General features: G+C 43.9%; 4 protein-coding genes and 1 pseudogene across 5 annotated transcripts; 3 read left to right on the top strand and 2 right to left on the bottom strand.

Moving 5' to 3' along the window:
- Nucleotides 1-48269: 48269 nt before the first annotated feature.
- On the top strand, nucleotides 48270-111815 carry Ifrd1 (interferon related developmental regulator 1). 2 transcript variants are annotated; one of them, XM_028872276.2, is made up of 13 exons: nucleotides 48270-48338; nucleotides 48461-48525; nucleotides 97886-97990; nucleotides 98127-98211; nucleotides 99059-99183; nucleotides 100946-101103; nucleotides 101794-101844; nucleotides 101932-102110; nucleotides 102634-102742; nucleotides 107947-108081; nucleotides 110486-110614; nucleotides 110946-111041; nucleotides 111484-111815. In XM_028872276.2, the coding sequence occupies exons 3-13, from the start codon at nucleotides 97942-97944 to the stop codon at nucleotides 111571-111573; spliced, it is 1206 nt and encodes a 401-aa protein (XP_028728109.1). In that variant the 5' UTR covers nucleotides 48270-48338; nucleotides 48461-48525; nucleotides 97886-97941; the 3' UTR covers nucleotides 111574-111815. The 2 variants fall into 2 exon arrangements, with proteins under 2 accessions (XP_028728109.1, XP_028728108.1); XM_028872275.2 differs by lacking the exons at nucleotides 48270-48338; nucleotides 48461-48525 and adding an exon at nucleotides 91514-91836 and having other exon boundaries at nucleotides 111484-111813.
- LOC119088971 lies at nucleotides 59857-61446 on the bottom strand (annotated as a pseudogene).
- LOC114695080 (disks large-associated protein 5-like) lies at nucleotides 71083-74016 on the bottom strand. The gene has a single exon (XM_028872273.2). The coding sequence runs from the start codon at nucleotides 73926-73928 to the stop codon at nucleotides 71295-71297; it is 2634 nt and encodes an 877-aa protein (XP_028728106.1). The 5' UTR covers nucleotides 73929-74016; the 3' UTR covers nucleotides 71083-71294.
- On the top strand, nucleotides 91850-94102 carry LOC114695083. The gene has a single exon (XM_028872277.2). It carries the CDS (start codon nucleotides 92162-92164, stop codon nucleotides 92540-92542), a length of 381 nt encoding a protein of 126 aa, XP_028728110.1. The 5' UTR covers nucleotides 91850-92161; the 3' UTR covers nucleotides 92543-94102.
- A 6160-nt stretch (nucleotides 111816-117975) lies between the features above and the next one.
- Nucleotides 117976-127934, top strand: Lsmem1 (leucine rich single-pass membrane protein 1). The gene is made up of 3 exons (XM_028872296.2): nucleotides 117976-119903; nucleotides 124123-124253; nucleotides 126954-127934. The coding sequence occupies exons 2-3, from the start codon at nucleotides 124127-124129 to the stop codon at nucleotides 127094-127096; spliced, it is 270 nt and encodes an 89-aa protein (XP_028728129.2). The 5' UTR covers nucleotides 117976-119903; nucleotides 124123-124126; the 3' UTR covers nucleotides 127097-127934.
- The last annotated feature ends 15838 nt before the right edge of the window (nucleotides 127935-143772 follow it).

The raw sequence follows: 143772 nt of genomic DNA, 5'->3' as shown, positions 1-143772 counted from the left end.
AAGTTGACATGACCAGCCAGACACTGGACATAGCCTAAGTCACATGCGAAGAGAGTCTTAGCTGAGGGACTTTCCAGATCAGACTGGCTGGGAGCATGTCTTTGGGGGACTGTCTTGATTATTAAATGATGTAGGTAGGGCCTGCCCATTGCAGGTGGTACCATTCCCTGCACAGGGGGTCCTGGATTTATATGAAATCTAGCTAAGCTGTAGCAAGAATGCAGGGCATGAGCCAGCTAGCAAACAGAGGTCATCATGGTTTCTATTGAAAGTTCCTGCTTGAATTTCTGTCCTGACTTCCCTTGATAATGGATTGTGACCTGTAAGTAAAAGCCAAACAAACCCTTTCCTCCCTGAGTTTTTGTTTGTTTGTTTGTTTGTTTTTTGTTTTTGTTTTTTTGGTCCTAGTGTCTATCATAGCAACAAAATGAGACTGGAGCAGACACTGCAGGTTGTCCAAATCTGTGGCTCCCCAGGCCCCTCTGTAGAGTGGAGCAGCATACAGTGGCCATGACCTGGACACTTTGTGTCATCTCTCCATTATCTGTGATCCCTAATACTCGGTAAGTAGGTATCAATACTGTGTTGTTCGGAGGATAATGATAGTAAGATGCATTTTTTCCATCCTTTGTTGGATGAAACCTGATCTTGCAGAACCCACACAGGCTCAAGTACCACTGTAATTTGGAGAGAAAATGAGAGAATGCATTTACAAACATTTCACAGATAAAGAGTTAGAAAAAAAATTCAGAGAATATCCAGGAGAGACCACATATCTGGAGCAAATAGCATGGAGAAAGGCTTCTCAAAGATCACAGGACTTTAAAACATTTTTGAATATCCCTAGACCTCACTCCTTGGTGTTCTGATACACCCAATCAAGAATGAGAGCAAAAAAATCTGCCCTTTTACCTACTATGCTAACTCCCTTTGAGCTAAAAAGACCATGAAGTAAACTGGACAACTACAGACTCTTCTGTTTGTTTTTTGTTTTGTTTTGTTTTGTTTTTTCGAGATAGGATCTCACTATGTAGCTGTAGACCAGGCTGGCCTTGAATTCACAGAGATCCACCCAGCCTCTGCCTCCCAAGTGCTGGGATTAAAGGTGTGTGACACTATGCTCAGCTTCAGACTCATTGTTGATAACAGACTTTCGAGTCAAATGATCTTGGGTTCAACACTGAGTTCTGCCACATACCTGTCACCAGCCATAGAACTTGGAGAACACTGAACTTTTTAAATCATCAGCTTTCTCATCTACAGAATGAAATGACAATAATGGCCATCTTGTAAGTTTATAAAACGCTGTTCAGCACATAGTAAGTAACCAATGAACAATAACTATTTTAATTGATGAATTTATTCTTAGATCTTGCAAGTGATCTCAGGGGTGTTTCCAGAGCAAAGTAAGCTGTCATTCTTGATACTCACCATCTAAAAAAAACCTTTATCTGAACCCCATCCTTCACGTTTCTCATACCCTTCTTTAATCTTTTTAGAATTCTTTCTCTTCAAAGGTGCTCTTGTTCTTTGTAACTTGGTTTCATCTCTTTAAATGTGTTCCTGTATGTGAGTGGAAGTGTTGCAGCTCTGAAGGGAAAGGTATCATGGTACTCAGAAGCCAAGGAACACCACAGAGTCACACTGCACAACAAACCTTACACAAGAGATTTATTGGGAAAGACACAAGATGGTGGCTGCCTCTGCTAGGATGAGAAGTAGCCAAGAGGTAGGCTTTGCATAGCTTCCATGGGGGCAGAGGATTACAGGGTGGGGATTGGTGGGATTTCAAGTCTTGATCTTGGGAAAAGCTCAGGGATTGGTGGGGTTTTGACCTCAGGGATTGATGGGTTTTCAAAACCCAGAAGTGAACTTGGACTTTCTACCCTACAATGGATACTCATCATACTAATCTCTCTACTTAAGAATATGTTTAAAAATTTGTATGATGAAAAAGTTCTAAAAGTCTGTATTCACAGGCTCTGCTCCACATGCACCCTTCCTGGGCCAGGCTCTGAAGCGTGATCCTAATTAGTCTTAGCAATGAAAACCAGGAGTCTGGTATCAAGGTAAAAACTGAAAGATCAGAGAAGCAGAGTAGCAGCCACCAGAGTTCTTAGCTCTCTCAATCCTTCGACCAAAAAGGGGCTGAGATCCTTTCTCCACCTGCCTTATATTCCTGTCTCCACCTCCAGATTGTGCTGGATTAAAGGCGTGAGCCTCCCAAGTGCTGGGACTGTAGGTGTGAGCCACAACCTGGCCTCTGTGGTTAACTAGTGGCTAGCTTCTCCCTCTGATCTCCAGGCAAGCTGTATTTGTCAGAACACAAACAAAATGTCACACAACAAGGCTGTTTGACATCCAGTGGCATTTTTATCTGACCAATGACTCAAACAGCAAAACAACAATCTTGAAAAAGAAAACATTAGGAATCTCACAATTAGCTGATTTCAAAGCACATCACATAGCAACAACCTCTACCGCCAGGTAGTGCTGGCACCAAGAGGGCGCACACCAATGGACTGGAACAGACAAAATGCCAAGATCCAACAACCAAAATTCATTATTTGGCTACACTGGCTACCTGTCCAATCAGGACTTACCAACTCGCCCTAGCACAGACTTCCTCCTTAAAAACCCATTCTTGCAGAAATATCTGTTGCTGCTGCTGCTACATGTCTGCCTTTCCCCCATCTGGAGGCACCACACACACACACACACACACACACACACACACACTGATTGCCCCTCTCTGGCAATAAAACTCCTTTGTGCTAAGAACTTGGTGTGTGGGTATGTCCTCCCAGGGCTGCATACTGCAAGGAGGAACTGTCATTTTGAGGAGAACTCTGTTTCCCCTGGAATTTGGTATGACTTGTGACACCGTGGGACACCTAGATACTTGTATGGCCCCCTCACTATGTACAGGGAGTCCTGGGATACTTTACACTTAGGCCAGGAAATAGGCATTAGGTGTTGATACAAGCAATTCAACTTCAGGGAACACCAGTCCAGAAGCCCTTAGAAAAGCTTGACCAACAAGGGCCAGGGTCTGTGCTCCAGTATCAATTAGGAGTTTTTACTTGGGTGTCTGAACTCCCTCTTCAGGGGCCTGCATTAACTATGATGAGAAAATATCCTGAAAGGCAATGTAAGAAAAGGTTTATTGTAGTTGTTGTTTAGAAATTCCGTTCATCGTAGCTACAGGAACTTGAGGTGACAGGTCATGTACCCACAATCAGGAAACAAAGAGATGAGTACTGGCGTTCAGCTAGTGTCCTCCTTTTTATGCAGTTCAGGACTGAACCTAGAGAATGGTGCCACCACATTTAGTTGAAGTCTTCCTACCTTAATTAAATTAATCAAGATAATCCTTCCCAGGCATGACCAGAGGCTAGTCTGATCTATATAATCCTTAGTAGGTGTGCCTGGAGCCTTGCCTTCTAGTGGATTCCAGATCCTGGCAAATTGACAACAGACACTAACACCACCAGGCCCAAGAGTCCGTGGATACAAACAGGGAGAAAATTGTGTCTTTATTTTCAGGGACTAAAATTTAGCATTTCCTTCCACTATGAATATAGTGATTTGATGATAGGATTAGCAGTGCCCTTGATAACAGGAGCCGAAGATATATTTGTATCACAGTCAGCTGTTTCAGGCCTCTCAAAATATCATTGCAGTCATCACTACTTCAAAATTCACTGCACACGGCCCGACTTTGATGAAGGCATGATAGATACTCACGTGTATTACTGAATTTGCAGTGTTTTGTAAACTTTTATACTCGCACTTAGTTTATCTCCTCTGTATTTATTTTTATTTCATTTTCTAAAATATTATTCTGTAAAGGTCTGATCAGATCTTTTCCTATTATTTAACTTTTTCAGTTCCAGTACGAAGTGAGGGTTTCATCATGCTATCTTCAGGTATGTGTCATTATACTTTGTTCTCGGTCATCCCCACACCACATGGTTTGAATCTTAACTGTCCTTTACAGGCTTTACAGGCCATGAGTGACAGGGTTGACCACCCGCTGGCACTGTTACTACTGTTAGAGGAAACGAGGTCAGGCCCAGTGAAGGGCCCTGGAGGGGATATTAGGATCCTAACCCATTTTTATTCTTTCTTTGAATCCTGGCCACCAAAGGGTTAGTAGTTTTACTTCTTTACTTCTTTTACTTCATTACTTCACTTATTCCTTGCCATTGATGTTCTACTGGTCTGTGGTCCCAAAAAAAATGACAGAGCCAGTCAGCCATGGACTGAATGCTCTGAAACAGACACCTCCTTTAGATAGATTTGTCCGAGTGATAGAAACACGATTAGCTCAGGTGTCCACAATCCTCACAGATGGCAGACAACAAACAAAACATCTTCCAAATGTAACATCCCTTGGTCCAGAGGGAAGAGTCCATCTTTGCTCTGATCCTGGGGATCCTTCCACACACTAGATAAAATGACAAAACTTTAAACCCTCTTGATACAGTACATCAGCCAGCCACCACTGTCAACTGGAATTGCTCTGAGATGAAACTTATTTACCATCTCTGGGCAGTTTCCAAGGAACTTAGATATGATGAGTCATTTCCTGACCCCAGAAGGTTCAGGTCTCTTGAGTTAAGACAGAGTCCTGGATGAGATCTGACCTGAGATGCTTCTGAACTTGGGCTGAGTGTTTGCAAGTCCTTAGGGATACAGAAGCTCTTGAGACTCCAATGACTCAGGTCCTCATGCTTGAGAAGCAAGCACTTTCCCAATTGTGGTAGTTAATATTGATTGTCAACTTAACAATATCCAGAATAGGCAAGGACACAAGCCTATGGGCATGTCTGTGAGGAATTTTCTGGACTGGGTTGATTGAGATATGTGGTAGTTAGCTTCAGTTGTCAACTTGACATTAGTCAGTGTCACTTGGGAAGAGAGCCCCAAATGATGAATTTCAAGACCAAATGGACACATGGCATGTCTGTGAGGCATTTTCTTAATCGCTAATTGATATAGGAGAGCTCAGCCTACTGTGAGCAGTGCCATCCCTAGGCAGGTGGGCCTGGATTATTAAAAAAGGTAGCTGAGCAACCCAGAGGAGTAAGCCAGTAAGCAGAATTCCTATGTTGCTTTCTGCTTCAAGTTCCTCCCTTGGGTTCCTGACTTGGCTTCCCTCTACAATGGACTGAAACCTATAAGCTAAAATAACCCCTTTCCACCCCAAGTTATTTTTGGTCATGGTGTTTATCATGGCAACAGAAAGCAAACTAGAGCAAAAAGGAAGACCCACCTTAATTTCGAGACTAAATGAAAAGGAGAAACTTCTCTGGGCAGCGGCATTCCTTGCTCTCTGCTTCCTGGCCGCGGTTGACATGTGATTATGTTTCCACTGCCATGACTTCCCCACCATGATGGAATTCCTCTCAAATGGCAACCCCAAAACAAACCCTCCCTTGCTGGAGCTGCTTTGGCTATGTAGTCTATCACAGCAACAAGAAAAGTACAGAAAACTGGTACCGGACAAAAGCAGGGCTGTGGCTGTGATAAGGCTTTGAAATTGGTTCACCAGATGAAAGAGTCTGGAACTTCAGGCCAGACAATTTGAAGGATGCTGTAACTAGATCTTAATGGGTCATTCTGATGGGCATTTGGAAGACTGCCAGAGACAGCGGAGGTCCATCTCACATGATTTCAGAGATCAACGACTCCATTAGAAATGAGGCTAAAGGACATTATTGCTACATGGTGGCAATGAAGCTGGCCAAATTCTACTCATGTCCTGAGGACCTGTGAGGCTGAATTGAAAAGTATTGGGTTAATTTGTCAGAGAAAATTTCAAGACTACATAGCATTCAGGTTATGGCGTGGCTACTGCCCAGTGCCTGAACTAACATCTAGAGAAGGTGGGTGGTAGGTGCATTTATGAAAGTGACAAGATCAAACACATTTAAACTTACAACCAAGATGTTAGAAAAGAGACTGTACTGTTAAAGCAGATCTTCCTGCCCTACAGGGCAATAGGACAGGTGCCCCACGATGAGACCAAGCCAACAAAGGCTCCACCTTGTGGAAATGCAAATTATTTTGAAGGAGAGAATCTAGACTTCTCCCTTCCGGAAAAGTGTTTCCCCAAGGCCAGCACGTAGAGGAGACTGCAGTGATGGTGGTCCAAGACTGACAGACTCCATCTTAAGCAGACACTAAGATTTGACACTCCGGATCTTGTTCCGTAGGTGTGAAAGATGAGAGATAAGGGTGTCATGGGATCTTGCTTTATGCCTTCCAGAGAGCCCCTGATCTCTGGCAGTATCGGAGTTCCTGCAAGGAAGGCCTATGAGGCTGTTTTATGAAGCTATGAAGTCGAAGCCTAAGTTGTGATGGAGACCCCAAGGTGTTGGTGATGTTACTCACCGAGAAAAGCTACAGGCATGAAGTACAATGAACCGAAAAGAGAGGTTATGGTGCTGCAGGTACCATAGCTGGAAAGCTGAGGCTAACTAAGCTTTAGAGTCCAGACAATTCCATCGTGAACCCCGGATGCCTAAAGAGGAGCTGCAGGGTGGGTGTTTTCTGCGCTAGCTTTCAGCTTTGCTTCAGTCTGATCCCTGATCTCGTATTCGGAAAGGCATATGTTCATGGGCTCCCAGTTAAACAATGGCTTTGAGTCTCAGAAGAGACTTCGAGTTTTGGACTTTACAACAGTGTTGGGACTGTCAAAGTCTACAGGGGATTTTAGAGACCACAAAGTGTGTTGTGAGTTAGAAGGTGGTTGTAAGCCTTTGGAGACAGGAAGTAGGACGTTACAGCTTCAAAGTGACATGTTTGCATGTCAGGCTAACGGGAGCAGATTTGTGATACATCATACTGATTGTTGGTTTGGCAGGATCTGTAATCACCGAGGAGACGCATCCTTGGGATGTCGGAGAGGTGTTTTCTGGATTGGCTTGGTTTGGGTGGGCAAATCCACTTTAACCTCTAGACTGAGTGAAAAGGAGAAATGGAGCTGACCATTGGTATTCATCACTCTTTGTCCTGAACAGCAGCCTCATACTCCTGAATGATAACATCGCCAACATATGGATGGTATCACTCATACTGCAACCCAAAACTAACCTTTCCTTCCCTGATCAAGTATTTCATCACAGCAACAAGAATAGCAGCTAACTATCTCCACAATCCCCAAATTGTAATGTGTGATCATGGTATGTAAATTTTATGGTTTATTCCCAATCTAAATGTTGCTTTGAGAAATCAATGGCAATTGTAGTTGGTTTTGCCTCAGCAGAGCAATTTCTTCTGACTGAAACTAATTAAGAAAAGAATCCTAAAATTTTAATTACTCAAGAAATATTATCTAATATAAAATTACTATTGGTAGGACTCAATTATGTGAAAAACTTTGATTATAACAACAGTAACGTAAAGTGAAGGCAAGAAATGGAAATATACAGAGCAAATGTAAAACTTTCCAAATGACATGTCTTTATGCTATTACTCGTCGTCACACATCAACAAACCACCCAGTCACACACAATTCTATCAGCTTTGAAGTTTTACCAATTATCACATTTTATAGTTTTCTATTTTGTCATTAAGAAAATTTCTCAAACTAAGAGAAGAAATGAGTTTACTATCCTGATTTACAACTTTTAAATGTTTAGACCTGTGGATGTGATTCTTGTTTTGTGTTATTTGTACCAGTTTGGCCTCAGATTCCACAAATGTGTGAGGGAGGTCTGCTTCAGTGCCTTAGGCATTTCTTTTCTTTGTCTTTTTTCAGAGTATCATGTTAACATGACTCTAAACATTTTTAAACATATAGAAAAAGTCAAAAGATGAAAAGTTGATTACTACAGTAACTCCATCCACTCCATTCTCACTCTTATCTGAAAACTACTTTCTAGGTAATCATATATTTATTAAATCATTTTAAATATTGTTTCCCTTTTTTAATAAAAATGTTAGCATTCTTAGTATTGCTTTTACCATTAACATATTTTGGTACTTTTTTCGCATTAGAATATGAGTGAGTATACTATAAATAATTATTTTAACTAGTCCCATGTTAAGAAGGCTATTTGGATTATTTTTATTCTGTTACTATCACAAACAAAACTGGATTGGGGTCTAGAAATATGACTTAGTGGTTAAGAGTATGTACAGCTCTTGCAGAGACCCCAAGTTGCCAGCACCCACATCTTGTGTCTCACAACTCCACCTTCAGGTAATCCAGTCCTCTAGCCTCTGAAGAGAGAGCAACAAACTGATACATGAATGCTCTCGCTCAACTTAACTCCTTTTCATTAAGCCCAGGTGCCAGCCCATGAAACACTACCACTCATAATCAGGGTGGCTCTTCCCACCTTAATCACCCTAATTAAAAAACCCCAGGCCAGAGCCCGCCAGCGAAGATTGGACTATGAGAGCCTTTGTAGCTAGAGTTTTCCTGCCTGGCCCACAGTCAGGACAAATCTCTCTCACCCGCCAGTCCCACAGCCGCTCAGACCCAACCAAGTAAACACAGAGACTTATATTGCTTACAAACTGTATGGCCGTGGCAGGCTTCTTGCTAACTGTTCTTATATCTTAAATTAACCCATTTCTATAAATCTATACCTTGCCATGTGGCTCATGGCTTACCGGCATCTTCACATGCTGCTTGTCATGGCGGCGGCTGGCAGTGACTCCTTCTGCCTTCCTGTTCTTTCTTTTCTCCTCTCTGTTAGTCCCTCCTATACTTCCTGCCTAGCCACTGGCCAATCAGTGTTTTATTTATTGACCAATCAGAGCAACACATTTGCCATACAGAACATCTCACTGCAAGGCTTTATCCAGTAACTGATAGAAGCAGTTGCAGAGACCCACAGCCAAGCACCAGGCTGAGTTCCAGGAGTCTAGTCGAAGACAGAGAAGAGGGATTCTGTGAGCAAAGGGCATCAAGATCATGATGAGGAAACCTACAGAGACAATCAAACCAAACTGGTGGGAACTCAGGAACTGTGGACCAATAGCTGTGGAGCCTCCATGGGACTGGACTAGGCCCTCTGCATAGGCCAGACAGTTATGTAGTTTGATCAGCTTAAGGGGCCCCCTGGCAATGGGATCAGGACCCATCCATAGGGCATGAGTGGGCTTTTTGTAGCCCAGTGCCTATGGTGGGACACCTTACACAGCCTTGGTGCAGGGGAGGGGCTTGGACCAGCCTCAGCTGAGTATATTAGGCTCTGCTGACTCCCTTTGGGAGGCCTTGCCTTGGAGGAGGTGGGAATGGGAAGTGGGATGGGAAAAATGTTGGAGGGTAGGAAGATGGAGGGGAGGGAATCTTTGTTTGGTATGTAAAATGAATAGAAAATTTCTTAATAAAAAAAAAAATCCCAGGCCAGTAAGATGTCTTAGAGGAAAAGATGCTTGTCACCAAGGCTGGTGGCCTGACCTAAATTCATGGCACCCACAAGAAGGAGAAAGGAGAGAAATGACTGTTGCAAGTTGTCCTCTAGTCCCCACAAGCACATGGTACACACACACACACACACACACACACACACACACACACACACACACGCACACATCACACACGAAATGTAAGAAAAATTCCTCACTGGCAATCCCACAGGGTGACCCAACAAGACAATTTCTCCTTGAGCCCCTCACCCCCACCCTACCACCCCCCCCACCCCCACCCCCACCCCCGCTTCCCAGGTGATTCTACATCGTGCCAAGCCAACAATCAAAACCAACCATGACCATGTGTCACCACCACAGGGTATGCCTGGCATTGCCATTTTCAGGTTCTATTTCTTGACTTCAGAAAAAGATCATGCTCTGACACTGAAGGAATCTTGTGTCTAGGTAACTAAGGACTCAGCCAGGTTTGCATCTTTCTCTATTCATTTTTTTTTTAATTGACCTCTGAAAACTACAGTTCTTGGTGTGTGGTAAGTATACATAGGGACACTTAGTGCAAGGTACTCCCTTGCCCAAGGACCCCTGGTACACAGCGCACGAGGTTCCCGCCATCCCCTGGTACACAGCGCATGAGGTTCCTACCACTGGGGGAAGAACACTTTGGGAACACATGTCAGGCCTTTTGTCAGGTGTGTGTCTGTCATGGAAAAGACAATTCTCTGAGGTGACATTCCAAGGGAAGACTTGCTAACATTTCTCCAACCCTTTTCAATGTATGTATATAATAAGAGGGCAAGGGCCTCTCATTCCAAGCACTAATGAAATGAACAGAAAGCTAGCAACAGTAGTTCCTGGCATTAATATCAATGTGAGCTGTGAGGCTTATCTGGGATATTTTAAAATCCTTGTGGTCCTGAGCTAGACACCTAGAATTTTGTCTCTGAGTATTTTTCTTTCATAGTGGTGTGTGTGTGTGTGTGTGTGTTAATTCTTGCCAATCAACAGTACATCGCTAACTTTATCAATGAGACTGCTTTACTTTCTAGTATTTGACTATTATCTATTATTACAAATTCATCCAAGCACATACTGCTATAATACTTTCTAAAGTTTTCTTAGACTATGATGTACATTCATTTTCTCAATGGAGCGTGGTGGCTTCTTAACATTACTGTACCCATTGACATAATTCACTAGCCCACTGTTGTAGAAAATATAACCCATATTATAATTAGAGCAGCACATTGGGGCTAGAGAGATGGATCAGCAATTAAGAGCACACTGGCTGCTCTTCCAGGGGACCCAGGTTCAATTCCCAGCACCCACCTGGTAGTTTACAGTTGTCTGTAACTCCAGTTCCAGAGCATCTGAGCAGCAGACTGAATATTTCATGAAATATATAGCATAGCAAACTCATGTATAGATAATACTGATTACAATTTAACAGAATTAACTCTTTAGATCACTCATTATGATTTAGTTGAAAAGAAAGCATATTCTGAGGATTTTGGCTTTCTGCCTGGGTGTTTTGGAGTGGATGATAAAGAGATGCCAAACTGGGCAGTACAATGTGAGTATATGTATATATGCACACACATTTAAGTCCTTTCGACAGACTTCCTCCCTGTGTGATGCAAATGTTCTACCTTATCAATTAAAACTTGTAAGTGAAACTGCTCATTTGGTAGAGAAATCATGAAGTACATGTAACGCCCTGAGGTTTAATAAGCAGGTTCTGGGATCTTGCTGGAGTGCTGTGATGCAACTGTTGCCCAAGGCTGTGATTATTTTATTAGCTTACTGTGGAAAAGTCGACAAAGAGTTCACCATCGCTGTCTGTACTTAACCATTTCCCCTCTTCCTGGAAGAGGTGAAGTGGCAGAGGTTCCGGAGAATCCACCTAGGGAGCGAGCCATCCTGGGCGCTCAGCAAGCACCCGGGTGTGGTCAACAGCCGTTTCCGCTAGTCCAGAATGAATTTCCCAGCTCAATCATGGAACAGAAAATGTGTGTGTGTGTGTGGGGGGGGGGGGGTTCCTACTTAATGATCTCAAAAACAATTGACTGCGTGGAAGTATACTGAATTTCTTGAATGGCCAGAATGCTAGTTTTAAAGCTGCTTTTGATATTATAGCTCTGTCATTACGTGCTACCCCTTTCGGGGTCTCTTTTGCCTCTCACCCAGGCACAGATGCACCTGAAGTGCAAAGCAGAGGGTCGGTGGGAAGAAGCCACTGGGTGATTAAGGGAAGGTAAAAATGAAAACTGCACCTTGGAGACGGAGCAGAGGTTCGGGTTTCTTGTTTGTTTTAAGACATAACATTTCCAAGCAGGGAGCTGGGTGAGAGGGAGAAGCTCCTGTTGGTCAGCTAACATGACGACCTGAGTTTGGATACCGATCACTAATATAAAACCAGGACACAGTAGCTGTGTAACTCCACACTGGGGAGCGTGAGGAGTATGTGGAGTCAGGAGTCAGAGGGATCCTGGAGGCTTGCAGGTCAGCTCCAAGTTCAGTGTGATCCTGTCTCAAAAAGTAAAATGGAGGAAGACAGCCAATGTCAACCTCTGGCCTCCTCTTCACAAAAAACATATGCAGCTGCACACATACATGCACACATATGCATACGCTACAGCACACCACACACACATACACACATGTACACACACATACCATGTATACATAAAAAAAATGGCTCTTCTTCTTTCTCTGCCATCATGCGCCATTCACCTGACTCAGCTTCTCACCATGTCTGCTCACAAGACTCTCAGAATCAAGTAATTCCTGGCCAAGAAACAATAGCGAAATTATCCTGTTCCCCAATGGATTCAGATGAAAAGTAGTAACAAAATCAGAAGATGCTGTAGGAGACTGAAGCTGGGTCTTTAAGGAGTCACACAAGAGTGTGACTGAGGGTTATGGTGAACCACGGTTGTTAGATTTTGGAGTGCAGAATAAGAGACAAAAATCAGGAAAGCAACGAGAGTCTGACCTTAACACACGAGACTGCACTTATTAACACACAGGCAAGGGGTATCCTTTCTCTTGTGGGAGTGATGGGGTCTGCAGAGGGAAAAGCTGGGAATGGGCTTCTACAATGGAGGATGGGAGGTTTGCTAGTGGGAAAGTGTGTACTCCAGTGGAGGGCTGTGCAGACTGCAATGGCTCCTCTTCCTAAAGCTGTTTTACTCGACTAACACGTCTATCCTGGGAAACAGGCTGTCTGTGCAAAAAGTCCTCCCTGCATTGTGCCTGGCCAATAAGAGTTGAGCAAGGTCAGTGATAGTCTGGCTGGAATCCTGTCTTGACAGCCAACACACTCTGTCAATGGTCATCCATCAGCCCTCCCGGATGGAGCTGAACATTTTTCACCTCTGAAGATTTGGTCATGCTCAAACTGAGGATCCGATTTGCCTTTATCTGTTACATATGAGATAATTGGTTTGTCCAGTGATTAAAATATGTAAAACCTTAAAAAAAAAAAGGTAAATAATATGGGTTTGGAGAGCTAGCTCAGTGGTTAGGAGCTCATAGTGTTCTTGCAGAGGACACAAGTTCAGCTCCCAGCACCCACATCAGACGGCTCACAACCAGCTGGGACTTCAGATCCGAGGAACCAGTCACCTCCTCTCTACCTCTCTATTCTCCACAGGCACTCTACTCACATCAGCATGGCCACAGAATTTAAAATTAAAAATATTTTTTTAAAAAAAGAAAGAATATTTATATTTTAATATTTTAATTGTATAAATGAAACATCAGAGATTATTTGGGAAGTGCATAAAGAGCAAAGAAGCCTTAAAGATTTAGTCATTAATAATTTTATAAGTACCTTTAAAGTTAATACTGTGGTGAACATCCTTATGAATTGATTCTGAGTACTACTTTGTTTTCTTTAGATAAATTCTGAGCTGAAATAATTGGGCTCAAGGCTTCTGAGACGGAATAGCTAAGCTGTGCTGCCTTTACATGTGCTATTTAGGAGACCCAAAGCTCCTGAGGCACCCAACAAACGCGGGGACACTAGCGGTACCCTTCCACACCATTGTATTGACAGCCACGCTCAGGTGAACAACACCACTGTTTCCTCAGAGTCTTACGGAGCAGCTATTGAGGGAGATTCTGTAGTTGAATAACACACTACATAGAATGTCTTTCTTTGGAAATCCTTAGGATTCCTGTTTGAGTTGTTTTTATTTGTTCTTAGTTTGATTTAATTTTCTTCAACCTGTCCTAGGATGCCTACTTAAAAAAAAAAAAAAGAAAGAAAGGAAGAAAGAAAGAGAACTACAGATAATCAGAAGTGTTGATGAGAATGGAAAGATGGGACCCTTCATGCATTAGTAATGGGGGTAAGTAAGATGGTACTGCCACTCTGAGAAGCAGCTGACTAGCACCTCACAAAGTTGAACTTTCAGTTTGCACATGGCCTGGCAGTCTGTTCTGAGAGACACCCAAGGGAACTGAGAATTTAAAACACAGTACGCTAGTTGACAGCCAACACACTCTATCAATGGTCAGATACTCAGGAGGCAGAGACCAGAGGACTGCTTTAAGTCTGAGGCCTGACTGTTCTACATAACAATTTTGGCCTTGTTTAGGGCAAGACATTGTCAAACAAAACAAAACCACTCTCCCCCGCCATCCCTGAACCCAAATCAAAACTAAAAGAATGTCTTTAGCACTAAGAAGAGTGTAGTCACACAGTGCGTAATAAATCTTGAAATAAATAATGCTGAACGAAAAGAGTCTGTCACAAAAGGCCACAGTGGTTGGTTTCTTTCATCCCCCATAAGGACAAGGACACAGAAGGATATCAAGAAAATTACCAGGACCGGAAATGTCCCTAATAGGCAACTGAATAGAAACAGAAAGTGGCTTAGTGGTTGTCAGGGGAAGGGGGAAGCAAGCAGGGAATGCTTGCTAATGGGATGGGATTTCTGTTTGGAATGACAAAAATGCTCTGGATTTAGACGGTGGCGATACTCAAAGGATTCCATGACCATTCAAAGAGCTACTGAAGTAATTATACACTTAAAAATCTCTATTTGACAAAAATGAAAACACGGCCATGCACAGACATGCATGTGGCTGTTTATAGCAGTGCTGTTCATAATAGCCTCTGGCCAGTTACAACCCACATAAATGTCCATCAAGAAGTGAGGGGATGAACAGCATGTATACACTGTGAAATTCTGTTCAGCAATAAAAAGAATTAAGTACTGATATCCATTACAACATGAATAAACTCAAAAGAATGAAGCTGAGGGAAAGAAGCCACATGCTTCATGAGTCCATTCTCACAAGATGTCCAGAAATGACAAATTTATAGGCCTGGAAATACATCTGCAGTTGCCTGGAGCAGAAGATGGCAGTGGGGATATAAATGCCATCAGGGAGCATTGTGGGTGAGGAAAGCGCCTCCCAGCTGGGTTTTGGTGATGGTGTACAACCCAAATATTCATCAGAAATTATTGAGCATACAGTCAAATCGGTGAGCTTTATGGTATACAAACTAGACCTCAACAAAACTATTCAAGATAAAAAGTTCATCAGTACACATGGTACTTTGACACCTCAGAGTACCTGCTGGAAGGATGAGCATTTTCCACATGCCATCAGGTTCAAGAGTTACAAAATGATCTGAGTGATGTGCACAACTGCTGTGGAATAATCCTTCTGCATACTGTGCAAATATATTTCACTATGATTGGTTTAATAAATAAGCTGATTGGCCAATAGCTGAACAGGATAAAGTTGGGTGGGAAAGCCAAACTGAGAATGATGGGATGAGGAAGGGCAGAGTCAGAGGAGTCACCAGACAGATGCAGAGGGAGCAGATGAACATGCCACACAAATAAAGGTACTGCCATGTGGCAGGGCATAAATAAGGAATATTGGTTAACTTAAAATGTAAGAGCTAGTTAGTAATAAGCCTGAGCTATTGGCCAATCACTTATAATTTATATTAAGCCTCTGAGTGATTATTTGGGAGCAGGCAGTTGGGACAGGAAAACTCCACCTATACACAACCTCAGTGTTCTTGTGAATAAACTGGTTTGAAGAAAACAGTCCTTGTTCAGATTTCTCAGTACTGGTGGGTTTTTGACCCAGTCAGATCCCTGCTTCCTAATGCCTGGTCATGGTTCTAAAAGCTCTTGAGAGCCTGGGAGTATCAAAGAACAACACAACCAGTGGAAATAAGACATTTCATGAGTCACAGAAATGACCACAGAAATGACCACAAAAATGACCACATCTTCCATTTCATAAAGAAGTTTCTCCTAATTAGACATGATTGTACAACAGAGACTTCATCAGACTACTCTAATATTAATAATATGTTCTGAACTACCAGGAAAGAATACCTCCCATTGCCCAACACACACACACACACACACACACACACACACACACACACACAAAACCTCTTTATATTTCTTAAATTCATCTAACCATGGGCAGTCATATGAAATGGAGAGTAAGGTGGTATACCACACTGCATGAGCAGGCATGCTTACCCCTCCACTTACAAGTTGTACAAACCAGCAAGGCTACTCCTCTTTGTGCCTCAGTTTCCTCTTCTGTAAAGTGTGGATGATATAGGACTCAGTCTGGATTAAATGCACAAATGTGTGTCATGGCACAGGTATGTGGGTTCACAAGGGACTGGACAGTTGAATGAAGACCCAGAGGCAACTTAAGAACGTGTCTAGCCTTTCTCGGCTGCAGGCGGGAGTCCAGCCTCTCAGAACTGAAGCACTTACCCTTCGCCCAGGGCATTGTTATTTTTTCTCAGTATTTATACTTTAGCCAGTTGATTCCCATATGTTCAAAACAACCTGAAAGAAGCTTCCTAAAATACAATGCTTAGTGCAACTTCCTCGATTCATCAGGTACCACAGTTTTCCAGGTTTCTTGAACCAAGTTTTGCATAGGCCTTTGTATCCTTGGGAGACTCTGAGACAAGATTCACATAGGGCTACAAACAAGAGAAGCAAAAGGTGTCTGCTAACCAAAAGGTGGATTAGGGCTAGGTGCTACTCTGGAGCCAGGCCAGGTGTAGCCCAGCGGGAGTGCTGCCACAAATGTGGGTGTGTCTGAAATATGACCAGGCTCATAATAACCTCTTCATATGTATACACCACACAAATGTCTTGATTCCAACGGATCCTTTTTAAAATTTTATTTGTATTATTTTTAATTATCATACAAGATATTAGATACTGTGGTGGTTTGAATGAAAATGGCTCCGATGGGCTCATATATCTGCTTGCTTAGTATAGTCCCCAGTTGAACTGTTTGGGAAGGATTAGAAGATGTGACCTTGTTGGAGGAGGTGTGTCACTGGGAGTGGGCTTTGAGGCTTCCAAAGCCCATGGCAGGCTCAGGCTCAGAGTCTCTCTCTCTCTCTCTCTCTCTCTCTCTCTCTCTCTCTCTCTCTCTCTCTCTCTGCCTGCTGCTGTTATGCCCAGATCTCGAAGACCCCCAAAAGACCACCATGGAGACCAAATCCCGTACGTAAAAGCAAAGAGCCTTTATTTTCAAGTTCAGAGCTTGGACTCTCCGATGCAAGAGTGAGAGCAGAGAGCCCCGGTAGGGTGGGGGTTTTATCACAGCGGAGGTTGGGGTGAGGGGATTTCCAGCTTCAGGACCCTGAGTGGCTGACGTTTGTCTAGGGGTATAGGGAATGTTTGGAATGTCAGATAGTCCAGGTATTGCCTGCCAGTGTCTGGGCTTCTGAGCCTGTCCTGGCAGCTCTGTGGTGAAGCTCTTGGCCCCCCCCCAACACACTGCCATGTTCCCTGCCATGATGATAATGGATTAATCCTCCAAACCTGTAAGCAGGCCCCCAATTAAATGCTTTCTTCTATAAGCTGACTTCATCACGGTGTCTCTTCATAGCAATAGAACAGTAACTAAGACAGATACTATGATGGCATTTTCTAACAAAGTTGTTGAGTAGATTCTCCTGCCTCCACTCCATTTCCCCACCCCTCCCTCCACTGTAAGCCCCCCCCCCCAGCAGGCAGTCTTCTGTTGACCTGGGAGTTCATTTCCTCCCTCTGACCTCAATGTGGTTCTATGTAACTGCTCTGCTTGGTTCTCAGGCCTAATAGGGTCTTACAAGGTGTGTCGTGAGTCCGGCACAGCAGTCCCCCAAGCGAGCCTCTGGCCTCTTAATCTCAAGTTCCTGTTGTCAGCTGGAGGCACAGTGGCTCTCACGTTTCCTGACAGTGGCTGGTCACCACTTTGTGCACCTCTCTCCAGCCACTTCAAGTTTCAGCTTAGACATCACTTCATTCTCTAGGAAAACTCCTTGACTTCCCCAGCCTCAGTATTCGCATCTGGCAGCCTGCACATCCTCCTCCTCAGGCTGGCCAACTTCCTGCTGCAGCCACATACATCTTGCCAATATTGTCTGCTTCTCTGATTTTTGAGCTCCGTGAAGACACAGGCTACTCTGTCTTGCACACATTTGAGTCCTTAGCACTTACCACAAGGCCTAGTATATGGTACAAGTGCTACAATATCTGTTCAGTGAACAATTGGCTGAGTCCCTAAAAGTCACATTGTTTAGGACAACACACATTTAGTTACACTTAATGCCATGATACCCCAAAGGTACACACTATTAGACCGTATGTCTTGTCCTCACCCCAAAATGCCACAAACAGGCTGGAGAGATGGCTTGTGGTTTGAGAGTGCTTACTGCTCTTTTGAAGGACCCATGCTCAGTTCCCAGCACCCATATTAGATAGCTTACAACTGCCTGCAACTCCAGTTCCAGGGATCTGAAACCCTTTGACCTCTGGGGGCACCTGTATGCACATGGTGCACATAGACTCACACAGGCATACGGTGATATTTTATTTGTGCTGAAATGTGATTTTATTTGTAAATAAAGTTGCCTGGTGATCAGAGCTAAAAGGGAGCCATTCAGCAGAAGTCCAGTGGTGGTGGCACACGCCCTTAATCCGATCACATGGCAGGCAGAGTCTCTGTGTGGTCAAGGACACAGCCAAGTGTGGTGACACAAACCTTTAATCCCAGTACCAACCACAATGGCCTGGAGGATTGTATAGACAGGCAGTGACGAGGAGGTCACGTGGTTGGGTTTAGAGCCAATGAGAAGGCAGAACAGAAAGGCAATAAGAAGACAGTCACACAGGAAGGTCTCTCTCAGAGGAAGGACGGCAGTGACTGGTAAGCTAAAGGGAGTCTTGGCTCTTGCTCTGATCTCTTGGGCTTTAACTCTGTATTTGGCTCTGTGTTTCTTATTTACTAAGACTGCTTAGAATTTCATCTACACAGGCACACATGAGTACTTATAAATATGATAAACAAAGAAATAAATCTTCATTACATCATAAACATACCCAACAAATACTTGTGCCCACAGTGGGAATTCTGAGTAGTTAATTGGGACTTCCTGTTAGCTTCAGTTTGTCAGTGACCAAACATTTTCATGAACTTCTGTATCATTTTATTCTTCTTTTCCTATGAAAGATGTTGCTTTGGGGGATTTTCTCCTTTTGTTCCTACAACACCCGAATCTCTCTCTCTTCTCTCTTTTATATATCATTACTATTGATATATAAGTAAGTTGCAATATCCTTATTCTTTATAAAATGTAAACTGTATATTTAAAAAAAAAGTCTTTGGACCCTACGGATCCTTCTAGCAACTCTCCCGTTTCTCTCTTCATGATGACAAAACCTGTGAGATATTTGTACACTGTTGTTCTGTCTGTTGGAAGCTCTGCCTCAGTCCCCCTCGCCCTCTCCATGCCCAGCCCCTCAGAAAGCCTGCCAAGACTGTGACTACAGGGTATTTAAGCTCCGGTCCACAAACCTGCCAAGTGATTTCTTCTCTTCCCCCAAGATCACCTGGGACTGCTTTGCTTTGAGGGCCTACAAAGGTTCCCTAGTAAGGCCTTACTCAAGGTCAGAAAGTCTAAGTTTGCTTTACCCAGCAGGGCTGCATAATAGGATGATTTGGCCAAAGGTGTGGTCACCAGGTGTTTTGAAGGGTCTACACTTGTTGATACTTTATACCTAGACCTTCAAAGGGAGAGGTCTTTTGCTCCTTCCCTTGCTGATGTATAAAAAGCCCATCATGATTAAACTCAGGGTGACTGGGTATTGACCTTGGCCCTCCCAAAGCTATCCTATGTCTTTCTCGTCGTCTCCATCTATATTTCTATCTAATACTTCCTTATCCCTCCTCCCCCCAAGAACCCTTCCACAGGTTGGAGCTGGACTCCTACACTTTGCTCATATTAAACCTGGTCCTTGCTGGGCGGTGGTGATGCACGCCTTTAATCCCAGCACTCGGGAGACAGAGGCAGGTGGATCTCTATGAGTTCAAGGCCAGCCTGGTCTACAAAGTAAGTTCCAGGAAAGGCACAAAACTACACAGAGAAAACCTGTCTTGAAAAACCAATAAATAAATAAATAAACCTGGTCCTTTACTTTTAATTTGGCTCAATTTGGCTTATTGTATTGGTGAATGAACCTGTGACCAGGGATTCAAAATACCTATCAACTGTGTGAAGGTGTATTGCTGTGATTGGTGAAATAAAGAGCAAAATGGCCAGTAGCTAAGCAGGAGGTATAGGCGGGACTTCCAGGCAGAGAAAGAGGAAGTAGGAGAAGAATCTAGCATTCAAGAGATGCCTGGAAACATGGAAGAAGCGGGATGGGGGGTGCATGACAGAACGTAGATTAATAGAAATGGGTTAATTTAAGTTATAAGAGCTAGTTAAAAACAAGCCTGAGCTAGGGCCAAACTTTCATAATTAATAAGTCTCCACGTCATTATTTGGGAGCTGGCTGGTGAGACAGAGAAAGACTTGTTCCACAAAACCTCCAGAAGCATCGCCCATGTTCCCAGCTCTAGCCTCTCCTCCTGCTTTCCTGAATGGCTGTGCAAGGCTTTGCTCCCCTCCCCCTCACATCCCCCCTCCTGTCTCCACAGGAAGGCTCTTGTGAGTGTCCACACCGGTGTCTGCTGCCTTCTCCAATGGCCAGTTCTCATTAGGCCCACCAGCAGCGTTGGACAATGACCACTCATCTCCTCCTGGCTCGGCCCTTCGCTGGGCCTCAGGGATGCTGACTCTCCTTGGTCCCTGTTTCCCATTCTGACTGGTCTCGTCTGCTTCTTGGTTCTTCCCCAGTTGTCATGGCCACCAAGCTACAGAGCTGTTCTCAGTTTGTCCAGGAGACCTCACACCCTCAGCAGCCACTCTCCTAAATTCTCACTCTCACTAGCACACTCCCTTGGGGGTCTGATCCATTCTCATGGCTGTGGGTGCCCCCCCCCTATACACTGCGCCCAACCCAGACCTCCTGCCTGATCTGCAGGCTGCCGCAGCTCACTGCCAGCTGGACACAGCCACCCCCATGGTGTTTTAAAGTCAGCTAATTGTAACTGTGCTCAAACTTAACTATGACATAATTAACTTATTTGATCTGTTATTGAATTCATGTATCTGTGTTTAAACTTCCCCCTTTATTTCCTATTGTTCATCTCACTCCATCACTCTGTGCTGGGCTGTTTTTAAATACACTTACTACCTCAGGACCTTTGCTAGTTCCGTTCCCTCTTCCAGAAACATTATTTTACCTCCACATGGCCTGCTTCCTTCTCTTCCTCAGAGGCTTGCTCAAATAATCCATTTTTAGTCAGCTTCTCCTGAGCACCTTTCAAAAAGCAGCAGGCCAGCCTCCACCCTTCCCTTCCTGTCTTGTCCTCCACAGCCCTTGACACCACTTCACATACTTTTATTTGTGTGTTATCCATCTTGCCTCACTAGCTTTGAGGAGGTGGGGCTTTCATCAGTTTTATTGACTATTTATTTCTTGACACGTGCCACATATTCTGCAAACAGGATTTAAGTGTACAGATCATGAGTATTTGTATCAAGAGGAAGATTCCTGGGTAACTCTTGGTCAGTATCTAGCTGGTCTTTCTTCTCTCCAGATCATGCGATTGGACTTTCCAGGCCCCTCCTCATCACTCTGCTTCTTTGGGCAACTATCATCGGTCTCATCACAGTGAATTCTGATGCATTTCTGAACATGTGGGCTTCCCTTCCTCCTCAGCAGGTTTTGTGCTGGGTAGTTTCATGCCAACTTGACACAAGCTGGTCAGCAGAGGGGAGAGAGCTTCAATTGAGAAAATGCCTCCACACCGAAGTCTGTAGCAAGCCTGCAGGACATTTTCTTAACTGGTGATCCATGGGGGAGGGCCTAGCCCATGGTGGGTGGGGCTAGCCCTGGGCTGGTAGTTTTGGGTTCTATAAGAAAGCAAACTGATGAGGCAGATGAAAGAGTTATCCTCATTACTCATGGGTCAGGTGGAGACATGGGTGGGGGAGAGATCCCCCCACCCCTGACTAAGGTGTGAAAGCTGAGGAGATCATTAGAGCAGGAGAGCTATCCCTGCCCCCATCAGCTGCAGCCCTCAGGAGAATGTCCCCTACACCTCACCTGGGCCAGCTGGCCCTGATGGTATGGGTGTGGGAGAACCACCCCGAGGGTGTGAAAACAGGGGAACTGGCCCCGCCCCTTGCTCACCTCTGCAAAGGGTGAACTAGCCAGGGCATGCTGGGGGATTCCCCCTGGGGGTGAAGACAGTGGAGAGCTGGCGGCCTGACCAACCCTGCAACTACTCAGAACCAGAGTTAGTAAGTGTTGGTCCACCCCAACAGCCACCTCATCTGTGATCTGCTGGAGCACAGGTCCTGTGGACCCAAGACTATGGGAACTCCATGACGGCAGGGCAGCAAGTGGAAGCCCAGGAAGAGTCTCGGTGAGGGTCCAGTGTTGATAGTGTAGCAGAGACCAGGGGACTCAAACCAAAGCAATGACTTTTTGTGATGAATGCCTCTGTGTAAGGATGTATGGACAAAGGGGGTTACTGTGTGACTCACTGTGTCACACTGCAGCTTCCATGACAAAATTTCCCCCTTCTCCCTTTTGTTCCTTTTTTATATTAAATTTTATTTTGTTTTATTGTGCATGCGGGGAGTGTTGCAGGGGCCGAGGGTGGATGCGAAGGGACAGGAGATGGATAAGATGGGAAAGACACAAAGAATAAATATAAAAAGTTAATAAACAGGAGAGTTGTGTCATCTGCAGGAAAATGAACGCAGCGAGAGGTGGGTGATCATAGCGTGTTAAGTCAGTCTCAAACATATAGCATTGTTCCTCTCCTTTGTGGTTCCTAGATTTTTTACAGAGATACATAAGATCTTGTGTGAATATATTTCATGAAAGTGAAAGTAAGACTATCTAGGGGAACAGGGACTAGTTCCCTAGTTCTAGGAGGGGGAGGCAGAGAGGGGGGCAGAGAACATGAGAGGGTGTGCTCAACATACAATATATACTTGTAAAAAACAACTTTAAAAACCAATACATTTCTTAAACTCTGGGGGAAAAAAGAGAGAAAAGAAAAGAAAGCAGGCTGAGCAAGCCTGGAGGAATAAGCTGGTAACAGCTGATCTTAGCCAAAAGGCCAAGAAGCCATGAGGAATAAGCTGGTCAGGAGCACCCCTCCATGGCCTCCACATCAGCTCCTGCCTCCAGCTTCCTGCCCTGTTTGAGTTCCTGTCCTGACTTCCTCCAATGAGGAACAGCAAGGCTGAAGTGTGAGCCAAACAAACCCTCTCCTCCCCAGGTTGCTTTTGGTCCTGGTGTTTTAGTCAGTGGTGACCCTGACTAAGACAGGCTCCTTAGGACAGAGACTGCATCTCATCTCTTTCTAACCCCACTACCATGAACAACATTTGAAAATTGTTATAAATTATCAAAATGTCAGCTACCAAAACGATGGGATGACTGATTTAATCTGTTCTATCGTGTGTGGTTGACGTCATCGCTGGGCCATTCCCTCCGCTTGCTAAGTGAAGGAAGCAGAGGTCGGCTAAGGACTAGCGGGGTGCAAGCCGCTGCCCATTTCCTCCACCTCGTGCCCTGTGTGGATTCAGGTTTCCAGAGGCTGCCTCAGCAAGTGAGCAGCTCTTGGCAGTTCCTGGCCCCTCCTCTGGACCTCCCCAGCAGCTCCCTCCACCCAAGGCAACTTTCTGTCTTCCTGTAGGCTCTGGCCGCCAAGCCTCTAGCACTCCCAGCATGCCCTTCCTATGAAGGTCTCATCTTTCCTTCCAATTCTACTCTGAAAATTCAGCAGTTATCATTTTAAAGAGCTCTTAGACTAAAGAGTGGAGCGCTTTTACCATTAGCATTTACAAACTTTCTTCTCATGTTACACCACATCTGTCTACTGCCTGTGTTATCTTCTTAACACACACACACACACACACACACACACACACACACACACACACACGTTTAAATAAGTATGCTTTTCCTATTTACTTAGCAAGAGAAATACTATCAGTGTAACAAAGAGGTTGCTGTGCAGTTTATTTATGTAAAATACATTAAAATTCGTGGCCGGGGCTGGTGAGGTGGTTTAGTGAGGAGACCTGCTTGCCACACAAACGCAACAGCCAAGTTTGATCCCCTCAACCCACAGTGGAAGGAGAGAACTGACTCCTGAGAATTGTCCTCTGCCCCCTCATAATAAACAAACAAAAACACAATTTTAAATTAAAATTAGGGACTAGAGGGCTTGCTCCATTGGTAAAGTACTTGCCATGAACACAAGGCCCTGAGTGGGGATCTCCAGGATCCACGTAAAAAGCCACACGTGGCAGCACTCACTCGTAATCCCAGTGTCAGGCAAGTGGAGACAGGGGGGGCCCTGAGGTTTACCGGCCATGTGACGGATCTGAATCAGAAAGCTCCAGGCTCAGTGAGAGACCTTGTCTCAAAAAATAATGCAGAGCATTTGAACAAGATGCCCATGTTGAACTCTGGGCTCCATAAGCACATGCATACGTGAACACACAGGAAAATATTTAAATGAATACAAACTAGCAAAAAGCTTACATTTTTTCCCCACCTAAAATGTCCTAGACTTGTTGAAGCCCGTGGACGTGACCCGGTCCTTCACTCTGCAGATTAGGAAGCTAAGAACCGGAGAGGCTGAAAAAGGTCACATTTGCAGTTGAGAGGGAAGCTTCTACACCCGCTTGCTGGCCAAGACGGACTTTGGGCCCAGGGCGCTCTACTGAGCTGGAGACCCGCTTTCTTAAAACCTTGCTTACGGGCGGTGGTGGCGCACGCCTTTAATTCCAGCACTCGGGAGGCAGAGGCAGCCGGATCTTTGTGAGTTCGAGGCCAGCCTGGTTTACAGAGCGAGATCCAGGACAGACACCAAAACTACACAGAGAAACCCTGTCTCGAAAAAACAAACAAACAAACAAAAAACCTTGCTTCCGCTTCTTAGATATCCTGGCAGCACATCAGGCCGGTCACACACGGACCTCTCAAGAGCTGTTCTTCCTCTCAGCTTCCTCTGCCTGTGGCTGCCGCCCAGGCACCAAGCACTGCTGATACTTGGACTCCCAAGTTGTCCTCCAGTTGTCGCGGGTTTCATTCCCTAGTGAAGCCAAGTGGCCGCGCCTGTACCACCTTGAAGAGCCCTAATGTCTCCTGTGGTCATGTTTGGGGCCACTTGCTTACGGTCTCTCCTATCTGTTTTTTTCCTACCTGATTTGGAAACCTCTTCAAAAAAAGGTTTATTTTTGTTTTTATGTTTTCTGCCCGCATGTGTGTAAATGTGCGCGTGCAGCAGTATCCGTGGAAGCCAGAAAACGTGTACGATTCCCCAGAGCTACGGTTACAGATGGTTACAGAGTTGCCCTGTGCGTGCTGGGAACCAGCTCCTGGTCCTCTGCCTGAGCAGGCAGTGTTCTTAACCTCTGAACCAGCTCTCGGCCCCAACTCCGTTTTTAAGGGAAGGGATTTCATTAAGTTGGACCCTCCACGGTCTGCTTTCAAGCCTTGGCATGGGATACCTCAGTAATTGACTGAAAGAGTAAACAAATCAATAAGTGAGTTAACCACGATTAAGGCAGCATGAGGACTTGTGGGTTTCGAATTATCTTCTTAATATTTATGTTGCAATGTTTAAAAAAAACCTAAATGTAACTTTGTGTGGTGATATATTGTATACCCTAGTAAACTTGCCTGAGGATCAGAGGACACTAAATTAGACATAGAAGTCAGGCAGTGGCGGCACACACCTTTAATCCCAGCACTTGAGATCTCTTGCCTTTGTTTAGCAAGCACACACACCTTTAATCCCAGCACTTGAGATCTCTTGCCTTTGTTTAGCAAGCACACACACCTTTAATCCCAGGAAGTAATATGGCAGGGCACAGAAAGATATATAAGTCATGAGGAAACAGGAACCCACTCTCTTTAGGTTGAAGATTTCGTAGAGGTAAGAACTAGTGGCTGGCTGTTCTGCTTCTCTGATCTTTCAGCTTTTACCTTGATATCTGGTGCTGGGATTTTTTATTTTATTAAAAGACCATCTAAGATTCCAACAACAACTTTTCTTCCTGTTTCATGTTTCAAAGGTAGTATTACTCCAGAATCAGCTAAACTTCGCTCTAGTTTTGCACATAAGACATTCTCAACTCACAGCAGCTGTGAAATGCAGCTGTGTTTATTATTGGTCATAGATGGCACATAATGAAGGTATAATATGTTATCCAAACAGTCTGTGTGAAGAATAAACAAGAGGGTAATAAATCCATCAATTCTTCTTCCCAGCTACTGACTCCACCACATTCAGCTTTTAACTTGTACGTCTACTCTTAAGGTGGCAAAAGTGTAAATCTATAATATTGATATTTTGGTACATTGTTTAAAACTGGCAAGGCAAGAGTCCTGGGATCATGTCTTGGATCCTCTTGTTCTGTATGGACTGGAATGCCTGCCTCTGGGCACAGTTAATGCAGTATGCTGTTCAAGGTCAAGTTTTTAATCTTCTTCTGTTGTCTCTCCTGGTTCCTGGGGTGAGGTGGGGATGGAGTTGAATGTGGGTGGCCACACAGAAAGGTGTTTCAAGGATGAAAGCTGCCTTTCACTCATTTGAATGCCCAGGACATGCATAGTAAGTACTTGGTACTTGTTTAGTGAATAATGACATTGCCTACTACATGGCTTTGTGTGTGTGTGTGTGTGTGTGTGTGTGTGTGTGTGTGTGAGAGAGAGAGAGAGAGAGAGAGAGAGAGAGAGAGAGAGAGAGAGAGAGAGAGAGAGATTGAAAGAACTTTGTATTATTCTTTGACACAATTCTGCACTTACTATCTTTTACTATTTTGGTATATGATGTGAGACCTTCCTTACTGTTATTTTAGCATTGATACATGATTTATTCAACTTATTTTTAAGATAGTATCTACAATACTGTGAAAAATCTAGTTACAAGAGTGATGTGATGTCACTCACACAATTTGAAAACGTGGGATGAAAGCCTGAAAGACGAAGGTATGTGACCCTTCAGCATGCCCCAGTGACACACTGTCAGCATGGGCCTGGCTGAGTTTGGTCACGTGTGGCAGTGCCTTGCATGTTTAAATTAGTAACATTATCTCTCATTGCCTCGTTTTTTGGAGAAGATATCTTGTGGTGATATATTGTGTCCCCCAATATATTGTGCATCCTAATAAACTTATCTGGGGTCAGAGGACAGAACAGCCACTAGATAGACATAGAGGCCAGAAAATGGTGGCACTCACACCTTTAATCCTATCATTTAGGAGGCAGAGATCCATCTGGATCTCTGTGAGTTTAAAGCCACACTGGAAACAGCCAGGCATGGTTCTGCTTCCTGCCATCACTTCCTAGGATTAAAGGCTTATGTGGCTCATAACTAACTTGAGTGCAGGGCACACAGAGGATAGCATCTCTTCTGTGCTGAACTCCCTGTTCAGGATGGCATTCATATCACTAAGTTCCCATGATCCTTGGTGAAGATAGGAGAGATGACTGAATCTTGCCCATGAATTCAAGGGGAGGGAGACCTTTGATAGTTAAGCTTTTATGAAACAGGGCACTCATGCAATAATTTCCTCCATTCTCAACCTCCAGCTGCCAAAATAGGCTTTTGAGCAGCACAGTTCAGCTGAGATTCATTTTGGATGAAGACTCAGAGGCTTCCAGTCTGAGGAAACAGAATCAGCTGAGGAATTGGCAAGGTGAGGTGGCTGTGGCTTGTTCTGCTTCTCTGATCTTCCAGCGTTCACCCCAATACCGTCTTCAGCTTTGATTTTATTAATAAGACCTGCTAACAAGTCGTGCTACAGTGGCTGTAAAATAGAGATCTTTCCATAGGTTGTGAAGGGGAATGGCATGTTTAAGGAGCAAAAGTACTTTTTCAGTCACGTTTCTAGTTGACATCTTATTTTTCTCATTAAAACTCTTTTACAAGCAGCAAAAACTAACTTTCACTAACTGAGGCAAAAGGAGGCTTTACAGCCTGGCTCTAGGAGTCACTGTCACGGACCGAGGGAAGGCTGAAGAATAGGGACCTCAAACAGTCAGGGGACACCACGACTACTGCCCCCGATGGCCTTGTGCTCAAGAACTCAAACACTGGAAAGCAGTGGCTTGAAATCTTCGTGCTCTTGAGCTCAGACCACACAGCTAGCTCTCGGACTGTGCTGCAGCTGATGTAGGTGGAGGGAGGCAGACAGTTCAGGAGTCCTCCCGTGCTTCTTCTCTTTGTGGAAGCCAATTAGCAAAGGGGCCACTTCCTACCGTTGGGAACAAGAGAAGAGAGCATGTGGGCAAGTGTGGGGATGGTTACATGAAAGGTTTGATATGTATGCTATGAAAGGTTACATGCTGAGTCTGAAATGGCATGATGCTTCGAAATGTGTTCACTGGGCCTCTGGGTGCCCAGGTCCCAGGCACGGTCTCTGCGTCAGCCAGCAGACTCTCCCTTCCCCCTGCCCCGGGCCCTGTGAGATCGGTGGAGGGAGTGTGGTGGGGACCCATTTCCCTGGCTGCCTCCTTGCAGCGGGGGCTGAGGGCTGCTGAACGCTTCAGCCAGGCCTCGGGACTTGTTTTGTTCCTGTGTACCCCTCCTTCCCTCTCTCCCCCTTCTGAAGTTCTGACTAGGCTCTTGCTTGTTCTAGAATTTGACCAAACTTAACTTCCCAACGTTCTGTCTACCCTCCCATTGGAATCCTAGCACATCACCAGTTTCTGCCAGGATCCTGAAAAACCCCTGAGCTCCGAGCAGAAGCTCAGCTGGGACCTGGGCTTCATGGGCCGTCTGCTTACCGATGGAGCAAATGCTAAAGGGATCAGTGAGTTTCTTCATGAGGATCCCACAAGAAGAGGGGATTGAAAACCGTTAGGAAACTCACGGCCTTTCGCTGGAGCAGTGGGGGGGTCAACAGGGACTCAATGAAAGAGACCTCTGGAACCCCTCGATTCCACCAGAAAGAGAATGGATATTTGGACTGCTCACCCAAGGACGTTAGAGTGTCAATGAGAGAGGCAGCTTCCTACACGGAAATCACAGCCCAAGAGTGGAGGCTGGGTGGCTGCTCACTGCATACAAACAGCTTACATGGCTAGATAATTTTATTAAAATGGGATAAAGATAGAGTCTTCATTTGTGATAAAATTCAAAGTAGTGGTGATATAAAAGAGCGGTTTATTTATTTATTTATTTATTTGGTCGTGGGAATAAAGTGTGGAGATAATCTGAATCCACTCTGTGGTGTGGAACCAACTGGACAGCAGGTGTCTGGAGAGCACAAGTAGCTGTCCTGGGCACATTGTCCCGATTTGGGGCGGTTCCCCATGATCCAACCATCTTTTCTGTCTTCAGTTCAGCAGGACCCTTCCCAGACATTACATATAGCTTAGCTCTTTGTCTAGAACGTCGATGAGTGACCAGAAAAAATACCTTTGTTTCTGATGACTGTTTGTCCATGCTAAAAATCAAAAGTTGAAATATGAAGAAATTAAAGGATAATAGAAATCTTGTCACTTCTCCCAAAACATGTCAGTTTGTAACATGTTTTGTTTTCTGTTGATTTCCTTAAAAATAAAAGTGTGTGTGTGTGTGTGTGTGTGTGTGTGTGTGTGTGTGTGTGTGTAGAGAACACATGGATAGAGGACAGAAGAGACCACTAGATCCCCTGGAGCTAGAGCTACAGGCGTTTGTTTGCTGATGCCCAGCTGACTTGTTATGTGGGTGCTGAGATCTGAACTCTGATCCTCATGATTTTACAGCAAGTGTTCCTAACTACCGAGCCATCTCTCCAGCTCCCTCAACTATTTCCTTTTTAAAGGGAGAGGAGTTTTGATGACTCCTTGCTGGTCATAGGTACCCTACAATATTCTTTAGGTCCCCTAATCCAGAGACCAATGAAAAATATTAAAGGATATCAACAACCCAACCCCAGGTTGACACAGCATGGGAGATCCCCCAAACCAACCCAAGTGGGTCACCAATCTCATAGCCAGAAGCACCTGCAAAGAACTTCTGACCCGGGAAATGAAGCAGCAACAGATGGAGGCATATATCCGAGTGAAGGGCAGCCTCGCTGCAGAAACAGGCCTCCTGCAGCAGGTCCCACCTTCAGGGATTTCAAACTACCTGAGTGTGTTTGATTCATGGCCACACTTCATCTCTTGCTTCAGATGTGAACATGCACATGTGACCCCTGGCTACACATCACCTTCCAGATAGAAATTAAACCATGGACTGTTTCTTTCTCTGGAAGCTTGTTTCTGCTGTGGTGAATGGGGCCAAACATTTCCATGGGAGATGAAAATTCTACAGTAGGCCCTCATTACAATGTCGTCAGAGTGCTTCTTCCTCCAACAAATACGTTTACAGGGCCAGTAGGAAAGGTAACCTTTCTCTCAGAGAATTTGGCTCATTGAGCAAGACCAAAACATTCAAAAGAAAAAGTCTCCAGAATCTGAAATAGAAACATTTTCAAAGTCCAGCAAGGGTAGGTTGGGTGAGGAGAGCGATAGGATTTTCCTCCTGGAGACAGTTCCTTTTTATGTAGGAATGCTGCCATTTAGAGGACCAACTGCTACTCTTTCTGGAGAATAGCTCTTGAATTCTGGAGTCATCAAAACCCTTTTCTGGATATGAAGAAGGGAGCATGGTGAACGGGTTATAATAAAAATAGCATCTAGCACATGAGATGTTTGGTAAGAAACAAATGTGACTATGAATGACAGATAATGTACTACATTTTAAATTGTTCTACCAGTGTTATTTAAATCATTATCTTCTTTGTCTCCTAGCCCTGGAACAGATGTAATTATTTGGCCAGCAGGAGTTACATGTATTCTTCTGTTATAATTATTAGGTCCCAGAGAGCCTTAGGTTATTAGTCTCAGAGTCGCTGTCTTAGCCAGATGGCCTGAGAGCTGTGCGCAGCTCTGCTGAGTGGGAGAATCGGTGAGTCACCGTGTGATTGTACCCATTTGTGTGGGTAGAGAATTGCTTAACTTGAACCTAACACAGGCAATTAAAGAGACCATTCTGGAAACTCAACAGAACCGGTAGTTCTCTAAGACTATAAAATGGTTACAGGAGTCGGATTATGAAAGCGTTCATTTGGTTCTTGGTAAACTCTGCCCTCTGGATTGTACCCCTCGTTGGTGACAATGGTTGAATTAATTCATGCTGATAAATTCTGAATGTCCGTGTAGGGCCATAGCAGGAGGCTGTAGAGAAAGAGCACACTTCTTGGCCGTTTTTTACCTCTGGAAGGAATTCTGAGGGTCTCACCTTCATGTCTAGTAATAATCATAGCTTTATGTTTTATAAAAACATTTAATGAAATTTAGTAATAGTTTTAAATAGAAAGCAAAAAACAAACTTTATAATTTATTTATAGTATATAAAATATAAATTTAAGCCAACTTGGTTTAAAATTTTGATACTCATGCTATAATATGGACGGACCTTGAGAACATCATTCTAAGTGAAGTAAGTCACAAAAATGGCAAATACTATAGTATTAGGTTAATTTTTATACGTGTGTGTGTGTGTGTGTGTGTGTGTGTGTGTGTGTGTGCAAGCACTCGCACCTCAGTGCCTGTGAGGAGGTCGGAGGACAGCCTTTGGGAATGGGTGCTCTCCTTTGAGCATGGATCCAGAGCGTGAACCTGGGCCTTTGAGGAACAGCGCTTGGACATGCTGGGCCATCTCCCTGGCTATGTTCCGTTTGTGATGTTTGTAAAGTGGCTGAACTCTTAGAAAGGGGAGGGGGGCAGGAAGAGGTGGCTTCTGGAGGCTGCAGAGGAGTAGGGGAATGGACCCAGAGTTCCAGCTTTGTAACCTGGAAGAGTTCCAAGGAGCTTATCACAGAGAAGGCACACACGGTCACCACCACTTTACCATATTCTTTAAAAGGTCTGAGATAGTCAGTCTTATGTTTTTACCGTAATATATTTTTATAATCATAGATTTCCCCCCCCCCTTTTTTTTGGTTTTTTCGAGACAGGGTTTCTCTGTGTAGTTTTGGTTCCTGTCCTGGATCTCACATTGTAGACCAGGCTGGCCTTGAACTCACAGAGATCCACCTGGCTCTGCCTCCCAAGTGCTGGGATTAAAGGCGTGCGCCACCACTGCCTGGCTTACCCTTTTAATTTTAATAGAATATTTTAAAACCATCCCCAGCATTGAAAAGAAGAAAAAAAGAGTACTCATGATCTGTCTGGCTTTGGAATAGACAGCTAATCTCTGTGTGTTAAGAATTCCCTACTGTTGGCAAGGCATGGAGGATGCAAGTTCTTATCTCAGTAAACTTCCCTGGTGATAATCTGCAATTATGTGTGTGTATAACTAGGGCATGGTGTGCACCAAGAATCCAACAGATACTTTTTACAATAATTTTTTTTTTTTTTTTTTTTTTTTTTTTTTTTTTGAGACAGGGTTTCTCTGTGTAGCCCTGGCTGTCCCGGAACTCACTCTGTAGACCATGCTGGCCTCAGACTTAGAGATCCTCCTGCCTCTGAGTGCTGGGATTAAAGGTCTGCACCACCACCACCCAGCCAATGATCATTTCTTTATCCACATGAACGTGATCTCCTCTGAAGTTTATTATACTTCCAAGCTTAGCTGGATGCCTTGGAAAATGTGTTCATTATGAATGTGTTCAATAGATCAGTTTAAATTTATCATTGATGCCAATGAAAAATGAACTAGTTCAAAGATCATGTATGGACAGTGGGAAGTCACTCTTGCGGCTGAAGAGAGCCTGTTGGGGTGACTCGTGTGTTTTGTGTCGGGACTATATATACATCTCTCATGCAGCTTTCGAAATGATTCTTCTTCTAAAGGGCATGAATGGAGTTTATTCTTCATGCCTACTCTTGAAATATGCTGCAGATGCTCTGAGAAAATAAGAACAAGAAGGTGGGAGGCAATGTTCTTAGATGAATGTGAGATTTATGATATTACTTCGCAGAGACATCACCAGAGTTTTGTGCTGGTGTTCTTACATTATAAAACCTCATGCCCCAGGTCTCAGAACTAATGTTCTGAAGATTGTCCCATGGCTGGTGATAAAGGGAATTACTCCTGTCTGATACCTCAAGCATCCTGCTTTGATTTTCATGATTATTTGCCTACAGAGGGCAAGAAGACATGAGACCCAAAACCCACATATCCCTTGGAGTTCGTTTGGTTTTATCAACAGGGTTAGGTTTGGGATGCTATAATAAGTAACAGAAAAATCAATTTAAAGGGATTAAAGTCCGGGCTGGGGACAGTCAGTGATAGAGCACTTGCTGGATGCCCTGAGTTCAACCCCCAGTATTGGGGGCCGTGGGGAGGTTGTTTTGGCTTGGGATTTTAGATGTTTCATGTCTGTCGTGGTACAGTATACCAAAGTAAAGGTGTGTGGCAGGGCCTGTGCCTTCTAGTAGCCAGGCAGCAGAGGGACAGCAAGAAGCCAGAGCCCCAATATTTCCTTCAGCGGCATGTCCCCCACCGAACCTAATTTCCTTTCATGCAGTCCCACTTAAAAAAAGTCTCCACCATTTCCAGGTGGTGGCAGAATCTGGGAATAAACCTTCAACATTTGGGCCTTCGGGAAACATTTGAGATCCAGCTATAACAAACGGAATGTGGGAACCCAGGAGCCTTGAGTAAAGGCTAAAATGATGAGACAGAATTCTGTCGTCTGTTTAGATTTGCTAAGCTTTATGCTTTCTCCCTGGCCAGTTTTACCAGGTGCTGAATGCCACGTTCCTACCGTTCACTTCTGCATTTCTCTTCCTTCAGATGTACACCCAGGAAAGCAAGGCTGTAAGACATACAATGCCAGTCTGCTTTCTCCTCCACCGTCTGTGAGTTCTAGCTTCATAACTGAGAAACCATCCACTCCCTGGCACTGGACATTTCTAGAGAGAGCATCCCCACCCCCAGGATGAGAGGGATTTTCCCCACTGAGCCATCTGGTAACCATTCCCATTAAAATATAGCTGGAAATTCTTTGGAAACCAAGGAACCCAATGCAATGTCTTCTAATGCTCATAACACTACTGCTACCAACAAGTCACGGCTCTCAAAACAGACCTCCAAGCCTCTTTCAGACTCAGCAGCAACTCCACCCATGTTCTTTCCTCAGGATTCCGAATCTTTCCCCTTTTGCAAATTTTGTATTTGGGGCATGTGCTTCTAAGGGTGATGCCCCTAGAACGAAACACAAGCATCATGTGACACAGCTGGGAAAGAAGTGACGATTAATGAGGCAGACAATCCTACCCAACATGCTTCTGGAGGGAACTGAACCTAGATTATACACAATACCTGCCCATCTCGGGATGATTAGGCTGTGCAAACTGTCATTTTAATCTTTCTTGCTTTGAAGTTTCAGGGAGAACTTGATAGCACCCTGCTGTAACCCTATGATTTTAATTTAAAAGCTCGTCTCTCTCACCCAAACTCCTACTCAAGAGTCAAACTGTCCCCAGGCCAGAAATCAACGTTGTGATCGCCAACAGGTGTATTTACACAGGCTGAGCATATTCAGAGTTACGAAGCTGCTTGTGACGTGAACAGCTTCGGACACAGCGTCTGGGCTTCGCTTGCCCTGGGACCATGTTTAGCACATAACATCTGTTTCTGGTCTCTTTCTGTCATACAGCTCATTCCACCTCGGCTTTGCACCCAGTTCAAGCCTGACCTCATGTCAGCAGGTCGGCAGCAGGGAGGGGATTTTGATGATCTAGGTGGACTGTCAACTTGATGGGCTCTTGAGTCACCCTGGAAACAAACATCTGGGCACGGCTGGGCACTTTTCTAGACTAGGCTAATTCAAGGAGGAAAACCTGCTCCAAATGTGGATGGCACCGCACCGCAGGCTGGGCCCCAGCCCGTGTAAGGAGGAGGGAGCTAGCTGAGCACCAGCGCTCACCTCTTTCTGCTTGCTGAACTTGGATGCAGTTAGACTATCTGCTTCCTGCCGCTGTCTCCCTGCTATGGATGGTGTGGATCTCAAACTGTGAGCCCACATGGGCCCTTCCTCCACTAAGTTTCCTGTCAGAACATCTAGGAACCCGATTGCCAAGAAGTGGCATCATTGCCCTGATCAACCTGACCATGTGGTTGTGAGAGCTTTGGAACGTCTGTGTGGGAGGAATGTGGAAGAGTTTGGAACTGGGGCTGGACAAACCCTTGCATACATAAGATGAGCTAATGGCCCACACCTGTGGGAGCCTGGAAAGCAAAAAATGCTGAGAGAAATTCACACAATGGAGGTCTGGCGGAACAAAGACTCCAGTTATTTAATCTCATGTTCCCAGAAATGGGGCGGGCCCCCCCCCCCCCCGCGGTGAACCTCCAAAGAGCCAGTGTAGATCCCTTCTCTCTGTGGTCCAGATTCTACCAGGAAAGGAACTTAGAAATAATCAGCCTGCTGCGCATTCTGCTTTCTTTCTCCACATAAACGCCTCTGTCCAGCTGTTTGAAACATTGCATTTTACAGAACAAGCAAGTGTCCATAGTCACGGGTGCTCTACGGACGTGTGTCACTGTCTTACTTGGGCTCTTAGCATTCCCTTCATGACATCTTTCCACCTAGAACATTCTACTGTTTTCTAGCAGAGTCCTCTTTGATCAATCTGTTTGGTAGTGTTTTTCATTGAGCAATACTCACTGTGTTCTCTCAGTGTGTGTGTGTGTGTGTGTGTGTGTGTGTGTGTGTGTGTGTATGTGTGTGTGTGTTCCCTTGTGTGGGTCTAGACCAGAAGGTAACCTCAGATGTCCTTGTTTGCTCTCAACCGTATTTGTTGATGCGGTATCTCTCATTCCATCCGGAACTCACTAATTTGGCTAGACCGGCTGGCCAGGGAATGCCAGGGTTCTTCCTGTCCCCGTCCCCCCCCCCAACCCCCCCCCCCCCGGCTGGGATTATACCTCAGCACCCTCTCCAGCTTTTTACGTGGGTGCTTGGGGATCCAAATGCAGACCTTTCCCAACGGAACCACACCCTCAGCCGCTAACATACTTGTGTTTTTCTGTATGTATGCTAACCTCAAATACAGATGCTTATTTAAAGCTCTTCAAATACATCTTCCATGGGCCGCACCACCTCCTCTCAGCTTTAAGTTGCTTTACCATAGCTGGCAAGTTGAGGAACACACACATTAGGGAGCCTCCTTATCTACCCAGGACAAAACACAGAGCACACAGAGAGGCTGATTCCGTTCGTGCTGGGGAGCCAACCGGAACAGGCCCTTCTCAAGGGCTCCCAGCCCTGGAGTGGAAAGGACCCCAGCGGCTACGAGCCTGGAGCTTTGACTGTGTGCGGCATTTACTTCTGTTTTGCAGTTTTAGATTTGTTGAGAGTTAGAGACAGAGATGGACTTTTATGGAAGTCAAGAAGGGAACACTAGATGACGGGACCACGCTAGTTCTTACATCGTCTGCATCCTCAAGTACTGTGTTCAGGGTGGTGACACGTGCCTTAGACTTTTGGGATCTTTCTTCACCAAATGCTCCCTGTTAGAATGTGTCTTAGCTCAATAGAAACCAAACATTCCCACTTCAAAGGAAATTCTAAGTTTCTTACTTGTGCCTTAGGAATTGGTTTTGGAACCCTGCAGCGCCCCCCCCCCTAATTCTGGGCACCAACAGGTTACCTACGCCTTGGTTGAAAATCCCCGCCTAGAAGCCTTCGTTGTCTCATTGCTGGCTAGGAAAGTCGGGCGTTGTCCTCTGTTGTGTTTGGGGGTGTTTATTTCAATGTCTGAGAAGACTGTGAGAGAAGGTCACCTTCTGATGCCTCTCTCCCCATCTAACATGAGGCGTAACAGCTGTGTTCTGTGAAATAAGCAACTTCCCAAACAACGGCTCTTACTCATCATTAAGAGTTTCACAGGGAGGTTTAAAATAAAAAGCCTTCCCTTTATAGTTAAAAATGGGTTAACCAAATCTGCAGACCATCCATTTTGGCATATGGTATTATTATGTAATCCAAAAGGTAGGAAGGCACAGCCTAATGACTTAGAGAGAAGATAATAAGAATTTCCTCACAGGTTGAAGATTTTGTAATGAGTTACAAAATGAATTTCGCTCACCGCGGCAAACCTGTCTCATAATCCTGAACGCATTGTCTTAAAAGTTATCTTTTTAAAGCCCAGTTACTTCGTGCGCAATAGTTTTGACATTTTATCGGCATGCAATTAAAGATCCTTTGTCTAAAGTTCTACTCTAAAGTCTTGAGCAGGTAGAAGCTCAGAAAGAACCATGTTAAGCTTTTCAGAAAGGAATTCCTGTGACAACTGTGGCCGCCCACGCAGGTGAGGCGAGCGGTGCGGTGCTGCCCTCTGTTGGGCTAGTGCAGAAACGCACGCGTGCAGAGTGGGCCCGGGAGAGGTCTCCAAGGGCGTCCCTGGGAATAAATAACCTGGTGGTCTGTTAAAGCAGGCACTTCTTTTCACAAAAGAGCGAGCGAAACACAGCAAGCTAAGCATTAGAGGGGAAAGGTGGAGATTAGATTTGCTGAGGCTCATTTGGTGATGTCATAGACCGAATAACTATGTCTGCCCAAGACTTGTGTGTTGACACTTAAGTTCCAGAAGTGATGACCTTTGAAAGTGGAGCTGAGGGAGGGAATTAGGTTGTGAAAGGGGAGCCTTACGCATGCACAGGGTTAGTGTCCCAATAAGAAGAGGCAAAAAGAAAACCAAAGCCGCAGAAAATCCTTTCCAGAGCCCTTTGCACAGGACCTAAGTCTTGGACCTCCCAACTTCCAGAACTATGAGAAATAAATGTCTACTGTTTACGTTGCCCAAATTGTGGCATTTTAGCATAGTAGCCCCAGCTGATGAGATAGTGGGGATAAATCTGATGGAGAAGAAACGAAAAGTGAGAGATCATACATTAAAAACAAAAACAAGAAACTCAGCCTGGATCGTTCACATACAAAGACCCACACAATCATAGACAAATGTCCTATCTGTGACTCTGCAGCTACGGGGACATAAGAATGGAAGGCTGTGTTTCTCCGTTGGCTGGATGGAGATCAGGAAAGCGGAAAGCCGGCACTTTCTCTCCGTCTCGGCATGCGCCTCCGCTTGCTGTTGGACTAGTCTGCATTGGAGGCCGCACTGCCAGCTTCCTTCTGGGACCCGGCCTACCTGTGCACTTTCATCTTCCAGGCGTGGGGCTAAAGAGATGGCTCGGTAATTAAAAGCACCTGTTGCTCTTGCCCGGACTGGGGTTCAGTTCCCAGCACCCTCACCGGGAAGTTCACAACCACTTGGAACTCCAATTTCCAAGATGTCTGATGCCCTCTTCTGGTTTCCATGGGTACTGCACCCATGTGGTGCACAGAGAAAACAGGTGCACGCACATCTGCATGGATATAAATAAAAAGTAAGTTTTAATCTTAAAGATTTTCATTTAGGGGGCTGGAGAGATGGCTCAGAGGTTAAGAGCACTGGCTGTTCTTCTAGAGGACCTGAGTTCAATTCCCAGCACCCACATGGTGGCTCACAACCATCTATAATGAGATCTGATGCCTTCTTCTGGCCTGCAGACATACATGCAGGCAGAACACTGTATACATAATGAATAAATAAATCTTTAAAAAAAGATTTTCATTTAATTGGAGAACTATACAAAACAGGAAAGGAAAAAAAAAACATGCTTCAAAACAAGATCGATTCATTTATTTGATTATACTCAGATATCTTTAAACATCCCTGCTGCAGATATTTGGTAGATCATCTGGTACATGTGCTATTGTGTCTTTACTGTTTGTGTCACTGACACAGACAGGTCTGTGGAGTGTACCTGGCTTTGAAACACAGTGACAAAATTGGCCTAAAAAAGGCTCATGTTGTTGACCCTGGCTTCCCCTCCCATTGTTCTTTTTTTTTTCTAAATATAGAGGGTTTTTTAAGATCAATTTATTATGTATACAGTGTTCTGCCTGCATGTATGCCTGCACATCAGAAGAGGGCACCAGATTTTATTATTACAGGTGGTTGTGAGCCACCATGTGGTTGCTGGGAATTGAACTCAGAACCTCTGGAAGAGCAGCCAGTGCTCTTAACCTGTGAGTCATCTCTCCAGCCCCCTACCATTGTTCTTTATTTGACTGGTTATACATTATTCTTAAATGATCATTTTCTCTCAGCTTCAAAGACTCCTACATTATAGAACGGTGCTGAGGTCTCCGGGAAGTGCTTGGCTTCCTGATTTTAGTATGGAAACCATATGACTTGGATCATAGAGCAGCACAGAGTCCTGCTGTTCCACGTTGATTGTTACTGTTGTTCTTATTGTCAGGAACTCAGTTTGCCCCTCCTGTACAAATAGCAGTAAAGTAGTAGCGAATCAATGACTAGTCACAAAGCCCTGTCTCCTAAAGGATCAGAAAATGCACTAAAGAAAATCCATGACCTCCTATGCAAAGAATTCAGATGAGCTCATCTTGGTTGACTTCAAGTCAATGATACGAAAAAAAGTACTGGTCATCTATCTACTCTACCAACGGCTGTGTTTCATTATTGATTTATTTTAATTTTCCCTCTGTGTGCCAGAGCTGGGGCTAGGCCTGGTCATTGTTTTGGTTTGGCAGAGAAAGACTATTCTTACTCGTTTATGTGAGATCATTTGGAAGACAAGACTGGCCACTGAAAATACTTTCCTTCATTTCCGTATAGCAGTGTGAGGATACCTGTGCATCCCCTGGAAGCATGGCTGAGCGAGGTCGGGCCAAGACTTCTCTGTCTCTTATGCATAAGAAGAAAGTTCCAAGTGCCCCACTCTGTCGCTTTCTGCTTACCCGGACCTGCCTGCCCATCCCTTTCTGCTCACCCACGGCTTCCTGCTTTCCTGCGGGACAGGGCTGCCAACACCTGGTGGTCACTCTGTAGTCACGTGCTCCTAGTCTGTCAATGGTGACTGCTTCGCGGCAACCACTTATGGAAAGGCTTCATTCTAAACTTCCTGCTCCTTTGAGTGGAGGTCTCTGTGACTAAATATTCCGTTCATTTCAGCTGCTGCAGTGTTAACTGTGGTCGCAGGGGTCGCGGGTACCACCTCTACACACCACCGCCTGAAGAAGTGTTAGAATTTGGCCATCCTGACTTTTTTCTGAGAAGCCCCAAGGAATACCATTTATAAAACCTAAGGTTGTTTACAAGCAATGTGCGTTCCAGCCTGAAGCAGGTTGAAGGGTACACAAACCATCCGCCTGAAATAAATAGAAGAAAATTAACTTCCTCATGTTTTCAAGTCAGAAACTCCCACTGAAGAGACCCATTAGAGTCCTTTCCTACAGGAGCTGGTTTTTGGTGAAAGACTAGCTCCTCTTCTTACTTCTATGAGCTCATGTATTAACTGGGATAGGGACCGTGAAGATGGGGACAAAGGGAATGGAAGAATAGGATCTGTGAGTAGGTAGGAGCCTTGGGGATCACCTAGTAGCAAACCTTCATTTTACGCTTGAAAATGTGGGCTGGAGGTGTAGCTGAGGGGTTCAGCACATGCCCAGCACACACAAGGCTCTGGGTACAGGCCCAGCACACACAAGGCTCTGGGTACATGCCCAGCACACACAAGGCTCTGGGTACGGGCCTAGCCCAACAAACAAACAAAAACCAAACAGAGGCTGAAGATGTTATCCATATCATGGCTATGGTAGAGCTAGAATCCCAGGCCTTTTGTTCAGCTGATTTCCCACTCTGTTGCTACCTCAAATTAATTACAGTGTTAATCCTCTTCCGGTGGTTCCCAGGATCACACACAGGCCCTCATGTATGTTATGCTAGACAAGGGCCCTACACTAAGCCACGTCCACCCAAACAGCACATTTTCAACACGTGGAGGAGCCTTGCCACAACTCCTGCAGCTGGGCCCGTAGTCTGTGGGCTTGAAGCCCCATCAGATCATCAAGAATTCTTCCAGCCATGGTGGGTGAAGGGCAGGGAAGCGCATGTCTCGATAGGAAGAACCGATGGACAGTGGAGGGAGCAGATACCTGGCCACTGGCTTCAGGGGTCCCCTGAGGTCTACTCCTACCCTGTCCTCCGCCTACCCAAGGACACTTCCTCTCTCCTTCCCACCTACCTTGATATGTGTTTGTTTTAAACATTAGCCTCTTCAATGGACGTCACTGCGTGCTTCACATTCTTTAAGGAATCTTAGTTTTGAGATTTATATAATAAGTCACCGCTACAGATGTTTATTATTTCTACAGAATCTTCAAATAAATGTGTTTCTTAAAAATACCAGGTTTCATTATTCTGAAATAGTCCTATCCTTTTGTCAAGCATTTAAGGATCTATAAAGAAATATGTGCACCATTCAGAGAAGTTTTTTTTTTAATAAAAATTATCTGTTGCAATGCCAAAGGGGATTCATTTCTGATTTAGACATATAGTTTCTAAATACATTTTTTTCCAGAGGCACACATTCATATTGGTTATGTAACTTGTTTTTGCAAAGACACCTACACAACCCTATTACAAACATGTCCAAGGCCACAGTTCTTGGACTGGTAGATATTCTCTTGCCCTCTGCTGGCTAAATTGAAACCTTTCTGAGAACATGCCCATTAGACATCCATGTGGATCTCAGCTCTATACCTTCCATCCTGCTTGTTTGGGGTTCATTTAGCAAATGCCTCTTTGACAATGTGTATACTGGAGATGAAAATCTATCTGTAGACCCCTCTCAAGACATCTATAGGTCAGTGGCTCTAGTTCATTAAGAAAGATGTCAGCAAGTGCACCAGGAGCGGCCTTCCGCCTGGGTTATTAACTGCACTGTGCTGTCAGCTCTGCGGTCTTACTCACCTTCAGGACCGTCGCTGACTACGAAGGAGACCACAGCCAGAGGAACTAGGGTCTCCCATCTCCCCTGACTTCCTTGTGTGAGAAGATCCCCTGCTTGCTCCGCCTTGTCAGGCATCCCCAGCCCATGCGCAGTGCTCAAGGAGATCACACACAGTTACGTTGGGCCGTGAGGCCATCTGTGGGGCAAGTGGAGGGGCTGAACTGCCTGGTGGTGTGAACCCAAGCCATGGATATGGAAGTGCTGCCCACAGAGACCCTGCTACACGCTCCTCCTGAGTGATATTCCCAGAAGTCTGCTGCTTGGGGGAAGATCTGCCGAAACTGCTTCTCTTGGAATCTGATTCCTCCACTTACAGCTCAATTGAAATCTGTACAGTTGGCCCTTTGTGTCCAAAGGTTCGAGATCCTTGGATTGAGCCAACTGTGGAAAAAGTGTTCTGAAAATGACTACATGTATGCTGACATATGCAGATGCTTTTCTTGTTGCAATACACTATTTACATTATATTAGGAATTACAGACAATATAACGATGATTCAAAACAGCTGGGAAGTCATGCAGGTTGTCTACAAATTTTTACCATTTTACAGGAGGGGATTGAGCATTCAAAACATTTAATGTTCTCTGGGCCCCAGTGGATAATAAGTATTAATGATTTTTTGTTTGTTTGTTTGTGGTTTTTCGAAAAAGGGTTTCTCTGTGTAGTTTTGGTGCCTGTCCTGGATCTCGCTCTGTAGACCAGGCTGGCCTTGAACTCACAGAGATCCACCTGGCTCTGCCTCCTGAGTGCTGGGATTAAAGGTGTGCGCCACCACCGCCTGGCCATGATGTATTATTATTCTATCTCCTACTTATGCTAACGATACGTGTTTTATTTACTTTTTTTTTTTAAAAAAGTCTCTGTCTTTGGTGGTCGTTTTTGTACTTTTTCCAGAGGGTGGGTATTTTGGAGAGGTTTCAGTTTAGGTGGTTGTAATTATTATTGTAAGGGAAACAGCAGGTGTTCTGTTGAATTTCTAGTTTCTTTGTTCTGTCAGTGAGGACAGGAAAAGCACCAAGCTGAGCCTGAGGAGCTGGAGGCCTTGGAGGAGGCAGTGCGATGCATAGCGACCCTAAGGCATGACTTGAGGTTTGTGGGAATGAGATTAAAGGCAGACTAGTCATCCTGATGGTGCGCTTTCCTATGGCTGCATCCAGCTGCATCCAGCTGCATCCTGCTGCGGTGCTGCTAAATGAGAACAGAAAAGAGTGCAAAGCAGATAGAAAGAGGAGTCCGCTTCCAGCGGGGACACACAGAATAGGCTGCGTGACTGAACGCGGGGTTGCTGTGCATAGAGATCTAATTATACTCGAGAATGTTTGAGAACTCCCTGAAAAAGCAGGGTAAAGGACCAAAGATAGGAACTAGTTGTTCAGAGAAGAAAAACGCAATTTCAAAGGTGGCTCTAGCCCGGTGTGGCGGTGCGCTCCTTTACTCCCAGCACTGGCAGACAGATCTTGAGTTCAAGGCTCACCTGGTCTACAGAGGGAGGTCTGGGACAGCCAGGGCTCCAAAGAGAAACCCTATCTCCAGAAACAACGATCTTAAATATCTGAAAAGCTAGTTAATCCTGGTTATGTTTGTAGAAAAGTAAATGAAAAGCAGTCTGAAACGTTTCTAATAGGTGGAACTCAAATGTTTGCTAACGCTCTGCATTGGTGGGGGTGGGGGTGGGGTGGGGCGGGGGCAAGCATGCTGTCATCACTGTGGTCAGTGAACCAAAGGCACAATCTCTGTGAGTTCAGTCAGGCACTCAACGATAGAATCATGTTTGCATGTACATACTGACTTAACATTTCCACTGCTGTCCATCTTTACAAATGTGAAATAATCTGAGCAGGGAGGTATTCATTGCATGTGCCTCCTGTGTGCTGGGATTAAAGGCCTGCTCCACTGTGTCCACTGGCTTTTCTGTTGCTCTGATAAAACACCATGACCAGTGCAAGGTCTAAAAGAGTGGAGGTTTTGGTGGTGGTGGGTTTGTTTGTTTTTTAGGGTTGTTGGTTTATTTTTCTTGTTCTTTTCTTTCTTTCTTTCTTTCTTTCTTTCTTTCTTTCTTTCTTTCTTTCTTTCTTTCTTTCTTTCTTTCTTTCTTTCTTTCTTTCTTTCTAAGAAAGAGTTTATTTTGACTCATGGATCCAGAAGAAAAGAATCCTATGAAATCGAGGAAGTGGCCGGCATGGCAGCAGGCACAGTGGCTGGAGTAGAAAGCTGAGAGCTCACATCGTGAACTGTAAGCATGAAACAGAGAGAGGAACTGGAGGTGGCGTGACTCTTTAAACTCTCAAAACTCACCTCCAGCGACATACTTCCTCCAAAAAGGCCACACCTCCTAAACTTTTCCAAAGAGCACCACCAGCTGGGGACCAGATGTTCAGACACTGGAGGCTGTTTCTCATTCACCTGGGACCAGATGCTCACATGTGGGGGCTGTTTTTCATTCAAACCACCAACACCATGCCTGGAAGATAGCAAATGATTATAAGCTTCCCAGATATCTATCCAAAGAGGATTAGTTAAATAAGCTGTGTGGAATTCACAAATGAGAGTGTGGAGCAGCCGTGAAAAAGACAAAAAGTTCTTAAGAAAACCAAGATTCAGAGCAAGAGATTAGATGGATCTTTAGATACAAGTACATATAGATCTAGAGATGTGTATAGATCTAGAAGTATGTATAGACATAGAGGTGTGTATAGATATAGAAGGGTGTATAGATATAGAGGTGTGTATAGATATACAGGTGTGCATAGATATAGAAGTGTGTATAGATGATATAGAAGTGTGTATAGATATAGAAATGTGTATAGATATAGAGGTGCATATAGATATACAGGTGCGTATAGAGGGCTACCTTTCCTGTAAGAAAAGGAGAGGGAATAAGAATGTTTAATTATTTTTGCCAAAATCAAATCCCTGAAACAATACAACTTATAAATCAATAAGAGTAATTTCCCAGAGGGGACAGTAAAAACAAGATGGAGAGAAACACCTTGAAGTGTCATTTCTTTAAATATATTGACCAATTCTAGTGATCTGTAAATTTGGAGACTAGTAATAAAAATGAAGTGGAGTAGGGAAAAGAACCAGTACTGACTAGGAACACACAAGTGTAAAAAGAGTGTCAATGCACAGTGTTGCACACCTCCTGTTACTGACCATCCGTTGTGGGTTCCGCTGCCAGGCCTCTCTTCACACTCCAGCCGCATGAGGGTATGGAACAGGCACAACTCATTTTAATCATATACATTGTCTCTTGTGTGTCTTCTCCCAGTAAACAGTTCCACGAGGCATGGTTCGTTGTTTTTTTCATGGAGCTATCCATACAGCCAACACAGTGTCTGAAACATAGGCACTCAGAAAATATGTGTTGAGGGAAGAAAACTCCTGTGAGGAACAGGTTATCCTTCAGGTATTTACTGGAATGATCAAGCTGGCCTGAGATGAATGCAGAGACAGCCTGATATGTTTTTATCTGAGCCCAGACGTTTAGGAGAACACAGCTGGATCTCTGTCCTTCTTGACAGTTATCCACACCTGGACAACAGCCCTGGCCCTGTTGTGTGACTTTACCTGCAGCTGGCTGTCTGCAGCAGAGTAGACATTACCCAGGCTCATGCTGTGTGTAAAGTGGCCAAAAGGGCCAAGGATTTATTTACTCTCCTCTCTCCTTGGTGGGTTTCCAGCCAGGCTGCTCTGTGGCGTTTCAGAGGAATCTCTCCCTTACCCTCTAGTCAGCTTCTGTATTTTGAATGCCTGGAGAAATAAATCTCTTTTCAAAAAAAAAAAAAATGTCTGAACACAAAGAACTTTCTTTCTGTTGCTTTAATGGCAGCCTAGGGAGATCTGAGTCACTAAGAACTTCCTTCCAACCACACTCTCGGCATTTCCTGTCTCAGCATGAAAATTCTTAGAACTTTGTACTCTGGCAATGAGACGGGGATGGGGTTGGGATCCCTTTTGGATGAGTGACTAACTCACCTTCCAGGGACTCAATTCACTTAATCTTAGTAACACTTATTTTTTAAATTGTAAAAAAAAAAAAAAAAAAAAATTACACTTACTTACTCTGTGTGTGTGTGTGTATATATAATGTATATATGTATAGAGTTCAAAGAACAACTTTTATAAGTCTATTCTCTCTTTTCATCATGCAGGTTCCTGTTGTGGAATATTATTTTAAGATGTGTTACATTTGTTTATGCTGTGGAATGTTTGTTTAATGATGCAAAGATGTGTTGCATTCTTTTATGTTGCATTTGTTTAACGATGTGAAGCTGTGTCACTTTGCCTGTCTAAAAACACCTGATTGGTCTACTAAAGAGCCAAACAGCCAATAGCAAGGCAGAAGAAAGGATAGGCGGGGCTGGCAGGCAGAGAAAATAAATAGAAGAAACCTGGGAGAAGATCAAGAAGTGAGAAAGAGGAGAGGAAGACTCCAGGGGCCAGCCACTCAGCTACACAGCCAGCCACAAAGAAAGAAGTCAAAAAAGGTATACAGAAAAAGAGGAAGATAAAAGCTCAGAGACAAAAGATAGATGGATTAATTTAAGAAAAACTGACTAGAAACAAGCCAAGTTAAGGCCAGGAATTTATAAGTAAGAATAAGACTCCATGTGTGATTTATTTGGGAGCTGGGTGGTGCCCCCCCCCAAGAGCCAAAAGAGTAAAAACAAACAAAGAAACCAAAAAACAAACAAACAGCTGCAGGTAGGTCCTGGGGGCCAAACTCAGGTTATCGGGCATGAGAATCACCTTTACCTGCCGAGCCATCTTCCTGGTCCAGAACACCTCTCCTACATTGGAAATACTAGCGAATCTATATACTACAGCTCTAAGACAATGCCAATCTTTTACTGAATGGAGCTTTCAATTTTTTTAAATGGCTATTCCCATTACCAATTGTAGAGAAGTAAGATCAGGGGAAACATGTGGACAATTACTAACTATTGGGTGGGGAGATTTTTGTGCTTTTTATTGTTGATGATTAAACTTTCCTGGATTTTTTAATCTAGTAAAATAACTTTATAGTCATTTTATAATCAGAATTGTTAATTAAAGAATGTTTTATATACTTTTATAGTTAAAAATTCTCAACTCTTCTTGCATGATTCTATCTGGCTCCCAATAATAACAACAACAGAAATTAAACTAAATCAAGGAAATGGTATCTATTCATTTCATTGGCAGGCAGAAGAACCCATGACTACCCAGGCATGACAACCTACAGACATAAGAACTTAAACTGGGGAGTGGATCTTAGCACGAAGGTCAAAGGTAGAACTTTTAAGACCTTGTGGGCAGCTGGCAAGCCTTTGAAAGTATGGAGCAAGAAAAGGAATCTCAGTGTCAGGGAATGGGGTAATAGTGCTCTCTGGGAAGCTTGGCTCCCCATTCTGTGCTGGGAAAGTGCCCTTAAAGGAACTGGCAGATAGGCTTGGAGCAGGGAAACACTCAGCTGCCACTGTGGCACCCTCAGTGGTCAGCATGGAGAAGGCCCGTTTTGAGGTGGGTGGGTGAGGCGGGGTCCCTATCTCATCTGCATCGTCACTGGGGGGGGGGCTGGGAGCTCCTCCTGGTTTAAGAATATAATCTCAGAGATCGGTACCCAAGGGGAGAAGGAAGTGGCTGAGGCAGTGTTTGCTGTTTTCTCAACCACTTCACAGGCTTGTGGCCAAGGTTGCAAGAAAAGTGGGGACAGAGGCGGCCTTCTGACAGCAGGGCGCTCACCCCTGAGACATCTAACGATCTCTATTTCACAAATGAGGAAACAGGAAGTGGAGTTCAGAGGAAACCGGGCTGGGAGTGGCCAATGTAACACAGCCAGGATTCTTTACAAATGCAGGTTCTCCGGCTACTGTAGACGCCAAAAGGCATTCCACTGTCATTCCTGATAGCATCAATCATCTCTGTCAACTCAGGACATCTGAGTCTGCTGGAGAGCTGTGCAGCCTACAAAGCAGACAAGCCACTTCAATTAACAACTAACTTAGTCCTTACTATAGAGATAACCATAGCAGAGGAGAGACGGCAAGACATCCTTAGAGCCCTGGCACCTCCCAGAGGGCAGAGATGGTGGTGGCATTAACGAAGCCGTGAGTTCCATCCTCTAGAGCACACATCTCCTTCCCTTCCCTTCCCTGACATCCATTTCCATTTCCTACAGGACTTTGACTCCCTCCTCCTCCCTCTCATTTATCACTTCTAAGAACCCAAGCAGGGTTCTTAGCAAAAAGGCTGGCACTTCTTCCTGCCCAGGGCCTCCTCTACTGTGAAGGTGGAAATTCCCAGGTGTCTGTCGAGGCACCTGCCTGTTGAGCTCTGCCTCAGAAACTGAGAGAGGAGGCTTGTGCTCAGAGCAGGAAAATAACCAGCTGCATCAGTGGGTGAGGGACGGGAGCACAACCAGGGCTGAGACAAAGAGAAGGTCAGCCTTAAGTGGGTCAGGAGACCCGAGAGGATGGAGTGGGCCTGGACAGCTCCCTGGGACGCCTGCCACCGCCCCACCCTCTCCAGGGGCAGGGTGACTCAGCACTTCCTATTATTACAAAGGCCAAACCCAGGAGGCCCTGTCAAGGCTGACTGCTGTAAAATTACACTGTTCTCCTTCTGGTTCCTGGGACATTCTCTGTCTGCACAGTAAAGGGCTGTTCCAGAAGGGATGTGTGCAACTCATCCGGGTATTTGATGGTACTTTTCTTTTCCTTGAGCCAACAGCTGGGGTTGGCTAGGATTTGGGCTGATGTTGGCTTCTTCTGTCAGTATTGTTCCATAATAACTACCATTTATTGGTGATCCCTAGGTGTCCATATTATGTGAACAACTTTACAAGGACATTTTGTGTACATCTCAGAAGCTGACAATAAGGTAAGAATGACCATGCCTATTTGCAAATGAGAAGCTGGAGGCGTAGTGATGATATTGTGTCATGGGGCACTTGAAGAGAAAAACTCCCAAGAGGCCTGAATGAGTCGAATGGGGTCTTTAGCAACCACTCTTGGGATTGTCCCAAGCAGATGAGTGGGAAGCATCCCCAACCTCTACGTCTGTGACAGATACAGAAAGGCAGCTTTGGCTGTCTGCAGCAAGCCAGCATTGTTACAGAAGTGGATGGAAAGCAGTTAAAGCGTCAGTCAACCTTTAGCTCAGGATCATGTTATATAGGAATTTAGGGCTGGTCCAGTACCAGTTTTACCCAAGACAGTTTTGGCACTTAAAGTACTTTCATGAGACGGCATAACAATGGTTCAGGGGCCTACCACAGTTAAATTGTCCGAGGACTAAGAGTCTAACTCAGGCCTTTTGAGTTTTAAAAGTATTGCATGCATTTGTGTGTGTGCACATGCCTGCGTTTGTGAGTGTGGTGAGTTCTCTATCTAGGTCCAGGAGCTTGAACACCTAGAGGAGTAGGAATGTTTACTTCCTTTAATCTCTCTTTAAGATGGATGTGTTTTGTTACCTCCATTATCCACATATGGATTCTGTAGGTCTATTATCTGGGTCTAGATTCTTCCAGCCACTAAGACAGGAAGGTATTCGGTGTGACTAGAGAGGCATCTAGCATACTGTGTGCCCTGTCTCTTACTCTCTGAAATTACACTTTTATAGTACCTGGGTGAAAGGATGATAAACAGTGCTGGTGGTTCTGATTACTGGTGAAAAAGTCACAAGCCATGGCCACAACTACCAGAGTTACAGAGAGCTTTATTGGGAGGAAGGGGGAAGAGGAGAGAGGAGAGCCAGGCCTGGAGAGAGAGAGAGAGAAAGATCATGGGGTGGGGAAAGAGGGGAGCAGAGCAGAGAGAGCAGAGGGAACGTGGCATCTGCATCCGGCTTTTAAGGCACATAGTCGCCAGCGTACACTGATGACATAAGATACAATACCCCGAACTGAGCATGTGCAGTCATGTAGCTGGGTAGAATTCTAACACTCCAGACTTTTTGCTTATTATAAAAAAGTGAGTGAATAGGAATATGGGCATTGTTTCTCCCGGAAACACTGCTTCCAGCTGACTTGGTGGGCGTCAGTTGGCTCTTGGGGGGATAGGGAAGGGGGCTTCTGAAGTAGATCTGACCTGTCCAGATGGATTTAAGCTGGTTTCTGGAGCTTGGGAAACATTTTTGAACATGTTAAGAAGCAGCCATGAGAAAATTAGTGACCATGGTAGCATTTAGTACTCTGCTTGTATTGATTAGTGTTAATGGGAGAGACAGAGAGATTGGAACATGTTAAGCTTTATCAGAGACAGATTATTTTAAGGCACCTGTTTCCTTTACTAATTTAGCATCCAGGAGACACAGGTGATCAATTATTGAGAACATTTAACAGTAATAGATGGTTATATTAAAGTCTGTTTTTGTAGAGCCCAGACACTTTTGGGTCTGGGGTTGTAAATACTTTTTAGCTGTTATAGTTTCTTACTTGATGATCTCTGGACTCCACTTCTGTGTTGGTCCAAAGTATCCATTAGCTGAGCAGTGAGTTAGAAGAGGGAACTGGGAAGAGAAAAGCTTGTGGTGCATGAGAACTTATTTCTTTGGAATTAGAGACAAGGCAGAGAGCAGGGTCCTGTCTGTGTGCACGAGAATGAGAAGCGCTGTGACAGGTCTGGAGTGAGACACATGGAGGGAGCAGTGAAATGAAAGCTCCTACCTTAGCTGGAAAGCTTTTTCCCATTAATTAACCCTGAAAGTGCAATTAAGTCTGGTGATGTGGGTAAGACTGTCCTCCCTACTCCAACAATAGGGAAACAAGAAGGGAGACCCCAAAACTCCCAGGACTGGATTAGTGGCTCTGGTGTCCAGAGGAAAGAAACAATTGCTTCCATGCTACATTCTGGGTTCCCTGTGAATGAGCCTGTAGCCAAGCCTAGGTCTGCTGGAGGTCTTAGCTTAATGCTCCCATGCCCCTTGGTGCCTGGGTACAGTCAGCTGACCAGTTGTCTTTCTACGAGGCACTTTGAACAAGGCTCAAGTGATGGCCTGGCAAGGCACTCACTAGTCTGCATGGCCTTTTTTTTTTTTTTTTTTTTTTTTTTTTTTTTTTTTTCTTTTTTCCCTGCACTTAACACAGGGACCCAGTGGCTTTCGGGAGCCAGCCGGACACTCCAGCTTTTTTCTTTCTCCTCTGGTACACCTTAAATGCCACAGGCGAAACTTCTGCCTGTGGGGTCAGAAGCCTTGCTCTCCAGATGCTTAAGTTTTAGTCCTTATGTTGGGGAGGTCTGGGAGACAAGAGACAGATTTTATTCAGTGTCTTGAATATTTTTTTTTTTTTTATTTCTGCTGGCTTGAGGACAGCTTTAGGAAGACCCGCCAGGAGGCAGGGTATGAACTGATCTCTGGCTAAAGAGCCATCCTGATTACTGTGATCCTCATGTGGGTCCTGATCGTAAACTTACTTGCATATATCTTAGCCTGCTTTCAGACCAGTCTGTGTCTCTCAGGGCAGCTTGAGAACGAGTGGGAGGAGTTAAGGTGAGTTAAAGCCCGATACTGGAGAGTGGAGAATGGATAAAATAAGGTTCTTTAGAGTCAGAGATTCCTTAGGTTTAGGAATGCATGTGGTCAAGAGAAAGAGAGAGAATCAGAAAGGACTTAGCTTAGGTAAAAGCATGGGGATAAGGTAACTCTTTTCATTTGTCTATTCGCTGGCAGAAGTTAGATAATTCCCATGAAATATTGGGCTTGAAATAGCCAAATTTACTGGTATCTGGAGATATTTAAGGCATTTGTCAAAAGAGGAATGGAACCATGAGAAGGAAACCCTTATGTCCCATGGCTGCAGCCGAGAGAGAAAAATAAAAAATTAAAATAACAAACGGGATCCCAGGCTCCTATTTCAAGCGTCCTTGAGAACAGGCAGTCTGTGGACTGCATTAACAGCACAAATTACTCGAATTGTAGTCACGACAAGGGTAAGGGCTGGGGCGTATGTACCAGAGGACTCCCCAGGGGCCTGAACAGCATCCTATACTTTGTTAAGATAGAATGTGTGGTGGTACGCAGCAGAAGACCCCCCAGGGGTCCGGCATGAGGAATATAGCTCAGGCTGCAGCCATAGGAAATGGCAGAGGACTCAGCAATCTTGGTGGCATGTGTGGTGTACAGGTCCAGTGGAAGAGCAAATGGAAAAAGTATAGCGGGCAGTCGCAAGTCCTTGGTATAGGTTTCTGAGAACACTCAGCCCCAGACACAGAGTAATCGAAATTTCCTATCCGAGTCCACAGCACCAATGAAAGGATAATAAAAGGCACTGTTTGCGGCACTGGTTACCGCACGGAAAGGTCACAGTCATGACAGAACCCAGTGTTAGTTTTCAGAGCTTTATTAGGAGGGAAACGGGGGGGGGGGGGGGGGAGGAAAGCCAGGCGTGGAGAGAAAGATGGTGGGGTGGGGGGAGAGGGGAGCAGAGCAGAGAGAGCACAGCGAGTGTGGTGTCTGCATCCAGCTTTTAAGGTAAGATTGTGTGACCACGCGTGCATATGTGGTCCCCAGTGCCCACTGATGACGTAAGATGCAAGACCCCGAACTGTGCATGTGTAGTCATGTAGCTGGGCAGAATTCTAACACTGGGTACAGCGGCAGAGGCAGGGCATTGCTTCCCAAGAGTTATTGGCTCTACATTGTCCTCGGACTCAAACTCATTACAGCAAAGGCTTACCGTTACTTGTTTCCTTATCCTTAGGCTCGTAGGAAGTGACCTTTATGTACTGGGTTAGGAGTGTGTAAATAAAGAGGTGAGGGTGAGTGACACAGTCTCTCTTGAAGATTGATACTCTTTCTTACATAACTGATGTTTTTTACGTTGTTGCCTGGAGAGAAGGAAGGATAATAACATGGGCTGGGGGTGTAGTCAGGTCCCAGTGGAAAACTTCGGTGCAGAGGGCTGGAAAGCTGGTGGGTACTACACCTCCCACCCTGCTTTCTTTCTCCTTCAATGTCTCTAAATAGCCTTCTCCTTTCTTCCAGCTAAGTAAGGAGAGGTATCCTGGATTTAAGATTAAAACCTCCAGGTTTAAGTGTCGAACATTTAAAAAAACTCTTTCTCTGTTGGTGTCAAACAAACTAGATATTCTTCCTTCAGGAAAAAACAAATCAAAAGCAAAACATTTTGTGATTCTAAAGTTGTTTGCACTCACTATTCTTATCTCATTTCTTCCATTTATTTATTTATTTATTTTTTATTTTGGGGAGAGTGCTAAGGATGGAACCAGACTTGCTAAGCAAGTTCTCTACCACTAAGCTACATCCCAGCCCTAGTTTAGTCTTAACTTGACGGAGGATCTGCCTGTCTTAAATCTTCATGTGTTTGTTCTCCAATAACTTCCATGAAACCTGGCTTCTGATTCTGATGCATTACCATCTCCCCACCTTTTACATTAGCTACCTGATTGTATTTTCTTCCTTTTATAAGTATAACTCTTCTAAGCTTTACTTGGCTATCTGATGCACATGTAGAGACATCGCCATACCCTTGAGCGTAGGTGTGTGCATCTGTCTGGAAGTTGAGGCAACTCTGGCTTCCCTAGAGCTAGCTGCTTTTTCTCTCCTTCCTCTTGTTTTCACTGCTGTTAGAAATCAGTGCTGGGCACGGATGGCAAGACAGCAGAGCCGGCGCGTTGAGGCTAGCAGGGCCCGTCTTCAAGCCCTATACAGCGGTGGGCCCCCTCCATTACAGCAGCATTGCAAGGATCCTACTAAGTGCCTGCATTCTAAAAGCAATTTGCAGCCATTCCAGAAACGTATCTTGCAGATAAAATCAAAGATGACAATACAATTATTATGTATCCTCCCACTTTTCTTGCAATAATTCTCAGCAACCTGCATTTATGTGCCTTCTTTTCTTCTCCCTGCCTACATGCTTGGGTACACCCCAGGACTAATTTTCTGCTTTTCGTCCCTCTGTGTTTTGTCACAGAGGATGAGTTATGTGTGACTGATTCATTAATTTGTTTATTCATGCAAAACAATCTGGTGAGGACCTATATTCTGCTAAGTTCTGGGAATAAAAAATGAAAATGAATCGGATGTGGTTCCCAGGTGCAGGGAGTCCACAGGTGAGATAGGAGAGGGAAAGCAGATATTCAAAAGGACTTTTAATGTGACCTCTTAGTTAGGATTTCTACTGCTGTGAAGAGACACCATGACCATGGCAACTCTTCTAAAGGAAAATATCTAATTGAAGTGGCTCATAGTTTCAGAGGTTTGCTCCATTATCGTCATGGTGGGAAATGGTGGCATGCAGGCAGACATGGTGCTGAGCTGAGCGTGCTGCATCTTGATCAGCAGGTAACAGGAAGTGGTCTAGGACACTGGGTGTGGCCTGAGCATATGTGAGACCTCAAAGTGCACCCCCACAATGACACACTTCCTCCCACAAGGCCATACCTATTGCAACAAAGCCACACCTCCTAATAGTGCCACTCCCTTTGGGGGCCATTTTCTTTCAAACCACCACATTCCACTCTGTGGCTCCCAAAGGCTTGTAAACATATCATAATGCAAAAAACAAACAAAACAAAACAAACAAACAAACAAAAAACGCATTCAGTCCAATTTCAAAAGTCCCCATAGTCTTATGCTGTACCCATTTCGAGAAACCCCCCAGAGACCACTAAGGAGCCGGTTTCTGATACAAGCACATAAAGGTCCTTTTATTCAGGTTCAACCTGGGCCACCACATGGCAGATGGGAGGAAATGTGGTGATGGCCATGAGCCCAGGTGTAGAGTTTTTATGGGGAAAAACCACAAGCCGGGAATTGGCAACTTGGGATTGGGTAGAAGGGATATGGGGCAAGGTGATTTTTTTGAAACTATTGGTCAAGACTTTGGGCGCAAAACCACATTTGAAACTATTGGTCTAGACTTTTGATGGGGAACCACAACCAGCTAAACAGGATTGTCTGGACTGCTCAGCAGGATTATCTAGATATATCCAAGGGCCATAAACCACAGACAGGATCTTGTTAAGCTTTCCTTTCCTGTATAAACAGCAGACAGGATGTCGGCAGGAGTATCTGGATCCTGTATTTATTCGAGTTATCATGGCACATTCCTGAGGTCCTTCCTAGAACTGAGTACAGCAGGTGGTCAGAGATGGTGGCCCTTTCCCTGAAATAGATCCTGTAAAGTTAAGTCTAGGCCTTCACACTATCATAGGCTCAACAATGTTTAAAAGTCCAAAGTTCACCAAAACAAAACAAAACAAAACAAAAAAACATTAGCCGGGTGGTGGTGGCACACACCTTTAATGCCAGCACTTGGGAGGCAGAGGCAGGCAGATCTTTGTGAGTTCAAGGCCAGCCTGGTTTACAGAGCAAGATCCAGGAAAAGCACAAAGCTACACAGAGAAACCCTGTCTCAAAAAACAAAAAACAAAACAAAACAAAAGAAGTCCAAAGTTCAAAGTCTCTTCTGAGATTCATGCAATCTCTTAACTGTAATCCCCTGTAAAATAAAAATCAAAAAACAGATCACATACTTCCAACATATAATGACACAGGATATACATTACTGTTCCAAAATGTAGGGAAGGGAGCATAGTGAAGACATATGGGAATAAAGCAAGACCAAAAATCAGCCAGGCAAACTCCAAACTCTGCAATTCCAATGCCTTTCAGCTTTGCTGACTGCAACTCACTTCTTTCTCTTGGTCTTGTTCCACTCCCTGTGAGCAGCTCTCCTCAGCAGGTATCCCATGGCTCTGGCATCTCTAACATCTTGGGGTCTCCAAGGCAATCCAGGCTTCAACTTCACAGCTTCACACAATGGCCTCTCTAGGCCTCCATTCAGGAACACCCCTGACACATGCCTGACCTCAGTGGCTCTCCTTAGACAAGGAGGACTATCCCATAGCCCCTTTCTTCTACCATTAACTCTGGCCAAAGCTGCCTAGGTCAGCTGTTTGCTGGGGCTGGAACATGCCCCTTCCCCTGCCCCCCATTCAATTACATCTTCACCAGCTTTCTGTTTTCCATGGTTTTCTTCACTGCCAACGCTTGGCTGTCCTCGAACTTGCTCTGTAGACCAGAATGGCCTCAAACTGAGAGCTCTGCCAGCCTCTGCCTTCTCAGTGATGGGATTAAAGGTGTACGCCACTACACACAGCTCTAAGATTTTCTTTCTCTCTTTCTTCCTTCTGTTTTTAGATTTTAACAATCTGTTTATCATTTATTTAGCCCTTCACAGCTCACCCCAGGCACAGAAAAGGTAATTTGTAGCGGGTCACTCATTTTGTAGCTTATGTGGGGGAATGGTTTGAGCAGAATTGATGTCAGCTGCTGGTACTGCAGAGCAAAGTAGAACCTAGGCACACCCATCAAGGCGACCACACCCATAAGGGCTGAATGGCAGGCTGGAAGACAAAGTCCCTCTCCCAACAAAGGTACTTTTTTTTTTCTTTTTGTTTTTTTGAGACAGGGTTTCTCTGTAGCTTTTGGAGCCTGTCCTGGAACTCACTTTGTAGACCAGGCTGGCCTTGAACTCACAGAGATCCACCTACCTCTGCCTCCCAGGTGCTGGGATTAAAGGCATGTGCCACCACCGCCCAAGCTTTTTTTTTTTTTTTTCTTCTAACAAAGGTACTTTTTCAGAGGATGTAGCTCAACAGAGAGTGCTTGCTAGTATGCCGATGGACCTAGGTGTTGTAGAATGGCGTGAGGCAGCCTTGGAGGATTTGCACCAAGGTGAAAAGACAGCCACACTGGGCAGATGTGGCAGTGGTGGCCTGGTGCAGTGGAAAGTTATACCATGCAGACGTGGCATCCACGTGAAAGTTTTATTGTGAAAGGGGAAGGGGAGAGGAGGGAGAGAGAGGAAGGGAAAGAGAGAGAGAGAAAAAGAAAGAGAGAGAAGCAGAGGTGTGCTCAGCCTTAAGGAAGGAGAGAGAGGGAAAGAGGAAGGAAGAGGGAGGAGGGGGAGGGTTTTTTCCTCTTAAAGGGGGATTTACATCAAGACGCTGGGTGGGTCCTTAAGGGGTGGGGCAGGATGCCAATATTCTTCCATTTTTTATTAATATCAAAAGGTGAGTTATGGATAGCAAGTATGGGGGAGGAGGAGGAGGGCTCTGAACTCTTGAGACTGCTTCTTGATGATTTTGGGGTGAAGGGGGGGAATTGGGAGTCACACACGGCAGAAGGTGTGAGTGAGGAAACACTGCTAGGAAAAAGAAATAGATTGTTATCATTGGCCTCGTGGAGGGGCGGGGTGGGGGGCAGTTAGCCATGGGAAGAGTGATAACTGCCAGAAAGAATGGGGTGGAGCAGTGCCCTGGTTGTACAGAAGAGGCAAGGGTGAATGAGTCAGACAAAAGAGCAGATATGCCCTTGAGTCTGGAGTGGTGGTACCAGCAGTGATGATCCAGGAGCTTGGGAAATGGCACACCAAATCAGGAGTTCAGGAGCCATCACATCTGCTGTTCGCTGAAAGTGGGAAATGCTCCCATCCAGCCTGTAAAAGTGTCAACGAATCAGGAGATAAGGGAGTTTCTATGAGTGGGCATGTGGGTGAAGCCAACCTGCCAGTGTTCATCCGGTTGGTGTCCTCGGTTGGTGCAGCATCTGGTGGTGCATCTGGAGGGCCTTTGAGGGTCTGGCCTCGGCAAGAGTCTGGCAGGAGGGGTGGATCTGTGCAGGAACCCACAAGTGTCTGTAAAACAACTGGAACAGACCCAAATCTTGGTGTCACAGCAAAAGCTATGGCTTTGGGTTAAAAGGTGAAACGTACTGAATGGAAGTGGTTGAGTGAGTGACGGAGGAGGAGGGAGGCTTCCCTAAACATCATCAGATCTGAGAAGGATGAGTAAGTGAACAGAAGCGAGACAGTTTTCCTATCTTCACATACACAAACCTCAAAGCTGTTTCTTTTTATCTAACTCACCAGGAGATACTGAGAGCGGTATTAGCTCTAAGAGAATGAGGCTGTGAATTTTACATAGAGAATTGAAAAGGCAGCTGGAGCCTTGGTTGCTGTTGTTGAACTGACAAAACCCAGTTGTCAAATGGCATCAGAGATCTGAGAAGGATAAATTTTACCTGAGTTAGTGATTGAAAGTGACAGAGACTGACCTGCTGGCTACCTAGACAGCCACCCCAGGGTCCTCCATGGTTGTGGAGGGCAGAGGTCTCAGGGCAACAACATCAGTGTCTTCGGCTACCAGGCCTAAGCCTGCCAGGCCTCAGAAGACCCAACGGTTGTGGGGTAGGAACTTGTGGGGAGGACCAGCCTGCCTTGTCTAGGCAAAAGTGAAGCAGCAGGCTCCCAGAGTCCTGTTGTCCGGGGTCTGATCTGACGGAGGCCCTGGCAGCAGTTGAGGCGAGAGGCAGTAGTTGAGGTGGAAGGCAGTTTTGCTCAGTGGCTGGTGCTGCCACTCTGGAGCAAGTTCCGGACCAGCCATCTTCTTTGGAGGAAATAAAGGTGCTGCCAGGAGCCAGCATGTCTCTTTATCATGGAAAGCTTTTTAATTAACATTTTAAATGCCACATTCTGCAGATCTCTGAACATTTAAGGTCTGTCTGTCTATTAGGTATGAATGACTGACTATCAACTAGCATTCCCTAAGTCTCCAACATGTTAGCAGCTTTCACAGGACTAGGACTTACTGTCTCCTGAGAAGGCACAGAAGAGTGACAGGAGAGAGATCCCAGGGCCAGATGGGAACAGGAGAGAAGGGACCTTGTGAGTTTGGATGTGGCCTAACTCTGAACAAAGGATCCTCTGAGAAAAGGACCCTCCCAGGGGAGCAGAAACTCTGTCATAGATTTTATATCTTGTTTATCAAATACCTTACTTATCAAATCTATGTCGTCATTTATTTAAATTCTCTAGAAGCTTGGTGTTGAATATTTGGCAAAGATATAGGTGTAAATTTCTAAGTTAGCTTTTATTAATCTGAATAGATCTTTATAAATTTAAATTTCTATTATCATATAGAGTATACTATAAACCAGTGTTGAATCAAATATAGCTTTATATTAAGTGACATAGTCTCATATCTCTCAAGGTGTTTGAGGACCAGGGGAACAAAATCTGTTGAGTGTATCTACATTAGACACATGTTTAGGCTTAACTTTGAGATCATATATATAAGTTAAATCTGGATATAGAGTTTTCCTAATTAGTTACAGTTTACCAAGGGTAGCAAAAGAAAGAAGATCCAGTCTCTAGTTTTCAGCTGTGATCCTAAGATAATTAAGGCAAAATCAAATTTTAACATTGCAAACAATTTAGTTTTAATATCAATGGACCTATTCTTAGGTCATAAAGTCTAGCTGCCAACAAGATTCATCCCTGTACATGGATACAGTGGTCCAGCCTTAATATATCAGTAAACCAGCATGGTGCCTGCTCACGTGGTCATCCTCAGCATGGCAGACCATGTGGTATTTTCCAGAGTAGTTCTAATCTGGAGTTACGAGTTTATAGATTTCATGACATCAGATTCAGCAAAGCCCAGAGGCAATCCCGAGCCTGGGCAGCTAGTTCTAATCATCAACTGAGCTATAACCGAGACACACAGAACATGCAAATCCAGACATCCAAGACAAGTTAAAACAAGCACAGAGTGGCCATATAGTCATATGTCTTTACCCACACATAGAAAGTAGACAGGATTTTTAATGAAAAAAACTTTTAACAGAAAGATGTACAAACTTTTCCCAGGAAACCATGTCAGATGACCAACTTAAAATAAAAGACATTTGGGCTGGGGAGATGGCTCAGTAGTTAAGAGCACTGGTTGATCTTCCAGAGGTCCTGAGTTCAATTCCCAGCATCCACGTGGTAGCTCAGAACCATTTGCAATGGGATCTGCTGCCCTCTTCTGTCATGAAGATGTAAAGAAGACAGAACACTTACACACATAAAAAACAAACAAACAAATAAATAAAAGACATTTCCCAGCCAAAGCATGGCTCCTATCAGGTTGGGCAGCCCGCTGCCTGGAGAAGGTACTGCGGCTACCAACCACGTGGCCATCTACATCATGATGAGGTCACCAGCCAAGATGAAGGAGAGTCATGTGGTGCTGTGTAAAAAGATATATAGATATATAGATATAAATATATAGATAAAGATATATTAAACGGGAGTTGAGGAAATAAGAAGGAAAGGAGAAGGAAGAAAGTAGAGAATTTTTTCTTGGTTCCCCGACTGTCTGACCCAAGAAGTACTGAGGCCAGTCTCAGTCCAGGGGGATGGGCAAAGGCGGGTAGCCCCGCCAGAGATCGGAGTGGTGGTATTGGATGGACGGCAAAGCCTCTGGTGAGTGAGAAAGCAGACTTGTCACAGGCAGGAGGGAGCAGATCTGCTGTGGGTGGAGGCAAGTAAGTGGGTACCTTTGGCGGGCCCTGCCAAGGTATGGCACCAAACAAACACGCCCCACGTAGCAGAGTTAGTGGAAGAGGTCTGAGGGAGGAGGAAAGGAAGAAACGTGAAAGGAGTCGCCACAGCCTGTAGCCGTGGGCGTCCCTCGGAAAGGAAGGGTGACCAAGGACCAAGCCGTTACCACACTCAACAGGGGTCGGGCTTGGCATGGCTAAGCCAGAGGAGTCCAGGCATCTAGTACCAGGATTTTCGAGGAGGCCAGGGGGTGAGAACGAAAACCGAACTCCAAGAGACATCTCATCCATAGAAAGGTCAGGGATAGCGTCACAAAGCCTGAAGGGCCTAAAGGGGCTGTGGGATTGTGGGCAGCACCCAGCTGAAACTTACAATGTCGTAGCTGGTGGCGGGTCATCAGGTGAGCTGGAAGCGGAGCCTGGTGTGGGCAGACAAGGGTCCAGTCCAGAGTCCCAACATACCTCAAGTTGAGGAACCGCCAGAAGAACCCGCCGAGTTTTCATAGCACCAATTTTGTAAAAATTTGCACGAGAGGCCTTGGCAGGTTTGGACCAAGGTGCTCCACGGCAGGGGAGAACTAGGTTCCATCTCCTGTACCCTAGATACTTTCAGTGGGGTCAGAGAATTGGCTGGAAGTGTTGTAGAAACGAGAGGAGGTTTTTGGGGTTTTTTTGTTTTGTTTTTTTTTTTAAACAAGGTCTCACTGTGTATCCCAGGCTGGCCTTGAACTCACAGAGATCCACGTGCCTCTGCCTCCTGAGTGCTGGGATTAAAGGTGTATACCACATCCACCAAGAGGAAGTTTCTGATGGAGGGGACTACTTGCAGGTAGCAGAGACAGATGAGTGAGGATCACGGGCCATCTGAGGGGTCAGTAGGAGCTGTGTGTCTTGGCTGCCTTAGAGAGAGGGTGGAGTAGGCATCACAGCCAAAGAGCAACGTAGCGAACCTGCCCAGTACCCGCGGGGGCGGCAGCGGCGGCGGCGACGGCGATTTTGGAGCTGTCTTTTCCTTCTAGGAGAAGCAGTGGAGGTGATCAGATAGAGGAAGGCTCTGAAGAAGTCAGTCCCCGGCCAGCTGATGAGTGACGTCCTGGGGTGCAGGGCACACGTGTAGAAGGCACGCAGGACAGCAGCAATGATCATTTCACTCACCGACAGGGAGGAGTATACTGACATCAAAGCGCTGAAGCCAATTAACGTCACTGGGCACAGCACAGTCTCAGCAAAGCGGAAAAGTCCCCTTTGAGTGTGTGGGACGGTGTCGTGGGCTAACCAGCAGCCAGGGACTCAGAGAGGCTCAGAGTCTGCCATGGGGTGTGCTGGAGTCCCTGGGATGCAGGGCAGTTTTCTGGCTCACGAGTTCGAGGTCACTGCACACCCTGCCATCTCACCATCTGGCTGGGAAGGCTTTTCTTTAGTTCCTTTTCACAAGGTGGAAGCTTAGCTGGGTGGGATCTCGCCCTGAAGTCACCACTCCCTTTATTCCATTTCTTAACCTGTTTATCTCCTTGAACACAGGGCTTAGCTCCATTCCACTTCCTGGTGCTCCTTTTCTCCTCAAATTGTACAATTTCTGTTTTTCCTTGCTAAGCTTGCTCCTTGTCATTATAGATTTTTTTACATGTGTCAACACTGGTAACCACGTGACAGAGTCTATCCTAGACTGTTCTGAGATGTCCTCTGTCAGCGGAATTAATCCAAATCTTTTCACTTTAGCCTCAGGCAGACGCTGGACAAGGGAAAAAAGCAGCCACATTCTTCATCAAAATACCACAGGAAAGATCTCTAGAGAGCATTAAAATTCTTCTCCTTGGGAACCTCTTGAGTCAGCCCACCACAGTTCACATCACTCTTAGCACCACTGTCGTCCATGCTCCAACTAGTACGGCCCACTAAGCAGCACTTGAAATGTACACTTGCTTCCCTTACCCTAACTCCCAAAGTCCAAACCCCTCCAAATAAAAGGAGCTGGTACCCCACTCCTGGTACCAACTTTTGTCTTAGGATTTCTATTGCTGTGAAGAGACACCATGATCATGATACCTCTTATAAAGGAAAACATTTCATTGGAGCTGCCTTAAAGTTTCAGAGGTTTAGTCCTTTATCATCATAGTAGGACATGATGGTGTGCAGGCAGACATGGTGCTGGAGCTGAGAGCACTACATCTTGATTGGCAGGTAACAGGAAGCGATCTAGGGCACTGGGTGTGGCTTCAGCATATATGAGACCTCAAAGCCCACCCCCACAGTGACACACTTCCTCCAACAAGGCCCTACCCATTGCAGCAAAGCCACACCTCCTAATAGTGCCACTACCTTTGGAGGCACACGTGGTCCATTGAGTGCCTCCGTGGAGCATTGCCGGTGTGGTTCCAGAGGAAGCACTAGTTTGAGGGTAGAGAGGTAGGTGTTGGGAAAGGGTTCCAGTTTTATGGGTCTGGAGTTGTTCAGAGATTCACCAGTCTGACCATTAATGAATGTCAACAAAGAAAATGCTTTTATTCGTATCCTGGCCCCAGGTCTACACCTGGGACTTGGGATTCTGGAATTCAGAGCCCAGCCACCTCAGTCAGGGATTTAAAAAGGCAAAGAATGCAAAGTTACAATTTGTTCTTGTGCCAACAGAAGGTCATCTTATGCAAAGCAACTTGTTTACAGAGGCAGAAACAGCTGTAAAAAAAAAAAATGTAACCCTTAACAGCCCTTAACATTTGGAGGTCAATTTTGCTTTGTAACTTCTCTTGAGCACAGAGATTTTAAACTTTTAAACATAAAGTTATCCATGAACATAATGTTAGCCACCACATCAGAAAAGGTGAGCATACATAGGGAGCTCGGGAAGAGGGTAGCTTTGGTGAAAGGAGAATAATTTCAAACCAGGAACCAGAAACGTTCATGTGAGAACTTGTAAAGAATTAACAAAGGACTCTGAGCAGTGTGCAAAAGCAGTGTGCAAAAGCAGTGTGCAAAAGCAGTGTGCAAAAACAGTGTGCCAGGTCCTAAGAACCACAGGTTTAAGGTACAAAGAGGTGAGGTCACAGGACCCTTGGGGCCCTGAGGAGGTTTCCTTATGGGGAGTATCAGATAGTCAGGTCTACCTGCAGAACAAGTATTCTGAGCATTAGAATGAATAACACAATTCTAAGAAGCCAAAAGAAGGGGAAATGGACCAGTTTGGGGGGTTTTAGGAATGAAGCAAGAAAGAGGCAAAGATGGTCAGGTCTCTGGTACTAGCAGTAAGAAAGAAGTGAGTCTGAGAAGTGCTTAGGAAATAAAATGACTTGATGGCTAACAGAAAATAAGAGGAAAGATCAAGGATCACTCCTGGGATTCTGAACTGGTGCCAGCTCATAAGGGTAGCAATCTTGGTGGTTTTGCTGTGACTGCTATAATGTTTAATCTTCATTGTCAAATTGACTGGATTCTGAATCATCTAGGAGACATAGCTCTAGGTGAGTTAAATCTCACCTAGATTAATTGATTTAACTGACGAGGGGGGGTTCATCCTGAATGTACATGGCACCAACCCATTGGCTGGGAGCCCAGACAGTTAATAAACAAGAAAAAAGTACAAAGTCAACTGAGTACCCAGCCTACTCTCTGATTCCTGACTGGGGACATAATGTATCTAGTCTTCTCACATTGCCCCTGTTATGAATGCCTTCTAAACCAGGGAAAAATCCTCCTCCCTGAGGTTGTCTTTGTCAAGCATGTTGCCACAGTGATGAGAAAAGTCATACTGAATGAATGAAAAACAGAAAGGAAGGCGACTGATCCTGGTTGTGGTGGAGGAGAGGGTTTATTACAGATATGTGGGACAACAGAGGCAGAGGCAGGGGACATCTGGCAGAGTCCAGAGTGGACATGTATTGTGCCCAAAATCCGGACCCCCAAAAGACCACCAAGAGACCAAATTCAATGCAAAAAAAAAAAAAAAAAAAGTAGTCTTTAACGCGAGTTAACTTGGGCCACTCTAGGCCACTCGATGTCCAAGCAATGCATCAGCAGAACAGGAGAGACCTCAAGCAGCACAGGAAGAGTTTTTTTTTTTTTTTTTTTTTTTTTTTTTTTTTTTTTTTATAGTAGTTAGACAAGGGGGGCTTGGGAGATTCCAAGACTGCCTACTTACAGACCTGGGATTGGCTCAAGCCCTGGTTAGGGGTATCTGGACTGAGCTGATTGGTTCTCTTGGGTCTAGGGAATTATTACAACATTTCAGTCTCAGCAGAGGGACACCTAGAGTTGTTTGTCTGATTCTGATTGTCCCTCCTCTGTGGGGGGAGGTGTTTATGGCGCTCTCTGTAACTAGGGCAAAGGTTAGGGGCAGTCAGGATTGGGGGCATCCTGCTCAGGCCTTTTTGCTGTGGCTGCACTTCTACTGAGGCCTGGGTCTCTCACATGACTAGACTGAGCTGGGCCATGAGGGAGGGGAGAGAGAGAGAGAGAGAGAGAGAGAGAGAGAGAGAGAGAGAGAGAGAGAGAGAACCAAGTGTAGCAACCAGGAGGGCCAAAGGTACAAAGGCAGTGTGTAACCCAAATGGTTGGATTATATAGCTAAGATTATATAGGCTGAGGAGTTCAGGGTAGGGGATGGGGTATGCCAGCCAAAAGGGCCTTGCAACTGTCAGGGCCTGTGGATGGGTGGACCCTGGCTGCTAATGTCCACTTTGATAGGTTAAATAGACACCCTAGCCATTTGTCCCAGGTTTGAAACCTAATACTAATGTATCCATGAAGTTGTTAATTGGGAAGGTTAAGAAACTTAATGCTGAAACTCTTCCATGGGCCTATTCAAAGGCAAAGGAGAAAAGGCCCTGGAAATTTTGTCTTCTAAAATCCATATTCTTTCTCTTAAAGAGGTTCCAATCCTACTTCAGCTGATATTACAAAATATATAAATATACAAAATCCAAATATATACAAAATATCTATAAAACCTCAATCCACTCCTGCTGAATCCCCTCCCCACTCATCCACTACTGGCACCTGATCATCTCCCCCGACAGCTGCCATTGTGTCTCAACACCTTTGTCATCATTCCAGGGCCTTTTACCAACTGGACAGTCCAACCTAGGAGCTGCCCTTTGCCTCCTGTCCTAGTTAGCGTCTCTATTGCTGTGAAGAGACACCATGACCATGACAACTCTTATAAAGAAAACATTTAATTGAGGGGGCTCACTTACAGTTTCAGAAGCTCAGTCCATTATCATCTTAGTGAGAAGCATGGCGGCATGCAGGCAGATGTGGTGCTAGAGTAGTAGCTGAGAGTACTACATCTTGTAGGCAACAGGAAATCAACTGAGACACTAGGTGGTATCCTAAACACAGGAAACCTCAAAGCCTGCCCCCCACAGTGACACACTTCCTCTAACAAGGCCACACCCACTCCAACAAAGCCACACCTCCTAATAGTGCCACTCCCTCTGAGCTTATGGGGGCCGATTACATTCAAACTGCCACACCTCCTTTGTCCAAAATTACTTTCCCAGCAATGCTTGTAGTTTCGGTAAGATAACTTTGTTTGTCAGTCCTCTGAGACCGATGGCAGCAGAGTGCTTTCATGAGACTGTTTTGTTGAACTTTCTTGTTTGCTGGTCATTTTCCATGGAATCCCCAGCAGTCATTCAGCAGTGACTGATTTCAGCAGTCTTCTCCCTACAGAAACCATCTGATGCTGGCAAACATCACCCTTAATTGTGGCCAAGGGGTACATTGAGCATGTGATCACACTTCAGAATTCCCTGTTTGATGATAGTGAGTCAAGGGCAATTTGCCTTTTAGACTATTAACCTTTGACCATTCATTATTCGATAGTGCCTGTCTCTGGAGTGGAGCTGGTTGTCACCTGTAGTCCCAGGCTGCTCTGACTCAGTCTGTCGTCATTGTTACTCTCCGCAATGTCACCTGATAAATGACTTCTGAGAGTTCTTCTGTTATCTGAGCAGCTGCTGTGCCGTCTACGAAAAATCTAATTTCACTTTCTAAGCTTTTCCTCCTCATAACACCCCATCTGTTTCAATAGACTCTCATTCAGACACTCTAAAATAGGACCCATCGTATCAATTTATTATCTCAGTAATCGCAATAAACAAGACACTCTCTCTATGTCCTTATTTTAGGGCTGAGGCAGGCCTACCATCGTTCTGAGGAAGCACATGCTGTTCAGCCTCATGTCAGAAAAGAGGAAGCCCTCTTCATCTCTGGGCTGCTGTCCTTCAGTTTTCTATTGAGTGGGTGCTGTCAGGGGAAATTTCTACAGAAGTAAATGAAGTTAAGGCGTGTTTCCCTGCAAGACGCTTCTGAGTCACATCATGCGGTGGTGATGGCTCATACCAGATTTTTCTTAGGGCTCTTCTTCACACTTTCATGCCTGTAACACGTCATTTGGTAGAAATCAGAGGTTCAGTGAGGCTGGTGGCAGCAGCCAAACCCCAGGGACTTATCCTGATTAAAGAGCTCAGGGGAATACCATCATCATTCCTCATAAAAGAAAAAGTCATTTCCAGCCAGGCCCCCTGTCACATGTCACCCACATATAACCCCAGTAACTGGGAGCTGGAGGCAGGGGATCAAGAGTTCAAAGACATCCTCAACTACATAGACAGTTCAAGGCCAGCTTAGGCTACATGAGACCCAATTTCACAACCAAACAACAGAAAAACAAAAAGTCTGAACATAAAAAAGGCATTTCCACAGGGAGAGCAGGAAGATTTTGGTTTCCTCCACAACACTGAACAGGTGCAGCAGAGAGTGGGAGGTGTGTGTGTGTGTGTGTATGTGTGTGTGTGTGTATGTGTGTGTGTGTATGTGTGTGTGTGTGTATATGTGTGTGTGTATGTGTGTGTGTGTGTATGTGTGTGTGTGTGTGTATGTGTGTGTGTGTATGTGTGTGTGTGTGTATGTGTGTGTGTGTATGTGTGTGTGTGTGTATGTGTGTGTATGTGTGTGTGTGTGTGTATGTGTGTGTGTGTGTATGTGTGTGTGTGTGTGTGTATGTGTGTGTGTGTGTGTTTATGTACGTGTATGTGTGCGCTTGCGTGGATGTCCCCATTTCTTTTTTGAGAAAATACTGTTTTGTCTAGCTTTCACCCCTGCTCTGTGACAGTCTTTTGGTGTCTGTGTTCCTGTGGAGGATACAGGGATGCTGTGCCTTAGTGGTTGGAGTAAGGTACAAACAGAAGCCTGGCAGAGCCGGGGGAAGGTGGTAGGAGACAGTGCTGGGCACCTGTAAGGCCTGAGCAGGTGTGGACTACATGCCTCCATGCTAGGGTCGAGGTGTACAGTACTTGTGCAGTCCTTGATTTTCAGAAGCAGGCAGCAGGAGAACTTAGTGGGACACCAAGCTTCCTTTCAGGAACATATAATGTGAACTCTGACCTTTGCTCCCCTAAGAAAACTACAGAGAATAGCAAAATTCTATACTATCTGGTCAATCCAGAACCAGCACTAATGAGCCCGATACACAAACAAGGCCAAAGCCTGTATATTATATAAACATTCATGCCTAGCCATTTCCTTCCTTCCTTCCTTCCTTCCTTCCTTCCTTCCTTCCTTCCTTCCTTCCCTCCCTCCCTCCCTCCCTCCCTCCCTCCCTCACTCACTCACTCACTCCTTCCCTCCCTCCCGTTGCTGGAGGGCTTCTTTCCAGGTTCCACCAAGCCCCGCAGTCCCACAATCCACATATAAAATAATCACTCAGATGCTTATATTACTTATAAACTGTATGGCTGTTCAGGCTTCTTGCTAACTGTTCTTTTATCTTAAATTGACCCATTTCTATAAATCTATACCTTGCCACGTAGCTAGTGGCTTACCGGCGTCTTTACATGCTGCTTGTCCTGGCGGTGGCTGCAGTGTCTCTCCCCCTTCTTCCTGTTTCCCCAATTCTCCTCTCTCCTTGTCCCACCTATACTTCCTGCCTGGTCACTGGCCATCAGTGTTTTATTTATATAGAGAGATATCCACAGCACCCTCCCTCTCTCTCTCTCTCTCTCTCTTTCTTCTTCTTTTTTTTTTTTGTCTCTGTTCTGTTGGTGGTTAACTAAGTGGGAAGGGACCACTGAGAAGGTATTTTACATAAAAGGAACTAGAAAGCTATCAAAGACCTGCAAACCTTTTTTTGCAGCAGATTTTACCGCTTCCCTCTTCTGCCCACAACCAGCCCTAGCTGCACACACAGTACAGTGCCTGAATAAGACTTCCCCAGCTTCTGATTCAGTCACAGAGCTGCAGGCAGGCAATGACTGCTGACGGTGAATGAGTTTCCTCCAGTGGTGTGTCCACTGATAGGTTTCCCAATCCTCAGCAGTCAGCCCTAAACACATGTACACACTGGTAATGCCAGTGTGTGTGTGTGTGTGTGTGTGTGTTTAGGCTCAAAGGAAACTCCAATTCTCCAGACTTCAAAAGACAGTCCAATGAGCTCAGCCTGGACTATAGGAGGATTTATGGTGTTTAGATGAAAGTCAGCATTCCTCGGGGACTTGTGAAACCGGATTTTCATCTAGCCCAAGGAGGCTTTTCCCTCAGCTCTGGCAGAAGGGACATATGGCTACCTGCGGTGCCCATTAGCATCTCACAGCTCTTCCTGGCCTCCAGACTCCTTCAGTACCACAAATACCTGTTACACATTTCAAAGTCACGCTGACAGTTTAGCCCTCACCTTCCCTAAACTCCTCCTAGCTCCCACTCCCTCCCCACAGCTACTCATTCCCACAGCCTTGCTTCTGTCTGTCTGTCCGTCTGTCTGTCTGCCCGTCTGTCTGTCTGTCTGTCTGTCTGTGTGTGTCCGTCTGTCCGTCTGTCTGGTGTCTCTCTTCCACTTTTGCTTCTCTCAGTACGTGTTTTCTGTTCTCTCCCCGCTGCTGTTCCCCCCTCTCTTGTTATAGTCCTGGTTATCTGCTGACCATGGTCAGAGTCTTTCTCTCTCTGCTCTGGATGCTTCCAGATGCCTCTGGCTGTTCTCTCCTAGATACAATAAAAACCTTACCCCTAACCATACCATGGAGTGGTCATGGCATCAGTTTATACGAATGTGCCTGTGTGTAATACAAATGCTCATAGAAGAAGTCGTGAATTTGAGTCAGGGTGGTGGTGGGAAACAGGAAGGAGCTGAAAGGGAGAGGGGTGGAAATTACATAAATACAGTGTATTCATGTATGCAGTTCTCAAAAAATTAAAATTAAAAGAGATTTCCCCAGTGCCTGGCTTTTATGGAGGATAACAAATAAATAAAATAAATTATTTATTATCCACACTCAGCTCTTCTGCCAATTGCTATAGCTGTTCCTCAAAGGCCAGCGAGCGGCCGGGGAAGGACCACTCCTCAGCTGGTTCAGCTCAGCATTTGGCGTCCTGAGTCCTTGAGGTGGGAGGATTGTTAGGTTCTTCTTTCCTTCCTGACACTGTCCCTTCTCATCCTTCTTTGTCCTGCTCGCTCGCTTCTTTTCTGTGTCCTTGAGCCCAATACAACTCCTGCTCATTATCTTTCAAGCTGTGTTGCTATTTTTCTCCCAGGGTCCTCTGTTCCCTGTTGTGGCCAGCAATCTGTTTCCATCATTAGTGGCTGGAGGACAGGGAAGGGAGCTGAGTGAGCATAAGGCTCGGCTTCGGGTGACCGCTAAGGCTTCCCTGGCTGGAGATTATGAGAGGAAGCTGCCGAGCATTCTCCTAACTATTGTCCTATTATCTATTTGGAATCTAGATCGATTATCTCAGCATATAAATGTATGGCAATGAGATTCAAGTTGTTAGCTCAGCAAAGCAGCTCTGAGCTCTTCCTCTTTGACTAATGGGGTTCCAGTGCTACTCGTGGGACTATTATCCCTTGGGGTGGAGAGCAGGAAGGACACACATCCACTGAGCGTGTTGGACGTGAGATCACCTAGGCTCTAGGTTAGGAAAGAGGCGCAGTCCTTTCTTGTTGGGCTGCAGCCTGCGGTCTGCCCTTGTTACCTGTGAGGCCTCTGTGTCATCCCTCTTCCCGTGGGTTGTAATAATGGGAGCAAAGTATCCAGGGCACCAGGCAACTCCCTTGTCCTGACCTCCATAACCCATTTGCTTTTATTAATTATAATTTATTTTTTAGAGCTAATACAGGAGAACAAAAATCAGGCACATTTGTGAGGTGTACTGGGATGTTTCCATATCTGTACACTTTGTGAAATGTCCAAATCAGGGCCAACAAACCACTCTCCCCACATAGTCTATTTCTGTGCCATCTGTGTTTATAACAAAGGGGACTGATCACCTGCCTCAAAGGGAGAATCAGAAAAGTCACAGCTCTGAAAGTAACATCTGAAACAGAAGAGCAAGGGGCTGCTGTGTATGCCACCTACGCATTACGATCTTTTGGGAATCTTCTTTATGAGAACACTCCAGTCATCTGAGGCTGTGAGCCTTATAAACGAGCATCCCATGTTCTGTCCCTCGCAGAGATGCTTGTGTTCACGAGCATTTTGTCTATTCTGGAACCTCCTCCATCCTAAGTGCTCCATAAATATTTACTAAACCATCGAGTGACTCCTGTTGCCTGTAATAGCAGTGTTGGGAGCAGGAGCAGTTAATACCAGAAGATGTTAGTCATGAGGGCACCCACCAGCCATGTCCTCTGTTGCCTTCTGTAATTACAGGGGAATGAATGCCATGAGCCTTTTTACATTTTACTTTGTTGCATCCATTTATTTTGATCATCAAAAATCATACACACACACACACACACACACACACACACACACACCACAATTGTTGTGTACTAGGCATTGTAACTCTAAGTTGTTCTTTGTCTTTTTTTTTTTTTTCCTGGAGCTGAGAACCGAACCCAGGGCCTTGTGCTTGCTAGGCAAGCGCTCTACCACTGAGCTAAATTCCCAACCCCCCCTTTTTTAATTCTTGCAATAGTGCTATAAGGAATTGTGTTTGTGTTTTGATTCATTCAGCAATTATCAATCACATGGCAGTTAAGACTCAAAAATGAAAATGTTTTTCCTTCTGAAAAACAGTGACGGTTGTTTATAAGGAAACTGCATCTTGCCAATCCTTTCCACCATGGCTCATTTATTTATTTATTTATTTTTTTATTGCTTACGTTTAATATTTTACATAACCTGCATATTTACATGATCACCACCGAAGTGTGTCTGGATGAACAGTGGACATTAAAACATCATGTAATACAATGTAAATAGACCAAACAGAAGTGAATACTAATGCATATTCTTAAATTTTCCAACAATTTAAGAATTTTCAGAGAACTAATGATATGAAGGAAAAACCTGTTTAGAGTTGTATTGAAGTTAAAAACCCTCCTGGTGCTCTCTACTTCGGGGTCTCAGCGGTGAGAAGACGATGAGGTCGCCACCAAAGGAGACATATCTGGCGCGGTCTCGCTGTCTGGTCTCTACCCGTGTGCACGGACTGCTGCTGCTTAGGGCTGGGGGATTGAGAGGGTAGAGTTCAGAAGTGACCTGTCTGTGCAACGGTACTGACTGGGACACTTCGCCTTCTTCCTGTGAGGAGGCACTTGGTGAGGGGGAGTTTTTCTCAGGATTACTCATCAGCACATCTTGGGAGCTGACTTTAGAATGTAGCTCGGCACCTTCCACATCGGAAAGTGCCTCTGTCTGCTTAGTGTCATCGGCCACTCCACCAGCAGGAGAACAATCCATCGCGACATTCATCTTATTTACATCATGGTCTATGGCACTTGAATCTTGCTCTCCAGGACTCGAAGTGTCTTCCATTCTGCTGGACCTGCTTTCGAGAATGTCCGGAAACAATGTCTTAGCGACACTTTCACTCTTGCTGCTGTGAGGATCAGGATTCTCCAGCGAAACCCTTTGATTCGGAAGGTCCCCTGCAGCCCCACTCTCAGGAATGACTCTGCTGGCAGACTTAAGTGCTCCAAATCTCTGAGAACGACGTTCAGAAGAAAGTGCTGCAAACGACTTGACAGGACTCTCAATCCGGAAAAACCCGGCATCGAACACTATTTTGTCGACTTCCTTTGGTGCTTCCACAGCTGCGGCTGGGGCATGCTCCTCCTGCTTCAGTCTCTCTCTCATCGCATTTTTGATGGCAGCGAGCCGATTTCTAACCGCCATCCTTCCATCGTCATCCTGTTTTGCCTTGCTCGTTTTGGCAGGCACAATTTTTTTCCGGAGGACTTTTTTGCTTGGATTATTATCGTTTTTCCATCCAGCTTCCTCAAGTTTGATGAGGTTGTTGAATTTTTGGTTTACATCATCTACCTGAAAATTAACCATATCCCAAAATCCATCCAGGTTGGAACAGGTTGTCTCTTTTTCACCTCGTTTATATTCACAATTATCCACCAGCCCTTCAAACTGTTTGAATCTTTCCATAATAAGGAGTCTTGTTTGACCAACTGTTGTGCGAATAAGGTCTTTAGCATCGTCAGGAATGTCCAGTTCCAGCTTCCTGTCCCACTCCAGGCACTGTGAGGTTAACTTGTCAGTTTCTGACTGGAGGATTTTTCTGAAATACGGCACATCATGCTGTGGCTGAGACACCTGACCTTCCCCTTCTTCAAGTGATGTGACTCCTCCCACCGAAAGGCGACTGGAATCTGTAGTAGACGCTTCCTTTTGATTTAAGCCATGTTCTTCCTTACAGACTGCCGGAGAACCTAAAGCGCTCGGGGGGTCATTTCGTTCCTGCTGCACTGTGTCTGTAGAGCAAGTTAGAGATTTTTGCACCAAGATTTCATTTGCTGCATCTTGAGTTGTAGTGACTTCTGCTTTTAAAGGGTTCCAGTCACAACTGGGTGTCAAGAGAGCGCTGTCACTTCTATGACCCATGGGTGCCACTTGATAGGTCTTCAGACCGCACGGAGGCTGAAACACACAATGCGTGGGTGCGAAGGACTTCCTCTCCTTCACTGTCTTTGTTGAGCTCTCCACCTCTGGGAAGACGCCGCCCAGATCCATTCCATTCGTTACACTGGTCTGCGGATCCATACTATTTTCTTTATCAACTTTAGAGGGAAGGACCTTGCCAAGTTTGGCCTCCACCTTTCTGGCGGGTCTTCCTCTACTCGGGCCCACTCTTTCGGATTCATTCTCACCAGCAACTCTCGTAACTGGCTTTCTCGGGGCAGACGACACTGTTTGGGCCGTCTGCTTTGTCCTCTGAGGAGCAGCTGATCCAGTCACTCTCCCTGACGACACCATGGGCTGCATGACTTTTTTCTCTTTGTCCAGTATTTTCTTTTCAGAAGTTTGTTTTTGGACACATCGTGTTGTTTGAAGAACATTCTTGCTCTCAATCTTAGTGTGTTCCATGTGGTCTTTGGCTTTGGATCTTGTAATCCGCCCATTGTATGGAAAAGCCTTCTCGGGCTGGGTCCTCACACTCCTCTGGTCTGTGATGGGGAAGCTGGGGGCAGCAGGCTGGGTCCTCACACTCCTCTGGTTTGTGACAAGAAAGCCCGGGGCAGCAGGCTGGGTTCTCACACTCCTCTGGTCTGTGATGGGGAAGCTGGGGGCGGCAGGCTGGGTCCTCACACTCCTCTGGTCTGTGACGAGGAAGCCCGGGGCAGCAGGCCTGTAGAGACCCACTTTAAACACTCCTCGCTTAGCTTTCTCTCGTTGTTCTTTCAATTTCTGAAGCTGCTTTTCTTCCTTGTATTTCTGGAGGAGCTGCTTCCGCTGGTCACTCAGAACCGTTTTCTCTGACTTTGTTTTGGTACTGGCCTTTTCTGGAGCGAGGTCTAGAGACATCTCATGTATATTAACAAGGTCTCTACCTTCCAATGGAATGTTGACATCTTTCAAGCCGAAGTGTCTGTTTCGTTCATATACCTTGTGTCTGTTTTCCTTCTGAGATAATGACTTCCTGTGAGCAATCTGGGTTCTGATCATTTCAGTGCTTAAATCTTTCCGAAGCCGACTGGCAAAATGTGAAGACATCCTGAAGCCGCTTCTGGGCACGTTCCCCGACAATCCCGCAACAGAGAAACCTCCGCAGACCCGCAGTGGGAGCGCCTCGAGCCGGCCCTGAACTCCATGGCTCATTTAAATACTTAACACAAATCCCATGCATTCAGCATTATTATCTCCAGTTTATAAATACAGAAATCAGACCATGAGAGGTTAAATAACTCTCCCCAGATCACAGAGCTGGTAGCTGGCAAGGCTAAAATCTGTGTGCCTGTCCGCTCAGCTGCAGATCCCTCGTGGCTGCTCTTTAATTCTGCGGCCTGGGATGGTGGCTAGGAGGAATTGTCCATGGGCCTTGACTGCAGGACCTCATGGCCAGCAGGCAAGTACAACTGAATAAAGTATTAAGCAGAACAGTCTGAGGCTGCCCGGAGAGAATAAACAATCTGTCTGGGGGTCAAGGAGGGATTTAGTGTGAGAAGTCCTTGAAAACTGAGGCCAAGGGAAAGGGCTTTATTGAGCAGATCCACAGGGTATCGCTTTCGAGTAGAAAATGACTTCTTATCCAGTGGAAACACAATAGATGGAGGTTAAGATTATTTTACTCCTTAATCTTATTGTTGTTGCTATTGTTTTGGTCAATGAATACATTCATTATATAATATTTACTGAGTGGGATAATGGATATCACACTGTGATGTATTTTAATTTCAGAAATGTTAGACTGTTTTAGTGTATGGATCTGTGAGAGTGTTTTGCTCTGTTCAAAGTATTTTTGATTAGTGAAAATACTAGAGAGTCAGACTTTAGTCTCACATTCTCTTTAATCAAGAAACTATAATATCACTGTTATTTAAGTAAAAATGATCTAAAGTGTGATCTGGAATAAAATAAAATACAAACACTTAACTACACAATATTTTCACCTATAAATTCAGTGACTTCATATACCATCTAAATTTCATCTGTGGATTGTCTTGGTCAGTTTTCTATTGCTGTGAAGAGACACCATGACAGCAGCAGCTCATAAAAGAAAACATTTAATTGGGGCTTGCTTGTAGTTTCAGAGGTTTAGTCCATTGTCATCAAGGTGGGAAGCATGGCAGCATGCGGCAGACATGGTGCTGGAGAAGCAGCTGAGAGTTCTACTTCTGGACCCTCAGGCAGCAGGAAGACAGAGACACTGGGACTGGCTTGGGGTTTTGAAACCTTAAACCTTCCCCACCACCCCACGGTCACACTTCCTCCAGTAGGGCCACACCTACTCTAACAAAGCCACGCCTTGTAGTCCCTCTAAAGGAGTACCACTTCTTGATGACCAAGCATTCAAATATACAAGCGTATGTATGGGGGCCATTCTCATTCAAACCACCTCCGGGGTGTTTGGACCTAGATTACATGCCCCAACTATGTTACAGAATGGTTGAAATAATCAAAATACTTAACAAAAACCTACCACTGTCCATATAGCTAGATACTGAAGTGGTTACACATAAATTGGCCCAGATGTGAGTCTTAAGGCATAATGAGCACAAGGCTGAGAATCCCCAAGCCCCAAATCCTGAATCCTTAGACTCTGGAACAATATACATTTCAGATTGTTCAAGCAATAAAAATCTGTGCAAACATTTCCAAATCTGAAAACCCTGATATCTGAAATACTCCTAGTCCCAAGTGTTTGGGATGATGGACAGATAACCTGCAACATACCTTGGCAGTCTTTCTTTTTTATTCATCCTGTTTTATTTAACAACTTCTGAGGAGTTGACCTGGCTCCTCTGAGATGCTGTTGTGTTCACATTACAAGATGCTTTGGGTAGGCTGGGTTAATGGTGGACACACAAATACCTTATTGGCAATAATTCACTGTGAATTTTAGTGAGTGGTAGCAGCAGCATTACCTTTCTACAGAGCATCCTCAAAATCGGATCCAACATGTCACCTCGGGCTGATCCAGAGCACCTCTGAGTTTTTCATAGTTCCCATAGTGACCATCAAGTTACAAGCTACTCCAGGGCTTATTCTCCTAGAAAGCGGAGTTTCCCAGAACAGTGTGTCATTACTAAAGCAGAGAGAGCTTGGACATTGTTCCCTCATTAAACCAGCCAGTGTTCCTCTGTAAAATATGGGTCTGACAACGTGGTTATCATCATTAGCCGGAGGCTGTCTGCAGGTTCACAGACTATGTCATGAAACTGTCAGGTTACGCATCTATTTTCTTCTGGCTGAATATCATCTTTAAGGAACAATGTTTTATTGGACAATTCACCGAGAGCAAACCAAGCTAGAATTTACCAACACAAAACTGAGACAGAAGAAAATGTGTGTGTGTGTGTGTGTGTGTGTGTGTGTGTGTGTGTCTGTCTGTCTGTTTGTGTGTGTTTAAAATGGGAGTGTCTGATCAAAGATGCTTTTATGGTGAATGAAAGCTTAACACAGCAAATACAGTATGTGATCACCAAGCCACAGGACCGAGTATTTCGCTTCACCATCCAGAGACCAGGGTTGAGGGTGGTTGTACAGGAAGATTTGTGTTTTGGGAATATTCACCATTGACACTAAATGAATGGCAGCGTCTTTTACCTTATGCAGCGATAACTGAAAAATATTTGTTGACAGTGTATTCATTGACCAAATGCTTGTTGAATTACTTGACTTGGGTTGGGTGGTTGAGATAAAGCTGCACAAGGCAGAACAGTGGTTCTGTTCCAGATGACTGGTGCTCCACAGAAGACGCAAAAGGCAGGAAGGGGGGAGAGGTAGGTTCTAGCTACAAAGTAGCCATGAGGCCTGGAAAAGCAGACTGACGATACTCCTGTCTCCTGTATTGTAGTATATCACCAGCCAAGCATTCCTTATATATTATGCATTTCTAGACTTGGTGACTGTCTTAGTCAGTGTTCTTTTGCTGTGAAGAGACACCAGGGTCATAGCAATTCTTACAAAGGAAAGTATTTAACCGGGTTTGCTTACAGTTCCAGAGGTTTGGCCCGTTCGCATCAGGTTGGAAAGCATGGTGGTTCATAAGCAGGCATGGTGGTGGGGAGGGAGGTGGCTGGGAGTTCTACATCCAGAGCCAGAGACAGCAGAAGAGAGACTCTGAGCTCGGCTTAGATCTTGAAAACCTCTAGGGCCCTCCCAGTGACACACTTCCTCCAGTAAGGCCACACCCATCCCGACAAGGCTACATCTTTTTTTTTTTTTTTTTTTTTTTGGTTTTCCGAGACAGGGTTTCTCTGTGTAGCTTTGCGACTTTCCTGGAACTCACTCTGTAGCCCAGGCTGGCCTCGAACTCACAGAGATCCACCTGCCTCTGCCTCCCGAGTGCTGGGATTAAAGGCGTGCGCCACCACCGCCCAGCTAAGGCTACATCTTTTAATCCATCTTAAGCAGTATAAACTCCCTGATGGCTAAGCATTCAAATATATGAGCCTGTGGGGGCCTTCTTATTCAGCCACCACAGCGACTGCCTATAAAAGGGTCAATAAAGACTTTAAAGGACAAGAAACTTGATTGGGGTCTGTTTTCTCAAGTGATACGTTGCTGGTTGTTTTTTGACAACTTGACACAAAGTAGAGTCACCTGTAGGGAGATGGTGCTGAGCTGTAGAAGAAAGCAAACTGAGCAAGCCATGGAGAACAAGTCAGTAAGCAGTGTTCCTCCATGATCTCTGCTTCAGTTTCTGCCTCCAGGTTCCTGTCCTGCTTGAGTTCCTGGCTTGGTTTCCCTTGATAATGGGCTGCAACCTGCAAGGCAAAGAAACCCCTTCCTCCCCAAGTTGCTTTTAGTCAGTGTTTCTCACAGCAACAGAGAAGCAAACTACAACAGATGCTTCTAGGTTTTGGGGAAGAGGCCAAGGTAGGCCTTCCTTGCTCAAGGCGATGTCTGCCTGGGGAACTTCAAGTGACCTTGCTTAGCTGGAGTATAAGAAAGGAGAAAGATGAGTAGCTGCGTAAAAGTGGCTTTGTAAGTGATGCTGAAGAGTATGAATTTTATTCTACAGGTGTCTTCATCAATTCTGTTGTCGTGAAGAGACACCATGACCATGGCAACTCTTACAAAGGAAAACATTTAATTGGGGCTTGCTTATATTTTCAGGGGTTTAGTCCATTATTGTTATGGTGGGAAGCATGGTGGCATGCAGGCAGACATGGTGCTGGAGAAGTAGCTGGGAGTTCTACATCCAGATCAGGAGAGAGAGGAGAGAGAGAGAGAGAGAGAGAGAGAGAGAGAGAGAGAGAGAGAGAGAGAGAGAGAGAGAGAGAGAGAGAGGAGCCTATGGGGGGTTTCTATTCAAACCACCACAACAGGGGTTAAGAAGCCAGTGAAGGTTTAGCAGCCAAGTCGTAACCCGAACATTCGATGAAAACATGTGTATGGTGTGTCTGCTACTTTTTAGCTCAGTGCTGAAATCTTACAAAATAAGATTCAGTCCAAAGAACCCAAAACCTAATAATAAAAGTAAGTTAGTAAAAGTCACAAATTTTTCAATAATGATAGAAAAGACATTACAGACTTGTGGCTGGGGAGATGGCTCAGTGGTGAGCGCTCCTGTAAGCATAAGAACTGAAGTTCAGATAACCACAACCCACATAGATGGGTGTGGCAGTCTGTGTGTAATTCCAATTCTGGGAAAAGCAGGGAGAAGGGCTCCCTGGGATGAGTGGGCTACCCAGGCTAGCTACATTAGCAAGTTCCATGTTTATTAATTGTGAGGCCCTGCCTCAGTGAATAAGGCAGAGAGTGATTGAGGAAGACTCCTAATGTCAACTTCAGGCTCACATGCATGTGCACACATGTGCATCCATGCATGAGAACATTTATGTGCGCGCGTGCGCGTGCACACACACACACCCCCCATACATATAGAGATGAAGAGAAAAGAAGTGCTTTTTAAGTATCTATCTTATGCCATGCATGCATTTGTTAAATGGTGGATTAGTTATTTTTCTTATAGCTGTGACAAAACACCCAACTGAAGCCACTTAAGGAAGGGAAGGCCTGTTTTGGCTCACCATTCCAGGATATAGTGCAGTATGGTGGAGGATGTCATGGTGGCAAGAGCTTAAGGCCGTTGGACAAGATTGTGTCTATAGTCAGAAAGTAACGGTCAGAAAATCCTCATGCTCACTTCACTTTCTCCTTTTTATTCAGTCCAGGACTCCAGCTCATGGAATGATGAAACCCATAGTACAGAATTATGGTGGGTCTTTCCCATTCAATTAATATAGTTAAGTATTGCTTCAGAGGTCCAGAGCCTTAGCTCTGTGATTCAAGATCCTATCAAGTTGACAATATGGTGATAACTCCAGCCCTTGTCAGTTGGACACCTAAACATTTTGAAGCTGTATCTTCCCACCCCTTATCTTTGTAGGTTCAGGACCATCTTATGATGCAAAATACATTCCTTCTGACTTTAAAAGTATTCATAGTCTTTAACAATTTCAACACCATTTAAAGGTCCAAAATCTCACTGAGACTAAGACAACTGTGAGCCCCCATGAAATAGAAAATCAAATAGAAAACAATGTTCAGTGTCTAATATCACATAATAAACACTAGAGAAGAAAGGTCAGACCAAAGACACTGAATCGTGCAGCTCTGTGTCTCCAGATAAAAATCGTTTGGGTCCAAAGGGCTTGGGTAGTCCTACCACTCACCCTGTCATCCGTGTACAGGCTCCCTCTTGAGCCATAACCACTCCTGCACTCCGCTTTTCCCAGGAGATGCTGCATGGTTCTTGCATCCCTGACATCCTAGGGTCTGCATGGCCAGTTTGCAGGACTCTGGTCTTGAAATACATCGCCAGGCCTCATCAGCACTCTGGAACTGTGGTGCAAGACTTCATGGCCTCCTCAACCTTGCATGCTTCATGCTTGCAAATCCCATGTCATGTGGACATACTGCCAAGTCTGGGTGCTGGTTCAAGACCATAGTTGCGTTAGTCTTTGTGTGCTGACCATGGGGAACATGTTCCTAGGCAGTTACTTTCTAGAATGAGGGAATCCCTAAGTGGCATTCTCAGTTTAGGCTCTCTTCCTTCATGAATTTACATTTTCAGAAGTTGGAGCCTTTGATGATTGGCCATGTTTCCTATGGCCCCACTGCCGATCAGGTTTCTCTTTAACAAACTCTTTTCAATGAGTGCTTTGGCTGAAACTTTGGCATTTCTAGAGCTGGTTTCTTTGCTAAAAACCTAAGCATATTTTTAAACATCTTTAGGTCCCACCTGTTGGCTTTTTTCACTGTAGACCTGGCTAAGAACGGTGAGCAATAACAGTTCCACAGCCTGCCTGCTTTCCTGCTTTAAAATTTCTCCACCAAACCTATTAGTTAATATAAATTTAATCTCACTAAGTTCTCAGGGTACCGGTAAATAACGGCCGGATTCTTTGCTAGAAAGGAACTGGATTGGCCTTTAGTCTGGTTCCTAGTAGAGTCCTTCTTTCCCTTTGCAACTGAGCCTTTACTACTGGCTTTTCTCTCCAGAGTCTCGCCTTTGAACCCCATCAGAACAGCCTGTGTATTTATGCTTATGATAATCAAGGGCTTTTTCACACCAAAGTTCCAACTCCTCCATATTCTTCCAAAGATCTGAGAACCACATGGTAAGGTTTATCACAGTAAAGCTCCACTTATCAGTGGGAGTTCTCTATATTAGTTACATTTCTCATGACTGTCACAAAGTATCTGACCACAGCCACTTAAGGAAGGAAAAGTTTATTTTGGTTCATAGTTTCACAGTCATTCATAGCAGGGAGGTCAGAGAGGCCGGAGCTTGAGGGAGCTGGTCACACTGTGTTCATAGTCAGGAAGTAGAGTCAGAAATAGGCCTGGTCAGCTTACTTCCTCCTTTTTATTTGGTCCAGGACTCCAAACCATGGAATGGTGTGGCTCCCAGCCCACAGTTAAGGGAGGATTACCACAATGAACTTAATCTAGATAGCAAGGCCAAGAGGCAGATCTAGGTGATTTTCAATCCAGTCAAGTTGGCAATCAAGATTAATCATCAAAGGCGTTAACATGTTCTAGTTGATTTAATTCTCCTATCACCTCGGAGATGGACCCTAGGTTAGTACCAGTTTATAGGAGAGAAACTGGAGGCATAGTGACTTGGTAACTTACCCACTGGTAAGTGGTAGAACAAGTTTAGTTCCTAACTGTCTCACTCCAGAAAATGCACCTTTCCTAAAGGCTGTGCTATTTCCTTGGGACAGAAATCTCTCCAGGGCACTAGGAACACACCAGAGGGCAATGCATCTTGAAGAAGCAGGAACTGGAAAGTCATAGAGATGGTAATGGCATCTGTGTCAGGAAAGTCATTCTGGAGGCTTGGCTCGGGGCAGGAAGTAGGAAACAGGAATGTAAGCTAAGCCTAGGCTATGCTGTGCTTTATAATTTCAGTGGGCATGAAAGGAGAGGGTAGAATCTAGACATTGTTCACCTGGGAAATAGTTTGTGTTGAGGTAAATAGTGAATTCATTAACACTATTAATAGAGCAGGGGTAGGGGTGACTAAATTTTCCAGTGGTGGAATTTAGGGAATTGGTGAGGTGTAAATAAATATTGGAACATAGATTTTGAAACTTGGAGTTACTATCAAAACTAAAAATTGTATTATGTCATATCTGAAGAATTTCAAACTAATAGTTAATTGTATCTCACTAATGTGCCAAAACACAACTATTGATTCCATCTTAAAATGAGGCCAAATGTAAAAAATGAATAACGCCACAAGAAAGGAAACCGGGAAGCTGGCAAAGTATATATACTATTTTATTTAAAAAAGCAAACATGTAGGCAGGTGTTTTAATTTATATGGTGTGAAAATGGTATCAAAGTACTATTTATACTTCTGGGGGTGGGAAAGGGTGGATTAAGGTAAAGATGTAGAACTTGGGAGAACAAGGGTAAGCAGATATTGCCATGAGCATGTAAGGAAACAGTATGAAAGTTGCTGACTCACTATTTAGAGTTACTTGATCTGCCTAAGGCTTCTTAAATGCATTGTAAGAAGCAGAATGAAGAGACAAAGGCAAATTAGTTTGGATAGATGCATAGGGCTAGAAGATACTTCCTTCATCCCTACAAGGAAGAATAAGTTATAAAAATATAGGGAATAGAGAAACAGCTTTCAAAGAAATAAGTCATGACCGTATTAAGTATGGTCACAAGAGCAAAATACATTTCATTTTCTCAGGGTTTGGAATATAGAGACGGTACCATTGCTTACTCATTGTGACAAGTCTGATTTAGAAGGAAACATAACCATTCATGAATCATAATCAAAGTTAGCCATCTGGGATACCACTGACAGAAAAATAGATTTCTCTCATTGGAACATGTTTCAGTTAAGAAAAAAAAAAAAAGTATGTTGCCAATTAGCAACAACAAACAGTAAGGAAGAGTCTTATTAGGACCATGAAGGGAAACGAAAACTGTTAATTAGGAATACTAAGGATGGAGGAAAAAAGAGAAGAGGATAGAAAAAAAAAATCCCTCAAAATCAGTCATCCATGATACAGTGGGCATGGATGGAAGGAAACTCTCCAAATAGAGAGTTTTAACAGGGTGTCCTTGGACAGAAATCTGTGGGGGCGGCATCAAGTGGGCAGTAGCCCTATGTTGGTACATTCTACATACCAAACAGCAGATGACAGGAGTGAGGAATTCAAAGGCATTTTCTTTCTTGAAGCATATGGGACTTTTAAGGGAGGTAAAGGAAGAGTTGAGTGATTATTTTTACTCCACTCATTTCTGTAGACAGTGAGAACGCCAGACATTGCCAAATGTTACCATCATTTAAAAGAGATGGCTAGATAGAACATAATTGGTTGGTTTGCTTTCAGCCACAAGTCATAGAAATGAAATAACACTGAAATATTTGGTTAAATATTTGGAGTATTTACCACTCATGTATAAGTGTCTAGAGGTAGTGTGTAGTGTCAGCTAAGTGACTACATAACCTCATCCAGGTTCTTCTGCTGTTTTCTTTTGCCATTATCTGTTGGGTTTGCTTGTCCTATGGTTGCAAGTGACAACATCCAAAGGCATGACTATCTTTTCATTTGTATTTTTCTTGAGGACAATTGCTTTCCCTACGCCTCTCCACTCTAACACCCCACTGGCTACAATTGTGTTGTGAATCCAAGATTGACCAACCATTTGTAGGAGGGATCGGTCATGGAATCAGGCATACCCCAACTCTTGGGAAGCACTTGATACCCCAAGGGAAGTTGGCAATCAGAACATTAGAATTCTGAGAATGAATATGGGCCATAATATGGGTCTGGGGTGGGCAATCACCAATGTTTGCCCAGCCCACAGTGGGCTGCACTATTCCCTAGGCAGGAGGTCCTGGGTTGTATAAGAAAACCAAAGGCTATCTAAGTATGAGCCTGTGAGGGAGCCAATGCGCAGCATTCTTCCATGAAGGTTTCTGCTTCAGGTTCCTGTTTGTGTTTCTGCCTTGACTTCTTCCCAAGATGGGCTGTAACCTGTAAGCTGAAGTAAACTTTCCTCCCCTGAGGTGGTTTTGGTCAATACTTTATTATAGCCACAGGAATGAAACTAGCACGAAATGTTTCAGTGGGACAAATACAATAGTTGTTGACGTAAGTTTTTGGTGTCTTTAGAATCCTCTTGACTGGATTCCTTCACAATAAATATTGCTAAAGTTCAAATTTGGCAGCTTACTCATTTTCATTGCCAAATTGCCTCCAAATCGCTGCCAATCTGTTCCTACTTCCTTCTGCCTTTCAGCTGAGAGTAAAAGACAGGCTTTGTAAGTCCTACCTGGGAGTGACTGGGCAGTTTCGTGGGAGACTAGATCAAGAAAATGAGAATGCTTAAAAGACACTGGCTTCTATTCTAGCTTACAAGAAAGACTGACATGACCTGACCTAAGCATGGAGGAAGAGCTTTAGAAGCTTGAAGGTGTCCGTTGACCCTCACAACAAGGTCATGCGGAATCTGGCAGCTCTGCCACCTGGGAGAGGACTGGAGGTATCTGGACCCTCCCTCGGGACCTCACTCTTGCAGCGACCCTGCTCTTGTGTTCTCCCAGAATGCTTCCGAGAGAACCTGATCTACAAAGGGGAGAACAGCAGCTTTGGTTAAGGACTCACCACAAGAGATGCTGAACTGGTAACTGAGATAAAGAATTCCTCTAGATCCCACATCTGTAGCCCCCAAACAGGTTTGCAGGAGTGATGCTGGCTGGCTGCCTTGCTGACTCAGTTTAGTCTTGTCCTTGTAAGTGAATCTGGTGAGAGGGCTTGGTAAATTCTCTAATCAACTCTCAGCCAAAAGATTTTCCTTTGCTTACCAAAATCTAAAATTCTCCCATTAGGAGAATCATTTCTTTCTTTACTTTAAAACACAGATTAGCCCATCAGCATAGAGTACTTGGCAAGTTACGAAGACTTTAATGATCTCATTTTTTTTTCTATGATAATCTAGTGATAACAGGGCAGGGATTATTGGCTCTCATTTTTCACACAAGGCAATGGAGGCACTTGGTGGGGGGGTGTTTGGTGACCTGCTCAGAACAAAAATATCTCCGACATAGATGGTCCTCTTTTATTCTGTCCTGAGAAGAACAAAGTGGTGGAACCTGGTTAGGAGAGAAACAGGAGTAGAACTTCCAAGTGGGCTCAGAGGGAAGGCCAGCTATGGTGCCTCATGCTGTGCCCATTGTTGGGGCTACATGAGGCCTAATCCCCAGGTCCCTTCATCTCTTTGATCGTAAGTTCTAGCATAGTACTAGAACTTCTGTTTTGTTTTGGAGACAGGGTTTCTCTATGCAGCCCTCACTCTCCTCCTGGGACACATTCTAGACCAGGCTGGCTTTGAACTCAAAGATCCTCTGCCCCCTGAATGATGGGACTAAAGGTGTGTGCCACCATCTGGCTAATGACTATCGTAACTATGTTGTCAGAGTGCTTCCTGGAGGGGGAATTTGAAGTAGATTAACTCTCTAGTCTTTTTCAACTTCCATTTTCTCGTGGCTGGGCCGGAGATTAGATGATGCTGGTGAAGAGAAATGGTTGAAGGAAATAGGATGGAGAGGTCAGTAAAGAGCAAGCTGGCTTTCATTATATTTGGTACGAAGCGTCAAAGGTTAGCTAAATGACAAAGCCCAATGACATTCTTTAATTGTTAAAAAAAAAAAAAAAAAAGGATAATTCACATGTGTGTGTTGTTACCATAGAAAAGCTCTTCCAACATGATGTCATGAGCATTGATTTGCTGTACAGTACTAAGGGCTCACAGTATTCTTCAAACACAGCCTCGCTGTATTATTGACAATACTGCAACTGTGTGAGATAAACATTCCTGTCTTAGAGGAGACTTGAACATTACTCTTATTTAAGTCTTTTGTTGGAAATTTTATTAGAAAGTATGCAACTTCAAAACTAAAGCCATACCCAAAGTCTCCTACACTATATTAAGGATAAAGAGAAACAATACATTCCAAGGCTAAATTTGTCATTGTGTCCACTTTTAAGGTAACAGGGATCTCATATTTAGCATACTGCATTACCACCATTTTTGGCAATAAGACAAAAATTGCAAACACATTAAGAAAACCAAGCAACCTAAATGATTACAGGTAGCAGTCCACTTAAAAATTGTTTGATTGAGTAATAATATTTTAGATTTTTTTAAGACAGGGTTTCTCCATGTAGCCCTGGCTTTCCTGGAACTTGCTTTGTAGACCAGGCCGGCCTCGAATGCAGTGATCTGCCTGCCTCTGCCTCCTGAGTGCTAGGACTAAAGTTGTGTGTCACCACAGCCTGGTTTGAATACTATTATTTTATAATAAAGTTCTTCTATAGTCTTATGAGATAATCTGAATAATCTAAATCTGCCATGAAATCATCAGAAAGTCATGAATAGGGACTGCAGAACAGCATTGGAGGTCAAAGAACCTAAGCAAAAGGAAGTACAAGGGAAGATTTGGGGCAATGACTCTTAAACGCTGGTAGTCGGGTCCTATGTGGCCAAGCTTGGCCAGACACACACAGCCGTGGAAGCATATGGGCCTGGGTGTTGGTCACAGCCTCACTATTTCCAGTGATACCCATGACCTCAGTGAAGTTGGAAAACCCCTTTGAGCCCATTTCTCCATCTATAAATAGTAAGACTAATCATTCTTGTATACGGTTGTTGTAAGAATTGCATGTGTTAAAAACTTCGTGTGTGTACATGTGATGTGTGTGTACACACACATAAAAGCCAGAGGACAACTTTGGGTGCCATTCCTCAGGAGCCACACATCTGGTTTGTTTGTTTTTGAAACAAGGTGTTTTACTGGACTCAAACTTGTCAAGTAAGTTAGGATTGGTTGGCCAGAGAGTGCCAGGGATCCACCTGTCTCTGCCTCTCCAGCCCTGAGATTAGCAGGGCACCACCACATGACTTTTTTTCCCATTAAAATGTGGGTTCTGAGAAACTAATTCAGGGCCATGTATTAGTAAGGCAGCACTCTTCTTTGTTTGAACCATCTCCTCAGCCCAACAGTGTGGACCTGTGATGCCTATTAAGTTCCATGCCCACGTATTTCTTTGTTTTTGAGTGCTGTTGTTTGTTTTTATTCTTTTGTCTCTTTCACTCCTTTGGGAGCCCTGCCACCCAGCTCTCAAATAAATCATACATGGAGGCTTATTCTGAATTATAAATGCCTGCCCTTAGCTTGGCTTGTCTCTAGCCAGCTTTTCTTAAATTATCCCATCTACCTTTTGCCTCTGGGCTTTTACCTTTTCTTACTTCTGTAACCTTACTTTCACTCTTACTCCATGGCTTGCTGTGTAGCTGGGCGGTTGGCCCTGATGTCCTCCTCCTTCTCTTGCTCCTTCCTTGATCTCTTCCCAGATTTCTCCTTCTATTTATCCTCTCTGCCTGCCAGCCCCATCTATTTCTCTCTCCTGCCTCACTATTGGCCGTTCAGCTCTTATTAGACCATCAGATGTTTTAGAGAGGCACAGTAACACAGCTTCGCAGAGTTAAACAAATGCAACATAAACAAAAGTAACACACCTTAAAATAATATTCTATAACATTTGAGGAGATCACTCCGATACATGGTATATTCACTTAGGTATTCATCGTAAGCATGTACACTATGACCATCCCCCTTTCCTTAATGAAGGGTTCAGCAGGAGATAAATCCCAGCCAATTCCCAATCTTCAAGTCTGCCATCTTCTTCTACTAACTCACACAAAGGTGCTATATGTATCTGTAAAGACCTGGTGCGTGCTACAGAAATTATCACCTTGGCCTTACACATATGGACCTTATCTCTGATGGAGAAATAGAAAATAAAAATACTATAATATATATGATTAACAATATTCTACAGCAGATAGTGTGAGGACACTGAAGAGAGAGACATTTAATCAGACAGGTTGGGATGGGGACAATGCCTATGACAACAGATGATGGAGAGATTGTGGGTGATGTTCTAGGCAGCAGAATGACATTCAATTATTTCTCTATTCAGTCAGATTTATTGAATATGTACTAAGTTCCATAGACTGTCTCAGTACTGAAAAAAACAAGCTCTCTTAAGGTGAATGCCCTAAATCCAGTACTTGGGAGCAGAGTTACAAGTATGGTGAATCTGAGTTACTTGGCAAATTTTAGGCCTTCCTGGGCTGCAAAGCAAGATTCTGTGTTAAACAACAACAATAAAGCTATCGTTTCTATAATTTTAACACTCTAGTAAGTGGAGGGAGAAAACTGAAGTGAGAGGTAGGTACTGAGAGGCACTTTGGGAGATTAAGTTAGGCGGGGAGTGGGGGTGTGGAGTAATGCTGCTACTTTAGAAGGGAGAGTGGGATGACTTCTTTGGGGAGGTGTCATTTAAGCTGAGATCCGAATGGCAACTGTGGGAAGCTCAAGATGATCACAGCAGGCAGACAGGAGCTATTGCAAAAGGCTTAAGCAAGCAATCCACTTTGTGGTTTTAAGTTGGTAAAGATGACTGATATGGCTGGATTAGAGTGGGTCAAAGATGTAGATTATATGCCAAACATGAGTGAGGCCCAAATCATGAACCCTGTGAGCTTAGAGATCTCTTAGTAGAAGGAAAGAGTCTGGATTAGGTGGTGATAAGCAATGTGGGGAATATAAGTCACAGCTGGATTCTAGGGCTGGAGAGATGGATTGGTGTTTAAGAATGCTTACTGTTCTTGCAGAAGACCAAAGTTCAGTTCCTAGCACCCATGTCAGGAGGCTTATAACTGCCTGTAACTTCACAGAATCTGCCCTCCTCTGGCCTCCTCAGGCACCCACATACATGTGACATACACTCACACACATACATATGAATAAAAAATAAATTTTTTTTTAAGAACTAGATCCTGCCAAACACTCTATGGAGGACCAAGGAGATGTTTAATTCTACTTAATATTATGCAAAGAATCTCAAGGAGCTATGACTAAAGTCATTAAAAGAAAACCTCTCACGTTTATGCCTTCAAGGAATATACATGTGTTACATTCTTAAGACAAAGTGCCCAACATAGAGACTCCATGACAGCTGAGAATTCTTTTAAGAATGCATAATTCTAACTTAACCCCTATTTTTGCAGCATTTGATTAGACTTACCACTATGGCATTATCTATCAGATGGAATGTTTTGTGAGAGTCTACATTACCATGACTAAGAGTTAAGAGGCGGTGCATAATGTCTAGATGGCAAAGGATGTCACATAGTAGAACATGGCAGAACTTTGCCTCATGGTATATAAGATACATGTTGCTAAGTTGACTTCCTCATATGTTTTATTTACACCCTCACATTTGATTACCAGTGATCAGGGCACGAACATTTATCTTCTAACTTCCTGCAACTAGAGGTTATAATATGACACAATATTTCATAATAAGAATGTAGGTAGAAGTGGCTGGGGTGGATGTTCTTTCCTAGATAAAAAGGTAAAGCAAGCCTGGAGCTCTTGTGAGAGTTGGGCTTCTTTTTAAGCCAACAGGCTATAAGTACAAACCCATGTCCAGCTTGAGATGCCAAGACTATCGTGTTCAATTCTGGACTAGTTTGAGTTGGGCATCTCACAGCCACTACTCTAGTTAGAGATGAACTCTGACCCCAAGGCCTAGCTGTGGTATCTCAACTCATCATGGTACCCAAGCCAATTAAAGTTGGAAGTGGTTGGAAAAATCATAATTTTTATTCCAGCAACTCTACTGAAATCTTTCCAGACAACATAAATATGTCTAGTGTGTGAATTGGAGAAGAAGCTCAGTGGGAAGCATGCAGTTTCAGAGGAGAAATTCTGCCAAACTAACTCCAAAAAAAAAGCTCCAGGGGAAATCAGCAGAAGCTGCCCCCTGCTGGCTGAGAATCACAGTCCTTAGCACTGGGTGGTCCTTTGCGAAAATGTGGACCAGGGGATCCTGAGAAATTGATGGTAGCCAGCTCAATAAGGTTCACTGGATCAAAGTTCAGCTGGACAACGTGGAGCACAAGCTTGGTATTTCTGCTGTCCCTAAAAAGCTCATGCACAGGGTGTTAACTTTTAATTTCTAGAGCTTTAGTTGTAAACAAAAAACGGTGAGATTTTGTTTGCTTTTGTTTCTAGAGATAGGGTTTCTCTGTGTAGCCCTGGCTGTCCTGGAACCCATTCTGTACACCAGGCTGGCCTTGAACTCAGAAATCCACCTGCCTTTCGAGTGCTGGAATCAAAGGTGTGCATCACTATTGCCTGGCAAGATTTTTTTTTTAAAGAAAAAAAGAAAAGGTAGAGCTTGGAAATATATTATAGATTAGCAGCTCATGGGTCCAGCACATGACTAACTTGTACAAAGCCCGGGGTTTAGTTCCCAGAACTGTGGATGAGGAGGGAGGCAGGCCCACAATGTCTGGCTCAGAGCATGCTCTTTTGCTTTCGTGGGAGCCACGGGATTTCAGGTGTGCCTGTATAGACACAAGAGACTCAATGGGGCCTGTGGTGTCCACTCCTGCATCCTTGTTTGGTATCCATGCTCTGTGAAGTTTGTTCTTCAGAAGTACACAAAGTAAAGCAACCCTTCAATGTTTCTCTTCAAATTGAATCTTTGTGATCGGTAGGGACAGGGGGCACTGGCAGAGCATTACAAAGTTAAAGACCTGTGAGGAGGAAGCCTCATGAAGGTGATGGCATTTGGGCTGGTCTGGATAATGGCTATAACTCTTAAGATGAAGATGGGGGGTTAGAGCACTCATTGTAAGAACAGGAAGCAATGAATGCTGAATTCGAAGTAAAAAAAAAAAAAAAAAAGAGCTGTGTACCAGAAATGAAGACCAGTTTCATTCAGGAGAAGAACAAGATATATGGAAAGCAGTGAGAGAGAAACAGGGCCAGGTTAAGAGGGTTGGCATTTAGCATATCTGTAAGGTTTGGGACAGCTATTTACACAGGTGCATAAGTCAAACAAAGGACACATGAGTAAATAATTAGCCTTACTGGGCATGAAACATGGACGTGAGGACCTGGCATGAACTGAGGCCACGTGTACCTAGAGATCAAGATGTGAACTTGAGTTTCATTTTAAAGCCAACTGCTCTGGGGGGACACTAAAAGGAACTGTGGATAAATTACAATTGTGTAAACGGAACACAGGAAGATAATAATACATTGAGTATTCAAAATATGACAGAAAAAAGAGGAAGAGGAAAAAGACTTTTAAAGTTGGATTAAGGTCCAAGAGGGACATTCAGGGGGTGACATACACTGAAGCTGACGTTAGAGGTGGACTTCTGAATGAGTCACTTGCACGAGTCGAGTTAAGAGAGTTTGGTTTGTCACAAGGACAGTAGAGGAACCCACTAGCAGGCCCTGAATACAAGACCGATGTTGTGACAGGGAAAACAAATCTATGGAGCACCTTGAGAAAACAAACCCCGTTGTGATTACTGATATATATATAACGCATGTGTGTTTTATCAGCTGCTAACTTCTCAGAAACTCTTAATTCATATTGACCGAGCTGGCAGGTAGAATCAAGGTCACATTTTTTGTAAGGAAACCTGAGACTGAATCTAGTTATTTGACATTCTAGTCTAGACTACAAGATCCGCGAACAATACAACCAAAGTAGCTGAAATCACACCTTTTTTTTTTGGCGGGTGGGGAGCACACGTCCCTAAACCCAGAGGAGGGGTATGGTTGTGCTTGGGCAGAGGCCCCGTGTCAGCAGGAGAAAGGTTATGGCAGGCAATCTTCCAGGCTGACGCTCGCTCGTCACGCTGCATAGCTGCCGCATGGCTCATCGTGGTGACTACTCGGGTGAGTCCCCGGGCGGGCGGGCGCCTGGCAGGGACTGGGGGGGGGGTCACGACGCAATCGGACTGGGAGGAGACAGGAGAAGGCCGCGCCCTCTTGCCTACTACATCTCCCACAGCTCCGCGCGGCCCCGAGGCCTCGCAGCCCCGGTGCGGGGCGCAGGTTGGAGTTCTGGGGATGGGAGTCCGAATGCAGGCGCCGCCCCCAGTGGACGCCGGTGGGGAGATCTGCAGCGATTGGCCAGCGGGCGGTGCAGGCCCGCCCACGCATGGTGACGACAGGCGGCCGCCTGGCTACTTAAGGCGCCGCGGTCTGGCCCACCCCGCCTTCGCTCCCGCGCTAGAGAGAAACATGTATCGTTTCCGCTCGCAGCTCTTCACGGGGATTTCTGCTGCCGCCGCCGCCGCCTCTCACCCGCGCCGCTCCTCGCCTCTCTTGTTAGCCCGAGACTCGCCTCTCAGCCGCCCGCCGCACAGACGCACGAGTAGACAGTGCAGCTCCATCGGCTGATCCTCGCTGAGCTCCCAAGTGTAGGCGGCACCGGGCGGCCCACGATGCCGAAGAACAAGAAGCGGAACGCTCCCCACCGCGGCGGCGGGGGTGGCGGCGGCGGCGGCTCCGGGGCAGCAACGTCGGCGGCCACGGCAGGTGAGGGGCGTCCCCGCGCCGAGAGCCGGCGGGCTGGCCGGCTGGGAGGCGCCGGGCCTTGGGGCGCGGCGGGACTTGTAGTCCGGGCTCCCGCTTCGGACGCCCGCGGCTGCCTAGCGCGTGGTGCGGCTGAACTGCACTTCCCATCGTGCCCCGGGCGGCGCGCTTGCGCGGTTCGGGCTGGCACGCGGGAGCGGTACTAGGGCACTGGCCCTGGGGCCCGGGGGAGGAGTGGGGCCGAAGGCCGGAGGCAGAGTTTAGAGAAGGGTGACCGGGACTTGGCGCTCTCTTCCCTTGAAGCTCTCGCTTCCTGTCCGGAACGCAGATGGGGCGGAGCGCCCGCGGCTTTCCGCTGTTGCCCGCTGCCTGTGACTCTCCAAACATGGGAGTCCTCGGGAGTGCCAAACGTCCGGCGGGTTTGGACCGGCTTTTGTGTCACGCGTCCTGGGCTTTTGCACGATGCGGCCGGGGTGACGCACAGGCGCGGGTGGCTTCCATCCCGCTGCCTCTCCCTGCGCGTCCCGCGTGTTCCCTAGGCGGCGTGGAGGCGTCGGAAGCCGGGGCCACCGCCCCACCCCGAGCGTGGCTCCCACGCCTAACCCTGTACCTGCTGCAGGAACCAGGAGCCCCCACAGCCCTTGTGCCCCCAGCCGAGGCGACCGCGTTCTCCTTTGTGCAGCATTCTATAGGTTCCATGCAGCGCTAGAGAGGGTGAGAAGCCGGGGTTTGCAATTGGCTGAAAGTTAGGAGATTTTTTTTTTTTTTTTTTTTTTTTTGGTCGTCCATGCCAAATGGAAGCTTTTCCTGGAGGGATAATTGCTGAACTGAATGCCTAATTCTCTACTTAGTTAACATATGGTTAAGAAAGAAAGGAAGAAAAAGTGACTGCAGCCGAAGGCCCCTTCTACAAGACTGCACACAAAACACCAAGAGAGTAATATTAAACTGGGTAGTTATCTCATTAAGTAATTGTTAAGATAATGGAGTTGACTATTGGAATATCCCCAGACGTGTCACACCAATAGTCACTAGGTGTTTGGTGACAGCTGCTACTTTTTGATCATTTGAATGTTATACATTAGTTCATAAAAAAGTAAATGACCAGTTTTCTTGTTAACTATTGGAAACTGGCATCGCAGAACGTTTTCCTACAGGGCTTGGAGAAGCCTGAACGCTTCTGACTATGCGTTAAACCCTGACTGAGAATAGATTATTACAAATACAGATTTTTCTTTAGATCTTTTTTCCCCCCTGATTGCATCGTGAAATTCATTCTGAAGTTATGAAACACTGGTCATTTAGTCTAGTTGTGGTTGAATCGAGGATACTGCTTACCTCTGGGTAAGCTTTCCCTCCTGAGTAAATACTTGAGTTCTTTCTGGGAGAGTCTTACTACTTTTGTTAAAGTTTACTTTTTTGAAAAACGAAATATTGGAGAAACACTGACATTTTGGAAATGGGAGTGGAGTCAAAAGTGGCCTCTGCCTCGTAGAAGCCCTTCCTTTCTATAGTTTGCTGCCAAGCATTCTTCCTTTCTTAGGACACATTTTCCCTAAGGCTTATTTGACCTGTCATCAGACTTCTTCACTGCTGTCTTTTAAACTCTACTTAATAGAAAAGAAACATTTAAACACGGCATTCTAGCATATCTAGTACAAGCACTAAAAATTGATTTTTTTAAAGCATTATGAACAAATGGAAAGTAATTGATTTGTTTGTAAAAACTGTAAGCTTTGACATTGTTACCATAAAAGTTACCTCTAAAAGTTACAAAAGTGCAACTGCATGAGAATGCTTTCCTGTGATTTTTTTTTATCATTTAGTCTCGTGTGTATTTGACTTAATAAATAGTTGGCTCAGAGAAAGGGAATTATTAAAAATTGTACTTAGAAACCACTTTTTCTGTTGATGTGTAGGTGACAGCAGGTGCATCTGTACAACCAACGAGGCGGCCAACTCTTCAGTTAGTTAGGTTAATAGGTTTTGTGTATATTCCCATTTTTCAGTAAATGGGGAGTTCTAGGAAGCCAAGAAAATTGACCTCACAGATCTGTATTTACACAGTAAGCACTATTCTGATTTGAGGAGTGGATTTGTGGGGTTTTGCTTTGTTTTTTACTTTTTGTCTGTTAAGACATTCTCACTCTAGCCTGGCCTGGGATTCAATGTAGCCTAAGCTGGTCTCAAACTAAGACATCCTCCTGCCTTAGCCTTCTGATTGCAGGGATTGCAGGTGTAAATCACCAGATTTAACATGAAAGACAGGGTTTTTAAAAAAGAAAAATTTGGATAGTAAGCCTTTGAGAAATGAGGACTTCAAATGTCTAGCATGCCAGCTCAATATTGACACCTGGATTACATGATTACAAGGTAAGTTTGACCTAGATGTCAGGCATTCTTATGAGATGAATTTCCATGCTTTAGAGAATGCATTTATTTATTTGTGTGTGTATGAACACACCAAGATACCAATGTGGAGGTCAGAGGACATTTTTCTCTGTGGGTCCCAGGGATTGATAAACTCAAGTGGATAGGCTTGGCAGCTGGCACCTTTTCTCCTGCGCCATCTTGCCAGCTGTTCCTTGCTTTTTTAATCCCCTTCTTGAATCATGAAACTTAAACTAGTTAGTTAAGAGACAGGACCTTAAAGCTGTATAAGGATACTCATAAAAACAGGCTGAATACGAACACTTTTAAAATGACATTGGCTTGTATGTAAATATGGTAAGATTATTCAGAATATACTCAGCTGTTAGCATAATTTGTCATGAGGAAAGATCCAGAAATAGGCCGGTGTTTATTTTTCTCCTCAGCACTGTGGTTAAGAACTTTTGGCGTCTTTGCTTCACCTATTCTCTGCTTTCTTACTTGATTCAAGTTGCTTTGGCATCAGGCAAGCAGATTTCAAGGTCGCTTGTTCATTTACAATTTTGCTAACTTCTCTGCATAGGTTTCAAAAATAGCAACCCTTATTTAAAAGCAATTTAGCCCAACTCTTTAACAGGCTTGAAATTTTAGAGGATTTAAAAAATAAATTTAACACCCGTTAACCCTAGGATTTGAGAGGCTGGGATGGTAGGAACAGGCAGGCGTTGAAGGCTAGTCTGGGTTCTATAGTGACTGGCTTGCAGAGTCAGACTGGCTTACCAAAAACTGAAGAAACCAGCAAGTTAACAAATAAATAAAAGTAAGATAACAAATGTTAGATGTTTTAAAGAAAAATATAGAAACTTGATTTTTTCTTTATGAGAAATTTGTTTTACATCTAAGGTTAAGTATTAATAATGATTATGTGTATATAGAAGTGTTAATAGGCCAGGTGGTGGTGGTGCATGCAGAGATAGGCAGATTTCAGAGTTCAAGGCCAGCCTGGTCTACAGAGTGAGTTCCAGGACAGCCAGTACGGTTACACAGAAGAAATCCCTGTCTCCAAAAAAAAAGAAAAGTACTAATAATTATATGTTAAAATATTTCAGAAGAAATTGCAGCTCTACAGATAAGTAATCACATATAATGCCCACTAATCTATATTTGCTTACAGCTTGTTATGATATAATTAATAACCAAATATACTTATTATGGACTTCTGATACTTTCCCTTTTCCTCCAGTCTTTGTCGGGAATTGATTGGCAAAGAAAGATTGTGTACATTAGAGGATAGATCAGTGTATCATTCGTAGTAAGATGATTGCATAGTCATGATACTTGATGACATCTCACCTGTCAGTAGAGCATTCCTAAATTTGGAGTATAGAACATGGTACCTGCTACATTCCTGAGTGATATGGTTGTGTGGTAGTATGCTTAGTATTGAAATATAATTCTGTACGGTTGCAAATAGATGTACATTAATGAGTTTATATAAAAGTAAGTAGGTAAAATCTGTACATAATAGGTATCAAAAGAGGTTAGGTAAGTTGGAGAGTGAATGAAAAGAACCTATGTTGTCTAGTTTCTGTTCATTTTTCTGTACTCTGCCTAGGTGGTAATCCTGGCAGTTTTCTTGTGGAGTGTACTCTTACTATTAAAAAACACCCAGTATTATAGGGACTTCGTATTTGATGTTGTCTTTGATTTTACTAATATAAGGAAATTGAATTCAGGTAAATCAGGCTACTCTGGAAACTTTATGGTCAGGATTTGAGACACATTTTAACTCAGGACTCAAAGTAATTAAAAAATTCATGATTTCAGCCGGGCGGTGGTGGCGCACGCCTTTAATTCCAGCACTCGGGAGGCAGAGCCAGGCGGATCTCCGTGAGTTTGAGGCCAGCCTGGGCTACCAAGTGAGTTCCAGGAAAGGCGCAAAGCTACAGAGAGAAACCCTGTCTCGAAAAACCAAAAAATAATAATAATAATAATAATAATTCATGATTTCATAATTTTTAAGTTAATGTGAGAACCCTAAATTATTAATTTTTTCTTTAATGAAGTTGAAAATAATGTTAGTTAAATTTCTTTTTTCTTTTCCTTGGTAGTAGCATTGGTATTTTTAAACTCTTGAATATGGTTGAAATCTTTTATTCGAGCTTTGAGACAGAGTCTCACTGTATAACCATGGCTGGCCTGGAACCACCCGTATATAGACCAGGCTAGCCTCAGACTCAGAGAACTTTGCCTCTTCCTTTGTCTTCCAAGTAATAAAATTAAAAGTGTATGCAACCACAGCTTTCGTTCCTTTCTTTTAAAGTTAACTTATTTAACAGGCAGATGGGTTGGTGGGTAAACAACTGTGGAGACATGAGATTTGAGTTCAAATCCTTGAGCCCTTATAAAGCCAGGATGGCAGTACACATCAGTCATCTTAGTGCTCCTATGGAGAGATGGAGGTGGAGAATCCACCAGAAGCTTGTAGTCCAGCGAACCTGCTGTACATACTGTCTAAACGTCAAAATTGAGACCCTGTCGCAAACAAGGTGTAAGCTGAGGATGGACACCCAAGACTGAGATCTACAGCTTATATAACATACAACACATGCCTTCTTCCCCACCATGTAATTTTACCTTAAATGATGCGTCACTTCTCATGCTAGTAATCCCAGCACTCAGGAGGCTGAAGTGGGAGGATGGCTGTGAATTTAAGGCCAGCCTTGCCTGTATAGTGAGCTCTAAGGCAGCCCAGGCCACACAGTGGGACCCTGACTTAAAGGGCGGAGGGAGAGGAGAAACTGTTTATTTTTTTTTTTGTAACATCAAATCTGAAACTTCTGCTTCTCTCTTGTTACCTTTAAAACTGCCTCTTTTCAACTGTACTTGTCTTTAAAATAAGACACCTCTGAACAAGAGGCCATTTACTTAACAGTTAATGTTCACTAAAATTAGTTATTCTTTTTTTTAAAATTTATTTTATTTTATTTTACAATACCATTCAGTTCTACGTATTAGCCACGGGTTCCCCTATTCTCCCCGCTCCCACCCCCCCCCCTTACCCCCAGTCCACCCCCCATTCCCACCTCCTCCAGGGCAAATCCTCCCCCGAGGACTGCGATCAACCTGGTAGACTCAGTCCAGGCAGGTCCAGTCCCTTCCTCCCAGACTGAGCCAAGCGTCCCTGCATAAGCTCCAGGTTTCAAACAGCTAACTCATGCAATGAGCACAGGACTTGGTCCTACTGCCTAGTTGACTCCCAAACTGATCAAGCCAATCAACTGTCTCTCACCTATTCAGAAAACTAGTTATTCTTATTGGGAAATATAATTGCTGTATGATACTCTAATCTGTTTTCATTTTGTTCATGATTTGAAGTAGTTTGGGAAGTAATTTTCATCTTATCAGGTTTTGTTAGATGATAACATTTCTAAAGTTGTTTCATAATGTGAAGCAACTTTAAAATAAGCTGGCCTTCTGAAGTACAGATTAGGTGAATCAGTGTGTTTTAGGAACATTATGTATATTCTTTTGCAATATAATTACTAAAAGTTTGACTTTATGACTGGATAGCTCTTGAGTAAGCTTTAGAAATCCCAAGTCAAATATTTGCATATATAGCAAAGAAAAAAAAAGACGGGGGGGAAAAAAAATGATCTGTCTCCTTCTTCTTACCTAATAGGTGGCCCACATCGGACTGTTCAGCCTTTCAGTGATGAAGACGCATCCATCGAAACAATGAGTCACTGCAGTGGCTACAGCGACCCTTCCAGTTTCGCCGAGGATGGTAGGAGGAGTTTCCAATGTAAACTTGGGACTTGCCGTGCAAAGATGGTGTAGGTGGGGGATGTGTAAGCTGTAGTGTCCCTCTTCCCAACCTGCTTTTTCCTTCTTAGGTCACAGTGTTGGTTTCTATTCCCTAGGACCAGAAGTCCTTGATGAGGAAGGAACTCAAGAAGACTTAGAGTACAAATTGAAGGGATTAATTGACCTAACCCTTGATAAGAGGTAAGAGATGTTAAAGCTTTCCATTCTGGGTGATTCTAATTGGTTACTTTAATTTGTGCACCTCTGACACAGCAGTATGTTTTTCTGAAGCTTGATTTGTTTCCTTTGGATGATGTAATGTTGCTTTGACCTTTTAATGTGGTGGCATGATTGTTCTAGCATTTTATATATTTTATATTTTATATATATATATATATATATCTGTGTGTGTGTGTGTGATTGAAATTGATTTGTATTTAAAAGTTGATCTTTAACTAAAAATGACAAATTGCTTTAAGTTGCTTCTCTACTAAATTTGTTACGGGCGTGAAAACTGTCATGGTAAATTTTCTTGATGGTATCTCTAGAATTAAATAGATGGAAATAGGAAGCCTAGAAGATGTAGGTCTGAGTATTAGACTAATGTAATGTTTAAAAAATTATGAATTGGTTTGTGAATGGTGGTTTGTGCCTCTGGTCCCAAATACTTGAGAGGGGCTGACAGGTGAGTAGTTCATTTGAGCTCAGGAATTGGAGACTGGCTGGACAGATAACAAGAGCTTGGCTTACAGGGGTAGAGTGGACTAAAATAGGGTGAATTTACTAAAATATGTAAAATAGCATGTCTCACTCATTGAAACTACAGACCAGTGCACAGTCATGTATAGCTGTGGTTACCAACAAAGTGAAGTGCTGTGGGAGAGAGCACCTAAAAGCTTGTCATTTGAGATGGCAGTGGGGGACAGGCATGCTATTGAAAGGTGCTTGGAGCCTGGTGACAGGAGTAGAGAGCGGATGTCTTCAGAGGCCACTGGTCTGTAGCACCCTCCTAACCAGATCTTCCCTCTTTTCAATTATGTTTTAACAGTGCAAAGACAAGACAGGCAGCTCTTGAAGGTGTTAAAAATGCACTGTCTTCAAAAGTGCTGTATGAGTTTGTTCTGGAGAGAAGAATGACTTTAACTGATAGCATTGAGCGCTGTCTGAAAAAAGGTAATTCCAGACCTGTGCAGAGTGAATAAGGAATTGGTTCTCTTCTTGCAGTCACATTTGCTAATAAACAAATTGAAAGTAGAAACGGATAGATTGTCATTCTTTGTTATCTCAGAAGAGGTAACTGCCATTCTCAGGTTGCATAGGAAGGAATTTTTGAAATTGTAACTTGGAAGTGTGATTTCAAAAGATGTCTTCATTTTTCTAAACATGGGAAAGTATTAGAATCCAGCTCATTTTCCCTGCACTTAAAACAACAGTTGTACACTAAAATGACACCATTTTTAGGATGTCCCTGGCATATGTAGTTCTCTAACTGTATAGTAGGAATTCTGGAATTCCTGTTGTAAAAGATGATATTCCTAAGAATAAAGAGAAAGAAAGGGCTGCAGAGATACTAGGTAAGATGTTTGCTATACAAGTATGAATGAGGACCCGAGTTCACCTTAACAATCCTCTTCAGAGTAGGCTCCAGGCCAGGGAGAGACCTTGTCTCAGAAAAACAAGGTGGAGGCCTGGGGAGGTAGCTCTGAAGTAAAGTGATTGCTGTGCAAGTCCTAGTGACTCAAATTTGTCCCTGGCACCCACGTAAAACACTGGGTGCAATGCTCCAATCTCTACTTTGTGCATTGCTGTGATGGAAGACAGAATGGGAGTGTATGTGAGCAGCTCAGTAACAGAACTGAAAGCCTCTGCCTCAAAATATGGTTGAAAGAGTCACCTCTCCAAATTGTCCCCTGACCTTCACAGCTGTGTCTTGGTGCCAGCCCCCTTCTTCCCATAGTAACAATAAATCAGTTAGACCAAATTGGTTAGCTCCTCAGGAACAGCCTTTAGTCTCATATTGCCTCAGGGTGAAAGCAAGCTTGCTTATCACTGCAGCTCTTTATCAGCTCTCTCCCACTGAACAAGGAAGGACAGGGCTAGGAAGTCAGGTAGCTCTAATTCTGTGTGACTGCTTTAATTGAAAGCAGAGCCAATTGTGTTTAGGATAGCAGTTTCTTTTTAAAGTGTATAAATTACATTGATACCCTCTCCCAAAGTGGTAGCTAGATAAAGTGGCTTTAAAAATCCCATTTCAATATACATATTTTATAGTTTCTTAGATAATAACTTTTCAGGCCAGCCAAGGTGGTGTATATCTTTAATCCTAGCAGAGACAATAGGAGGGTCTCTGAGTTTGAGGCAGGCTTGATATAAAAAGCAAGTTATAGACCAGCCAGAACTACATTGTGAGACCCTGTCTCAATAATAATAATAATAATAATAACAACAACAACTTAAGTTCAGTATTTACCTAAACCCTCTAGTACATATGTCTCTTTAAAAGATGTTCTACATTTATCTGTATGTAGAAAGAATCTTTTACTTGGTCCCTTATTTTGTTACCTTGCACATGCCCATAAATAAGCAATGCTTGGGTTAAACTAAGGGCTGCTGTAACACTGCATGTTAGTACCTTCAGGAATTCGAAGGCAGAATTGACACGAAGCACAGGCCTTTGCCAGTCAATACAGTACTCCCTTAAGATGGATGCCAGTCTATTTATAGAAATCTCTTTGGAGAATCAGAAAAGTAAAGGACTAGTAAGTGTTGATCGAGGATTTGAGTGAGGCCTGTCTGTTTCTAGCATAAGCCTGAAGCACAGTATGGGTTTCATAAATAGAGATGCTACCTTATAATTGAACTTTTTGTAAGACTGCTGTCTTGATGAAACTACTGCAATAAACTCTGCCTTGCTTGCATCCCTGCTCCCCTCCAGGAAAGAGTGACGAGCAGCGTGCAGCTGCGGCACTGGCATCTGTTCTTTGTGTTCAGTTGGGCCCTGGATTTGAGAGTGAAGAGATTTTAAAGACTCTTGGACCAATCCTAAAAAAAATCATTTGTGACGGAACAGCTAGTATCCAGGCTAGGCAAACTGTAAGTGTGGAAAATTTACAGATCTATCCAGATGTGACAACCAGCTATAAGTAATAGGGTTAATTAATATCTCACTCTCATTTGTCTCAAACTGAGCAGTTTATGACATTTTCTTTCATGCTCCAGAGTCCATTTGAGCAATTGCTTTACCTTACCGTACACAGATATTGGACTACTGGGATAGTAATGGGATAACTGACTGGAGCTTAAACAGTAGTTTATACACTAATGTGTGCTAGGTTATGTCCTCAGGAAAAGCCACATTTGGGTAAATAGAGGCGTCTGTGAAGTCTGGCCTGTGAGGTACTTAGTCTGTCTTTGGGTTGAGCATGCCTTCAGTTCTCCAGTTGTGAGAATTACTTGAACTTTACTAGATTTCTGCTTTGTGCTTCATGGAGGCTGGAAGCTGATCTGTGTGCACTGTTCCCTCTAGTTTCATGAATTGGTAAAGGAGGAAGACCCAAGAGGAACAGACACTTTCCTAAAGTTGTCTTGCAAAGTTGATAGCAGAGCTTGGACTAAATCCCTTTTGTCCTGACATTAGTCCACTCTTGTTTCTTTCCCAGTCTCCTGCTACCATGTGTGGGACCTAGTGCAGGGAAGTAGTAGAGAAACTTTCACATTGAGTTTTAAAAACAGATATATTAATGTAACAGTCATTAATGTCTATTTTCCTCTTTTATTTCCCAGTGTGCAACTTGCTTTGGGGTTTGCTGTTTTATTGCCACGGATGACATCACTGTAAGCAGAGTAATCTTTAATTCCAGTTAGTACTGTTACCTTTGATTGAAAAGAGTTCTAGTCTTACTTCACATTCTTCTCTATTAGGAGCTGTATTCAACTTTGGAATGCTTGGAAGCTCTCTTCACCAAGTCCTATCTTAAAGAGAAAGATGCTAATGTTGTCTGCAGCAGCCCTAACACAGGGCTTCACATCAGCTCCCTTCTGGCATGGACCTTATTACTGACCATATGCCCAGTCAGTGAAGTGAAGAAAAAACTAGAATTGTATGTATTTTTTTCTTTAAAATTATTTTACGTGTATGGCTGTCTGCATGTATGTCTGTATACCACGAGTGCAGTCTCCCTGGAGGCCAGAGGAGGGCTTTGGGTTCCCTAGAACTGGAGATGGTGAGTGTCATCATGTAGGTGCATGGGATGAACCTGGGTCCCCTGGAAGAGCAGCCAGTGCTGTGAATGCTCTACAACCCTAGTATCATGTTTAAAAAAGATTCATGTATTTTTATTTTATGTGGGCTCGTGTGTGTATTTTTATCCTGTGAGTACCGGTGTCCACAGAGGCCAGCAGAGGCTTGTCAGATGCCCTGGAACTGGAGTTAAAATCAGTTGTGAGTTGCCTGAAGTGTGTGCTGGGACCCAAATTGAGTCCTCTGCAAAAGTAGCAGCAAGTGCTCTTAAATGACTGAACCAGTTTTCCAACCACCTTTTAGTTTCATTTTTTAATTAAAAACAAACAAGCCATTTAAGTGACGTAACTGGTTGTACTCATAAAATAATGACTATTTTCTAGGCATTTCCATAAACTTCCAAGCCTCCTTTCTTGTGATGATGTAAACATGAGAATTGCCGCTGGCGAATCTTTGGCACTTCTGTTTGAGTTGGCCAGAGGAATGGATAGTGTGAGTATCTAATGGGCAGGAGGAATGCTCGAGGACCATTCCTCCATTGTCACTGTCACAACTGGGAATTGGATGATAAATTTATAGGCTGGTCACCTGAGAACTTGTGGTTGATTGGTTTTGAGAGTATAACCTGGTAGGGTTGGTAGAAACTTACTTGCTGTCTGTAAAACTGAAATTAGGGAATGGTGTGCTCTTCACAAATACTTGATTTATTAACAGTACTCCTGGCATGTGATGCTTTATAATAAAAGACAAATGGGTGAAATCCCAGTCAGCATAGATTTGGGCTGAGATAGATTCTGCCATTGTTACTTGTGTCCTACCCACTGTCCACATGTAGATGTTCATTTCTGTGGCTGGATCCTCTAGGGTATTTAAATGTGAAATAGATGACTAGCTGTCCCAGTTGGCCTTGAGACTGGCACTGTGTTAGACTTTGCCCCAGAAAGTCCCATGTTGTAGAAGCCTTTTTTCTTGACTTTCTGAGGTATTTGATAACCCTAGTTCATAATCTGTATTGCCACTGGAAAGGTGAGTTTGTTCCTAGATATTAATTCATGTGATGTGCTGGCATTTCAAGTTGAGGGACAGGCTGGAGGGACAGCTTCAGAGGTCAAGAGCACTTCTTTCAGAGGATCTGAGTTTGATTCCCAGCACCTGTATACTACCTTCCGTAACTCCAGTCTTAGGGAATCCGTGTGCTCTTCTGGCGCCTGTGGACACCAGGCACCCGTGGGGCACAGACATACATGGAGGTAAACACTCATGCACATAAAAGTAAAGGGAAAAGTTGAAGTAAAATAAAATTGAGGAACAGCATTTAGCCTGTTACAATCTGTAGGTACTTATTGTCATAACAATAAATGAAGAGAAATTCAGTAAGGAAACTCAGATTTGTGGGAAATTAGTAACTAAATAGATGTTATTTCTTTTTTTCTTTTTTTTCTTTTTTTTTTTGGAGCTGAGGACCAAACCCAGGGCCTTGCGCTTGCTAGGCAAGCACTCTACCACTGAGCTAAATCCCCAACCCCTAGATGTTATTTCTAACCTTGAGTTACTTAATAGATGCTTTTAAAAAAGTTTATTTTTGCAATTATAATTACATTTCTTCCGTCCCTTTCCTCCCTCCCGATCCTCCCATGTATTCCTTTTTTCTCCTTCAAATTCATGGCCTTGAGCCAGGCATCATGGCACACAACCTTTGATACCAGCACTAGGGAGGCAGAGAAGGTGGGTCTCTTCAGTGCCAGCCAGGGCTACCAGAGAACTCCTGTCTCAAAGCCTCCTTTGCTCACTAACTGGTACTGACCGCACATGGTGGTAGCCTTCCCCTCCCCTCCCCTCCCTCCCCTCCCCTCCCCTCCCCTCCCCTCCCCTCCCCTCCCCTCCCCCCCCTCCATTAGGAAGGTAGCAGCTGGGAATGAAAGCGAACTAAACCTAGGAGCAGCTCAGGGTTGCTTATGTGAGAAACTGAACTCAAATTGAGCAGTTTCAGTTTACTGAGCTAATTAATTAACTGGGTGCACCCCTACTGGCTAGAAATGACAGTGTCCTTAACTCCCTCTGAAATACACCTTAAAAGTGAAGTAATGCAGCTAAAGTTTAAATTCCACGTTACTTGTGTACGTTTTTGTAAATGTCATGTACCACCGAGGTGTGACTTGTCTCTGACTGGATGTGTTTGGTATGATGTAAGTACTTGTCGGTGGACAAGGAAATTTAATAAGCTTTTTACATGTGGGTAGTTATAGTGTTTTTAAAGTTAATTATATCAAGCCTATGGTCACAGCTTTGTGGTATAGCAGTTGCTTAGTGTGAGCAACGTCCCAGTACTGCAAAAAAAAGTTAGTTAAAAACAGGTTGATGAGTTGCATAGGCAGAGTTAAAATAATTCTTAGAGCAGAGCAAATGGGTAGAATTTAATTATTCAGAACCTTTTGCTAACATAATTGTTCTGTGGTATTATTCATCTGGAAATTATGCAGTGATGATTATGCTTGAACCGTGGAAACAGGTTCTAAGGAACTGGCTTCACTAGATTTTGAAGAATGAGTTGGTTAGATTTTGTGACTATTTAAAAGTTGAAATTAGGAATTATTACTCCTTTGAGTGCTCTCCTATCTTACTGTGTGCTTGCTCTTTGTCTGTGGGTAGCATGGACTCTGGAGCCATGCTGCCAGGGCACACCTCCCTGCCGCCCTTGCTAGTTGATGTTGGATAGCTTCTCTTCCTCAGTGTGCTCATCTTTAAATGGGAACAATGGTGAGTATGTCATACGGTTGTGTAAGTGGTTCAGGGTAAATGGTAGGTAGCCTTTAGTATTAAATGTTGATTGGATTGAGATTGGTTTCTTTCCAGCAGCATCTACTAGTAGCCTTAAGAACTAGGTAACAAAATAGCAGAGGTGTGTGATGGTCTGGTCAACTCATACAGCACTGAAGTAGGTCAGCTTGTAGGATTCCCCAGTTCTCCCTGCTCATTTCCACCTGACCTGACAGTGGAGGTGCTACAACTCAGAATGAGACAGAAGGTTAAATCAGTGACTAAAAGCTCCTTGGGGCTAAGGCTGATCAACCTTAGGCACTCTCCTTGGGAAAAACAGCTCGCCATTCTTCCTTGCCTTTGTAGGTAGGAGTCTGACCCATTATTCCTTGACAAAAGTGTTCTGCCTCAGTCGGGGTTAAAGTAGTATAGTCTTTGTGCTCCGGTAGAGCCAGGTAGAACCATTCTAGACATCATGCTTAGCTCTTGGGAGAGTTGAGGAGGGATCAAATTCTGTTTTAATGTAGGTCTCCTGGATGATCTTCCCTCTTCTCTTTCCTTTGGTATAAGGGGTCAAGCCCAGGGCCCTGCGCATGCTAGACAGGTGTTTGCCATTAAACTATACCAGGCAATGTTTTTTTATCTGGGAAAATTTAGGCAGCTGTCTGGAGCCTGGGCTGGCTTCATTTTTACAGTCAGTGTTGATGTGATTTCCATACCCAAACACTAATAGTTAGGAGTTCCCGTTGCTGGTAGTAAACTTTTGCCCTATGCCTACTCTCTTCAAGAAGTTCTTATTATTTCATTTTGTCCTAATTCCATTCACCTTTTGAAATAGAGTATTTTATGATAGCTATTAATTGGCCACTTTTCTGTAGTATTTAGATTATGTTAGACTGAACAGGCTCTTTAAGAATAGAAAGGGCCATTACAGATTAATAGATATATTTGCATATAGTACTTTAATCTTTATAAGTCTGTCAGATGTGAGTAGTATTAACTGCTTCCATATTTTTCTTTTTAACCAAATGTGGATTCTATCTAAATTCCTCTAAAGCTAGAATATTGATATGTAATAATTCGTGCTTCAGAATTTATTGGGCAGTGTTTGTTAGAACCATTGTATAGATGCATTTATTTATTTCTTAGAAGTTAGGGTACAGATAGAACATTTGCAGTTCTGATGAGGACTGTTGTGTAGATGATGACTGACTTGTTTGTATCTCCAGAGTCCATTATGTGTTCATTTGGGGTGTACAGTTTATTATATCCTGAGCTAGAAGAAGTAGCTTTTGATGCTGTTGGTTGGATGCCTTTGGGGCATGTATTGCATTTTCTTTTTTTAATGCTCACACACTGTGGAGACTTCGTGTTAGGCATTTGTATTTCCAAGGTTTAGTCTTGTCTTGAGCGTGGTGATTGACCAGCTGTCCTTAGATTGAGTTTTTCCCATTGCACAGATTGTACTGGGGTTTCTTTGCCTCAGCACTGCTGGTGATAAGAGCTGATAAGGTTTGTGCTGTGTGCACTAAAAGCTTCTAGTGTGCTGTAGGTTGTTCAGTGATATCTAATGTGAAAACCCAAAGCCAGTGTCCCTTGGAGGTGCAGTCTTCACAGTTGAGAATCACTGGCAATGAGTTGCAGTTCTTGGATCCAATTAAGATAATGTATTGGATTCCTTAAATTTTTTGGTTTGTCTGTATAGATTTGAAAAAGTCTCCATACATTCTTTAAAAAGTAAGAGAATAAGTTGTTAAAATTTTGGGTGGAAAATTAGAAGTTCTTGAACTATATGCTTCTTAGAAGTAAATTGGTATCACCTTAGGATACAATCAAATTTCTTGGGATTTAAATATAAAGGTAGTATAACTTTGGTCTGACCTAGTTATATATATATTTTATAGGTGGGTGTGGTATGTAAGAGGCATAGGTTGATTAGAGCGTTGGAGGAAATTTGTCGGCAGTGTTAAAGATAATCTGAAATACCAGCACTAAAATCAGATTGACAGATTAAAAGATTAAAAGCAAAACTATTACATTGATTTCAAGTTTGTTTCCTACCAGTAGTGTATCATTTTACATTTCAGACAGTAAAAAACTCTGAGATTCAATGATTTTTTTACATATATCCCTCCAGAATCAGAACTGCTTATTTTAATAGGTTAAATATTTAAATGATTGCACCTGTTGGAAACATAAATAACAGAACAACTAGAACTTGTGGTTGCTCACCTGACCTTATTTTTATAATAACTGCCTGCTCAAGTCTTGGTACTCAGTGAGTTGAATCATCTTGTAAATGTTTCTAATGTGATTGTAAAATAGAGTGCAGAAATGAAAACACCCCAAATAAAGAACATCATAAATGTATCCCCAGGTTAGCAAAGATGCTCTTAACTTCCCCTCGGTTCAACCCTCCAGGGATTAAAGTAGCTTCTTGCTTTAAATTTAATTATTGAATCTTATTTCTTGCTGTGTCTTACTGCTTATTTGAGACAGTGGCCGTGAATAGAAATCACATTGTCTGAAAAATGGCTGCTGCCTCACTGCACCTCTAAAGTAAAGGTGGTTATATTTTGGAGAGGCGGTTGTCTGTGACCATGTAGTCAGAACAGATGCTGTTGGCACTCACATCTATATCCCTGAACTTTGAAAGCCCAGGTCCTATGCACAGCCCAGCACATATTTCTCTAAGGCAGCTGGTTTATACTTGGGAGGAAAATGCTGTTTTGCAGTAGTATGTCTTGGAGGTGAATTTTTATGTAATATCTGCCTATTTATATGTGCAGATAATAAAATTAGTCTGCACATATACAAATCTCCATGATTAGCAAAATTGTTGCTTTATATAACTTATGTTTCAGAGGTAGGATATTTGTTAATGCTAGAAGATGTTGTAAAAGAGAAATTTATGAAACGAAATCTCTTTCCTTGGTCAGGACTTTTTTTATGAAGACATGGAGTCTTTAACCCAGATGCTCCGGGCTCTGGCTACAGATGGCAATAAGCACCGTGCCAAAGTGGACAAGAGGAAGCAGCGGTCCGTCTTCAGAGACGTCCTGCGGGCCGTGGAGGTAGGCTTCTATGGTGCCAGGACAGTTAGCGGCTCACTCTGAAGTGAGGTTGTTTCGGGCTGAACTTTACACCTGCGTCATTTTGTTGCTTTGTTTTCAATTTCGCTCAAAAGAATTTCCTCATTCAAACCCCAGAGTAGGGTTTTAATAGTGGAAGGGAAGTATTCTTGGAAAGCAAAAGCACTTTATGTAGGTTTAAAGAGGACTGAGGACAGTGTTTGGTGGAGTCCGTCCTTAGCGTATGTGAAGGTCCGAGTAGCATAATAATACCACGCTGGAGAAAAGACACCTGTGGTGGTGAAGGTGGCACTTTCCACCTCACACCAGACTGTGAGTTCTGGGAACATGATGAAGTTGCTGTCTGCCTCTTGAGGCTCTGCCATCTCTGGGAAGACCAGGTGCTAGACAAAACCTAGGATCTTCCTGGGGTCACTAAACCACCCAGTGGTCAGCTGACGTAGAAACCTCTGGGTTTAGTGTGCTTGACTGAAATGAGCTAGGATGGATGAGGGCAGTCTCTTGGAGAAGGCCAAGCCTGACTGGTTTGGGTTGACGAATAAGGTTTTTCTTGGTAAACGTCTCCGGTTATTATCTGTAGGGCTGGTGTTGAGAACAGATAATAGTCAAGAGTCAGCCGACTTGATATGTCTATGAGAAGTGTAAGCTAGACCAAGAAGCACTGGGAGGAAGGCCGGTCAGAGTGGCTGGAAGGTGGGGTGAACAGATGTGTCCCCAGTGTCTTTAACAGGCATGGCTGCAGTGGGAAGGCAGGCAGAGGTGGCAGCTGGAGTGGTAGGAACAGCTTGTAGTTTTGTTTTGTGTTTTGTTGTAGCTACTCGTGAAAATATGGGAATAGCTAGTAAACATAAAAATGAGGCTTAGTGCGATGGCTTAGTTGGTAAAAGCATCTGCTGCGACGTTCAGTGTGAGGACCTGAGGACCTGTGTTCGAATCCTCAAAACCCATGTAGCAAATGCCTGTGGTCCCAGTGCTCCTACAGTGAGATGGGAGGATCTCTGGAAGCTATGGGCCAGTCAGCCTGCTTTATGCAGTGGCGTACAACAAAGGAGAAATCCTGATCTCAAGCAAGGTGGGAGGTAAGGTGAGGACTTACGTTGGTGCCCTCTGGCCTCTGTATACACACTGGCACATGTGTGCATACACAAGCAGAGGAGTGAGGGAAAGGAGAAAGGGAAGGAAGGATTAGAATTGTATGAAGCAGAGGGGCTCAGCTATTGTTAGGAAGGAGAAGAGGCTAAGGTTAGAGAAAAATGAGTTACAGAAGTAAACGCTGATATCTTAACAGTTTAAGGAATAGTGTCACTAGTTTTGATTTCCAGGGTGTCACTTCATAGACATGCTTTCTCTTACACCTATAAAGACTGACTTAAAGGTGTCTTCATTTTGTAGGTCACAAAATAGATTCAAAGAGGCTAATTGCTAAAATGACAAGTCCTGTGAGTCCAGATAGCATCCATGTTCTTCCTCCAGTTTCCCTTGACTTACCTGCTTAGAGAGAGAAGGGACTAAGTAGGTGTGACAGGTGGCTGCTTTGTTCTTGTGCTCTTAGGATTCTTCCAAGAATTAACCAGCAGGGTTTTTGTTTTGTTTTTCCACATTCTGATGCCATATTGGGTGGCTTTGTTATCTGTAGGGAAATCTTATGTTCATCTGTATGTTCTTCTTATCCTGTGATGTCCATTTATTTCTCTTGGGCTATGGTTCCCTGGCTTTACTTCAGAAATGATGTTCTGGCAGAATTACTCTGCCTCTTAAATCCTACAGTCACCTGCTACACACACACACACACTCTCTCTCTCTCCCCCTCCCTGCTTCTCCCCTTCTCTCCTCTCCTTCCTTACATCTTAACCAGGATGCAACTGAGCTCCAGGTCTTCTTGCCTTGGCCTTCCTGGGATTCTAGGTGTACATTGCTGCACCTGGCTTCATTTTCTTAATAAACCCAGCTAGGTTTCTTGGAACTCCTGATTGTGTCTTCTCCTCTTACATGATCTGCTAACCTGTTTATCTTCACTTCTCGCCCCAGATTCGAGCTGCCCATCAGTTCACTCAGTTCACTCCTTACCTTGTGCCATTTCTTTCTGTTCGGCAGCCTCTTCTCCCATCCTAGACCAGTACAGACACTTGACCTTTTAACATTTTGTAAGTGCTTCTGAAGTTTTATGATACTCAAACTGTGTGACTCTGTTACTAATAAATTAGTCATCATCAAGTTTATACAGTTCCAAGGGTTCCCACTCACTTGGGACAGTAGTTACTAGCCTGACCACATCTTAAGTATCAGTTCCAAATACTGTTCCCTTTATCTCAGTATTTTTTTAGCATAGAAATTGTGTTTGGGCCATTTCAGGGTGTGTGATAATTTTGGCTCTTCTGTTGTATAGGAACGGGATTTTCCAACAGAAACTGTTAAGTTTGGTCCTGAACGCATGTATATTGATAGCTGGGTCAAAAAACATACCTATGACACCTTTAAGGAGGTTCTTGGATCAGGGATGCAGTACCACTTGCAGGTGAGTGATATCCTTGCTTTTAATTGAGGATCTGGGTGGAGTCACGGGACTGGCCTAACTTTTGAAGTTAGCTGAATGTCCAGGATGTATGCAGGCATTAGGAAGCAGTAAAAGTCTGCTGGAACATAACTGGTGCTTTCTGAAACACACAGCTTCATGTTGTTTCCTAGGGTTTAGGGTATTAGAAAAAAAAAACACTTTGCTTTCATACTCAGAAAACAGACAACTTCACTTCGTATTTACAGAAAACCATATCATAACCTCTGTAGTCAATTCACTGTTATGTAATAAAATAGATACTTGGACTTTACCTCATTTCTGTTTATTCTAGACAAATGAATTCCTTCGAAATGTATTTGAACTTGGACCCCCTGTGATGCTTGATGCTGCAACACTCAAGACCATGAAGATTTCTCGTTTTGAAAGGGTGGGTTTTGTTTTGTTTTTTTAATAGAACTAAATGCGCTGCTACTCTGGTTTCTCTTTGGGTCATAGAGTTCTTTTGCTTTTGAAGAGAAATGGAATCAAAGCTCTCACTCTGCCTGGTTGGTAGGAACATTTGCGTGTTTCTGTTGTACTGAGCAATAACTTAGTGAAATCCAGGCTCATTTTATAGAAGAGTGTAGCATGAAATGATTGGCATCATTTCCTTTTCACCATTTCAAAAGTTGTTAAGTATAGTTTGGGTTTTTATTGAGGTGAGATTTATGTAACAGAATTTTAATGTACTTACTTGATTATGACCCAGGATGATGTACACCTGTTACTTCTCTAGTTCCTTTGTGATTTTTATCTCTTACTCCTAGTTTGTTTGTTTATAAGAATATCTTGTCTTACTGATCCATGTATATTTTTCTTTTTCATTTCAGCATTTATATAACTCTGCAGCTTTCAAAGCTCGAACAAAAGCTCGAAGCAAATGCCGAGATAAGAGAGCAGATGTTGGAGAATTCTTCTAGATGTCTGCATTTGATGGCTGTTTTCTAATTTCTTCCTTTATTATTATTTTTGCTACTTATAATGTATATAAACTTTAGAGAGTTTTTTTATCTTGAGGTCAACTTAGATAATTTTTGATGTAGGGGTGAATTATATTTTAATTTAATGTACAGTGTTACAAATTAATGAATTCTGTTTATTAAATATTCTCTGTAAAAATAACTGGTAGCCACAAATAAAGTATTTATGATGATTGGTCATATTCTGTGTAGTGAGCAGAAAATGGTATTTTGCAATAAGAAAATTAGCAGCCAAGAGTTAACTTGTTTATATTCTGTTCATCAAAACTGACAGATTATAATGATGCATACATGCAGGGTACACTTGACAAGTAGATATAATTTTGGGGAATGAGTTCCTCTGGAAAGCTACTATATTAAGTTTAAATGGAAGGTGGTCGGTGTACCTACAAGTTTTACTGTGTTCCACCTAGTCCCTCAGCCACTCAAACGGAAGTAAACACAGAGGCTTATATTAATTATGAACTGGATGGCCTATGGTTTGAGCTTCTTGCTTTCTATTAATCTGTTTTTTGTCACGTGTTCCATGACTTTATTGATCTGCTGGCATGTTGTTCCTTGGGTAGCAGGCTGGTGGTGTCTCCTCGTTTCTTCTTCCTGTCTGTCTGCTTGGATTTCCATCTGCCTCTCAGCTGCCTTGCCATAGGCCAATGGCTTTATTTATCAACCAATCAGAGCAACACATTCACAGCATACAGAAAGACATCCCACAGCAGGTTGGTATTTTAATTGTGTCAATGGGCTCATCAAAAGGCATTCCACGCTGCACTCAAGCCCTTGTGTTCAGACCATGAGAATTCATGTTATAATTAACTTACGCCAAAAAGTCTGCCAACTTTTGTCCCTAAGACCCAACAGCAGGACATGCTATGTGAAATCTGCTTCTTTTTTAATAGAAGAATCACTGTTTATGACTGACATTCTATAGAAAGAGTCAAGCCAAGCAGAGAGTGAGACAGCTCTCTGTATTTGGAAACAAAACGAGACAAAGCTTTGAGTACTTAGACATTGAGATGAAGAATTTATACATAACCAGGACTTAGGTTAGCCAACTTAAAGAATGCTGCCCTGTTGCCCCTACCTGGCATCTTAGGCATTTTGAGTGCATAAAACATAACCATTAGTTAGTGTACATGGCTTCAATGTATGCATGGACTTGTTTTCTTGATGCTGAGGGTGGAGTTAGGAAGCGTGTCATTTAAGATCTTTTCTCCCAAATAACTGTTCTGTGTCCCCAACAAACTGGAAGGTCTGACACTCTGGCTTGTGGCTCTCAGTTCAACTCAGATATAGCATAGTGAGGAACACACTGGAGTCTAGAGTGTGGTGGTATCTATCATCACTTTCATTCCAAGTAGGCTAGAGTCATGGGAGACATTGTCAATAGAATTTCTTTACTTACATTTTCAGTCAGGTGTGTATGTTTTATGTGTCCTTCCACATTTGTGTACACAATTGTTATTCCTCAGGATCCATCTCTCTCTTTCTGGGAATGGATTCTGCCTCTACCTCTCTGCTACTGAGACTGGCCAGTTTGATATGTGGGTTCTGAGTATCAAAATCAAGACTTGTGCTTTCCAGACAAGCTTTTTACCCCCAGTCCTTTACATAGGCTTTAATGAGTTTTTGATCACGGTAAAACGTAGTTTACTTCAAGGCTTGTTATAATGCCCACTTTTCTTCCTGTAATCCGTCAGCCCCTTCTCAGGAGCTACGTCACCTCAGTGGTATTTGCCCTCGGACCTCAGTTTCATGTTTCTCACGTTTCTGGTGATGCATTAGTAGCAAAGTCTTGGTTTATTGTCTTTAGACATTTAAGTGAAGAGTTCTCAAATCAGTTTATTTTTGCCTTAAAGTGGTATTTACTTGTCTTGGATTTTACACACATTCCAGATGCTTGCCACCAGTTCTTCCTAACTTGGTTCTCTGTAAGTCAGTATAAGTTAGTGTCACTGTGGGAGTCCTGCTTTCACTTCTACTCCAAGGTACTCTTGAGGGAGAAGTGAGAAACATTTAAGATAGAAATAGAGAGGGGGGAGAGACAGAAATACAGGATAGCTCGGGAGAGCCTGGATCCTTATCCATCAGCCCCTTCTGTCTCTTCTAAAGGGCTTTTTAAAGAAATGCCAAGGGTTGGAGCAAAAGATCCCCCCACCTCCACCCCAGCACAGCCAAGTGCAGACCCAAACACCTGGTAACCACCCTTGTGGTCAGTCCATCTCCTTATGCAGCCCTGCTTGGTAAAGCAAGCTCAGATCTCATTAGGAAACCTTTGTGGGCCTATACAGTTCCCCCTTCCTGATACAAAAAAGGCCCCCAGGCCTGTCTTAAGTCCTTGATTGATCTTACTTGTCATGAAGACATACATTCCATCAAGCATACTCTGGCTTAGGTTGGAAGCTATCAAGAAGAAAGTTGCCTGTCTTTGACTACCAGCCTCTGGTGGGGGGTGGGGGGAGTACAGAGGTTAACTCAGCTCTGGTCTGGGTCCCTACTGAGCTTGCAAACATCCACATCAATCTCCATAGCTGTCATACCTCCCCATAGAGGATAATAAAAATGGAATATCCTTTTTGGAATGGGTCTAAGGTGATTCCAGCAGTCTCAGCTGCACCTTTTCCTGGATCAAAACTCTCCTAACAGATGTTCAATAAAACTTTCAAGAGACTATTTTGATTCCCAGGAGGAAACAGTCATTTCAAAGGATCCACTCAAGTAAACAAAACCGATGCTAATTATAAAGACACTTTTACAAACTTGATTGTGGGAGGCTTACTCCTTTGTGGGAGGACCACCCATTTCTAAACAAATGAGTGGAAACTTCTAGAAGACAGAAAAGCTGCTTTTTAAGATTACTATGAATTATTTTAATGATGCCAATTTTTCTTGAGAGTTTGAAGTCAGAGCCTAATTCATCTAAGCTTGACTGAGAGTAAAATGCCCTCTTTGTAATTTTTTTTTTAAGGTTTATTTTATTATGTATAGAGCATATATGACTGCAGGCCAGAAGAGGGCGCCAGATCTCATTACAGATGGTTGTGAGCCACCATGTGGCTGCTGGGAATTGAACTCAAGACCTCTGGAAGAAGAGTCAGTGCTCTTAACCTCTGAGCCATCTCTCCAGTCCCCTCTTAATTTTTTAAAGCTGCTTTTTAAGATTACCATGAGTTCTTTTAATGATGCCAATGTTTCTTCTATCTTAAGCACAACTCAATCCCAAAGGTCCCCCCACCCCCACCCCGCACCAGAAGCAATTTCCCAGTGTAAGGACTATATTCCCTTGTTTTCTAAAAGATTTCAAAGTAGCTTGTTGACAAATGGTATTAGCATTTTAATTATCTCCTTAGAGGCAAGCTGTTCACCTGTGCTTAGTACTCAGGAGGTAAGCCTAAGCTTTCTAACATTGTTTGAAAAGAAACTGCATTTTGAGCTGAAAAACCCAGTTTGGGGGCAGTATCGTTATTTTGAGCTGAAAAACTACATTTCCCCATACTGACTTTATATTGTTTCTCTGTAATGTTATATACATTTCCCAGACTGCCTTTCAGGTCTGTATTCATGCTTTTGCTTTTACCACGAGAGGTTTTTGAGTCAAGGTTTTACTCTTTTACCATTGGAGATTTCTGTTCTCCCTGAGCTGGCACTTTTCCTGGAGTGGACCATGCCCGTTCGCCCCCGTGCATGTGGACAGGCGTTTTGGTGCCAGCAGCAAAAACCCCTCGGGGCTTGGTCCCCTGCCTTTCTGGGTCAGTGAAACAAAATGAAAGTACTTAGAAGTCTTTTCAGAGAGACTTTTGGGAACTCAAGCCCTGCCTCCCTCTTTGTAGGGAAGATTTCAAAGCCTGCACTGTTTCCTCCAGGCCCACAGCCCCTCCCCAGTTCCCACACTGTCTCTGTTGCAGCTCCACCTTGGAGGAAGCTGTTCTTGCTTCTGCTTTCTACCTGCACTTTCTTGCTAGGCTCTAGCCAGAAGCAAAAAACCCCCCAGGGCTTGCTCCTCCGCCTTACCAGGTTAGTGAAAGAAAATGAAGGCACTTGAACTAAAAACTTTTTCAGAAAGCCCCCCTCCCCCCCCATAGAAAAGAGCTTTTTCAGAGAGGTGGGTTTATGCAGCCCTGGACGCTGGCTGCATATCCCCACCTACTGACTCGGGGCTTGCAGTCTAGTGGGCAACTGTTGCCGTTCCCGCTGGCTTTGTTTGTATGGCCAAATTTACCCTGCTTTGTTGTGCTAGCAGTTTTCCCAGGTCCCGCACCTCCTCTGCCTCATCTCCACACTTGAGGAAGCTGCTTGACAACTGCAGGAACCTAGTATCCCAGGAACACACTCAAACTTGGAGGTGCTTGCACCCTGGCCCCTTGCTAATTGCTTCCCAATTGCTGATTAGAAGTGGAGATACAATGCTAAAAGTAAGAATTAGCAATGCTATGCTAGAGCAGTTACGAGTGATTCTCCCATTCTGATAGATGTTTCTTCCAAGTGAATTTAATTTTTTGCCCCTACCAAAAGAGAGAAAAAAAAATCTGAAAAAGAAAAAATCTGAAAAGCTTTTAGGTTTTTAGAGAGAGAGATTGCTGAGTTTTTCCCAAGAAAGCTTTCAGTTTTTGAGGGAAAGATTATTAAGTTTTCCCTAAAACTTGTGTTCTCTAAACTTTTGACTTCATGGGCAAATGGAGACTAGTTCTGGTGGTACAAAGTTCTCATACAGTGGCAGCATCAGCGCAGTGAAAGGTTTTATTTCAACCGCATCTGCCTCAGGGAAAATTCTTTCCTTTGCTTCTCAGGGCTCATCTGCCTCAGGGAAAATTCTTTCCTCTGCGTCTCAGGGCTTGATTCTAAGCTGCCCCCAGGCCAAAAGCTTCCATAAGAATCTTTTTGTGCCCGTTTTTTCCCCCTCATCTTTGATAGATTTTTCTGATCCGCAGGATTTTGCGTTCATAGCCCTATAGTTGGAAATCAAGGACATAGTTCCTCTGTCTTGTTGCTTATCTTATGCTAATTTTTTTTCTTAAACTATATTCCTACATTCTACTCTTACTCTAAATTTATTCCTACACCATATTCCTATATTTTACTTTATATTTTTCCTTCTTACCCTAATTTTTATAGATAGAAATTAAGAGAGAGAAAAAGAAAGAAACGTAGACAAAGAGAGATATTCTCTGCAGCCTCACTTTTCACTTGGGCATCTTTCAGCCACTTTACTTTCACTGCTGAAAATAGAATATTCCCATCTTCATTATACTACAGAACCAGACATGTCCAACTGCTTCCTATGGGGCCCTCTACCCCCCTTTCACCAAGTCCCTGGTTCCTGTTTAGGTGCCATCTGTGGGAGTCCCTCTCCCACTTTACACTCTTGAGGAGGGAGAAGTGAGAAATATTTAGATAGAAATATAGAGCGTAGAGAGACAGAAACACAGGATAACTCCCGAGGGCCTGGATCCACTAGCTCCTTCTGTCTCTTCTAAAGGGCTTTTTAAAGGAATGCCAAGGGGTGGAGCAAAAAACCTCCCCCTAGCACAGCCAAGTTCAGACCCTTTCAAACACCTGGTAACCATGCATGTGGTCAAGCAACCCTCTAATGCAGCCCTGCTGGGTAAAGCATGCTCATATCTCACTTAGGAAACCTTTGTGGGCCTCCACATCTCTTACCCAAGTGTACAGCTGCTTTAGAAACATTGAGATTATTTGGATTTGTTTTCAAGTGAGAGTCTACACTGACCTCCTGTCTTCCCTGATGGCATTCTTGGAATGGTGCACCTTCTGTAGTTTCTTAGGGATGAATACAAAAGTGGTCAGTTATTTTAAGGTCTCATCTGAAAGCTAGTTTGACTTGTCAATTTCTGTGTAGAAAATAAAGTTCAGAATTAGACTTTGGACAGCTCAATTTTGAAAGGTTTGCTCTGTTCTGATGCATGAAATGTTGAGCTTTGAAATGAGGTTTTGTCTTTTGCACTTAAAAATCTGTTATATGGTAGATATCCTGGTTAGAGGGCTAGGCAATCTGGAAGTAAGTTTTTCATTTTGTTGGAGCTACTGAAATGGCTGTGGGCCTTAGTTTCTTCCTTTGGAGACATTTCCTTAACACTTACTCCATCTTGTCTGTGGCCCACATTAATTGACTCGCATCGATTTAGTCCGTGCTCACCTCTTCCATCTCAGCTCTGAGCCTGTCCTCATCTTCAGCAATGGTAGGTTTGTAAGACTCCACTAGGCCAACCCAGCACCTCAATCTCCTCCCATTGTGTTCTCATTGATTGAACTCTATAGTGTTTTCCCCTGTTTTCATCTTGTGACTTTTATTCCTATGCTGCCTTTTTTTTTTTTTTTTTAACTAGGGTTTGGGGAATAAGAAATAAGAATACTTAACCCACACTTGAGTTTACAAAGATGGAAACTTCCAGAAATCATTGAGAAATTTCTGCTGATAAAGATTTCTGGGAACCTGATGTGGAAAATGAGTTGAAAGCAGTGAAGTGCTGTGGCTCAAGAATTAATTTTAAAGCAGTCAGCAATGGGTGACGACTCTGGTGGCATTTACTGGATTTTCTGGGAATTGAATCTGAAAGAAATAGCAAGGAATCCTTGAAAATGTCTCCAGAATAGATCACTTATATGACCATATTTTCTTCTGGTTTAAAATTCTTAAGCAGCATTTCAGATATTCAAGAAGCTGTCATGTTCTGGTCAGGTCATTTCCTAGGATTCTAACTATAGCCTTCAGACAGGAGTGATGGGATACCACCTGTTCCTAGGCTCTGTGTTTCCATTTCTGGAAGATTAACACTTGAGGACTAGGAAGGGAACAGGGGGAAACAGTGATCAAGAAATGAAAACAGGGCTTATGCAAACGATAGGGGATCTGGGACAAACTGGATAATTAGGAAGGTTTTGTCTCATCAAGGCAAGCTGATGAGAACATCTTCATCTTTTTGGAGCTTAGTTTAAAATGTATGACACTTCTGATAAAAAAATTACCAATTACGTAGTCTGCTTAGTTCTCAAAATGAGAATTCCTGTTCTAGAAGTTTAATGATGTCCCTAAAGAAAACAGTGAAAGGAAACTGGAACACATACTTCCAACGGTTTTGAAGCTGAGTAATGAGCAGGCAGTTGTGGCAAGGTAAGGCAGATCACAAACAACTGCAAGTCTGTTTCCAGCCTCACCGAGCAGCCTGAGACCTGGCACCTGCAGCTTGTTGTGGGCAGCGGTTTTCCTCTCTTACAGCCTTTTGTGTACACCAGAGGGCAGAGCTGCTTGATGTGGATGGAAGGGAAGGGAAATGGCTGGTTTTCCCAAGAGGCAGATACGTGCCTAAGCTTGGAAGAAATCACCTTGGAAGGAATAATGAAGTGTGTGATCTTTGCACTCACAATTTTTGTAGTGAATTGGAGGCCCAGGAGTCCCTGGACCCGCTGCTCGAGATCTTTAAAAGTCTCCCTAAAGGAAAGTGATGTGGGCTTGCTCAGTCACCGCCTGTGGTACCTACCACTGGGATGTATGGTGGACCTTTAGGTATGGGGCTCGCTGGGAGGCAGGTCGTTGGGGTCATGCTCTCGAAGGGCGTAGCAGGACCTGGCCCCTTCCTCTCCTTTGCTTCTTGGCTGCCATGGGACAGAGCCACGTGTTTCTGCTGTACCCACTACCATGTTTTCTCTTGCTGCAAGCCTGGGCCGGAGGTCTGAAACAGTGGACTAGTATAAAACTTCACACTTCATAGCAGCGGACTCATTTGGGACACTTAGATAACAGGAGTGGAAAGCTAACACACCAGCCAGCGTGCTAGTTGTGTTATCACAGTTATTCTTCCTGTTTACTACAGCCCTCTGGTTGGTCTGGAGTCCCTGCACACCAGCCGTCACCGTGGTAGCGCCTGCCTGCCTGCCTGCCTGCGGCAGGGTGCTTATACACAGGAGTATACCACAGCAGAAGTGCTGGGAATGTGCTGGCAGCTGACCCAGCCCAGCCACGTCCACCGAGTAAGGACTTCTGACTTTCATAAGAACCTCATTAGTTACCAACTGAATCAAGGCTTGGTGGTGTGTTGTTTTAAAGCAGAAGTTTCAGTAATGCATGTCTAAAACTCATAGACATTATGGTGGAATCTTGCATTGCGTGGCTAAATCGACACTAAATATAGACCACCAATTATGTGCTGGGTTTATGGGCCTCGTGAGCACTTGTGAGCCGCAGGAAGATCAAGAACCAACTGCAGAATTGGTAGAAAGTCTGGCTGTCGTTGCTCCCGAATAGTTGAATTTCCCAGGTAACTGAGCAGTCAGAGCTCACATTTTTGTAAATAGTTTGCATGCTCTTCCTCACTGAGACTGAGCAACAGTTCTTGAGTCCTTGGGGTTTCCACTGCATGTGCTCTGTGCTTTTCAACTTCTCATAGAAAAGATGCAGACTTGATTTTAAAAATTGCTTCCTGACTCTGCAGAGTGAACTCGGGAGTGCCATTAACACGCGGCTCTGAGTCACTCCAGAAAGCATCTTGTTAAGCTTTGAACTCAGTCTTGATTGTAAACAGTTCTGAGTTTGTAGCATGCAATGTGGTGTGAGTTATTTTTCTGTTTTGATACCAACACGTGCAGGGGGGAAAGTACAGTGATCCTTTTTTTTCTTTTTTCAGAGACAATTTTTATTTGTCAGAATATCTTATTGGTAGGAAATCAAGCAATGATTAAATGCTAAAAGGTTCAGCTGTTAGCAGTGATCGAGAGCATAGGAAAATGAAATCACTTACGCGTCTCAGCTCCAGGATTAGGAGGGGCTCCATTAAAGGGGTGCTGCCCTGGCCATGGGTGAGTCAGCAGGTCTGCACGGTAGAGTGGGACAAGAGGGCCACAGTTAGTGTGACATGGGCTGGGTAATGACACTCGGCACCAGCCTCGCTGGTTGCTCCCAAATGCCCTCATTTCAGGTGCCAAAGATAGCAACCACTGATGTCAACAGCTGTGGGGTCTGCTTTTCAAGACATGTGACCTTGTATCCACTTAGTGGCGGAGTCACTCACAGGCCGCCTGCAGGCTCTCACGAGCCACGAGTCACCTACGTCTGTTTTCCTTACTGGTTTGCCGTTCTTTTTACATGACGAGTACTGGAAAGGTATACTGGACTACACCTACTGACACTGTGAGCTCACTGCAAAGATTTGCTTTCAGAGTGCTCCATTATTTACTTGGGTCATCTTAGATTAAAAACAAACATCTTTTAACAAATTTTATTAGAGATTTTGAATGATGTGTGTGTTGGGGGGAGCGTGCTCATGCCGCAGTGCTTATGTGGAGGTCGGAGGACAGCTTCGCAAACTTGCAGGAGTTCTCACTGAACTAAGTGAAGGAGACGACTTCAGGCTGCCAGGCTGAATGCCATCCCTCTATCCCGTACATCTCTTGGCATCACTTCTTAGGCTAGTAAATTTTATTAGCTGGACTATTACTCTAAAAATAGGACTTTCTAGCAATGATTTTTCTAGCTAGTCCTCTACTTTGTAAACAGTTTTTTTTTCTCTTTTCTTTTTTTGCAACAGCAATGACATTCCTGAGGGTGAAATGGGAGCTTGAGGGTATTAAATCAGATTCAGAAATGCACTGTGTCTCCGTTGCCATGCCCGAAATAGAAGCTATGTTTGCAACAGTGATCCCACCACCTGACACACACAGCCTTTTTTTTCCTGGTCCAAAAGAAAAAAAAAAAAATAGAGTTTGGGATAATAAGGTATACAGAGATGCCGAGACAGAAAGCGCTTTAGAAGGACGGTCGGGAGCCGGGCGCCCGGGCAGCCATCAACACGTGGAGGGCACCGTTTGTCGGCTGAGGGTGGGGTTTGCTCTCTGAAGCTCTTTCTCTCACCCGCTGCTGCTGCTGCTGCTGCTGCTGCTGCCTTCCACTCCCTCATACACTTGAAATTCAACAATTTCAGTAGTTAACATGCCGTGGAATGTCTCAATACATGCAGTGCATTGTACATTTTTTCCCCAATTAAAAATTCAGGAAAATGGAAACACACAGTTTGAATTCATAAAAAAACAAAACAAAACAACAACAACAACAAAAGACTAGTACATGACTTTCTGAGTGTAGAGTGTTTCTTAGCTAGGGATCTGCAAATATGTACCACTAAACTGTAGGTGCCACTGGGAAATAACTGGATTTTTATTATTTTAAAGACTTACTTTTATTCTTGTGTGTGTGATGTGTGTGTGTGTGTGTGTGTGTGTGTGTGTGGTGTATGTGTGTGTGGGTGGTGTATGTGTGTGTGTGTGGTGTATGTGTGTGTATGGTGTGTGTGTGTATGGTGTGTGTGTGTGTGTGTGTGTGTGTGTGTGTGGTATGTGTGTATGTGTGGTGTGTGTGTGTATGGTGTGTGTGTGTGTGTGTGTGTGTGGTATGTGTGTATGTGTGGTGTGTGTGTGTGGTGTATGTGGTGTGTGTGTGTGTGTGTGTGGTGTATGTGTGTGTGTGTGTGTGTGTGTGGTGTATGTGTGTGTGTGTGGTGTATGTGTGTGTGTGTGTGGTGTATGTGTGTGTATGGTGTGTGTGTGTGTGTGTGTGTGTGTGGTATGTGTGTATGTGTGGTGTGTGTGTGTGTGTGTGGTATGTGTGTATGTGTGGTGTGTGTGTGTGGTGTATGTGGTGTGTGTGTGGTATATGTGTGTGGTGTGTATGTGTGTGTGTGTGGTGTATATGTGTGGTGTGTGTGTGGTATATGTGTGTGGTGTGTGGTGTGTGTGTGGGCACACTCATGTAGGCAGAGGTCAATGTCAGATGTCTTCCTCTATCACTCTCCATGTTATATTTGAGACAGTCTCCCACTGAACCTGGAGCTCAGCGCTTTGGCTATACTGGCTGGCCAATGAACCCCTGCGATCCGTTTGTCTCCACCATCACCCATCACTGGGGCTACAGACAGGCACCGCTGCACCCAGTTCTCATGTGCTAGAGATGTGAAGGCGGGACTTCACGCTTGTGTGGCAAGCACTTTGCATACCAAGACATCTTTCCAGCTGTGCATTAAAGACTTGCCTAATCCACTCAGGTGTGTCAGTGAGGAAATTGTGCTGTTGTGAGAGATTGTTACCTTATGTGTAAACCTCAGCTTAAAAAGTGTTGGTTACATAAGTGAGCTCAGTTTCTTGGAAGCCAGATGGAAGAGATCTGGTCCTGGCATTAACAAGATTTCTCTCTTGCCGGGCGTACACGCCTTCAATCCCAGCGCTCCAGAGGCAGAGGAAGGAGGATCTCTCTGAATTCAAGGCCAGCCTGATCTACAGAGAGAGCTCCAGAATAGCCAGGGCTACATAGAGAAACCCCGTCTTGAAAAACCAAAAAGAAAAACCAAAGATTCCTCACTTTAGGGGCTGGAGAGATGGCTCAGCAGTTAGAGCACTTGCTACTCTTGCAGAGGACCTGGGTTCAGATCCAACCAGCCACCACATAGTGGTTTACAACTATCTCTAACTCCAGTTCCAGGAAATCTGTCTTTTCAGGCTTCCTTGGGCACCAGGCATGCATGTGGTGCACGTACACACATGCAAACAAATAAAAAAGAAAATAAAAATAATAATCGTATCTGTGTAGCTCTGGCTGAGTGCTGGGATTAAAGGCATGTGCTACCACAATTGGCCTGGCAATAGAACCTTTCTTTAGTGCCTCTGTTTGCTGAGGTTTTGTCCTGGGAAGCCACTGACAGCACCTAATGGCTAAAGGATATATCTGAGGGCAAGGACTCATGCCAAACTGAAGAAAATACAAAAACACAGTTAGTATTTTCACATTGTTTACCGAGTGTATGTGGGAGTCGTGCTTGAGTGCCATGGCGTGCGTGCGTGCGTGCGTGCGTGCGTGCATGCGTGCGTGTGTGTGTGTGTGTGTGTGGGGGGGGGGGGGTCAGAGGACCACTTTGCTGTTCTGTTCTTTCATTCCACCACAGGGATTTCTGAGATCAAAGTCAGGCGATCAGGCTTGGTGGCAAGTACTGAGCTATCTTGCCAGGACCAAGATTGCAATTTTGTGTTAAATTAGGAAGGTAGGAGGGCTCATGGTTATCTCTTGGTCCGTCCGTCTGCCTGTCTTTGTGATCATTTGTTGGCTAGCTTTTTTTTGTATACATAAATAGTAGTTTTGCACAAAGGACTTGAAGCACGTTGAACTAGGACTCATCTAATAAGACAGGCAATTACAAAATAAAAATCAGACCCGGAGAAAATAAGATGGAAGTGGGAAGCCGAGGAGGAGGAAAGAGCATTGAGGGTAAACATGTAAGAGCTGCTGGATGTTAACCACACATTTGAGTCTGGCAAGCAGAGGCCGAAGAATAGCCACTACGGTGGCCAACCAAGGACATACATCCTTCCAGACAGCCTTTCTAGACCCTAGCAGAGCGTTTGTGGACGGCAGCCTGTGTGCCTGTCCGTCTTCCTGCTGCGCTGGCTTGTGCAGTTCCTCTGCTACTTCTTCCTAATGGTGACGTTTTCTTTCAGGACAATGACTCATTCCTCCCAGGATGCTGGACCTCATGGCATCCATGAAGAAGGGAAACTCTATGTTGTGGATTCCATAAATGACTTAAACAAACTCAATCTCTGTCCGACAGAATCGCAACATCTATTCCGTATGTATGGTCCTGAAGTGTTTCAGGCTTCCATGGCTTTGGGACTTCCGGAAAACATCAAGGGCACGGTGGATGTGTTTCCTGTGGCGGGGGCAGGGTGGGCATCAGCAATCACTGGGCACTAGAAATGTTATTCATCATTAAGCAGTTTTTGTTTTATGTTCCCAGTCTTCAAAGGATTATTGACTTTCTTGGCAAGATCTGAACACTTCAAAATTCCTGACAGAAGCCAGGCATACTGGTTCATGCTTGTAATTCCAGCACTTGGAAGGGTGAGGCAGGAGAATCACAAACTTAAGGTCAGCCTGGGCTATAATAGGTAGTTCCTGGTAGCCTGACTGCATAGTAAGAGTTCGCTCGCTTCATGTCCCATTTTTTCCCTTTATAAGTCCTGGGGAAGAACCATACACTGTTGGTCGCTGGGCAGGGCAGAGGCTAGTGCTGGCTCCCAGCTTGCTCAGTCCCTTTTGGCTGTCGTACCTCTTGGTGACCTTGGTTAGGTTCGTTACCTTCTCTGCTTCCCAGGGGTCTTGTTTTAATCAGAGATTGCTGAGAAAAATGTTCATCACATTTACTAGTTTATAAAAAAAGTCATTAAAATTCTGTTGTGCAAAAAGTCAACTTCATTTTCTACTTACAACAAAGAACGAAAAGACCAACAAAAAAAATTATGAAAATATCGGTAAACTAAAAGTAAATGAATAATTTTTTTAAAGAACAGATATAAAAACGAACAGGACATAATCTTGGAGTAACTAAAAATTAGCATAAGAAAGTAAAAGAGAACAAACGAAAGAAGAATTCAAAAACAAAAGCAAAAAAAAAACGAGATAACAAATAGAAAAAAAAAAAACCAAGAGAAAAAAAATTAATGATAAAAATAAATTTTTATAGAAAAAAATAAAAAAGAAAAAAGAAAACCAAAAATTTGAAAAAAGACAAAGGAAAAAAAAGAAATGAAGATAATGGCGATATATAAGAAACAGAAAAGAAAAAGAAAGAAAAAAACACAAAATATAACAAATAGACAAAAATGACGAAAACAAGAAAAATAAAGACAAGAAGAAAAAAAGAAGAAAAAAAAAAATAGAAACAGAAAAAAAAAAAAGAAAAAAAAAATATGAAAAAAAGAAGAAGAAGGCTAGGGCACATGAAAGGTGCCTGAGATATAGAATATATTTTCAAAAAAAAATACAATATAAAAAAAACAGAAAACCGGGCGAATGTGAGAAGAGTCGAGCAGTCAGAGACAAGATGAAAGAATAATGAATAAAAAAAAAAAAAAAACGAATCAAAAGAAACAAAAAGAATAAAAACAAAAAAAAAACAAAAACAATCAATCAAAAACAAAAGAGCAATAAAAAATACAAAAAATTTTAAGAAAAACAACAAGAAAAATTATAAGAAGGAAAAACAAAAATATCGAAATGAAAATGCAAAGAATAAAAATAAAAAAAAAAAGCAAACAAAATTTGAAGGGACAAAAAAAATCGAACAAAAAAATAAAAAAAAAAAGAAAAAAAAACAGAAAAAAACACGTAAGAGATAAAACAAAAAAACAAAGAGAAGAAAAAAGAAAGATGAAAATAATTAAAAAATCCTATAAATAAAACAATAAAGCAAAAATAAGTAAGCAAATACAAATTGTCCATTTAAGGTGTTAGAAGGGACATGAGAACAAAATGAAATCTCATGAACACAAAGTGTATCTTGCACCCTAAGTGTTAGAAACACGGCCTCTTAACTGCCCCCCCCCCCCAGGCCCCAGGTTGTCTAACTTAAATGATGAGAATTCAAACTCAAGTGTTGATGTCCCTTGCTATTTGCTTCATGCACACTCTGAACTTATCGTCCACTTAACACCCACCATTCCGGCTCTCGTCTTTTTTTGGAGTTCTTCCTTTGGTCATTTTAACGGGTTCAGATCCTTGTCCACTTACCACAGTAGGCGTTGGTGTCTGCCTGTGGTGTGGCTTTGATGAGAAGACTGAAGCTGTTGAGAGGATGGGACACGGGAGGTACTTGATTAGATAATCAAGCAATACAACGTGTGGGACCAATTCAGAGAGGGGGAGAAGACAGAATGCAATACCAGTCTCTCCACCCCAGGGACTCACCTCTCTTAGTCAACTTTATCTGAGCATTAGTTGGCATCTGCGAGTTACAAAGTAGCCAGCTAATGAGAGGCAATTCCCCGCACCACGTGCAGAGAAGAGCCTCACTCTTAGAGCAAATCTATCCTGGAAATAGCTTTAAGGAACCAAAATACCACAGTGGCTCTTTTGTCTAATGGATATATAGACCCAAGTGATTATTCTGATAATAAAAGCAGTTTCCTGAGAGACGCCACACGGTGTTAGGTCTTCCACACAGGGACAGCAACACTTACCTAGCTCCACTTAGACCACTTAGGAGATGGGCGTAGAGCTCCATCAATTTTCCATTTCTTCTCCAAAGAATAATTCATGCCGCTCTACTCGACATTTAACAGTTTTCAAAGAACCTTTCAAACAGGTCCAAGGACATAGCTCAAGCCTCTTCATTCTTTGAATTCTAATGGAAAGGTAAACAGATCCAAAATTGCTCTTCCAAAAACATCCCTAATGCAGAAGTCATTTTCCAGGCTGTCCAGGGAAAAAGAGCACGTCCGTCACATCTCCCTGGGTGCTTCCGAGACTCTGTTGCTTTGTCTCCTATTAGCTTTAGAGGAGAAAATACCGAACACTGGGACAAACGCAGGAAATGGAAACCGCAGTCTGTATTTTGTGGGACTGCTCCTGGTGCTGACGGTCAGCCTAGCTCTGGTGTTCTTCGCCATCTTCCTAATAAGTAAGTACTTATAGGCAGGCTTGTTTGTATTTGTGTGTGCGTCCTTCATAGCTGACGCTTCTGGAGCTAGCTAGCGCTTTTTGGCCATCTATTTCCTGCAAAAGCTTGGGGGAGACCTAGTGTCTTAAGGGCTCCTTGTTGCTCCTGGATAGGGTCCTTGTTCACAAGTCCACAGCATGCTTCCCCAGTGCCAGGTCACATCTGTGTTTAATATTTAATAAGCTTTTAACTTGTCACCTGGAGCCCCTACTGCCAAATAGTATGCAATTTATCCTACTTAATTTTATTTTTTACTCAATACGTAGATATTTTTCATTACATTTAGCCCTAACATACATTTCCATGAGGTTTTGCACACCCCCTCATGCTTTCTCATTTGCATATCACCCCAGGGATCAGTTCAGAGTGGCGAGGGTCCAGGCTAATGGCCGAGTCAGTACTGGGGATGTGAGGGCAGGTCACTGCTTCCCTGCTTGGTGCTAGCTTCCGTCCTGCCTGCTTCTGGCCTGGGAGGTACATGTCATACCCTTAATTGGTGACACAGAGGCTTGCCCACATCTGCTCCTCAGCATAGATACCCCTCAGTGGATTCATGTCAGCCTCGGGTCTCCAGTCTGCTTTGAGTAGCAGGAGAGGAGCTGCCTACCTGCAGAGAGAGAGAGAGAGAGAGAGAGAGAGAGAGAGAGAGAGAGAGAGAGAGAGAGAGTATGTGTGTGTGTGCTCCTCCATCAGAGCCAACACAGTTCTCTCTCAGACGACCTTTTAATACTGTTCTCTTCCATACCACAGAAAGCTACAAGGAGTGGGGATAAGGAGGGTCTTTTAAAAAATTTTATTTCATGTGCACTGGTGTTCTGTCTGCATGTATGTCTGTGTGAAGACATCAGATCACCTGGAACTGGAGTTACAGACAGTTGTGAGCTGCCATGTGGGTGCTGGGAGTTGAACCTGGTCCTCTGGAAGAGCAACGAGTGCTTTCTCCAGCCGCAGAGAGGGTGTTATGTTTAACGCCATCTTGAATGGAAGCGTGGGTCTTCCAGCCTGTCATTCTTCTGCCCCTTCCTGTTTATGGTATCCGGTAATTTTTTTTTTCTTTTTAAGACAGGATTTTACTACGTAGCCAAGGTTGGCCTTGCATTTGAGATCTTCCTGTTCCAGCCTCCTGAGATCTGGGATTACAGGCACATGTCATCATGCCTGCCTAGTCTTCAGCAATTTTAAATAGAACTGTAACTCCATGCATTGTCTTTATTTAAGTTCCTTTAGGAGCAGAGGAGGTGGAGGTGTTATCATGAGAAGACGCCTCTGGGTCTCTGAGGCTGGGTGTGTAAGAAGGGGTATTATTGTGTGACTTTTCCTGTGGAGACATGAAAAAATGTCTATTCTCCCCACCCAGACAGACCAAAAGAAATGACAGCACTCCAGCCTAGCTCGGTGAACCGATGAGTTTATTGGGATTATTCATACTCCCATGCATTAAAGGTGTATTAGTTACTTTTCTGTTGCTGTGATAAAACACACAATAAAAGACATCTTAAAGGGAACTTGGGGTTTCTAAAAGATCACTTGGGAGATGCACAGTAGAGCCTCCATCAGTTTTGATCACCCCTCTGGGGTAATATGCAAATGAGACCTAGGATTGTGGGAGCATGCCGTGGACTTGTACCCAGGGACCCTGTCCAGGAGCAATAACGTGCCCTTAAGACACTGAGTTTCAGAGGGATAACAGTCCATCATGCTGGGGAGGCATGGTAGCAAGCCACAGGCATGGTGGCAGGAGCAGGGATCTGAGAGATCACAGCTTTCATCATGAACATGAGAGAGGGAACTGGAGCTGTGATGAGGATCTAAACCCTCAGTGCCCACCCCTTTGCAGAATATTCCTTTACACTGTGTGAAGATGTGCCACTGTCTTTAGTTTTAAATAAAGAGCTGAATGGTTAATAGCCAGGCAGGAAGAGGTTAGGTGGGACTCCTGGGGATAGAGAGGACTCAGAGAAGAAGAAAGGTGGGGTCTTGAGCTGGACTCGGAGGAGGCTGCATGATCAGTACAGAGAGATGAGATAATGAACCATGTGACAAAATGCAGATTAAGATAAATGGGCTAATTTACATATACGAGTTAGTTAGGAACAAGGCTAAGATATAGACTGAGCTTTAATAATTAATAAGAAGTCTCCATGTTGCTATTTGGGAGCTGGTGGGACAGAGAAAGACTCGTTATACACCTTCAGTGATATATCACCTCTAGTAAGGCTCCACCATCTAAACATCTCCAAACGATCCACCAATGGACCCAGTGTTCAAACATATGAGCCAAACATGAGTACCTCCGAGGCAGTTTGCATCACCAGGGAGCCCACTCCAGCATCTTCTTGAAAAAGCTGCATCCTTGGAACTTCCTGTATAACTTGTAGGAAGCTCTGCCAGACACTCTCCTTTTCCCAGGAGTTGTTCACTGGTTCTTTCTCGGAGAGGAGCCTTGTGGATCCTGTAGCCTGCTGAGTTTCCTGAGCCTTGAATGTTCTGAGCCTTCCTCTTCCATCTAGACAGGAATGTTTCAATTTGGAGGAAATAGGTAGAGGACACTCCACCTCTTCCTCTGGCCCTCCTCCTCCTCCTCCTCCTCCTCCTCCTCGTCTTCCTCCTCTCCTGACTGTGGCTGTCACTGCTCCTCCTTTAAAAAACAAAGGTTTATTGTCTTTTTATTTTCTTTATGTATATGTGTGTGCAGATGACCTTGGAGGGTAGAAGTGACCAATTGAATTCCCTGAAATGGTAGTTACAGGTGGGACAAGGTGAGCACTGGGAATGGAACTCTGATCTCCAGTTTGAGCAGCAACCACTGAGCCATCTCTCCAGTCCCCTGCCAGTTCCCAAGCTCTTGCTTCTTTACACCCCCTCTTCTGTGATGTTCCATGTGCCTTGGAGGGGATAAAAGGGCATTTCGGGGCTGGAGAGATGGCTCAGAGGTTAAGAGCACTGACTGCTCTTCCAGAGGTCCTGAGTTCAATTCCCAGCAACCACATGGTGGCTCACAGCCATCTGTAATGAGATCTGGTGCCCTCTTCTGGTCATACAAGCGGTATACAAAATAAATAAATAAATAAATAATAATAATAAAAAAAAAAGGGCAATTTCGTTCACATCTTCCCAGGAGAAGCCATACAACAAGGATGGTGTTTAATTCCACACACCCCGCCCCGCAGCTTATGTCCTTTTCCACTTAGAAGCAGTCAGGCGAGTTATCCTTGCGATAATGTAAACTTGTAGCTAGCTAGCTATTGACTCGGGGAGGGTCAGCAATTGAACCCACAGGGCCAAAAGAAATAGTATATTCTTATTCTGAAATGTTAATCCAACATAAATGAGAGATCTGCCTGTTGTCCTGCCATACCTAACTGCAGGCAATGACCCAGTTAAACTAGCCAGATATTTTAGCTATGTCTATAGACAACCAAGCAACCCAAAGGAAAAACTCTCGTCTACAGGATAAGAGGAAGAACAAGAGAAGTAACAAGTGTTATAGATGAGGTATGCAGTGCTAGGTACCATGCGCTGAATACTTGAGGGCTGTCTGTCAAATACCTTCCAACAACTGTGCAGTCCAGAATCTAAAAAACATTTTTTTTAAAATAATACTTAGGAGTGAACCTAGAACTTTGTGCATTATAGGCAACTTTTCTACCACAAAACTGGATTGCTAGCACTCTCTTTGTTTTTCATTTTGAGACTCACTAGATTGCCTTAAACTCACTGAGTAGCCCAGTTAGGTTGATGAACTTGCGATCCTCCTGCCGCAACTTCTGAATAGTTGGATTTACAGGATGGCGTTACCATGCCTGGCTAGGTCCTATCATTATCTCTAGTTTACTGTTGATGAAACTGAAGCCTCACATGCTCAAGTTGATGGACCTATTCAGGACTCAGAGACACTGCCGTCAAATATAAGGCAGGATGTGAATGTCACTGTGTCTATTTTTAAAGAGACTTATTTAATATTTCATGTGGATGAATGTCTTGCATGTGTGTATGTATGCGTACCATGTGCATCATGCCTGGTGTCGGCAGAGGTCAGAAGAGGGCATTGGGTCTTCTGAACTGGAATTATAGATGGTTGTGAACCACAGTGGGAAGTGAACTTGGGTTGTCTGCAGGAACAGTAAGTGCTCTGAACTGCTAAGCCATCTCTCCAGCCCTCCTTAAAAGAGGGCTTATTTGAGGGAGACATGGCGGAACAGGCTTCAGCATGTGGGAGTTAGTGGTAGAAAGATCAGGAGCTCATGATTATTCTTGGCTATACAGTGAGTTCAAGGCCAGTCCGGGCTACATAAGACTTCGTCTCAAAAAATAAATAGGTGCTGGAAAGCACTTGTTGCTCTTGCGGAGGATGCAGGTTCAGTTCACAGCATCTACGCAGTAGGTCTTAACTGTTTGTAGCTCCAATTCCAGAGGATCTGATATCTAGTCTTCATAGGCTAAATGCTCACGCACATGAAATAAAACCAATCTAAAAAAACCTTTAAAAATAAACAGATAAAACAAAAAGGAATTATTTGGTATTTGCCTTAAATCTTTGCTTTTCCTTTGCATTTGGTTTTGATTTTAAGACAAGTCTCACTGTGGGCCACTATGCTGTGCTCAAGGGTTTTATACGGAGGCCAGGACCATACTGAGTAAGAAAAGGAAAAGTGAGGTGAGGAAATAAGAGGGCCTTTACACTGGCTGGGATGGCACACACTTGTAATCCCAAAGCTTGGTGGACAGAGATGGGGGAACATGAGTTCAAGGCCAACCTGAGCCCCTGTATGAGAAAAAATGTATATTTTTATTGTACAAGGAAGCATCTTGGGCCAGAGATATTAATCTCATTATCTTTTATGTGCATATGTATATGTGTGTGTGTGTGTGTGTGTGTGTTTGTGTGTATGTCTGTTTATGTGTATGGAGGCAGAGGTAAATGTTAGGACCCAGAGAATGTCATTTTCCAGATAAGAGAGAAAGCCACTTCTGAGAAAGGGTTTGGAAATGAGACAATGTAACAGTCACTCCTGAGGAACTAACGAGACACAGTGGCAGCCTCTGGCACATCCGTGCTGAACAGGTCTGTTTTCTACAAGTTGTCAAGAAGACTCTGACATTTGCCAGTACAGCTGAGCTCACAAGGGCTCCCTCTGCTGGCTCCGCAACAGTCAGAAGTAGACAGACAGACAGACATGCATGTATACACACACACACACACACACACACTATAACTTTAAAAAATGTATCAGCTGGTCACGTGGAGTCTGACTGCCGCAGAACCCAGCAGATAAGGACACAGGGCTGGCGATCTAACTCACTGATTCAATCCTGGTGTCACTACTGACTGTGACCTTGGGAAAGCAATTAGCAAAATTGGATGCCTATACAGCTTATTTCATAGTATTATCATGAGGCCGAAGAGAGGTGACAGATACGGAGGAATTAAAAGCGTTTGAAACAGAGTAAGCACTCAACGAATGCTAGTTAGTGTTGCAGTTATTATTGTTAAAGTAATGGGCATGGCATTATGGAAATCAACTGATGTGTTTAAACCTCTATTGGTGAAGACCTAATTCCTTTTGAATGCTATTTAAGATCATAGCATCAGATGCACGATGCAAAGGACTATTTCAGGAGGTGACTGGTGCAGGAGGGTTTCTTGTTTCTCGAGCTATTTAGTCTGGAGACCATTGGGGTCTGTGGTGGCCTGCCTGAGATGGACTCAAGACCTGCTCCCACTGGACTCAAAAATGACTCGACCACAGGTGTGGTGGGAGGAGGCAGCCAGAGAATTAAAGGCAGAAGAGTAGAAGAGAAATAGAGGGACTGGTGGCAGGTCTTGATGGGAAAAGAAGGGAAATCTTACTATTCTTCCATGCCGTTATGTGCCCTTCTGATGTCCTCCTTTTCCAGCTGTGATCGGAAGAAGGCACATGTCTTCTGACACCAGCTCCTTTGACATGCACTTTATCTTTGGCCATGAGGAGCCTGGAAGGGCCCTCTTTCAGACCTTGCCATGGCAACAGTAAGCCTGGCCCAGCCCAGGCTCACCATGATCTGTGTGACACCTGAGACCGCCGGGGGGTGGGGCTACCTCTAACTGGGAGGGCTATGTAGCCAGAACTGTTGGTGGTGGTCGCCAGTCTCCAAAGCATCTTTTATTAAAACAAATGAGAGGGCCAGGAAAATACCATGACAACCTGCCCTAATGACTCAGTCAAGAGCTAGGCCTTGGTCCCTGCTTTTTGGAACTGAGCAAACAGTTTCTGAGGAAGAGCCACCAACAAAGGACAATCAATCTCCAACACCCCTGACAGCAAGGACGAGGAGGCCTGGTGGCCTAAGCCGTAAACAGCTCAAGGCGATAACCAAATAAGGACAAAGCCTGGGACTTGTCCAGGCCTGCCCCCAAATGGAAAACTATAACCCTGACCAGCCCTGACTATCCCTGGCCGATTAGAACATGTTAGCACTCAGGCACCTGTACTGGCCTGCCCTTAGAGTCCTGACAGGATATATCCCCAGCTGCAGCCGCTAAGAGCACCCCTGTGCACTTCCCCTACATTTCCTTATAAAAGGCCGGCCTTGCTCACCTCCCGTCTCTTTGTTCCTTCACTCTCATCCCCAGGGACTGGACTCTGCCTCCTTCTCTGCCCCTTCTCTCCCCTCCCCTCAATAAACCTCCCATCTGGGCCCTCTTGTATGGAGTGACTCCTTCCCACCATTTTTAAAATACAACAGAACACACTAATACGATCGCCACTCGCTTGAGCCAATCATATCTAAAGTGACCTAACTGCCCTAGGTCCTCCTCTTGGCTGTGCTCATACATCCCTCTGGAGTCTCCGCCATCTTGCCTTCATATGGAATGGACAGCCCCAGTATATTGGATTAATAAACACTCTTGCTAATTGCATACATGGATGATGGTCTTTTATGGGACTTTTCCAGGACCCTAACACAAACAAACAAACAAACAAACAACAACAATAACAAAGATAAGCAGGTATAAAAGGAGCACAAATCTTGGGCTGGAGCCATGGCTCAGCAGTTAAGAGTACTGACTGTTCTTCTAGAGGACCAACATTTGACTCCCAGCACACATATGGAGGCTCACAACCATCTGTAACTCCAACCCAGGAGATCTGATGCCCTCTTCTGGCTTCTGCAGGCACAGGACACACAAGGTACATAGATCTACATGTAGGCAAAATACCCACATACATAAAATAAAAATAAATCATTTAAAAAGAAATATGATCACAATATAAAAGTGGTAATTGGTTAACTGAAGCCAGTGATAGCCATACATTGTGAATTGAGGCAAGGAAGCATTTAAGTTGAAAAATAAAACCCAACATGTTGAAGATAGCAAAGAAGGGCTGAGTAGTTAGAAAGGGCAACTTTCAGAGTAGGGACTGTCTTGCATTCAGTTGTTTTTTCCCTTTCTTTTTAGTTTGTATGCATGAGTATTCATATGTATGCATTTCTGTATGTGTGTCTGCAGAATGGAAGTGAACCTCAGGTGTTCACTCCTGCCTACCCTGCCCCGCACAGCTCACCACACTCATGTTCTCATGCCCTGCCAGCATATGCTTTACCCATTGAGACTGAGACGTTTCTCTACCCCCTGGGACCTTCTCTAAATGTTGTGGAGTCCAGACGACAGAAAACCTTAGGTGTTTCCATAGTAATTGCCGAAGTTACAAAGGAATTTTCTTTTCCTGTGAATGTGTGTGTGCATGTTCATGTATGTGCAGGTAGACATGCACATACATGTACACATGCACATGCATGTGTGTAGAGGTCAGAGGATAACCTCAGGTGTTATCCTGAGGAATATTATATATCTCCATTGAGACAGGGTCTCTCACTGGTCTAGAGCTTGCCAAGTAGACTTGACTGACTGGGCAGTGAACCCCCCAGTGCTGGGATTACAAGCACATGCTATCACTCTCTTGTATTTTTTTACATGGATTTTTGGGATCAAAACCAGGTTTTCATGCTTGTAAGTCAAGCAAGTGCTTTACCAATGGAGCTGCTCCCCCAATCTCAAAAAAGAGTTTTTTTTAATCATTGTTTCTCTCATCATTGAAATATTCTCCTCTTCCTCTGACCTACAACTTTATCTGAACCTCTCAGTTTTGCCTTGAAACTGAGAATTTGTCTCTTCTTGGCATCCCCAGAGAATGGCACATTGGTTGACACTGTGTGTTTGTTTAAATGGGTTTGGTTAGGAAGAGTTTCCTTCAGGCCGCCTTCATGGCCTCTGGCTCGAAACAAGAACAAAATTGTGCTTTTACTAATATTGGTAAGCTGTAACTAATTGGTTAAATTGTATGTCCATATTTAACTTATATATGCTCTCAAAGTTAAGCCTATAAAACATTTGTCCAATTCAGATATACCTAACAGATAATTATACCCCGATCTTCAAACACTTCAGAGATCTGAGAATATGACATTTTAATAAAAATAGAGACATGTCAGCTCCTAGCAGCATCCTGTATCTCCTCCAAGGCCGCAGAACTTCTGCCTCAAAGTTTGCTTTGTATGTGGCAAAGTCAGTCACAGAGCAAAAACCTGCTTCGTACTTTAAACCACTGCCAAGACCCTTCCCAGACTGGACAACAGGACACTGGGGGATTGTTTGCCCTACTTTGCCAAGACAAGGTAAGTCACTCTCCCCAAATTCCTACCCCATAGGAAAGTCTGTCAGATCTTCTGGACTTGGCAGCTGAAGACTGGTACTACCTTTGGGACTTCTGTTCCCTAACAACCATGGAGAAACCTGGGACTGCCTGGGTAGCTAGAAAGCTGTCTCACTTCTTAATATTCTCAGATCTGTTGGTGTTTGATGACTAGGGTACTTACAAACTGATAGAGCACTGACTACAAACTGCTATGAGATAATGCTCTTGCACACTGGTTTAAAAAAATGCTGATTGGCCAGTAGCCAGGCAGGAAGTATAGGCAGGGCGAGCAGACAGGAGAATTCTGGGAAGAGGAAGGCGAAGTCAAGAGTTGCCAACCAGATGCAGAGGAAGCAAGATGACAAGGTAGAACTGAGAAAAGGTACCAAGCCATGTGGCTAAACATAGATAAGAATTATGGGTTAAATTAAGTGTAAGCGCTAGTCAGTAATAAGCCGGAGCTAATGGCAGAGCAGTTATAATGAATATTAAGCCTCTGAGTGATTATTTTATAAGTGGCCATAGACTGTGGGGCTGGGTGGAACTGGAGAAAACCTTCGGGACACTACAAACAGGTTTCAGAGGTTCTTAAATTTTTGTGGATTTTACTGACCCCAGCTTTTAGAGACAGGTTAGCATTATAGAGGGTATGGAAGCCTGCAGGCATGTTCAACTCTTTCTTCCCTCACTCCTCAGCCTCCCTCCTCCTTCTTCACTCACTCGGTCTCTTCTGTTCAGTAAATTTCTTCTGGTTATCCTCTATAATATAGACTTAAAGGTGTGTTTCATTGGGCTGAAACAAGGCTCTAAGAAACATGTTCATGCTTTTTTTTAAATATATATATATTTTTATTTTACAATACCATTCAGTTCTACATATCAGCCATGGGTTCCCCTATTCTCCCCCTCCCACCCCCTCCCCTTACCCCCAGCCCACCCTCCATTCCCACCTCCTCCAGGATGTTCATGCTTTTTAACCCAAAGGCATAGCCTTTGCTATGATACCAAGCTGTAAATCTGTTCCAGTTGTTTTACAGACACAACTCCACTCCTCTCCTCATGCCAAGGCCAACCCACAGGGGGGCCATCCAGATATGCTAGCCCCTACACCAGCTCTGAGGACACCAACCAGGCGAGTACTGACAGGTTAATTTTACCCACATGCTCACTCGCTCACTCACAAAAGGCTCTGTTATCTCCTAACTCTTGTTGAGACTTTTCCAGGATGGATAGAGGAATTTCCCACTTCTGGAGAAACAGCAGGTGTGATGGGTCAGGTATTCCTGAACACATCATCCCCCGATTTGACATGCCATCCCCACAAGCTCCCAGAACTTCAGTGCTGGTACCACCTCTCCAGACTCAAGGGCATATCTGCTCTTTCGTCTGGCTCATTCATCCGTGCCTCTTCTGTACATCCAAGGCACGTCTACATTCCATTCTTTTTTCCCACAGCTAACCCATTCATAGGGCCAGTGTTAATAATCTACTTTTTCTCTTAGCAAACCTGCCTTCTCTGCTTCCTCAAGAAACAGGTTCCTGAAGTCTCCAGGATGGCAGCTAACCAAATGCTCTTCACCCACATCTCCCACTGAGTGTGACCCCACCATCTCCCAACTTCTCCCTCCCCACGTTTGTCCCTTGCCAGGAGGAAGTAGCCAGACTTGAACTGGTGTCCACATATACCCAAAAAGGTTGGGATGTTGGGGATCTCCCCTGGAGTTGCCCTCTCCAGACCTCATCCTCAGAAAGCTTGCCAAGATTCAGTCCTTTCCCTGGGGATGCTTAAGACCATGCCTATTGGATATTTAAGACTTGATCACAAGACCTGCCATGTGCTCTCCTTCCTACCTTCCCGAGAGTCACCTGGGAGTGGCTTCACTCTGTTTATTAAACCTGGACTTATTAATTCAGCTTGATTGGTTTATTGCATTGGTGGAGGATATTCAATAACCAGGGCTCTAATACTTATCACTTTGTACTTGTATCCCTCACAAGCCGTCAACTCTCAACAGGTGAAAAACATCCTATAAACGTGAGAGCCTAAATGAAAGTTAACCCATGGGAAGTAAAGCCTGCTGACCCCTCAGCTTTTAGAAAACCCTCAAGGACTGTTAAAGGAGAAAAGTGGAGACTTTCCAGAAACAAAGCTTTGCCTGCTGGGCCTCAGCAGCCATTCCAGGAAGCCTGTCTCCTAAGTCTGCAACTCCACGTCTGGATTCACACAAAGTGAAGTTAACATTTTTGGAGATTGGAAAATACACCCGAGCAGTGAGTACTGTGACCTAGAGCTATATAATGTTGGCAGTTACGAAGGAATGCTTGCTTCTCAGCCACTTTAAACAAACCAGGGAGACACACACTCTCACCTTTTGCTTAGTTAGGACAGGTGCTATGTAACCAAGCTGTGTGCATGTTGTGTGTGTTCATTCTGATGACCGATCATTTAATGTATAGGCAAGAATTGGGTTTATAATTGAACAGGGTATCAGAAAATGCAGAAGCAGAAATGAGGGCAAGCACAATTCTATCACAATACGAATACATTCTATATGAATATTTATAATTTCAGCATACAAATATGACTTTTCCTAAGCAAAGAGAAAAACAAGAGGACAGAAAATGCATAGAAGTGAGAAAAATAATGAATTTCTACTTGTAGTGTAGCTGGAAAGTGCATGGCTCCTACGGTCAGATTATTTCTCTTTTCATATTCTGTAAGAGTCATGCATAAACTCTGGAGCCTCTTTCCTCATTTGTAAATGGGATAACAGTACACATTCTAAATACTGATGTGGGTAAAGTGCTTACGACTGGGCTTGGCTTATTTAAACATTCAATGAATGTCAACCTTATGGAACCTTTTATACTTGCTAGTGTAAGTGTTGAGAAACCATGGGCAACATCTGTCCTGTTCAGGGCATCAAAGCACTTCCTTTCATAAATGAAACGCATTACTTGTTGGAGATGGGGGTCAATGAAACATGGTTTTTCATTTGAGAGTGGTTATCAGTTGGACACAGCTTCTGGGGCTTACTAAAATATTTCACAAATCCTAGTTGGAACTTTAAGACGTACGAAGTAAAGTTCAAGCAATGAAGGACGTTTTTATTTATTTTTTGTGAGAGAACGGGAAGCATAGTGTTATAACTAGTATAACCACCAGGTGGCAGTAGTGTTATAGGTTGATTCCAATGTGACCTTCCATTCTGTTTGGACTAGAGTAGCCTTTGGGGTGGAAAGTGCTCCCTATGTTACTATGTTTCTATTCTGGTTTGTTTGTTTTTGTTTTATCTTATTTTATTATTGTTCTCTAGTGGCCTATTTGTTTCCTAATGAGAGACAGAAAGGGTGTGGATACTGAGAGAAGTTAGGGGGGACTCTTGGAGAAGTTGGGGGAGGGGAAACCATAATCAGAATATATTATATGAAAAAAAATCCATTTTCAATAAAAGAAAAAAATGATTAAGTTGCCAAACTTTGAGTATATTTTAAACTTAATGCTGCTTAAGATACTATTTATGGCCGGGCAGTGGTGGTGCACGCCTTTAATCCCAGCACTCGGGAGGCAGAGCCAGGCAGATCTCTGTGAGTTTGAGGTCAGCCTGGTCTACAGAGTGAGATCCAGAACAGGCACCAAATCAACACAGAGAAATCTTGTCTTGAAACAGAACAAAACAAAACAGTGTTGGTTTATGTCTTTCCTCAGGACAATGAGGTTCCTCTTTGGATTCCTGAGCACTGTACGCGCCCTGAACGCTGCTGCTGAAGCCCAACATGACAGAGACCTAATGGGTCATCATGAGAAAAAAAATCTACCCTTCTGATGCCAATGGAGATTGAGAGCCCAATATGGCCAGCTTTGGCAAGCATTAATGTAAGCCTAGGAACTGTAGCCATGAGATTGGATTCTCCAGAAGAACTGCCAGCCAAAGTCATGCTCGGATCAAGAAAAACAGGCCTTGGCGGTTCATGTTCCTGGAGTTGTATCCATGCCAGTGGATGTCCACACAATCCAGAAGAGAATTTGACATTGCTGCTGCCGCTGTTGCTGTTATAACAGTGCCGCACACTGCTGCTACTGTTTCTGGGATTACCATTTCATAATTGCTTACTACAGCTAGCACAGTGGAGACCCTGGCAACAAAAGTAGCTACCACAGTTAGTTAATCTTTCATTCTATTGGGCACGATATTTTTTTTTTTTTTTTTGGTTTTTTCGAGACAGGGCTTCTCTGTGTAGCTTTGCGCCTTTCCTGGAACTCACTCGGTAGTCCAGGCTGGCCTCGAACTCACAATGATCCACCTGGCTCTGCCTCCCGAGTGCTGGGATTAAGGCGTGCGCCACCACCACCCGGCGTATGATAAATTTAGTTCAGTAGTTATATACATCTCGATTGGCTTTGAAAATTATAAATTTATAAACTCAAGTTCCAGTTGCTTTTGGGATACTATCTTACAAGGACTCCAACGTACAGTATGGCTCAATAGGGAAGGGAATGGCTCAGTTGCCTTTAGCCTACTGGCTATGGGTGCAATAGGACCTCTGTTGGTCTTTTCTGTATCGAACACACAGATTGCAAGCCCAGTGCCACTTTGAGATCTTTGGCAGCAATTAACCATGCAGCTCACACACGACTGAGCCGGTATGATAATGAGTATTCAGAGACAGGTAATGCCTGGGGGGCATTCACCAACCTAAGACAGAGCACCTGTGTGGCCTGGGCAGGCGTCTCCATGATGGGTAAGGTGACCTGCTGGCGTCCCACGTAACCCAAGTCATAAGCTCATTTTTTAATAAAAGGGGGACCTGCAGGGTCCTGGCCCCCGTTTTGGGTAACTGTTGCCTTGCTTGCAGACCTTGACCTTGATATCCTCCCAATGCTAATTCCCTGCCAGGTTCCACCCTCCTGAATGCTTAAGGGAAGTTCCTTGTCTGTGTATCCTGAATAATGGGCATTAACAGCTTAGATGAAAGATTGTAAAATATCAGTAGCAAACTTCTGCCCTCTGGGGTCCTCCCATTGTGCTGTAAGCCTGTATTTAAGACCTCCTACCCCCTTTAAGAAATGACATTCGACATTTAAAATTAAATATATATATATATATATATATATATATATTTGAATGAATACTGCAAATGTAATCTATGAATACCACAAATGTGATTAATATCATGAGTGTAATTTAAAAAAAAAGTCTGTAAGTGAAGACCACAGGAAAGCGGGGAGATTACATAGGATGTGATTGCCACCAGACAGGGGTCATTGGATCAACAACAATACAGCTGGGTCTTTTCCCTTCCTGAATACTTCCATATGTATAATACTGTCACTTTTTGACATGAGTTATTTGTGAAATAAAATAAAAATATTAAAATCAATAAAATTAAAACAAAACAAAACAAAAAAGACACTAAATTTGATTTATTCATACAAAGATAATTGAAGTCATCACCAACATAATATGATTTCTATGTAGCAGTTGAATCAGATTATTTTTTCAAATTTTCACCTATGATTTTTAAGCTCTAATGCAAATACTCAAAGTTACATTTTTCAATTAACTGTCTAACGTTGGGAGAAACACAATTCTAGCAGCAGTTTAAAGCAATATCAGTATTGATGTAATCCTGTCCTTTATGCACATTTAATACCAATCTTGTTTAACAAACTTTATAAAGGACAATTTTTTTAATTTTGTGAACATTTTATTTAATAATGTTTCAAACATAACATGCTCAATAATTGTAATTTGTCTTTTCTATTTTATTATACTCCTTTGAAGTGAAATTTTTTTTTCATTTTTTCTTTACATTTTGAAGTTATAATATGTCATTTCTCCCTTCCCTTTCTTCCTGCCAAACTCTCCTATGACATCCTGCCTTATTCTCTTTCAAATTCAGGGTCTCTTTTTTCATTAACTGTTCACACACACACACACACACACACACACACACACACACACACACACATTCCTAATATATATATTCCAATATATTCCATATATCTATTCCTCATTGTAACATACTCGGTCTGTAAAATGTTATTCATGTGTATGTTTTCAGAGCTGATCCTTTGGTATTGGATGAACAATTAGTGAGCTCTTCCCCGAAGAAGACTATTTCTCCCTCTCTTAGCATTCCTTAGTTGCCTGGAGTTCTTTGTGCAGGGTTGAGGCCTGCTGGGCTTTTCCAGTCTGCTTTGACATTTCTGTCATTGTCATCTCTGCTCAGCTCATGTTTGGGCAGTCATGTTGGTGAGACTTTGTGGGTGTAGCTTCTGGCATTCCTAGGAGACACAATCTCCTAGCAAACTCCCTGATCCTCTGGTTCTTACAATCTTTCTACCCTATCCATTGGGGGCTGGGCTCCACAACTCTGCATTTTTGATTGTTTATGGTTTTCTATAACGGCCTCCATCTGTTGTAAAGAGAAGTCTCCTTGACAAGGGATGAGGACCACCCTTATCTGTGGGTATAAGGACAAATGTTTAGACTGTAGTTAGGGACTACACTGATTAAGTAAAGTGCTGGTTGTAGATTCTCCTCCAAGACCCAGGACTCCACTAGTCCTGAGTCGTTGGCTGGGTTTCCAGTACCAGGCATCATTTCCCCCTTGTTGAGTGGGTCTTAAGTCCAATTAGAACTGTTGGTTATTACCAAGGGGTGCATGCTACTATTGTGCCCTTGGTGTTGTCATGCCATGCTGGTCATTTTGTGGTTCATAGGCAAAAAAGTCAATTCTTGAGAAGTATACTTTTGGCTTAAATTTAAGTTACTGGAGTACAGGTGAGTTGTCATAAAGTTATGAGCACTGCAGAAATTAAACTATTGCAGAAATTAAACTATCTCATCACATTTCAACAGTAGTTTTTATAAAGGCATATGGCTGAAAAGATATATTCAATTTGTTTTTGAGACAGGTTATTATGTAGCTTGTTCTAGCCTCAAACTTTATATATATATGCAGAGGCTATCTTTGAACTCTTGATTCTCTCTGCTCCACTTTCCAAATTCTGGAATTACAAGCATGCACCACCACACTTGGTTTAAGGTCTCATTATGCTACCCTGGCTGGCCTGGAACTTGCTATATAGACCAAGCTGGCCTCAAATTCACAGGAATCCACCTGCCTCTGCTTCCCAAGCGCTGGGATTAAAAAGACTTGCACCACCATACCTTGCCAAATGGTAATTTTTAAAAGTGATTTTTCTAGTTAACCCCAGCAATTCATTTAGTTTTCTATCTACAATGTTTATATTAGACTTTTAAAAATTATATGTGTGTGTGTGTGAGTGTATAAGGTGTGTGCATGTGTGTGTGTGTCTGTGTGTGTTTGTGTACAAGGCATGCATTTGTACATGCATGCCAGGATGCACATGTGAAAGTTCAATGATAATTCTGGGGAATCAGTCATTTCCTTCCACAGTGGATTCTGGGATTGAGCTCAGGTCTCCTGGCTTGCTTGACAAACACTGAGATGTATTACTAGTCTGATTTCTCTGTCTCTGTCTCTGTCTCTGTCTCTGTCTCTCTCTCTGACAGGTCTCCAGTGTTCTGGTCGGTCATTAAATTCTCTATGTAGCAAAGGGTGACTTTGAACTTCTTTAATATATTTTATTATTCCTGAATGTGTGTGCTTGTTCATGTGTGTGTGGGTAGATATATGTATGTATGGGTGTGAAGACCAGAGGTTAGCCTTGGGCATCCTTCCTCAGGAACAAGTCAGTTTACTTTCAAGATAGGCTGTCTCCCTTGCCCCGGTACTCCCAGTGACCCCAGGCCCCCACCTGTTTCTGCTTTCCCAAGGCCGAGGTTATATAGGCACATGCTGTTATGTCTAGCATTTTTATGTGGTGCTCTAAGAACTGAACTCAGGTTCTCACGCTTTTGTATAAAATATTTTAGTTACTGAGTCATCTCTCTAGCACTATTTATTTGTTTTCGTCTCATTATGTAGTTCTGGCTGTCTTG

This window comes from Peromyscus leucopus, chromosome 14 (assembly GCF_004664715.2).
Source record: "Peromyscus leucopus breed LL Stock chromosome 14, UCI_PerLeu_2.1, whole genome shotgun sequence".
In the NCBI taxonomy this organism is placed as follows: Eukaryota; Metazoa; Chordata; class Mammalia; order Rodentia; family Cricetidae; genus Peromyscus; species Peromyscus leucopus.
This window is presented reverse-complemented; position numbering and strand designations above follow the sequence as displayed.

Excerpts from the sequence above, each read along its gene's own strand:
- LOC114695080 (XM_028872273.2), bottom strand. The coding sequence starts at position 73,928 with ATGTCTTCACATTTTGCCAGTCGGCTTCGGAAAGATTTAAGCACTGAA.
- Ifrd1 (XM_028872275.2), top strand. The coding sequence starts at position 91,743 with ATGCCGAAGAACAAGAAGCGGAACGCTCCCCACCGCGGCGGCGGGGGT. Across the intron at positions 101,104-101,793 it reads GTATCCAGGCTAGGCAAACT|TGTGCAACTTGCTTTGGGGT; the intron begins GTAAGTGTGGAA and ends TTTATTTCCCAG. Across the intron at positions 111,042-111,483 it reads AGATTTCTCGTTTTGAAAGG|CATTTATATAACTCTGCAGC; the intron begins GTGGGTTTTGTT and ends TTTTCATTTCAG.
- LOC114695083 (XM_028872277.2), top strand. The coding sequence starts at position 92,162 with ATGGGGCGGAGCGCCCGCGGCTTTCCGCTGTTGCCCGCTGCCTGTGAC.
- Lsmem1 (XM_028872296.2), top strand. The coding sequence starts at position 124,127 with ATGACTCATTCCTCCCAGGATGCTGGACCTCATGGCATCCATGAAGAA. Across the intron at positions 124,254-126,953 it reads AGAATCGCAACATCTATTCC|CTTTAGAGGAGAAAATACCG; the intron begins GTATGTATGGTC and ends GTCTCCTATTAG.